We start from the raw sequence: 141,473 nt of genomic DNA, 5'->3' as shown, positions 1-141,473 counted from the left end.
AATCCCTATGCACACTGCACATATCTTATTTTAAAGTAAAAAAACAAAACGGGAACAAATACAATATTTAAAATAAAGAACAAGTAAATTTAAATCAACAAACTGACTAGTATTTCAATGGGAACTATGCTCCTCTCGCTGACCACCAATGAAAGAGGTGCCCCTTCCGGAAGTGCAGCGGGGCCGGATAAATGGCCTCAGGGGGCCGCATGCGGCCCGGGGGCCATAGTTTGGGGACCCCTGCTATAGAGCCTAGGGTTGGGAGTCCCTCCTGTAGACAAGGCATTTCATTTGATCCTGCCCTAACTGCACAGGTGGCAGGGGGCTCATATGAGTCATTGATGTAAATGCAATTTGAGGAAGTTTGTAGACCTTATAAATATATTTGAAATCATGATTTTAAGCTAGAGAGCAGCAGCTAAAGCCTGATTTTTACCACAATAGCAGAAGCATCCGACCCTGAGAAGTTAAGAGCACAAGACTTGGAGTCAAACCTAGTCAGATAGGTTTTAATCCTTGCTCATTGTGACTTGCCTACTTCTCCCTTAACTTTTCTTTTTTTTCTTTCTTTCATTTTTCTGAAGCTGGAAACAGGGAGAGACAGTCAGACAGACTCCTGCATGCGCCCGACCGGGATCCACCCGGCACGCCCACCAGGGGCGATGCTCTGCCCACCAGGGGGCGATGCTCTGCCCATCCTGGGCATCGCCATGTTGCGACCAGAGCCACTCTAGCGCCTGAGGCAGAGGCCACAGAGCCATCCCCAGCGCCCGGGCCATCTTTGCTGCAATGGAGCCTTGGCTGTGGGAGGGGAAGAGAGAGACAGAGAGGAAAGCGCGGCGGAGGGGTGGAGAAGCAAATGGGCGCTTCTCCTGTGTGCCCTGGCCGGGAATCGAACCCGGGTCCTCCACACGCTAGGCCGACGCTCTACCGCTGAGTCAACCGGCCAGGGCCTCCCTTAACCTTTCTGAGCCCCAAGTTCTTCATCTGTAAGGACAGGTGTGGTTTTGCCTGTCAGAAAAGGTTGTTGTGAAGATTAAATTAGATACTAAGGTGAGAGCTTAAGAAATGGTAGCCATTGTTAAAACTGTTCACAAATTGTCTGACCTGTGGTGGCGCAGTGGGTAGAGCATTGACCTAGAACCCTGAGGTCACCAGTTCAAAACTGCACATTTTGCCCTGGCCATTTGGCTCAGTGGTAGAGCATCGGCCCGGCATGTGGAAGTACCGGGTTTGATTCCTGGTCAGGGCACAGAGGAGACTCACCCATCTGCTTCTCTACCCTTCCCCCTCTTCTTCCTCTCTGTCTCTCTCTTCCCCTCCTGCAGCCAAGGCTCCATTGGAGCAAAGCTAGCCCGGGCACTGAGGATGGCTCTGTGGCCTCTGCCTCAGGTGCTAGAATGGCTCTGGTGGCAACGGAGCAATGCCCCACATGGGCAGAGCATTGTCCCCTAGTGGGCATGCCAGGTGCCTGATGGGGCACATGTGGGAGTCTATCTGACTGCCTCCCTGTTTCTAACTTTGGAAAAATACAAAATACAAAAAAAATACAACACTCCACGTTTTCCCTGTCAAGGCACGTATGAGATACAACTACTACAAGTTGATGCTCTCTGCTCCTTCCCACCTTTCTCTCCCACTCTTTCTCCCCATTTTCTAAAAATCAATAAATAAAGCCTTTAAACCTGTTCACAAATTTATCTGCCAGCTAATGTTTTGGAACAAAATAGGGCGTCAACCAGGTCATTGTGGTCTTCAGAACTGATGAGCATACATGCTTTGCTTTGTCATCCCATGTTCCACTTCTCCAGGAATTGTTCCCATTCACAGCCCTTGCCAAAAAGCTAGACCTGAGCAGCCACGCATGTACCATGTGATCCTGTCCCCTTGGCTACACAGAGACCAGGGGTGAACATTCCTAAGCTGGACCAATCAGATTCTTCTCCTGGAAACTGACTCAATTGATTGTGGGGCATCATGTAGACTACAGAACTAGTACTGCCATTAAAAAAAATTCAAGGCCCTGGCCGGTTGGCTCAGTGGTAGAGCGTCGGCCTGGCGTGCAGAAGTCCCGGGTTCGATTCCCGGCCAGGGCACACAGGAGAGGTGCCCATCTGCCTCTCCACCCCTCCCCCTCTCCTTCCTCTCTGTCTCTCTCTTCCCCTCCCGCAGCCAAGGCTCCATTGGAGCAAAGATGGCCCGGGCGCTGGGGATGGCTCCTTGGCCTCTGGCCCAGGCGCTAGAGTGGCTCTGGTTGCAACAGAGCGAAGCCCCAGAGGGGCAGAGCATCGCCCCCTGGTGGGCAGAGCGTCGCCCCCTGGTGGGCGTGCCGGGTGGATCCCGGTCGGGCGCATGCGGGAGTCTGTCTGTCTCTCTCCGTTTCCAGCTTCAGAAAAAAAAAAATTCAAATGGGCTTGACCTGTGGTGGCACAGTGAATAAAGTGTAGACCTGGATAAAGTGAGGTTGCTGGTTCAAAACCCTGGGCTTGTCTGATCAAAGCACATATGAGAGTTGATGCTTTCTGCTCCTCCCCCCTTCTCTCTTTCTCTCTCTCCTCTCTAAAATGAATAAGTAAAATCTTAAAAAAAAAAAAAAAAAAAAAACCTCAGGCCTGACCTGTGGTGGCACAGTGGATAAAGCATCGACCTGGAAATGCTGAGGTCGCCGGTTCGAAACCCTGGGCTTGCCTGGTCAAGGCACATATGGGAGTTGATGCTTCCAGCTCCTCCTCCCTTTTCTCTCTCTCTGTTTCTCTCCCTCTCTCTCTCCTCTCTAAAATGAATAAATAATAAAAATAAAATTAAAAAAAATTAAAAACAAAAAAAAACACCTCAGGCCCTGGCCGGTTGGCTCAGTGGTAGAGTGTCGGCCTGGAGTGCAGAAGTCCCGGGTTCAATTCCCGGCCAGGGCACACAGGAGAAACACCCATTTGCTTCTCCACCCCTCCCCCTCTCCTTCCTCTCTTTCTCCCCCCCCCCCCCCAGCAGCCGAGGCTCCATTGGAGCAAAGATGGCCCGGGCGCTGGGGATGGCTCCTTGGCCTCTGCCCCAGGCGCTAGAGTGGCTCTGGTAGCAACAGAGCGACGCCCCGGAGGGGCAGAGCATCGCCCCCTGGTGGGCAGAGCTTCGCCCCTGGTGGGCGTGCCCGGTGGATCCCGGTCGGGCGCATGCGGGAGTCTGACTGTCTCTCCCCATTTTCAGCTTCAGAAAAATACAAACAAAAAACAAACAAAAAACAAACCTCAGTCTTCTTAGAAATGAGCTTATATACTCAAAATACACCCTTACCTCAGTAAATTAATAAGCACAAATCAGGGCAGTTATTAAGCAGTGTCAACCACAAACTAGTTAAGAAACCTTTTTTCTTCCATGTTTCTTTTTTTTTTTTTTTTTTTTTTTGTATTTTTCTGAAGCTGGAAACGGGGAGAGACAGTCAGACAGACTCCTGCATGCGACCGACCGGGATCCACCCGGCACGTCCACCAGGGGGTGACACTCTGCCCACCAGGGGGCGATGCTCTGCCCCTCCGGGGCGTCGCTCTGCTGCGACCAGAGCCACTCTAGCGCCTGGGGCAGAGGCCAAGGAAGGAGCCATCCCAGCGCCCAGGCCATCTTTGCTCCAATGGAGCCTTGGCTGCGGGAGGGGAAGAGAGAGACAGAGAGGAAGGGGGGGGGGGGTGGAGAAGCAAATGGGCGCTTCTCCTATGTGCCCTGGCTGGGAATCGAACCCGAGTTCCCCGCATGCCAGGCCGACGCTCTACCGCTGAGCCAACCGGCCAGGGCCTCTTCCGTGTTTCTTGAATATTTTGCCATTATACTGAAAATCCCAAAATGTTTGATTTGCAACAGCCTTTGCAGGTTCTAAAAAATTGCATCACATGATCAAATAATTTTTAAAAGGATATTGAGGACCTAAGGATGAGTGAAGTTAGAGGACTTACACTGAGATAATTAAGGAATCAGGGAAAGGGGGGAAGCTATCTGAGAGTGTGTGTTTCTAAATGTCTCTTATCCCCATCAGTAAAATGGGGATAATAATGTACCCACATCATATCATCGATCTGAGTATTAAATGAGATAGTGCCTGGCCCTGGCTGGTTAGCTCAGCAGTAGAGCGTTGACCTGGTGTGTGGAAGTCCCAGGTTTGATTTCCGAGCAGGGCACACCGAAGAAACGACCATCTACTTCTCCACCCTCCCCCTCTACCTTCTCTCTGTCTCTGTCTTTGTCTCTCTCTCTTTTTCTTCCCCACCTGTAGCCATGGCTTTAATGGTTTGAGCAGGTTGGCCCTGGGCGGGTGCTGAGATTGGCTCTATTGCCTTGCCTCAGGTGCTAAAATAGCTCAGTTGCTGAGCAATGAAGCTTCAGCCCCAGATGGGCAAAGTGTTGCCCAGTAGGTGGCTTGCTGGGTGGATCCTGGTTGGGCACATGCAGGAGTCTGTCTCTCTGCCTCCCCACCTCTCACTTAATTATAAATAAATAAATAAATAAATAAATAAATAAACAAATTAATTAAATAGTGCAGTCCAGTGCCAGGCATATAAATTAAAATCAGTAAATTTTTTTCTTTTTTTTTTAATTTAATAATTTAAAGAAGCATCAATCATCAGTTTTTTGTTGCGACACCTTAGTTGTTCATTGACCGCCCTCTCATATGTGCCTTGACCATGGGCCCTCAGCAGACCGAGCAACCACCTTGCTCGAGCCAGCGATCTTGAGCCCAAGCTAGTGAGCCCTGCTCAAACCAGATGAGCCCGCACTCAAGCTGGCAACCTCGGGGTCTCGAACCTGGGTCCTCCGCATCCCAGTCTGACACTCTATCCACTATACCACCGCCTGGTCAGGCAAAATCAGTAAATGTTTTATTAGCTGCTATGATCATAAAGTATGACAAGGCTTGCTGCTAGTGCCAGATTTTAAATGAAAATACTCTGAATTTAAAATTAAAGTAAATGTTCTGGTATTCACTTCAACCTGGTAGCTTTATGAGGGTACTGAGTCTCGGTTGCAGCAGTTCCCTCAGAGCTTAGTGCCTATTCAATTTTTTTTTTAATAAACATTGAGCCCTCAATATGGTTACCACAGGACTGAAAGCAGTTAAAGGCTTTGAAAAGTAATACGGTAATTTTAAAGAGGATTCTAATGGTGTAGACTAGAGATACCGAAAAGTAGGACTCCATGGGCTTAGAAGCTCAGCATGGCCACAGGAAAAACTGTGACAAATTCTTAAATTTGCAAACATGAATTTAGTCAAGAAGTATTAACATGAATTGTTTTACCCCCCCCAAAATTCATATGTTGATGTCCTAACCCCCAGCACCTTAGAATGTGACCGTATATGGAAGTAGGGTTACTGCAGATATGACTAGTTGAGATAAGGTCATAGAGGGGTAGGGCAGGTGTCTAATCCAATACATCTAACTAGTGTCCTTATAGAAAGGGGATAATTGAATATAGAAGAGCATACAGGGAGAATGTCAGAGATTAAGGTCTGGCTTCCACAAGCCAAGGAATGCCAAAGATTGCCAGCAAACCACCAGCTAGGAGAGAGAGGCCTGGAACAGATTCTCTCTCACAGTTTTTTTTTTGTTGTTGTTGTTGTTGTTTTTTACAGAGACAGAGAGAGAGTCAGAGAGAGGGATCGATAGGGACAGACAGGAACGGAGAGAAGCATCAATCATTAGTTTTTTGGGGGACACCTTAGTTGTTCATTGATTGCTTTCTCATATGTGCCTTGACCGGGGGCCTTCAGCAGACCGAGTAACTCCTTGCTCAAGCCAGTGACCTTGGGTCCAAGCTGGTGAGCTTTGCTCAAACCAGATGAGCCCACGCTGAAGCTGGCGAGCTTGGGGTCTCGAACCTGGGTCCTCCGCATCCCAGTCTGACACTCTATCCACTGCGCCACTGCCTGGTCAGGCCTCTCATAGTTCTTTAAAGGAACCAACACAGCTGACATCTTGACTTTGAACTTCCAATTCCAGAATTGGAGAAAATAAATTTCTGTTGTTTTTTAAGCCACCTGGTTTATGATACTTTATTACAGCCACTAATATACAGGCAAACTAATATACAGCAAATATAATAGCAAACTAATATCAGGCAAACAAATCCAGAAATGCTACCCTTTTGACTCCCCTTGTGATAATTCATGCCCAAGCCCAGGTTTGTTTGGTTTTTTAAATTTTATTTATTGATTCTAGAGATAGAGGAAGGGAGAGAGAGGCAAAAACATTGATTTGTTCCTGCATGTGCCCTGACCGGGAATCCAAACCACAACCTTTTCATATCAGGTGACACTCTAACTAACCAAACTAATCGGCCAGGGCAAGCCCAGGTATTTAAGTCTCTATGTGTGCTCCCTACCAACCATTTCTGTTTTAATAGCTCTTGCCAAGGACACTTTCAAGCAGCAGGCAGGATGATGTGGAAAGCCCTTGACCTATTAATCCCAAGAAGAACATTATTAAGTCCAATCAACTACAACCATAGAATTAAAAAAAAAATCCTGCTTTGGTCTAAAGAGCTTAAAAATGTTTGGAATTATTTAGCTTTCACCTTAGTGTTTTATTAATAAGTAATTATAACTGCTGTACATTGATTGATTAATAGGGATCAGGGAGTTTGCTAAGCATTTTACATACATCATTTCTTTACTCTTCTCAACAACCTTAATAGATAAGAACTGTTATTATATACATTTTATAGATGAAGAACCCAAGACTCAGAATTAGTTCGTCTATAAGTGCACAGCTAGTCAGTAATGCAACTGATCTAAGATGCTAGTTGGCCTGAGCCCAAAGTCCATATTCTTTGGTCCCATGCTTCTGTGTCTCCTGAGAGAGTCTTGGTCTTAGCATATAGAGAAGCTTGTAAAACATTATGTTGCGGAGAAAGAAACTTTTCTGTACTCTCAAGGTTCTTCCTGCTGATTTAATAATCAAATACACATGAGACAGATTAACAAGAGAGAATAACCAAATTTAATACATACATATGTATGGGAACTGCATATATGATACAATCATGAAAGGTTCAGAGACAGAAAGTGAAAGTGGGTATATAAGTCCTTCTGAGCCAAGGATGAGAGGCTTCACAAGCTAGATGCTGGGAGAGCACATGTTCAGTAATTAGTAGTTTGCCCTACCATCTAGATAGGTAAAAAGTCATTTCTGGTCTTAACTCTTATCGCAGGTCAGGTTCCTAATTTAAATTCTTCTAGATAGTTAGCAGGGAAATAAAAGTTTCTCTTGAGCATGCAATGTTTTGGTTCCCTTTAGCTCAAAATAATTTGCACACTGTGGATACACATCTAGGGCCAGCTGTTCTGAATCCCTCCCCTTGTCTGACTTAATCTTACTGTAATTGACATAAAATGACTACTACTTGCATTTTCCAGCTCAAAATGAGAGAAAAGTGCCTGGCATATAGTAAGTGCTCAGTGTTAGCTGGTGTGACTATTAATATTGCATTGTACATGTTCCTTTCTGGCAAGGGAGGTGAATCTCTTGTCTATTACTAACAGTGGGCACTTAAAAGTGTTCCTGGATGAACAGTGGAGTAGGGACCTGGAAAGTGAAGTTGGCTAGAAAAAATGAGAAGTGAGGGTGGGAAGGTGGGGCTGGGGGAGAGGGCAAGGGACAGAGAAAGTGGTTGGCAGAAGGCCAGACTTCACTTTGCCTTTGTTAGGCTGCCCCTGGGGTTTGGGAGGTGGGGTTCTATAGCCCCTCTGCTCCTGATTGGTCAGCTCACCTTACTTTATCCTTTAGTTCTTCCCTTTGGGGGTGATGGGGAGGCTCCAGCTTGTGGTTACATAAAGCTTCCTGGAATTCTTCCAGGAAGAGAGGAAGCAAATGAGGCGCTGGCAAGCAAAGGTTCCGGGACTGAAGGAGTGTGTTAAGGAAGAGTGATTGTGTATGGGCGGACAGCCCCTGGAGAGCCTGGGAGCACTGGAATCAGGACAATTTAGTTGTGAATCCCAGCTCTTTCTTTTTTGGCAACTGTGAGACCTTGGGCAGGCACTTTACCTGCCTGGGTCTGATTTCAGAGAGAGTCAGAGAGAGGGGCAGATAGGGACAGACGGACAGGAAAAGAGAAATGAGAAGAATCAGTTCTTCATTGCGGCACCTTAGTTCTTCATTGATTACCTTCTCATATGTGCCTTGACCAGGGGGCTACAGCAGATTGAGCAACCCCTTGCTCAAACAAGCAACCTTGGGCTCAAGCCAAGGTCTATGATCCCACGCTCAAGCCAGTGTCCCTGTGTGCAAGCTGGTGAGACCACACTCAAGCCAGATGAGCTGGCACTCCAGCTGGCGACCTCAGGGTTTTGAACCTGGATCCTCTGTGTCCTAGTCTGATGCTCTATCCATTGTGCCACTGCCTGGTCAGGCAAAAATGCATTTAAATGCTTAGTATAGTGCCTAATAAATGATAGTTGTTTTTATTGTTATAGTTTTAAGTGTTAAGAATTTTATGAGCCTGGCCAGGTAGCTCAGTTGAGCATCCTCCAGTTATGCCAAAGTTGCGGGTTCAATCCCATCAAGACAATTACAAGAAGTAATTAATAAATTCATAAATAAGTGAACAACAAATCAATGTGTTTCTCTCTCTCTCTCCCTTCCTCTCTCTCTCTCTCTAAAATAAATAAATAAAAATATAAAAAGAAGAGAATTTTATTCCCTGGCTGGTTGGCTCAGTGGTAGAGCATTGGCCTGGCGTATGGAAGTCCTGGGTTCGATTCCCAGTCAGGGCACACAGGAAAAGCACCCAACTGCTTCTCCACCACTCCTTATCTTGTTTCTCTCCTGTCTCTCTCCTCCTCCCCTCCGAAGCCATGGCTCAATTTGAGAGAAATGGCCTCAGGCACTTAGGATGGTTCCATGGCCTCCGCCTTAGGTGCTCAAAAATGACTCCGGTTGCAACAGAACAAGGGCCCCAGAGGGACAGAGTCTTGTCCTCTAGTGGGCTTGCCAGGTGGATCCCAGTCGGGGCGCAAGTGGGAGTCTGTCTCTGCCTCCCTTCCTCTCACTAAAATAAATAAATAAATAAATAGAATAGAATAGAATAGAATAGAATAGAATAGAATAGAATAGAATAGAATTTTATGTCCTCTGTGCATGAATATATGGATTTTCCTACTGTTCTCTTGGTCATGAAAAATTTGAGTCAAATACCCCTGAGTGTTCCTTGATACCTCTGCTTTCACCCTAGGCTTTCCAGTGGAACCCAGCCTACAGAGATCCTTGGACAGCCCCGGGACAGTGCAAGCATCCCTGTATGACTCTGGGAAGGTCTCCTCCCCCTCCCACACCCCAAGCCCAGGAAGGATTGATAAAAAGTCTTATCTGAGTCACATTCCATTATGGGATTAAATCAGACTTGTATTAGAGCCTTCTGACTGCAACCTGAGGCTGGATGCCTGCAACTCCTGGTTATTGCCTTTGGGCCAATCTGAGGTCATCATACTTCTTTAAGCCCAAGGGACCCTCAGAAGCAGGGGCTGAGGAGAGACTCTAGCTGCCATTTGGGATTAGTTTCAGTTAGCAAGCATGGACTATGCACAAAGGCCAATAACCAGGCACACACTGGGCACTATGTGAGTGCAAACAGGGAGGCAGGTCACTACCCAGCCAGCTCCAAACTGAGCCAACAAATGACAGGCTCCATGAGGGCAGTCAACAGGGATGGGGAAGATTAGCAAACTTGATGAGGCAAAGGAATAATTGTGTGATTTCAGGTAAACTGCTGAATATCTCTGAGCCTTGATTTCTTTGTCTCTGAGTTTGAAACATTAGCATTTACCATAAACGGGTAATTTAAATGGAAAGGTACTAGTTAAAATAACAAGGTTTTTATAGATAAACCTGGGTTTGGTTCCTGCCTTAGCCAAACACTGTTTGTGCCAAGGCTGTTAAACATCTCTGAGCCTCAGTTTCCTCACATATTCAAAGGAAGAAATAACACTGCTCTTCCAGGGTTATTGAGAAAACTAAGCATAGCAGTTAGCACTTACTGCCCCCTGCCCCCTCAGTGGCTCAATAAATGGAACTCATGAATTTTCTTCATCTTAGGTCAGTATCAATAGGAGTCGTTTAGCCTTCTTGTCAGTCTCCCCAATTAGAGAAGCGGGAAAGAAGATGAACTTTCTCTTGCTGAGGCTCTAAGGCTTAGGGGAATGGGGTGTGGCCAGTGGGTGAGGTGCCTGCCTCTGTGTGTCCCCTGGCAGAAAGAGCCTGGACTGAGCCAGATGCCACCTCAGCATGAGGTCACTAATGTGGAGATGTGTTTACTGGACTTGGGTCAGCTTGGGACCAGCCTCAGCTTAAAGGACAGAGCAGGGGGAAAGGGAGAAGGGAGATTTCATGAGCTTCTGTTGGGCAGATAAAATGTATTATGCTCACTTTGTTAAAGATAACACAAGAGGCCATCGCCCAGGTGATATTAATGTGTGTTGGAGATCGTTGTAACCTGGGGCTTGGTTTTGGGATTAAGCCTTTCCCACCCTTTTTGATGTAGGGCGGTACAATCCAATCATGCCTTAGAGAAGTGACTTTGTATTAGAGACTTCCCTGTTATGTATATTGGATTAAGGGTTTGGATTTCTACACTATAAAATGGGGGCAAAACGAGAGCTTGCTCTCTTGGTTCCTGAGGTTAGCATGAGAGAGCGGAGAGAGTAGAGCCAGCAGCTAAAGGAGGCCACGTGGAGGAGGCCAGGAGAAGCAGCCAAGATGGCGGAGTGCTGAGTGAGATGCCAGTTTGTGTAGAGTTTGTATCTGGGATAAGGAAGGAGATGGGGAACTGAGGAGAAGAAGGCTGGTGAGCTAGAAACCTTTGATTCTAGGAAACTCGGATAACTCAGTGGCTTTGTGAGCACTGAGTGTGACTGGGTTTTGGAGCCCAGTGTATATTTTTACTTGCCCGCCGGGTGCAAGGTAGGATTAAAGGCTATGGCCCATCAGTTTTTGGCTCCGCTGTTTCTTTACCGACTGCCCGAATCCAATGCGAACCTGCATAGGCCAGAAGGCTGCTGTGATAGTGGCCCTGGCCTTGACTGCTGGCTTTACAGCTTCCAACAACCACGGGGCCTTAGAGTAGGCAGGTACAAGCTGTGAGCTGTCTGGGAGGGGCCTACATGCTCAGCAGCGGGATGTCCCAGCAAAGACTCAGTCCTGGGGCCGAGGAGCCCAGCTCAGGACTCCCAGCTTGTACTTTAGTCTCTCTCTGCCCACATTGTTCATCCTCCTAGCTCCCTTCTTCTCTCTTACCCTTGTTTAATTTGCCACCAATGCTGAGTTTATTGTAGTTGATTCTTTCCTGACCTGGACCCAGTGGTAATCTGGCAAGTGTGGAAGGACACTGGCCCCTGTGCCTGTTGAAAACATAACAACCTCTGTATACCTACTATAAGCATAGCAGGATCTCATCCTCAAAACAAGGCTATGAGCAAGTTTTCTTAATATCCTCCTATTCTAATGAAGGAATTTGGCTAGGAAGTGGCCAAAGCAGGACTTGAACCAAAGACTTTCTGACTCCAAAGTAATCACTTTTCCACTTCGACTCCTAATAAAGAGTATTCTCAGGTCTGAGCTGCACTTTCTACTCATATGGACCCTGGGCAAGAATAAGAGCTCTGCTGTTTTCTCAGGGAGGGCTCATGAGCCCACTAGAGTGGCCACTGTGGCCTCCAGAAAAGTGGGCTGGTGCAGGGTCCTGTGATGTCTTCCTCAGGGGTCAGGAATCAGGCACTGAGGCTGCAGGAGAGTGGATATTCTTCTATCCATGCTTTTTTTTTTTTTAATTTAATTCTTGTATGTGCCTGACCAGGGATCAAACCTGCAACATTGGCATATCAAGATGATGCTCTAACCAACTGAGCTCCCTCCCCAGAGCCTCCATCCGAGTTTTAATGGGGAGCCCAGAGGTTCCTGAAGAACATAAGCAAAATAAAACAAAAATAGAAGAGGCAGTAGGTTACTTTAAAGTTGTGCCAATAGGTGCTCCCTGCTATGGCAGTGGTTAGGCATGAGGACCTTGGAGTCTAGAAGACCCGGGGTCCAGTGCCATAGTGGTACCCACTTCCTTGGGTGACCTTCTACAAGGCATTAACATTCTCAAAGCTCCAGCTTCTTTCCCTGTAAAATGGAAATGTTAGTAGTACTTTGTTGCCAGGATCCAGCGAGAGCATGAGCATAAAGCACTTAGCCTAAACCTGGGCCTGAATTAATGTTAAAAAGGGTATTATTCGTAATAAAACTCTTAAGTAAACACTAGTCAGAAATGTTCTACACTTGACCCTTGAACAATATGGGGGTTAGGGGTGCCAACTCACTATGAAATAAAAAATTCCCCTATAACTTAAGTGAGCTGTCCACAAGCATGTATTCCCAACCACAGATCAAAAATACATATATCTTGGCCTGACCTGTGGTGGCGCAGTGGATAAAGTGTCAACCTGGAAACACTGAGGTCGCCGGTTCAAAACCTTGGGTTTGCCCGGTCAAGATACATACAGGAGTTGGTGCTTCCTGCTCCTCTCCCCATCTCTTTCTCTCACTCCTCTCTCTCTAAAAATGAATAAAGTCTTAAAAAAAACCATACCATATATCTTGATCTGGGTGGTGGCTATATGAGTATGTGCATATGTAACAAAATCATTGAACTTAACATTTTTTTTTTTTTTTTAAATACTTTATTGATTTTACAGAGACAGGAGAGAAATGGGAGCATGGAATGGGAAGTAACAACTCCTAGTTGCTTCACATTAGTTGTTCATTGCTTGCTTGCTGTATGTGCCTTGACCAGGGAAGCCCAGGGTTTCAAACCGGCAACCTTGGCATTCCAGGCCAAAGGTTTATCCACTGCGCCACCACAGGCCAGGCGAACTTAACATTTAAGATCAGTGAACTTTTCACATTTTATTGTATGCATCTTGTGACTCAACCAAAAAACAAAACAAGAAACACAAAAGGAAGCTTTCCTGAGTCAAGGTTGGTAAAGTGAAAAAAAAAATGTTCGTAGCCTGACCAGGCGGTGGCGCAGTGGCAGTGGATAGAGCGTTGGACTGAGATGCAGAGGACCCAGGTTTGAGGCCCTGAGGTCGTCGGCTTGAGTACAGGTTCATCTGGTTTGAACAAGGCTCACCAGCTTGAGCCCAAGGTCGCTGGCTTGAGCAAGGGGTCACTCGGTCTGCTGTAGCCTCATGGTCAGGGCACATATGAGAAAGCAAGCAATGAACAACTACAGTAAGGTGCCACAACGAAAAATTGATGCTTCTCGTTTCTCTTCCTTTCTGTCTGTCTGTCCCTATCTATCCCTCTCTCTGACTCTCTCTCTGTAAGAAAAAAAAAATGTTCGTAGCCTAAAACATAGGGGAAATAGGTATTATTGAGGTACGTCAGGCAGTTAATAAAAACATATAATTCCCTCTCCTCGATTTTGTAATGTATGTGTCAGTTTTCTTAAATGTTTCATTTGTAATGATTTTCTTTATTATATTAAGTAAATATTCACTTTAGTAGTTAAAAAATGTAAACACTCCCCACCCTACCCCCTTGATAGGGCCTAGCAGTGCAGGAGAGAAAGCAGGAGCTGCCAGGTTGGATAAGCATGGAGCCATACGCAGCTTGGAACTATGGGCAGCGTGGTGTGGGGTCCTGTGGCTGGCCTGGGGGAACCACCATTCTGGCCTGCCCAATGGGAAGATGGGAAGCCTGCTGAGATCAGGCTTAGCCTGTTGCCCCTGCAGACCAAGCCCTTCTGGATAATCTTCCTGCGATAAAGAGGCTGAGCAACATAATGATGTCAGCCTGTTCAATTCTTCTTCATAACAGTTCTCAACAGTGACCTTGGAGGTGAGGCATCCTTAGGGGACCTTCTTGAGTAATAGGATGAAGGACACTAAGAAGGAGGATACCCAGGCTGCAAGCCCCTGAGGAGCAGGGCTAGTAGTGAGGTCTCCCATTACATCCTGGGGCTATTACCTAGGGGAGATGGAATTGGACAAGCCTCTCTTTCCATTATGCAAAGAAAGGGCTTTTCAAGTAAATTTCCATTTAAGTATGAGCTTAGATCAGTGAAGATGGGGCCATAATAGCTTAGATGGTCATCAGAGCTATTAAAAATACATTTTTTCCCTGTGCTCAGGCCGCCTATCATCTTCATATCGTTCATCCCCAGAAGGCTATGACTCAACCTTTCCCGAGCTTCAGGGAGGCAGGTTAAGTCCATCTGCATTTTCAACTTTTTAATTCTGTCCATATCCTAACACATGTAGTTCCTTTAGCTTTTTCTTTACTGCTCTTCTCATAACTGAATTATTAGATAATAATTCCTTGTATAATTGTTTGGTTATTGTTTGTATCCCGTACCAGACAGATAACAAAGTCCATGAATGTAGGGATTGACGACTGTCTCATTCATTAGTCTATTCCCAGAGTTTAGCACATAGTGGGAGCTAAGTAAGTACATAGTTGTTAAATAAACAGATGGATGGATAAACGAATGAATAACTAAGTGAAAATAAAGGTTTCAGGAATCCCCACACTGCAGCATAAGGTTTTGGAGCTAGTCCTGAGTTAGAATCCCAATTCTACTACTTTCTAGCTGACCTTAGGCAAGCTGTTTAATCTTTTTGGTTTTTTTATTTTTTATTTTTTATTCATTTTAGAAAGAAGAGAGAGAGAGAGAAGGGGGGAGGAGCAGGAAGCATCAACTCCCATATGTGCCTTGACCAGGCAAGCCCAGGGTTTCGAACCGGCGACCCCAGCATTTCCAGGTCGATGCTTTATCCACTGCGCCACCACAGGTCAGGCCTGTTTAATCTTTTTGATCCTCAGTTTCTTTTTATTTAAAGTGGGGATAAAAATAACCCATATCTGCCTTTGGCGGGTGGCTCATTGGATAGAGTGTCCTGGCGAGTGAGGTTGCAGGTCTGATCCCCTGTCAGGGCACTTGCGAGAAGTAACCAATGAGCACACAGTTAATTGGAACAACTAAGTGGAACAAGGAATTAATGCTTCTCTCTCTCTCACTCTGTCCCTTCTCCCCTCTCCCCTTCTCTCTCTCTCAATCAAATCATTAGGGGAAAAAATAACCCCCACTTCACAGAACAATCCTAACTATGAGAGTTTCAACTCCACATTTGCTCTGTCCCCTTTTGGGGGGAACCCTCTTAGCTTTTCCTACTCATCAGGTGAAGGCGGCTAGTTTCCTTGTTTTTTTTTTTGCAGTTTAAAAGGTCTCACATTTATTACTGATCCAGATCCTATTGCAAAAAAAAAAAAAATTATCATAGAGAACACTCATTTCCCCAACAATCTCCCAATTAAAACATCCAAGTGTCCGACAGCAGTGCTCTTTCTAGTGATTTATGAGGTGTAGGCAATGTGAACACAGCATAAATGTGAGCCATCTCATGTGTGGTTCCTTACAGACCCAGTTTGGTTCTCCTCCAGTGCCTCCTCTTAGAGTTGTACCTGATTTTATTACCAGTTTTCATCCGAATCCATTGGGGAATGGGCCGATTCTGCTTTTGTTTTTTGGCCAGGAACCTCTTGATCCTGAAAGTCTTGTGAGAAGACATGGCGAGGAAGAAACAACCGCACACACCACGATGGCGGAGAGAAAAGCTAGTTTCCTTGTTTTAAAGGCCTTCCCACAGTTCCTTAAGCATTGGAAATTGGGCTTTGGGGGCAGGTAGCCCTCAGATTACATCTCCCATTCCATACCCACCACTGCCACAATACCACTAGTAGCTGTGAACCAGTTGTTCTCAAATAGGGGTGATTCTGCCCTGCCTTCCCCAGACATTTGGCAATGTCTGAGACATTTTTGGTTGTCACAGCTTAGGGGACGGGCATGCTACTGATATCTAGTGGGTAGAGGCCAGGAATGATAAACATCTTACAAGGCATAGGACAGCCCTCCCCCAACCCCAATAAAGAATAAACCAGCCCAAAATGTAAAGGATGCTGAAACCCTGCTGGGAACTTTCAGTCTTCATTGGGTTTATACGTAATAAATTCTTCCTAGTAGTAGTCAGTCCTTGCCCTTCTTTGGCTTCTAGTGTGGGGATGGCTACAGTTTTCCCATCTACCCACGAAATAGCTTTTAAGCAAAAGCTCTCTGTTTTAGGAGTTTGAAGAGTGGGGGAGGGAATGGCTCCATCTGTTGGCCAGAACAGGGATCACAGCAGGAGAAGGCAATGAAATTTTCCCAACAAAGGCCTCAGGTGTGTCAGTTGTGCTACATACCCCATGTCTGGATAAAGCTATTACTGGAACTGTTGTGCAGGACAAGCTTGGGTTAGGGCCTAGAATTGTATTTAGAAATTTCTAGTTCTTCTTGGAATGCTTTATTTATTTTTCTTGTTTTCTTTTTTTTTTTTTTTTTTTTTTACAAATACAGAGTCAGAGAGAGGGATAGACAGGGACAGACAGACAGGAATGGAGAGATGAGAGGCATCAATCATTAGTTTTTCGTTGTACATTGCGACACCTTAGTTGTTCATTGATTGCTTTCTCATATGTGCCTTGACCGGGGGCCTTTAGCAGACCGAGTAACCCCTTGCTCAAGCCAGTGACCTTGGGTCCAAGCTAGGGAGCTTTTGCTCAAACCAGATGAGCCCACACTCAAGCTGGCGACCTTGGGGTCTCAAACCTGGGTCCTCGGCATCCCAGTCTAACGCTCTCTCCACTGCACCACCGTCTGGTCAGGCTTGTTTTCTACTTTTTTAAAATTGTGAAACATATAATATATTATATCATATACAGTTTATGCGTGCTTATACATAGCATACAGTATATCAGTACATTTTTTTTTTTAATTTTTATTTATTTATTTATTTTGTGGCAGAGACAGAGAGAGTGAGAGAGAGGGATAGACAGACAGGAAGGGAGAGAGATGAGAAACATCAATTCTTCATTGCAGTTCCTTAATTGTTCACTGGTTGATTTCTCATATGTGCCTTGACTGGGGGGCTACAGCGACCAAGTGACCCCTTGCTCGAACCAGCGATTTTGGGCTCAAGCTGGTGAGCCTTGCTCAAACCAGATGAGCCGTGCTCAAGCTGGCAACCTTGGGGTCTCGAACCTGGGTCCTCCACATCCCAGTCCGAGGCTCTATCCACTGCGCCACCGCCTGGTCAGGCTATATATCAGTACATTTTAAAGAATATTTTTTTGTGTGACAGAGACAGTCAGAGAGGGACAGATAGGGACAGACAGACAGGAAGGGAGAGAGATGAGAAGCATTAATTCTTTGTTGCGGCACCTTAGCTGTTCATTGATTGCTTTCTCATATGTGCCTTGACCAGGGGGCTACAGCAAAGCCAGTAACCCCTTGTTCAAGCCAGCGACCTTGGGTCCAAGCTGGTGAGCTTTGCTCAAACCAGATGAGCCCACGCTTAAGCTGGCAACCTTGGGGTCTCGAACCTGGGTCTTCCACGTCCCAGTCCGACGTTCTATCCCCTGTGACACTGCCTGGTCAGGCCATTTTAAAGAATAATTTTAAAAAAGATTTTATTTATTGATTTTACAGAGAGAGGAAGGGGTAGGAAGGAGCAAGAAGTACCAACTCATAATTGTTTCACTTTAGTTGTTCATTGTTGCTTGTCATATATGCCTTGACCCAGTAAGCCCAGGGTTTAAAACTGGCGACCTCAGCATTCTAGGTTGACACCCTGTTTACCGCGCCACTACACATCAGGCTTAAAGAATAATATTAAAAGAAATACTGATAACCCACTACTCAGATTAAGAAATACAATATACTACTTTTTTAGAAGCCTCCATGTGACACACCAATCTGTTTGCTTCCTCCTTCCCTCATTTTCCCTTCCTTTTTCTCCTTTCCTTTTCTCTTTTTTTATATTATTTTTATATTATTTTATTCTTTTAAAGAATTCCTTCTTTTTTTCTTTCTGTGCTCTGCCATTTTACAGCTATGAAACCTAGAGCAAGATATTTAATTCTTATGGATTTCAGTATTCCTATCTACAAAATGGGAATAATACAAACAGTATCTACATTGCTGGCTTGTTGTGAGATTAAATGAGATAATGTTTGTGTAAGGGTTACAATGAAATAATTTATGTAAAAGCTTAGTACAAACCATGGCATATAGTTAGAAGTCAATAAATAGGAGCTGTTTATATTATTATTTAAAATAATTTCTTCTCTGATAAAAGAACTCTGTGGTATAATGGAAATAGGCATGAACATTGGAATCAGAGATACCAGGGTCAAATTGTGGTTCCATTATATACCAGCAGTGGCTTTATGCGAGTCACTAAAGCTCTTCATCTATAAAACGGGGGTGAAGATACAAATGGATGGCAATGACTATTGCGAGGATCAGGAGAAATTATATATCAAGTTCCCAATAATCAGTTAAAATAAATGTTAAATCTTTTCCTCCCTCTTTTCTTTTCTCCCTCTTTCTTTGATAGAGTAAATTTTCTTCCCAGCAGGGGCATTGATAGCAGGTATGTGCTTCTGCAATTTCTCCTGAACTCTGGATTCAGTTCAGCAAGTGTTTATCAGGAACCAGTAGGTGGCTAAAAGCATCTCTCTGGCTGGTATGCTGTTAAGGACACTAACCCTCTTGAAGGAAATGAAGTTCCAGGGTCATCTCCCTTCCTGGGTCTGGGCCACTGGGTGTGGGTGCAGGTCTGCTCTCAGAGACACACCCCCTGAGCTCAGAGGCAGGCTGTTTGCTGGGCTAGCTTGGCTGTGCACCCTTGTGCAAACTTAAGAGAGAGAATCCTGACCAGTGATACATAAACAAGTGAAAATATATCCATGACTGAAGTGCAGAGATCTGCCCAGGGACAGCGGGCTAGAACTCTGGTGTCCTCTTACATCTCCCCCTCTTTAAGAGATCTGTCTAATATTGTGCAGAGAGGAGGGTCCTGGTTATAAAGTAGGTGAGGTAATGGGAGACTGATGTCTCTGACTTTAGACGAAGGCTGCTTTCCCGTAGGGGCTCAGAGGCTCCCACTGAAAAAGGAGCTGTGCATCCCAGCCATAACTATGACGTCTTAATTCCTCATTACATCACTACCTTTTGATTTATTTATTGTTAATAAACTAAAACCAAGGAAGCCATTCCCTCTCTTCTAATTTCACAGAGGCTATCTGACCTTCAACCTCCCACTGGAGATTGTTAGAGGTGAAAAAAATCCTGGAAGTCATCTTGCCTGGCTGTGTCAATTTACAAGGGGGAAAACTGAGGCCCAGCGGGGAAAAGGGCGGGGAAGGAGATATTTGCACAGATATGTTTAGATTATGGCAAATTTTGGCTCTTCTGGATCCCAGTCCTTGGCTGCTATATAAGGGTGAAGAGATAAACTTGAAACATAAGAGTCTAGTTTTTCTTCACCTCTAAATGGGTGGGTGACCTCTAAACCATGGTGTCTGTCCCCTTAAATTTTCTTCCTAGCAATTCCCACTAAGTGCTCGTATTTGTAACCATCATAACAACTCTATAAAATAAGTTTTCTTATTATCCAAAAAAGGAGATGATGTCTTCTTCACAGGATTCAATAAGATAACATTTGAAAAATAAATACGGATAATGATACCTGCTTTACAGGATTGTCATGAGGATTAGTGATCAGATATGTAAAGATCCCAGCAGAAAGTAAATGTTTAAGAATAGCTTTCATGATCCAGTGCTTATTATAAGGTAAAAATTGTTACATGGCCCTGGCTGGTTTGCTCAGTGGTAGAGCGTCAGCATGGTATGTGGATGTCCCAGGTTTGAGTTCTGATCAGGGCACACAGGAAAAGTGACCATCTGTTTCTACAACCCTGCCCTCCCTCTTTTCTTCCTGCAGCCATGGCTCAATTGGTTTGAGCGCATCGGCCTCAGCTGAGTATTGCTCTGTGGAGCCTCCGCCTCAGGGGCTAAAAGTAGCTCAGTTGCGAGCATGGCCTCAGATGGGCAGAGCATCGGCCCCACATAGGGGTTGCTGGGCGGATCCTGGTCAGGCTGCATGTGGGAGTCTGTTTCTCTATTTCCCCTCCTCTCACTTGGAAAAGAGGAAAAATATATATATTATGATCCTCATTTATCAATGAGTGACCTAAGGGCAGAGAATAAATTATATTCCCAAGGTCACAAATGGTAATGGTGGAATTAAGGTTTGGACCTTTGTTATATAGCTTAGAACCCATATTTTTTTATCTCTACACTCTATTGCATTCCCACACAAACTCTTATCATTACCACCATTCTACTTCTGGTGATAGCAGAAGAAAGGTAAAAAGATGCCTATGTCAGCTTGGAAATGAGACACCTTAGTTGGGCTGAAATTAGTGATATTGGGGATGCAAAGAAATGGAGTTCAGGGGTTCACAAAGGTGTTGGTGTATCTACATCTTTGAAGTTGGTGATTAATGGCTTTCAATTTTAAACATTTAACAAATAAGAAAAATATACAAGTATTTTTTTCCTGAAAAAAAGTTTCAGTTTTGAATGAATGAAAGAATGAGTATGAGGTGATTCCTGGTGATCAGAGGAGCATTTTGTTACTCAGTTTATAACTCAACTGGATATTGCAAGCCTCTTTGTTTGTTTTTGCTGTTGTAGTGTTTTATTTTAAGTCATATATACATGAAAAATTCACCTGTGATGGATAATGGTTAAAGATTCCAAGAATAAGGAACCCTGGTTCTGAAAGGTAATGAAGAGCTTACAAATGATAATTCTGCAAATTTACTTGTCAACATACTTATGAATTGCATTCACGTAATAAAAAATCTTATCTAGCACATCAGAAAATCTCTCAGGCTTAAGGAATTAATATTACAAAGACAAAAATATAGCCTGGTTCTGGGGCAGAAGAGACTGGGAAGTGACTGCTAATGCATGTAGAATATCTTTTTGGAGTGATGAAAATGTTCTGAAATTAGTTGTGGTGTTTGTACAACTATGTAAATGTGCTAAAAATGCTAAAAACCGCCAAATTGCACACATTAGAAAGGTGAGGTTCTGCCTCACCAGGTGATAGTGCAGTGGATAGCATATTGACCTGGGATGCTGAGGACCCAGGTTTGAAACCCTGAGGTTGCTGGCTTGAGTGCATGCTCATACAGCTTGAGCGTGGGCTCACCAGCTTGAGTGCAGGGTTGCTGGCTTGAGTGTGGAATCATAAACGTGACCCCATGGTCACTGGCTGGAGCCCAAAGGCCACTGGCTTGAAGCCCAAGGTTGTTGGCTTGAGCAAGGGGTCGCTGGCTCAGCTATAGCCCCCTGGTCAAGGCACATATGAGAAAACAATCAATGAACAACTAGAATGCCACAACAAGAAGTTGATGCTTCTCATCTCTCTCCCTTCCAGTCTATCTGTTCCTGTCTGTCCTCTCTCTCTCAGTAAAAAATATAAATAAATAAAAAGCAAGGTAATATTTTTGTTATATGAATTATATCTGAATAAAGCTGTTATTTAAAAAGTCATTTGAGTTTTTAATTCTAATGAAGAATGTTTATCTTTACACATAAGTACTAGTCCTCCAGATCATTCAATAAAATGAGCACTTTAGAATGAAAAAAAAAGCCACTGTTATTTCAAGGAATCTGTCCAATGGAAATAATCTGAAAGAATCCTTTGTGCACAAGGATGCTCAATGTATCATGATTTAAAACAATAAGAAGTCAGTTATATAAATGTGTGACGAGAAAAATTTAAAACTAGATATTATTCTATTCAATTGAGTATTAAATAGCTTTAACAATTATAGTTATGAAAATTACAATTACAAGATACTAGTCTAATACTAGGTTATATATATTTATGGTTATATATATTTATGGTACATATAACAGATTTCTATGCAATATTTAAGGAAATTATGTAGAAGAATATTTATTATTATAAGAAAATGTGCATAGTGAATTACCAGGTGACAAATGTGGGCAACATGGCAGTACAAAGTTATGCATGCAGATAGATGAAAAAAAAAGAGACAAACCCACAGACACCAGAGATTTCCTTTGGGTGGGAGTTATATGGTAATATTTATTTATTTAATATACTATTTTTTAAATGCATGTTAGATTCACAGCAAAATTGAGCAGAAGTTACAGAGATTTTTCTGTACTTCCTTCCCCACATATGCATAGCTTCCTCATTATCAGCATTCCCCACCAGAGTGGTAGGTACATTGGTGATAACTGGTGAACTCGTGTCAAAGTCTATAGTCTACATCAGGTGTTGTACATGGGTTTGGACAAATTATAATGGCATGCATCTACCATTATAGTATCATAGACAGTCGTTTCACTGTCCTAAAAATCCTCTGTGCTGTCTATTCATCCCATCTCCCTGCCTTACCCCTGGCAGCCACTGATCTTTTTACTCTTCCAGAATATCATATGGTTGTAATTTTACAATATGTAGCCTTTTCATATTGGTTTTTTACTTAGTAAAATGCAGTGAAGTTTTCTCTATGTTTTTCATGGCTTGATAGTTCACTTTTTTTTTTTTTTTTTTTTTTTTTTTTTTACAGAGACAGAGAGAGAGTCAGAGAGAGGGATAAACAGGGACAGACAGACAGGAACGGAGAGATGAGAAGCATCAATCATTAGTTTTTCGTTGCGTGTTGCGACTTCTTAGTTGTTCATTGATTGCTTTCTCATATGTGCCTTGACTGTGGGCCTTCAGCAGACTGAGTAACCCCTTGCTGGAGCTAGTGACCCTGGGTCCAAGCTGGTGAGCTTTTGCTCAAGCCAGATGAGTCTGCGCTCAAGCTGAGCTGGCAACCTCGGGGTCTTGAACCTGGATCCTTCCACATCCCAGACCAATGCTCTATCCACTGCGCCACCGCCTGGTCAGGCAGTTCACTTCTTTTTAGTGCTGAATACTATTCCATTGTCTGAAATAGTATTCCAGTTTATTTATCCATTCACCTACAGAAGGACATCTTGATTGTTTCCATGTTTTGGCAATTATGAATAAAGCTGATATAAACATCTGTGTGTGTGTGTGTGTGTGTGTGTGTGTGTGTGTGTGTGTGTGTGTGTGTTGTTTTATTTTTATGTTCAAGTCCTTTGGGTAAATACCAAGGACACAGTTGCTGGGCCATATGGTAAGAGAATGTTTAGTTTTGTAAGAAACTCAAACTGTCTTTCACAATGGTTGTACATTTTGCATTCCCACCAGCAATGAATGAGAGTTCTTGTTGCTCCACAGCTTTTCTAGCAGTTGATGTTGTCAGTGTTCTGGATTTTGGCTATTCCAATAGGTGTGTAGTGGTATATTTATTTTTCCTTTTGGTTACTATATTCTTCAAGTTTTCTGTATCAACCATACATTACTTTGTAATAGAAAAAATGTAATACAAAAAAGAAACTATAAAGTCCATGTAATAGCAGGGACTGGGTGGGGGGGATGATGAAGGAATAAATTTCATACATTAGATAAAGAAAAACATAATACAAAGTAATGGTACTGTCAGAACAGCTATGATTTTAAATCTTTTTTTTTTATTTTTTTTACAGAGACAGAGAGAGTCAGAGAGAAGGATAAACAGGAATGGAGAGATAAGAAGCATCAATCATTAGTTTTTTGTTGCAACACCTAGTTGTTCATTGATTGCTTTCTCATATGTGCCTTGACCGCGGGTCTTCAGCAGACTGAGTAACCCCTTGCTTGAGTCAGCGACCTTTGGTTGAAGCTGGTGAGCTTTTGCTCAAACCAGATGAGCCACGCTCAAGCTGGCGACTTTGGGGTCTCGAACCTGGGTCCTCTGCATCCCAGTCTGACGCTCTATCCACTGCACCACCGCCTGGTCAGGCAGAACAGCTATGATTTAAAAAATTATTTAAAAAATTTGTGTGACAATTATATCCAATTTAGCTTTCCATTCCCTTGAGGACAAGACTGGCTACACCCAAAATATGTGTTTGTAGACTAGTGCCTGCTAAAAGCATCTTGAAATCACCTCTATTTTCTTGTTATTTAAAAACAAAAAGCACCCAGGTAACTAAGTTGGTTAGTGTCCTCCGATGCACCAACGTTGTGGGTTCCATCCCGGGTCAGGCACATGCAGGAATTAACCAATGGATGCATGAATAAGGTGAATAAATAAAGTACTTTTTTTAATGTTTAAAAGCAAAAAACCAAAAATAATTATAAAAATAAACAATTTTATATTTTAAAGGTCAAAGTGTAAGAATTCTAAACAAGCCATAAAAGCATTATTTGACTACCTATAATGCCATCGTTAAATTAAAAAACCTTTTAACTTCCACGACTGAAAGTGTTTAAAAGCAAGGGTTTATTAGGCCATGGCTAGCAAAAGTATTAGACCTGTCTTGGGGCATAGAGTCGAAACCACCAGCGGCAAGGCTAGGTAAGAAAGATAAGTCATCCTGGAGTTTTGCAAGTGCTTTTTGTTTATCAGGTAGGGGGTAGAGATATGTTAAGTTGTTCTGAAAGGATTCGCTAGACACATGCATCACTTGATTATCCAGTGACAAAGGATCTGCTAACAAAGCATTCTCTTTCTATCTTTCGTCTAATCACATCACATCCAAAGGTACAGTCCGTCTTCTGCAATCTCGCTGCTACTACCAGCTCCCTAGTCTATCTTTCCCATTCTCTAATTCCTCTCCGCCACGCCCAGAGATCATGCCCGCCCCCCATTTCCTGCTTCTAACTTTCCCGCTCCGGTAGCTCTTGGCCAATCGGAAACGTAATTGTCTCTTCTTTCCCGACCCCTTGGTGACGTTAAGAGAATTGAGAGCTCTGATTGGTTTTTCCCGAGCAAGAGCTCGCCAATAACAGGCAAACAGTTTTGGTGCAAGTGCATAGTATTATCGCTGGTGATTGGCTGGAGTGGCTGAGACAGAAAAATGGCTGCGAGTTCCTCTCTAGTGTCTGTGGCCCTGACGGCTTCAGTGGTACCCGTCTTGTCAGCAAGTGGAGATTTCTCAAATTTGCAGGAAATTAAAAAACAGCTGCTACTTATCGCCGGCCTTACCCGGGAGAGGGGCCTACTGCACAGTAGCAAATGGTGAGATGTCGGAGTGGGAAGGGACCGGGCTTGGATCCTTGGCCTTGGGGGGCTTGTGGAGCTGATGCAGTTTGCGGGGGTGTTCCAGGTCCGCGGAGTTGGCCTTCTCCCTGCCGTCGTTGCCTCTGGCAGAGCTGCAGCCGCCTCCGCCTATTACAGAGGTAAGTTCACAGTGAACGCTCTCCATCAACCCAAGAGGTACCCAGTGACCTGTCACTGGAGGGGAGCAGATTGCTTACTTAGCAGGAATATACTTCTCATAAAATTAGGGGATATTTCAAAATGAATATGAAGCAATAATAAAGAAGCACTTGATTTTTTTTATTAAATGAGAACATCAGAAAAGCAAATGACAAGTCAAAGAAAGTTGTTCAATTATGCAAATGAGATGCAAAACCAACTTTTGTTTCATTGGTGAAAATAAACAATACGAAAAGCTGAAAGTATCTGCATGTTCCCTGATCCCGTAATGTTTGTGAGCAGTGTATTTGTAGAGGGAATTCGAGCATTTAAAGAGCTGAGTGTTTTAAGTGATTTTATCTGTGTGGTTGTGTTGAGCTTTGACAGATCTGACAGTGCTTTTACTTAAGCTGGAGACAAGAAGTAAACAATCCTTGCTCAAGATTTCAGCCTTTTAGGTTTTGTCGCCCAGCCTAGACCGTATTCATAATGAGTGGAATCAAAGGTTTTTACAACCATGCAAAATTGGCTTTGGAGTCAAACAGCTGTGGGTTCAAATTTCAGCAAAACTAGTGATTTTAGTCATCTCAACATCCTGAACCATAGTTTTGTCACCTGTGAAATGCATATAATAGTAGTATTTACTTTATGGGGATATTGAGGGAATTAAATGAGATATGAACATACTTTTATGTGTCATCTAGTACATGTTTGCATAGTCTGTGTAATCAGAACGCTTTTCATCATAATCTGTTTTGTTACTTGATTCCCCCTGTCATTTTTTTTTTTTTTTTTTTTTAGCCAGAGACAGACTGGAAGGAGAGAGATGAGAAGCATCGACTCATAGTGCAGCACTTTAGTTGCTCGGTGATTGCTTTCTCATGCGTGTCTTGATTGTGAGGATGGGTGTGGGGGGACTCCAGCTGAGCCAGTGACCCCTTCCTTGTTCAAGCCAGGGACCCCACAGTCAAGCCAGATGTGCCTGCACTCAAGCCAGCCATCCTGGGGTCCCAGGCTGATGCTCTATACACTGTGCCACCACCTGGTCAGTCACCCACTCCCTCACTATAAATAGTGAATATTCTTTACTTTAAAAAGTATAACAGCGTGACCAGGCAGTGGTGCAGTGGATAGGGTGTCGGACTGGGATGCGGAGAACCCAGGTTCGAGACCCCGAGATCGCCAGCTTGAGCGCGAGCTCATCTGGTTTGAGCAAGGCTCACCAGCTTGAGCCCAAGGTCGCTGGCTTGAGCAAGGGTTTACTCGGTCTGCTGAAGGCCCGCGGTCAAGGCACATATGAGAAATCAATCAATGAACAACTAAGGTGCCCACAATCAAGAATTGATGTTTCTCATCTCTCTCTCCCTTCCTGTCTGTCTGTCCCTATCTGTCCCTCTCTCTGACCCTCTCTGTTTCTCCCACAAGAAAAAAAAAAGTATAACACAAGTGAAAGGGGGCAGGGGAAGAAATAAGCAAATGTTAAGTGGATATAGAAAGGGCCACCTGAATCCTAAGCTGAATAGCCATGTTTGAGACACGTTTATCCAGTGAAGAAAACATTGAACATGTTTTGGTTCCTGTTTTGTGCTGTTAATACGGGGGGCAAAAAGAATGAGGAAAATGAAATTATTAAGGTTTTAATTAATTTATCCCTAGAATTGAGGGTGTGTGTGTATTTTTTTTAGAGAGAAACAACGAATTGTTGTTGCATTTATTTATGCATTCATTTGTGGATTTTTTTTTTTTTTAACAGGGACAGAGAGAGTCAGAGAGAGGGATAGATAGGGACAGACAGACAGGAATGGAGAGAGATGAGAAGCATCAATCATCAGTTTTTCGTTGCGACACCTTAGTTGTTCATTGATTGCTTTCTCATATGTGCCTTGACCGTGGGCCTTCAGCAGACCGAGTAACCCCTTGCTCAAGCCAGAGACCTTGGGTCTAAGCTGGTGAGTTTTTTCTCAAGTCAGATGAGCCCGCGCTCAAGCTGGTGACCTAGGGATCTCGAACCTGGGTCTTTGCCATTCCAGTCTGACGCTCTATCCACTGAGCCACCGCCTGGTCAGGCTTGGTTGATTCTTGTATGTACTCTGACCAGGGGATCAAACCTGCAACCTTGGCATATCTGGATGATGCTCTACCCAATTGAACTACCTGATTGGGGCTCAGTATGTTTTTAACTTAAATATGCATCATTTCATTTTTTTATAGAGCTGTTTTATTTGTTGATTTTTAATTTATTGATTTTAGCAAGAGGAAGGGAGAGCAAGAGTGCAGAGACAGGAACATAGATCTGTTCCTGTATGTGCCCTGACCAGGGATCAAAACAGCAACCTCTGTGCTTTGGGATGATGCTCTCTACCAGGCATCCCCAAACTGCGGCCCCCTGAGGCCATTTATCTGGCCCCTCGCCGCACTTCCGGAAGGGGCACCTCTTTCATTGGTGGTCAGTGAGAGGAGCACTGTATGTGGCGGCCCTCCAACGGTCTGAGGGACAGTGAACTGACCCCTGTGTAAAAAGTTTGGGGAGCCCTGCACCAATTAAGCTATCTGGCCAGGGCTTTTTTTTTTTTGTAATTGATATTTTTAGAGAGAGAGAAAAACATCGATTTGCTGTCCTACCCATTCATGCCATCATGGTTGATTCTTATATGTGTCCTGACTGGAGATCTAAGCTGAAACCTCGGCAAGTCTGGATGCTGCTCTGACCAACTGAGCTACCTGGCCAGGCCTCATTTCACTCTTTTTATGTGGAGAATTATAGCTATATTCTGTGCTTTTGTAATACTAACATGTCAAAATGTTCTTGAAGTACAAAAAATATATAAGTAATTACACAGTATATTGCATTTATGTAGGAATTTAAAAGCCTTAAGAAGGATGAAATGTCAAATATTAATGCCAAACACTTTCCATGACATTTTCACTTTTTCCCTTATGTCAAATCTATGTTATTGGCTCCGTGTTTTTTTTTTTGTTGTTGTTTTGTGGCAGAGACAGAGAGAGGGACAGATAGGGACAGACAGACAGGAACAGAGAGAGATGAGAAACATCAATTCTTCGTTGTGGTTCCTTAGTTGTTCATTGATTGATTTCTCATATGTGCCTTGACCGGGGGGCGGGGGAACTGCAGCAAACTGACTGACTCCTTGTTCGAGCCAGCGACCTTGGGCTCAAGCTGGTGAGCCTTGCTCAAACCAGATGAGCCCGTGCTCAAGCTGGCGACCTCGGGGTCTCGAATCTGGGTCCTCCGCATCCCAGTCCGATGCTGTATCCACTGCGCCACTGCCTGGTCAGGTTTATTGGCTCCCGTTTTACAGATGAAGTGAATATTCGGAGAAGCTAAGTAACTTCCCTACTAATGTCATGAAACCAGAAAATCAAAGAGTTAGCATTTGAATATAGGTCTCTAACACTAACACCTATGCAACTTCCATTACATTTGCAGAAACAGTACCAGTTTCTGAGTGTGTTGGTTTAGTTTATAAAGTTTTTTTATTTTTTTCTAAGTTTTTATTTTGAAAAAACAAGTTATCTTACCTTATTTCACAATTAAGTGTGTGTGTGTGTGTGTGTGTGTGTGTGTGTATACACATATATAAATAAATAAATAAATAACATTTTAGGTTTTGGGGGAGGAGGAAAAGGAGGGGAAAAATTTTTTTACATCTTGAAATTAATGACTATGCATCATGGATGTGAACTTTTATTGTCCTTTTATCAACCACTTAACAAAAACTTGTCTTTTTTCTAGGAAGATGCCCAGGATATGGATGCTTACACTCTGGCCAAGGCTTACTTTGATGTTAAAGAGTATGATCGGGCAGCACATTTTCTGCATGGCTGCAATAGCAAGAAAGCCTATTTCCTGTACATGTATTCTAGATACCTGGTGAGGGCCACTTTAAGATGTCATTCTACCTTCATACTTAGAACCAAGTGGAAAGAGTTCAATCTTTTAAAGATATTGTTTTTAAGATTTTATTTACTGATTTTACAGAGAGAGGAAAGGGGCAGGGGGAAATGAGAAGTATCAACTCATAGTTGCTTCACTTTACTTGTTCATTGCTTGCTTGTTGCTTGTCGTATGTATGTTGGCTGGGCAAGCCCAGGGCTTTGAACTGGTGACATCATATTCCTGGTTGACGCTCTGTCCACTGTGCTACCACAAGCCAGGCAGTGGCACAGTGGATAGAGCGTCGGTCTGGGATGCGGAGGACCCAGGTTCGAGACCCTGAGATCGCCAGCTGGAGTGCGGGCTTATCTGGTTTGAGCAAGGCTCACCAGCTTGGACCCAAGGTTGCTGGCTCGAGCAAGGGGGTCACTCGGTCTACTGTAGCCCCCGGGTCAAGACACATATGAGAAAGCAATCAATGAACAACTAAGGTGTCTCAATGAAAAACTAATGATTGATGCTTCTCATCTCTGTTCTTGTCTGTCTGTCCCTATTTATCCCTCTCTCTGACTCTCTCTCTCTCTCTGTCTCTGTAAAAAAAAAAAAAAAAGAATCATTTTAGAGAAAAGAGAGAGCGAAAAAGGCAGGGGTGGGGGGTGGGGAGCAGGAAACATCAATTCATAGTTGCTTCTTGTATGTGCCTTGACCAGGCAAGCCCTGGGCTTCAAACCAGTGACCTCAGCATTCCAGATTGATGCCTTAACCACTGTACCACCACAGGTCAGGCTAAAAAGTTAAATCTTTTTTTTTTTTTTTTTTTTTTTTTTTACAGGGACAGAAAAAGGAATAGATAGGGACAGACAGACAGGAACGGGAGAGATGAGAAGCATCAATCATCAGTTTTTCGTTGTGACACCTTAGTTGTTCATTGATTGCTTTCTCATATGTGCCTTGACCGTGGGGCTACAGCAGACCGAGTAACCCTTTGCTCGAGCCAGCAACCTTGGGTCCAAGCTGGTGAGCTTTGCTCAAACCAGATGAGTCCACGCTCAAATTGGCGACCTCGGGGTCTAGAACCTGGGTCCTCTGCATCCCATTCTGATGCTCTATCCACTGCGCCACTGCCTGGTCAGGCAAAAAGTTAAATCTTTTAAATAGCTTAGCAATATAGTCTATTTGGTGAATGTGCTTTATAAATACTTGACAATAAAGAAAATATCATAAAGTGAAAAAAACTGATGGTATGAAAATATTAAAAATGTAGATAATATTTAATTTTAGGAAAAGTATGGAGTAGTAGATCCCCTGTTCTAGGAATAAAAGGTTCATATAGCCATTTTGAAAGTCAGTTTGGCTAATTATGGTCATTTGAAATACTGCGATCAAACAATTCTACTTTAAGTAATGTGTCCAATGCCAGTACCTTAATAGGTACCCAAGGTTATAGGGTTGTTTATTGAAGTATTTTTTGGAATACCCCCAAAATGTCAACAATGTAAATATCTATTAGTTAAGAAATTCATTAATTCTTGCTTGAAGTATTTTTTTACTATGATATTGCAAAATGATTTTCCCTTCTAACACTCTCCACATTTACTACTCATCACTTGGCAGTCTACCCAAGCAAAAGCCTTTCCACCCCTTTCCAGTTATCTGTCTCTTGATCTAGTATCAGTATGGACTCAGCGTTCTTTTTTTTTTTTTTAATTTAATTTAATTTAATTTTTTTACAGAGACAGAGAGTGAGTCAGAGAGAGGAATAGACAGGGACAGACAGACAGGAACGGAGAGAGATGAGAAGCATCAATTATTAGTTTTTCATTGCGCGTTGCAACACCTTAGTTGTTCGCTGATTGCTTTCTCATATGTGCCTTGACCGTGGGCCTTCAGCAGACCGAGTAACCCCTTGCTGGAGCCAGCGACCGTGGGTCTAAGCTGGTGAGCTTTTTTTTTTTTTTTTTTTAATGAATTTTTTAAATTTAAATTTTATTTTATTTATTCATTTTAGAGAGGAGAGAGAGGGAGAGAGAGACAGAGACAGAGACAGAGACAGAGAGAGACAGGGGGAGGAGCTGGAAGCATCAACTCCTATATGTGCCTTGACCAGGCAAGCCCAGGGTTTCGAACTGGCGACCTCAGCATTTCCAGGTCGACGCTTTATCCACTGCGCCACCACAGGTCAAGCTAAGCTGGTGAGCTTTTGCTCAAACCAGATGAGCCCGCGCTCAAGCTGGCGACCTCGGAGTCTCGAACCTGGGTCCTCTGCATCCCAGTCTGACGCTCTATCCACTGTGCCACCGCCTGGTCAGGCTCTGTTCTTTTTTTTAAAATTGTCTATAATTTATTACTTTACTTAACTATTTGGTGCTCATATTACTCCAGATTTGACCAGTGGGAGCCCCTGAGTAGTTACTTAAAATTAGTAATCACTAATAGATGCCATTTTGGTTGGTCTTGGGCCCTGTAGGTAGAATCAGGCTGCTAGTTTTAGAACAGGTTTAGAATATACTGGTAAAAAGACCTATCTGGATTTTCTCTTACAGTCTGGAGAAAAGAAGAAGGATGATGAAACAGTTGATAGCCTAGGTATGAATTTCTTTTTTTTACCTTTTAGGTTAAAGTAGGAGTTGCACACATAGATGCCTCTTGGGAGCCAGGCAGGTATGTGTGAAGTGATCCGAGCAGGGCTATTACAAATTAAATAGCACAAGTGGCTGATTATCACCCAACTCCAACTGAAGACTGCCTTGTGACCTGGTGTTACCAGGGTTTTCTTTCCTTGGTCCTACCCCATTCCCTGCAACCTGATGCTGAAAATTCAGAGTTTTAGTTGAGGCTTCTGACTTTTAAATATTGATATTAATTCAAAAATTTAAAAACCTGTGTGGGCCTAACAAAATATGACTACAGACCAGTTATCAGTTTTGATTTTTAGAAAAAAATAAGTTTTTAGGCCCTGGCCGGTTAGCTCAGCGGTAGAGCGTTGGTCCGGTGTGTGGAAGTTCCAGGTTTGATTCCTGGCTGGGGCACACAAGAGAAGCGCCCATCTGCTTCTCCACCCCTCCCCCTCTCCTTTTTCTCTGTCTTTCTCTTCCCCTCCCACAGCCAAGGCTCCATTGGAGCAAAGTTGGCCTGGGCGCTGAGGATGGCTCCATGGCCTCGGCCTCAGGTGCTAGAATGGCTCCGGTTGCAGTGGAACAATGCCCCTGGTGGGCATGCCATGTGAATCCTGGTTGGGTGCATGCGGGAGTCTGTCTGTCTACCCCCCCCTCTCTGCTTCTCACTTCAGGGGTGGAAAAAATAGTTTAAGATATCACTGACCACTATGAGTGCTTCCTAGAAGTTTTAGGTGTAGCTGTTTGATGCCAAAGGGAATATCTAGGTCTATAACATGAAGACCAGCAGTCTTTTCTTAGATACAGAGACTTTGTTTCTTTCCTAGGCCCTCTGGAAAAAGGACAAGTTAAAAATGAGGCTCTTAGAGAACTGAGAGTGGAGCTCAGCAAAAAGCACCAGGCTCGGGAACTTGATGGATTTGGCCTTTATCTGTAAGTGTTAGAGTTATTTGTAACTTTCTATAACATTTTTCTCAGTAGTAGAGAGATGTTACAGAGCCGTAATTTCTGATTATTTCCTTCTTTGCTAGGTATGGAGTTGTGCTTCGAAAACTGGACTTGGTGAAAGAGGCCATTGATGTATTTGTGGAGGCTACTCATATTTTGCCTTTGCATTGGGGAGCCTGGCTAGAACTCTGTAACTTGATTACAGACAAAGAAATGGTAAGTTGAGTTGAATTATGTGAGAAACCCTGTGCTCCCAGTCTTATGTAATTCTGTAATAATGAAGTAGGAGGAGAGAGGTTTGCTAAGTCTTTGATTATAGTTAGCTCTTTGCTCCTTCTCTGGTCTCTTTCACTGTTGGGATTTTGGTCTTCATTTGAAAGACAGATGTCTAGCTCTTTTTTATAGCTGCTGTTGGATTTGCATCCAGTTGTACTAGAATATCTTTTCATATTCATGTTTTCACATTCAAGTTTTACTGTAACTTGTTTTATAGACTAAATGCTGTTGTAGTTTCTGTTCTAAGATGCTAGATAGGAAAGGTTCCTCTGATATCAAGGATTATATTTAAAACATTTTAAGTCTGTGCTGAGCTCATAGGACTCTGAAAATATAGAGATTTGTTAATTAATGAAGTAATGTATATGAAGTTGCTTTATAAACTGCAATAATTTTATTAGTTATTAGAGAAATTGTCTATAGAGTTTATTTTTCTGTTCTTCAATAATTAATGGAAATGGCAACACATTTCCTTTTGTTTGTTCTAAAGAGCCAAAGGCTAATTGATTTCTCCCCATAATGATATATGCTACTAAATCTGTGTCTGAAATCTTACTTAGCTTACTTGTATTCACTTATCTCTGCCTACTAGACTTTCATTGAAAGTTGGTTTTATCTCTGAACTCAAAATACACAAAACCAAATTTCTCATCTTACCTACCAAATTTTCTTTCTTTCTCCCAACTGGGTAAACTCATTAACATCTCTATTTCTCAAGACACTCAGTCTTAATGCCTCAGAGTCATATTTGTCTTTTCCCTTTCTCTTAACTCCTTTATCTGTGCAGTCACCAGATATTGCCATAGTTTCCTTCTTCTTTTTTATTTTATTTATTTAGTTTTTTTAGTGAGAGGCAGGGAGGCAGAGACAGACTCCGCATGTGCCCCAACCAATATCCACCCAGCAAGCCCACGAGGGGGTGATGCTGTGCTTACCTGGGGCCCTTGTTCCAGTTGCCACTGGAGCCATTTTTTAGTGCCTGAGGCGGAGGCCATGGAGCCATCCTCAGTGCCTGGGATGAACTCGCTCTAATCAAGCTATGGCTGCAGGAGGGGAGGAGAAGAGAGAGAGAGAGAGAGAGAAGAGAGAGGGGGAGGGGTAAGAAGCAGATGGGCGCTTCTCCTGTGTGCCCTGACCAGAAATCGAACCTGTCAGTGGTCCCCAACCCCCGGTCTATGGACTGGTATTGGACTGGTATCGGTCCGTGGGCCATTTGGTACCGGTCCACAGAGAAAGAATAAATAACTTACATTATTTTTGTTTTATTTTTATTTAAGTCTGAACGATGTTTTTTTTTTTCTGTATTTTTCTGAAGCCGGAAACGGGGAGGCAGTCAGACAGACTCCTGCATGCGCCCAACGGGGATCCACCCGGCACGCCCACCAGGGGGCGACGCTCTGCCCACCAGGGAGCTATGCTCTGCCCACCAGGGGGCGATGCTCTGCCCCTCCCGGGCGTTGCTCTGTTGCGACCAGAGCCACTCTAGCGCCTGGGGCAGAGGCCAAGGAGCCATCCCCAGCGCCCGGGCCATCTTTGCTCCAATGGAGCCTCGGCTGCGGGAGGGGAAGAGAGAGACAGAGAGGAAGGAGAGGGGGAGGGGTGGAGAAGCAGATGGGCGCTTCTCCTGTGTGCCCTGACCAGAAATCGAACCTGTCAGTGGTCCCCAACCCCCGGTCTATGGACTGGTATTGGACTGGTATCGGTCCGTGGGCCATTTGGTACCGGTCCACAGAGAAAGAATAAATAACTTACATTATTTTCGTTTTATTTTTATTTAAGTCTGAACGATGTTTTTTTTTTTTCTGTATTTTTCTGAAGCCGGAAACGGGGAGGCAGTCAGACAGACTCCTGCATGCGCCCAACGGGGATCCACCCGGCACGCCCACCAGGGGGCGACGCTCTGCCCACCAGGGAGCTATGCTCTGCCCACCAGGGGGCGATGCTCTGCCCCTCCCGGGCGTTGCTCTGTTGCGACCAGAGCCACTCTAGCGCCTGGGGCAGAGGCCAAGGAGCCATCCCCAGCGCCCGGGCCATCTTTGCTCCAATGGAGCCTCGGCTGCGGGAGGGGAAGAGAGAGACAGAGAGGAAGGAGAGGGGGAGGGGTGGAGAAGCAGATGGGCGCTTCTCCTGTGTGCCCTGGCTAGGAATCGAACCCGGGACTTCTGCTTGCCAGGCCGACGCTCTACCACTGAGCCAACCGGCAGGGCCCGATGTTTTTTTTTTTGGAATTTTTCTGAAGCTGGAAATGGGGAGAGACAGTTAGACAGACTTCCGCATGCGCCCGACCCGTATCCACCCGGCACGCCCACCAGGGGCGACGCTCTGCCCACCAGGGGGCGATGCTCTGCCCCTCCGGGGCGTCGCTCTGCCGCAACCAGAGCCACTCTAGCGCCTGGGGCAGAGGCCAAGGAGCCATCCCAGCGCCCCGGCCATCTTTGCTCCAATGGAGCCTTTGCTGCGGGAGGGGAAGAGAGAGACAGAGAGGAAGGAGGGGGGGGGTGGAGAAGCAAACGGGCGCTTCTCCTATGTACCCTGGCCGGGAATCGAACATGGGTCCCCCGCACGCCAGGCCAACGCTCTACCGCTGAGCCAACCAGCCAGGGCCCAGGGCCCGATGTTTTATTTTTAAAAAATGACCAGATTCCCTCTGTTACATCCGTCTAAGACTCACTCTTGACGGTTGTCTCAGTCACGTGATACATTTATCCATCCCACCCTAAAGGCCGGTCCATGAAAATATTTGCTGACATTAAACCGGTCCGTGGCCCAAAAAAGGTTGGGAACCACTGGAACCTGGGACTTCCACACACCGGGCCTACGCTCTACTCCTGAGCCAACTGGCTAGGGACCATGGTTTCCTTCTTAAATGCATCTCTTTCTCTTGGCTTCCTTTGCCATTTTGGATATCTCCAATTAGGATTTCTTGTAAGTAATATACATAGATACTTTCTGCCTTGCTTTCCCATCTGTACATAACCATTTCCAAACCATCCTCCATACTGTTTCCAAACTTATTCTTAAAATACCCATGTCATCATCTCATTCTCTTGTAAAAATACTGCAGTGGTTTCCTATTGCATCCTATTTTCTGTTGCACCGTAGGACCCACCCTACCAATTCAGTCCTATTTATTTTTTCACTACTTCCCAACACAAAGCTTTCCCTCAAACAAGTTAGTTTCCTCAACCTCTTCACCCACACTCATCATGGCTGTTTTCCCTCTAGTTATGTTGTCCTTGCCTAGATCGTTGTCTTTCTTTCTCTTCCTTTCCCTTTTTTCTTTTTTTTTCTTTTCCCTTTTTTCCCTATTCAAACCTACCCATCCTCAAAGACATCTCAAATCCTATTTATTCTTTGAAGCCTTCCCCAACTAGGCCTTTTCTCCCTATTATACTTGTAAATCCTATTATAATTGAATTGCCCTGTGTTCATTATTGGATACTATAATAAACTTTTGGTGATCAAATCCTTTAGGATCAGCGATTTTCAGTCTTTTTCATCTCATGGCACAAATAAACTAATTGCTAAAATTCTACGGCACACCAAAAAATATATATATATTTTGCTGATCTGACAAAAAATAGGTATAATTTTGATTCATTCATTATTGTTTTGTTGGCTGTTTCATTTTTTTATTTGGCAGTCTAAGGGGAAAGAGGTCAGTGCCTCTGACTCAACAGTCAGGTATTGCACGTTTAAAAAATTCTTGCGGCACAGCACTGTGCTTTTTGTGGCACACCAGTTGAAAATTGCTGCTTTAGAAAATAAAAACAGTTCCTTGTTCATTTGGGAGAGAGGTCAAAATATATTAAGTGTTCCTTCTCTCTCCTGCTGCCAGCTGAAGTTCCTGTCTTTGCCAGACACCTGGATGAAAGAGTTTTTTCTAGCTCATATATACACAGAGTTGCAGTTGATAGAGGAGGCCCTGCAGAAGTATCAGAATCTCATTGATGTGGGCTTCTCTAAAAGCTCCTATATTGTTTCCCAAATTGCAGTTGCCTATCACAATATCAGAGGTAAGTGAATAAGGACAAGGAAATCCATCAAGCCCTGAAAGGAGCCCTGTGTTATTTTCTGAACTATCTTTTTCCCGCAGATATTGACAAAGCACTCTCTATTTTTAATGAGCTAAGGAAACAAGACCCATACAGGATTGAGAATATGGACACATTCTCCAACCTTCTCTATGTCAGGGTGAGCTGCTTCCTTTTCTTGAACTTGATTAAGCTCTTTTGTGCTTTCATCTGGGTTGGATTGTCATCAGTTGCATTAGCTACAAGAAAAATAATTTGGGGGTTCCTTTTTCGTGCTTAGACCATCTTTTTCTTTTCTTCCAGAGTATGAAATCTGAGTTGAGTTATCTGGCTCACAACCTCTGTGAGATTGATAAATATCGTGTAGAAACGTGCTGTGTAATTGGTAAGTCATTCTTCTTTTTTCTTTTAAGATTTATCTTTACTGTAAGTAATACAAATATAAAAATAACAGAATAAAAACATCAAAGGTAACAAAATTGTATACAGTAGAATGTGAAAGCCTACTGTAATACCATCCCCAAGATGGTTTGGTGAACATGACTCCAGAATATTTTTCTTTGTGAATACTGAATGTGTGTGTGTGTGTGTGTTTGTGTGTATGGTTTTTTTGTAAAAACTGTACCATTATATACACTGCTTTGTAACTTCCTTTTTTTAACTTTTTTATTTTTTTAATGCTGGTATAACTAGATTTATATTTTTCATAGCTATTTAGTAGTTTATTATATAGATGTGCCATCATTTTTATTTAATTGTTTCCTATTATATAAGTTATGCCAGTGTTTGTTAATATAAAAATTGCTTCAGGAAATATCTTTATGTATACATTTATTTTTCATGTTTATGCAATTATTTCTGTGTAATAAGTAGTGAAAGACTGCATCAAAAATATTTCAAACTTTAGTATTACTAACAAGTTTGTAAGAATTTACAATCCTATGAAAAGAGATGAGAGTACCTGTTTCTCTTTATTAGGATGTCTGAATCTTGGCGCTAATGACATTTTGGGCTAACCATTTTTTGTGGGGAGCTGTCCTGTGCATTGTAGGTTATTAGCAGTATCCCTAGCCTCTACCCACTGCTCTCTTCCCCTAGTTGTGACGATCAAAAAGTGTTTGCAGGTATTGCCAAATAACCTCTTGGGGTCAGAACCATGATCCTGTGTACTTGGGTACACTAGTGTGGCCTGATAATCAGTTGCCATAAACAGATGAATGGCCACCTCTGGATAAAAGTAAGCTTTGTTGGTTGTGATTGATAGCCTGGCTTCCATGGAGATGAAAGGAAGATACCTTTCCCTGGGTCTTTGTTGACACTGCATTGAAATCTTGCATTTAAAAAAAAAAAGAAAGAAAGAAATCTTGCATTTGTACCTTTCTAGGTATAGACGTTAATACACTGATAGAATTTCAGTTCATCAATCATTCAATAAATATTTCCAGCCCTTGAAGGAGTTGGTAGTTTGGCATGGAAAATAGGCATTAAAAAATGTAATAAGTCCTTTGTAAACATAGGTAAGAGTAGGAACAAATGATCATTTCAATATCGGAATATTATGAATAAAGTATAAAGTTCTTTAAGGTGAGGGTAGAACTCCCAATTTATTCAGAAAAAATCTCCAAGCATCTTCTGAGTGCCAGGCACTGTGCTTTGTATTGCAGTATCTACCCTAATTGCTTATTTAGGAAGGCCAATAAGAAAACAACAATAGTCCTGGCCAGATAGCTTGGTTGGTTAGAACAGTGGTCCCCAACCCCCGGGATGCAGACTGGTACCGGTCCGTGGGCCATTTGGTAGCGGTCTACAGAGAAAGAATAAATAACTTACATTATTTCTGTTTTATTTATATTTAAGTCTGAATGATGTTTTATTTTTTAAAAATGACCAGATTCCCTCTGTTACATCCATCTAAGACGCATTCTTCTATTTATTTATTTATTTATTTATTTATTTATTTTTTTTACAGAGACAGAGAGTGAGTCAGAGAGAGGGATAGACAGGGACAGACAGACAGGAACGGAGAGAGATGAGAAGCATCAATTACTAGTTTTTCATTGCGTGTTGCAAAACCTTAGTTGTTCATTGGTTGCTTTCTCATATGTGCCTTGACCATGGGCCTTCAGCAGACTGAGGAACCCCTTGTTGGACCCAGTGACTTTGGGTTCAAGCTGGTAGGCTTTTGCTCAAACCAGATGAGCCCGCGCTCAAGCTGGCGACCTCGGGGTCTCGAACCTGGGTCCTCTGCATCCCAGTCCGACACTCTATCCACTGCACCACCATCTGGTCAGGCTCTAAGACTCATTCTTGACACTTGTCTTGTAAGTTCGACAATTATATTTAAAAATACCAGTTTTTACACCAGTTGCATAATTTTATTTTGTGCATTTATCTGTCCTACCCTAAAGGCCGGTTTGTGAAAATATTTTCTGACATTAAACCAGTCCATGGCCCCAAAAAGGTTGAGGACCACTGGGTTAGAGCATTGTCCCAAAGTACAGAGGTTGCTTGTTTGATACCTGGTCAGGGTACATAAGGAACAGATTGATGTTTGCTTCCTCTCTTGCTAAAGTCAATACATAAAATTAAAAAAAAAAAAAAAATAAAACAGGCCATAGCTGGTTGGGCATATTGGATTCCATCCCCATTCAGGGTACACATTAGAAGTGACCATCTACTTCTCTTCCCCTCACCCCCTTCTCTCTTCCTCTCTTGCAGCCTGTGGCTGAATTGGTTCAAGCATCGGCCCCAGGCACTGAGGATAGCTTGGTTGGTCCAAGCGTTGGCCTTGGGTACTGAGGATAGTTTTTGTTTGTTTGTTTGTTTGTTTTTCTTTTTTTTTCATTTTTCCGAAGCTAGAAACGGGGAGGCAGTCAGACAGACTCCCGCATGCGCCCGACCGGGATCCACCCAGCATGCCCACCAGAGGGCAATGCTCTGCCCCTCTGGGGCGTCGCTCTGTTGCATCCAGAGCCATTCTAGCGCCTGAGGCAGAGGCCACAGAGCCATCCTCAGCACCCAGCTATTTTTGCTCCAATGGAGCCTCGGCTGAGGGAGGGGAAGAGAGAGACAGAGAGGAAGGAGAGGGGGAGGGGTGGAGAAGCAGATGGGCGCTTCTCCTGTGTGCCCTGGCCAGGAATCGAACCCGGGACTCCTGCACGCCAGGCCGATGCTCTACCGCTGAGCCAACCGGCCAGGGCGGGTACTGAGGATAGTTTGGTTGATTCGAGCATATGCCTCAGATAGGGTTGCCGGGTGGATCCCTGTCCTGGCACATGCAGGAGTCTGTCCATCTCCTCTCCTCTTACTTAAAAAAAAAGAAAGAAAGAAAACAATAATACAATAGGCTGGGTGTTATGGTTGACATAAAAATAGAATGCTAGTAGAGTACATAGGAAAGATAACAAAATCCAGTCTGAAATTAAGGAAGGTGATGCTTGAAGAATAGGAAGGCGTGAAGGAGTTCCGTAAGGGAGAAGGACTGACTTGGGAAGGCCATTGCCATGCAGAAGCATTAAAATCTGAAACAGACATTGAGTTGGAAATAGCTCAGCATCCTGAAGCATAGTATGGGAGGTGGGAATGTATAAAAAGGGGCCAGATCTTGAAGACCCTTGTCTTGCTGAAAGTTTGGGATTTTATTCATAAGGCAGTAGGAGTCTTCTGAAGGATATTAAACCAGTGGTGAAAGTTTTCAGATTTTTATTTTCAAATGATGACTGGAGACAGTATGCTGGGAAGATTTAAAAAAGGCAAGACTAGAGGCAGGAGCTAGAGCAGCTAGGAGGCTTTGTAATAATCCAATCTAAAGATGGTGAGAACCTAAGAGGAGGAGGTATTGGCAGGAGGAACGGAGAGAGGATTTGAAGACATTCACGAAGTAGAACCAACAGGGATCAGTGACTGGGTGAGCAGACTGAAACAGTGCCCTTTACATGAAGAAAGGAAATAGAGGTAGGGAAGGTAATGAACCGTTCTTTTTTTTTTAACCTATTGACTTAAAAGCCAGTTAAAATCAAAGGAGACACACATATGAAGAGGAATGATTTAGGAGTTTCATGCTTTTTTATTATTATTATTTATTTATTTTTTTTAGCGAGAGAGAGACAGAGAGAGAGGGGGACAGACAGGAAGAGAGAGATGGGAAGCATCAGTTCTTCATTGTGGTGTCTTAGCTGTTCATTGATTGCTTTCTCATATGTGCCTTGACGGGGGGGGGGGGGGGGGGCTCCTGCAGAGCGAGTGACCCCACGCTAAAGCCAGCAACCTTGGGTTTTTGAACCTGGGTCCTCAGCATTCCAGGCCAGTGCTCTATTCACTGCGCCACTGCCTGGTCAGGCTCATGCTTTTTAATAATCGTTTTAGTTGAACTCTTTAATGAACTGTGTTTTTTTTCTCACTATACCTGTAATGCCCAGCAAAGTTGCTGAGATAAGGTCAATAAATGTTTATTGAATTCGGACCACCTACCTTAAATTTAAGAGTAAGGAACATTAGATATGACTGAATGTACTTCAGCTTTCATATTACAGCCAGCCCAGAGAAAGTGAAAGGAGAAAGAATGATGGAGAGAAAAAAACTGAGGACCTGAGAGAGAATGCATCAGTTTAAGAATAGAGTGATGGCAAGAATCTTCTAATTGTTTAGTCATTACTTTGCTTTTATGTCTTGATGTGAATTGATTGCTTTCTTCTGCATCTTTTCTGGAGTTCCAGTTTTCTGAGAGGTAGATGTATATATCAGCATACAGCATAATATAGTTAAGATTTGGACTCTGGAACCAGACTGTCCAAGATTAAATTTTGGTTCTGCTACTACCTACCTGTGACATCTTAGACCTAGCAATCTGTACTGTAGTTTCCTTTCTATGAAGAGATAATAATAGAACTTTCTCTCATGTAATTGTAAGGATTAAATAAATACATACAAAGTCCTTATAACAATGTAAGTTGCCCAGCACATGGTAATCATTCAGTACATTTTAGCTGTTCCAACTGGTCAAAAAAATCTCATCTACTTCATCTTTATCCAGAACTTACCTGTCCTGACGTCCTTAACGTTTCCTTGTCATACTGACTCCATTAGCAGCTAGGGCTTATACCCTTGCTGCCTACCACTACCCCATTTTCTCCTGTTCTGTTAAAAAAAGTTAACCTTTGGATACTTTGCCTAGAGCAGGGGTCCCCAAACTTTTTACACAGGGGGCTAGTTCACTGTCCCTCAGACTGTTGGAGGGCTGTACTATAAAAAAAACTATAAACAAATCCCTATGCACACTGCACATATCTTATTTTAAAGTAAAAAAACAAAACGGGAACAAATACAATATTTAAAACAAAGAACAAGTAAATTTAAATCAACAAACTGACCAGTATTTCAATGGGAACTATGCTCCTCTCACTGACCACCAATGAAAGAGGTGCCCCTTCCAGAAGTGCAGCGGGGGCCGGATAAATGGCCTCAGGGGGCCGCATGCGGCCCGCGGGCATAGTTTGGGGACTCCTGGCCTAGAGTCTTCTTTATCTTTGTCTCTGATCAGTGGCAGAAGCAAAGATATCTTTGTACAAACATAAAGCTCTCCATCTTGCTTTTTTCCAGGGGAACGTGAACTTGAATTAATACTAAAATGATCAGGTATAGAATGTAGACAATTGTTGTAAATGATTTCTCCTGAATCAAACTACAGCTGAATCTAGAGAGATTAAATATAATATATATATGAGGGGAGGTTTTGTTACCTGGTTTTTGCCAAAATGGAATCATATTCTATAATTTCTCTGCAATTTGTGTTTTCCACTTGACAGCATATCATGATCTGTACTAACTAATATATATACATTTAAAGCTATTTTTAAAATTTAGTTTATGTATGCACATACAATTTATATATAAAGGAGATGTATAAATTGTATAAATTTTGAAGTGCAAGGGTTTTTGTTTTTGCATGTTGTTCCCTTCCCCTTTAATATACTTGTGTTAGGATGTTCCATACCACATAAAAATGTGTATACACATATGCAGGATTTAATGAGCTATTTGCTTTACAAAATTAGATCACATTATATATATTTCTCTGTATTTTACTTTTTTTATTCAATGAGTTCTTATAAAAAAAATCTCTAAGTGTTGGTATAGCTCTAATGCATCCTTTTTTTATTATTTAAAAAGAAAAAAATTTTTTAAGAGAGAGGACGGTGGGAGGAACAACATCAATTCACTTTTCTACTTAGTTGTGCCATTGATTGCTTCTCATATGTGTCTTGAACCAACAACCTTGGGGATTGAGCTAGCACCCTTGGGATGGAGCCAGCTGGCAACCCAGGATCAAACTGATGACCTTGGCACTCTTGGGCAACACTATCCACTGTGCTTCTGGCCAGAGCACTAATTCAAGCTTTAAAAATAAAATGATTAGGGCCTGACCTGTGGTGGTGCAGTGGATAAAGCATCGACCTGGAAATGCTGAGGTCACTGGTTCGAAACCCTGGGCTTGCCTGGTCAAGGCACATATGGGAGTTGATGCTTCCAGCTCCTCCCCCCTTCTCTCTCTCTGTTTCTCTCCCTCTCTCTCTCCTCTCTAAAAATGAATAAATAAAATTAAAAAATATATATCTATAAAAAAGAAGCATCAATTAAAAAAAATAAATAAAAATAAAATAATTAGGCCCTGGCCAGTTGGCTCAGTGGATAGAGCATCAGCCTGGTATATGAATGTCCCGGGTTCAATTCCCAGTTAGTGTACACAAGAGAAACAACCATCTGCTTCTCTCCCTTCTCTCTCTCTCTCCCTTATCCCTTCCCCTCCCGTAGCCGGTGACTCAATTGGTTTAAGCGTTGGCCCAGGTGCTGAGGATGGCTCAGTTGGTCTGAGTGCATCAGCCTCAGGAGCTAAAAATAGCTCAGTTAAGCCTGACCAGGTGGTGGCGCAGTGGATGGAGCATCGGACTGGGATGCAGAGGACCCAGGTTCAAGACCCCGAGGTCACCAGCTTCAGTGCAGGCTCATCTGGTTTGAGGAAAAGCCCACAAGCCTGAACCCAAGGTCGCTGGCTCCAGCAAGGGGTTACTCAGTCTGCTGAAGGCCCACGGTCAAGGCACATATGAGAAAGCAATCAATGAACAACTAAGGTGTTGCAACACGCAATAAAGAACTAATGATTGATGCTTCTCATCTCTCTCCGTTCCTGTCTGTCTGTCCCTGTCTATCCCTCTCTCTGACTCACTCTCCATCTCTGTAAAAAATTTAAAAATTAAATAATTAAAAAAAAAAATAGCTCAGTTAATTTGAGCATCAGCCCCAGGCAGGGGTTGCTGGGTAGATCTCGGTAGGGGCACATGCAGGAGTCTGTCTCACTACCTCCCCTCTTCTCGCTTAAAAAAAAAAAAATCTTTATTGAGGTATAATTTACATATCATAAAACTTACCCATTTTAACTTTATAGTTCAATGAATTTTTATAAATTTATACAGTTGTATAACCATAGCCATAATCCAGTTCAGAATACCCTGTCACCCCAAAAAGTTTCCTTGGGTCTGCTTGCAGTCAGTGTCATTCCCATCCCCTAACAGCCGCAGATCCACCTTCTATCTTTAATTTTACCTTTCCTAGGAATTTCATATAAATGGGCTCTTGCTTCTTGTCTGGCTTCTTTCACTTAGTTTGAGGTTCATCCATGTTGTAGCATGTATAAATATTTTTTCCTTTCTATTACTGACTAGTATTCCACTGTTTGGATATATGCCACATTTTGTCCATTTACCAGTTTACATGAAACAGATGGCTTGTATACCCTTTCTCCAAATAAAATCTTTCACAGAATCCTAAAATCTTTGACTTGCTCTTTTCAAAACCAGTGATAACTGCTTTGATTCCTGAGGGAGAGGTGAGGTCAGAGTTCTACCTTTTCCACCCGTGAGGTACTTTCTTAGAACCCCAGGACTCACATTTTGTTTCACAAAATGAATGTGAAACAATAAAATATCCCCTAATATTTGTGAGCAGTATAGTTGGAAAACCACCAACCTAAAGCTTATTGTAGGATTTCCTAACTTTTAAGAAAATATGTGTATAAATGCTATATCAAAATGAAACAAAATGAAGAAAACTTGCAGTGTTAGGGCACACTTTTGTTTTTTTAACCGGAACGTGTGATAGATGATGTATATTTCCCAAGGGAATAATGATACTGCCCTTGTGTACAATTTGGCTTTTCTGCAAGGACTTTGGGGGAGTGGGTTATGATTTCATCCCCACTCTGTGGAATGCTATCTATTTTAGTGGACTTTTATTTTTACCTTTCTAATTCATATTTTTTTTTCAATCAGGCAATTATTATAGTTTACGTTCTCAGCATGAGAAAGCAGCCTTGTATTTCCAGAGAGCCTTGAAATTGAACCCTCGGTATCTTGGGGCCTGGACACTGATGGGACATGAGTATATGGAAATGAAGAACACATCTGCTGCTATTCAGGCTTATAGGTGAGCTCCTAGTTGTGGGATTAGGTGGAGCAGATTGCTGTGATGTTAGCCTATAAGTTGAGCCTATAAGTAGCTAACCTTGATTCTGCCCTCTTACCAGTCTCTCTTCCATTTCTTAGACATGCCATTGAGGTCAATAAGCGGGACTACAGAGCCTGGTATGGCCTTGGGCAGACTTATGAAATCCTTAAGATGCCATTTTACTGCCTTTATTATTACAGACGGGCCCACCAACTTCGGTAAGTTTGGCCACTTGACAAGGTGTTTGTTGTGGGAAAACCTGATACTTTTCTTTTTGATGGCTACTAAGTGACTAGTACGTAGTGTATAGAGTGTGGTTATACTGGACAAAGGGATGATCCATATCCTGGATGGGAATTAGCAAGATGGCATGAGATTTTGTCATGCACCCTGGCTGGTTGGCTCAGCGGTAGAGCGTCAGCCCGGCGTGTGGAAGTCCCAGGTTTGATTCCTGGCCAGGGCACACAGGAGAAGAGCCCATCTGCTTCTCCACCCTTCCCCCTCTCCTTTTTCTATCTCTCTCTTCCCCTCCTGCAGCCAAGGCTCCATTGGAGCAAAGTTGGCCCAGGCATTGAGAATGGCTCCATGGCTCAGGCGCTAGAATGGCTCCCATTGCAGTGGAGTAATGCCCCAGAGGGGCCAAGCATCGCCTCTGGTGGGCATGCTAGGTGGATCCTGGTCGGGTGCATGCAGGATTCTGTCTGTCTGCCTCCTCCCTTCTTCTGACTTTGGAAAAATACAAAAAAAAAAAAAGAGAGAGAGAGAGAGGTTTTATCATGCTACTCAGAATGGTGTGCAATTTAAGACTTATGAATTGTTTATTTCTGGGATTTTTCATGTAATATCTTTGCACTCACAGTTGACTACAGTAACTGAAACTGGAAAGTAAAAGCATGAATAAGGGGGGATCACTGTAGTAGTGGTGGTGATACCTCAAGGGAAGACTTCAGTTATCTATAAAGTCTTTGCTCAGGCCACTATTCCTATTTTTCTCTCAGGCCCAATGATTCTCGTATGCTGGTTGCTTTAGGAGAATGTTATGAGAAACTCAATCAACTCGTGGAAGCCAAAAAGGTATCTGAAATTGAGTCCTGGAGAATTAAAATGGAAATCTGCTGTTTGGACAAGAGGTTGAACTATCTGTGCTTTTAACTGTCCTTCATTCTGATATCTCTACATAGGGAAGTCTGAATATTTAGAAGTACATAGGCTAAAAAGCAAAGCTGAGGTGACATCATCAGTGGGAATGTCAGTACGTAGCCTGGACCTATCAGATTTAGTAAAAATGCCTTGCATTCTGCCAATCTGAAGTTCTGGGAAGCTTGCAGTTAGTATATGGCACATATGTAGTTAGTCATGGCACATGGGGCAACAGTCAAAGTGATGAGTTTCTTTTTTTGACAGTGTTATTGGAGAGCTTACGCCGTGGGAGATGTGGAGAAAATGGCTCTGGTGAAACTGGCAAAGTGAGTGAAAGGAGTAAAATGCTATTGCTATTTCTGTTGACTTCTCTGGTATGATGGATCCTGCATGCTCTGGATCCATCATCCTTTATGAGTGTGGTGGTGGAGCAGGGTATATAATAACAGGTCTGGAAATTTAGCCATTTTGACTGAGAAAAGGCCACTTCCCTTGGAAGGGGAAATTGTTTTCCTATTACGCAAGGGTGAGAGAATGATTTGAATGATTTGAATGAAATGAAATGACATTTTCATGTCAGAGCAGTCAGGGAAAACTAAGTACTGATCTCCTCCTAATAAGGACTAGGAACATAAAGAATAACTTAGAAATAGTAAGCAGAGATTCTTATTTGCAATTGTATTTGTGCCAGTTCTTTTCTACTTTCTTTAAAAAAAATCTGAATTGCTTGGTATCTTTTTTTAATCTTACTCAGGCTATTAACATAGTTTTTGCAAAGGTGTGTTTACCCAGCTTATGTATTTACTAACTCCCTCTCCATTACCAAGTAGCAGAGTAATGACTCTAAGCTTTGATAAAATAACCATCACATCTGGCACTCATACCATTCTGAGTCCCAGTGTGCCATTTATGTCAACATTTGTACTTGTCTAAGTATTGTCATATTTTTGGTTTTAAAAAGTAATCGTGTGGTTTTACTTTTTATCACTAGTTTGGCTTTGAGATCTGATTTGTACTTAAAGACCAATTTCTTTTGTAGGCTTCATGAGCAGCTGACTGAGTCAGAACAGGCTGCCCAGTGTTACATCAAATATATCCAAGATATCTATTCCTGTGGGGTATGTGCCGTGAACATGAGAACTGAGTTGCTGATCTTATTTATTCTTCTCACCTCAGCCATCCCTGCTTTCCCTCCCTAGGAAATAGTGGAACACTTGGAGGAGAGCACAGCTTTCCGCTATCTGGCCCAGTACTATTTTAAGTGCAAACTGTGGGATGAAGCTTCAACTTGTGCCCAGAAGTGTTGTGCTTTCAATGATGTGAGTATCAGTTCTTTAATAAAGAGTTTGGGCCCTGACCAGTTTGCTCAGTGGATAGAGCATTGGCCCAGTGTGTGGACATCCAGGTTCGATCCCTGGTCAGGGCACACATGAGAAGCGACCATGTTTCTCTCCCCCTTCTCTCTCTTTCTTCCCTTCTCGCAGCTAGTTCTTGACCGGTTCGAGCATCGGCCCTGGCTGCTGAGGATAGCTCAGTTGATTCAAGCATCAGCCCTAGATTGGGTTTGCCAGATGGATCCTGGTCAAGGCACATGTGGGAGTCTGTCTGTCTGTCTCTCTCTCTTTTTTAATTGTGAGAAATTCAGTGAGTGGAAGGGAGGCAGAGACTCCTGCATGCACCTCAACTGGGCTCCATCCGGCAAGCCCACTAGGGGGTCATGCTCTTCCCATCTGTGGCCCTTGCTCCATTGCTCAGCATCCCAGCTCTTAGTGCCAGAGGCGGAGGCCATGGAGCCATCCTCAGCGCCCAGGGCCAACTCGCTCCAATGGAGCCATGGCTGCAGGAGGGGAAGAGACAGAGAAGTGAGAAGGGGAGGGTGGAGAAGCAGATGGGTGCTTCTCCTGTGTGCCCTGATTGGGAATTGAATCTGGGACATCCACACACTGGGCCGAGACTCTACCACTGAGCCAATTGGCCAGGGCCAGAAGTCAGTCAGTCTCCCCTCCTCTCACTTAAAAAAAGTTTGTATTTCAGTCTTGGGGGTGGAAAGTGGTAAAAAGACAAGTGGAAAGACTACCTTGATTTGTGGAACTTATATATGAGTATTTTATTAATTGATTTTTTTTTTCAGAGACAGAGAGAGGGATAGACACGGAGAGACAGACAGGAACAGAGAGATGAGAAGCATCAATTATTAGTTTTTCGTTGCACGTTGCAACACCTTAGTTGTTCATTGATTGCTTTCTCATATGTGCCTTGACCGTGGGCCTTCAGCAGACCGAGTAACCCCTTGCTTGAGCCAGTGACCTTGGGTCCAAGCTGGTGAGTTTTTGCTCAAACCAGATGAGCCCACGCTCAAGCTGGTGACCTCAGGGTCTCGAACCTGGGTCCTCGGCATCCCAGTCCGACACTGTATCCACTGCGCCACTGCCTGGTCGGGCTGACTTTTTTTTTTTTTTTGAGAGAGTGAGAGAGAGGGACAGACAGACAGGAAGGGAGAGAGATGAGAAGAATCAATTCTTCGTTGTGGCACCTTAGTTGTTCAATATTGCTTTTTCATATGTGCCTACTCCAGGGGTCCCCAAACTTTTTACACAGGGGGCCAGTTCAGTGTCCCCCAGACCGTTGGAGGGCCGCCACATACAGTGCTCCTCTCACTGACCACCAATGAAAGAGGTGCCCCTTCCGGAAGTGCGGCGGGGCCACATGCGGCCCGCGGGCCATAGTTTGGGGACGCCAAGGGCTACAGCAGAGTAAGTGACCCTTTGCTTAAGCCAACGACCTTGGGCTTCAAGCCAGCAACCATGAGGTTATGTCTATGATCCCACCCTCAAGCCAGTGAGCCCACACTCAAGCCGACCTCAGGATTTCAAACCTGGGTCCTCCAAGTCCTAGTCTGATGCTCTATCGACTGCGCCACCGGGTCAGGCTATATGAGTATTTTTAAACCTGTTTTGAGAAGATACTTGGACCTATTTTGAAATAAATTACCTTACTTTGTTTCAGACCCGGGAAGAAGGTAAAGCCTTGCTCCGGCAAATCCTGCAGCTTCGGAACCAAGGAGAAACTCCTTCCACGGAGATGCCTGCTCCCTTTTTCCTTCCTGCTTCACTGTCTGCTAATAACACGCCTACACGCAGAGTTTCTCCACTCAACCTGTCCTCAGTCACACCATAGTTGGTTGGTTGCTTTCAAGCTAGCACATTGCCAGACCCATATTAAGCCTTACTACCATGTAAAAAACAGCCAGGTCTGTTCTTCCAAGGACCATAGCTCTTTTTGTGTGTACAGATGGAAACAGCTACTTGGGGAGTACCTTCAAAGTAGACTGACAGAACCCTGGCAGAAAACAGACATTGTCTTTTGCCAGTTAGAAGCACTTCTATCCTCCTGTTTAGAGTAGCTACAGATCTTGGCCTTCTTTCCAGACTCTCCTAGCCCCCACGCCTGCCCTGACCATCCCTGTAATAGCACGTTAGCACAGGTAAGGCTACAGGAACAGTTTTAATACTGCTGGAAGTGGGTGATTTCCTGAGAGAGGTGAGAAAGGGAGAAAAGTCTGTGACTTTACCCTGAACTGATAGTTGGGGCACTGAATACCCTAGCAAGATCAGGGTACTGGATAGACATGACCTTGTCGTTCTCAGATTTGCTGAGCATGACTATTCTGATGTTAGATTAGGTTTAAATGGAGTAACACTCTATTGAGTGGAACACTTGAAACCATGTCAACACAATAAATTAAAATTAAAAATAAATGGAGTAACACTATACATTTGTTCTTAGTGTAGGAAGACATTCTTCCAAAACATGGTTTTGTAGAGTCTCCTAGTAAGTCTCCTGGAAGTAACTTACCAGAATTGAATAAAAGGGGCAAAAAGAATCTCACTGAACATGAAGGACCCTACTAAGGGCAAGTTGTCTACAGTTACCTACATCCTCTACTAAAGCCAAGCAATGAGACAGGATTACAGATTATTTCCTGGACATTTGGGAATAACTTTTGTGACTATAGACAATAAATTAATTTCAAGCTTGTCTGTTTTAATGTTTTTGATGTAACTGTCTTTTGTTTTTCCCCTCTAGCTCTGACAGGATTTTTTTTTCAGACTTTATCTGATTAGATAAGGTAAAGGGAATTATTGTTAGCGTGCTCTTAGAGCAGTGGTTGGCAAACCGCAGCTCACAAGCCACATGCGGCTCTTTGGCCCCTTGAGTGTGGCTCTTCCACAAAATACCATGTGCAGGCGCTACCTCGAAAAGGAATATACCTACCTGTATAGTTTAAGTTTTAAAAATTTGGCTCTCAAAAGAAATTTCAGTCGTACTGTTGATATTTGGCTCTGTTGAGTAATGAGTTTGCTGACCACTCTAAGACTTAAAGAGGGTTTCAGGCCTGTGCCCATGTATTAAGGGGGAGGTAATATGCTATGACTATTATGCCATAATGAATTTGTGCAGTAAATGATATGGATTATTCTGAGCTCAGGACCCACCCTATGTTTGTGTTTCCAGAACAAGTTTGATACTCACCTCATAATATGTGATACTTCATTTTATATCTAATGTCCCTTGAATTCATTTCTTGCCACACTTAGTTCTCTACCGCCATTCCTGTGCAGGGTGTTTCTATGGGCCTGAAAGATTTTCACTTTTTCTGCCCTTTTATAATTTGAATGATTTTGCTAAATTTGGAATTCAAATGAAAAAATGTGAATATCTTTATTTAATAGTTTTGTGTGTGCATAGAAACCATATAAGTAAAAAAGCATGAGATTACACAGGTGATTATATTATAAAGGGGGGGGAATAGCATCTGAATATTGCATTTTATATAGAGTTCCAGGTATATGGTAAAGCTTAAAAGAAACCTATTAAGCTAAGAAGCTGACCCACTTCAGGGCAAGGACTGCTCTCTCCTTCCCCACAACCTCAGTACTTTTTGCCAAAAGGCCCGGATTTGAGTCAAGGTGAAAGCTAAGCAGCTGAACCACCTCAGGACAAGACTGCTCTCTCCTTCCCCACAACCTCAGTATTTTTTGCCAAAAGGCCCAGATTTGAGTAAAGGTGAGCGCCGTGCTCGCAGGATCCGGGCGTAAGGGCTGCAGTCTGTTGAGCTTTGGCAAGTGGGTGTTCGAGGAAGTAAGTTTCGAAGAAATGGTTTCTTCCCTGGGGGCTGATGGTTTGGTTGCTGGTTTTCCTGGTTGGTACCAAGGCGCTTTTTGGTAGAGGAAGCCTGGCCTTGGAGTTTGAGCACAGTATGATACTGCTCTGCAATGCATGCTGCCTTCTTCCGAAGGTCCAGTTTTACTAACATCATGTTATTCTGCAGCTCAGCCAGGGTCTGATCCTAAGGAAGATAAATGAAGTTACAGAAAACATTTATACCTGGTATATTAGAGAAGCAAGGAGGCAAGGTAATGCCTGCCATCTACTACTAGTTACAGTTGTTTTTTTAATTTTATTTATTTATTTTTTACAGAGACTGAGTCAGAGAGAGGGACAGACAGACAGGAATGGAGAGAGATGAGAAGCATCAATCATTAGTTTTTCATTGCGCATTGCAACACCTTAGTTATTCATTGATTGCTTTCTCATATGTGCCTTGACTGCGGGCCTTCAGCAGACCCAATAACCCCTTGTTAGACCCAGTGACTTTGGGTTCAAGCTGGTAGGCTTTTGCTCAAACCAAATGAGCCCGCGCTCAAGCTGGCAACCTCGGGGTCTTGAACCTGGGTCTTCCGCATCCCAGTCCAACGCTCTATCCACTGCGCCACCGCCTGGTCAGGCTAGTTACAGCTGTTTTTAAGAGGATTAATTCTTTAAGGACAGAGCTAATAATTGAATGGGGTATTTTAAGATACAAACAGCATTAGATACAAGGCCATTTTCCAACACATAGGGTGACATGAGCTTGAATAAGTGTACTTAACCATAGTTTCTAGGTATGAAGTTAAGTGTTGTGTTTTAGTCTAAAAGTTGGTTTATTTTGTTTTTTTTTTACATTTTAATATGTATAGAATCAGGATGCATTTACTGATGACAAATATCCTAGCTTAAATGTTAGTGTTTTATCTTAGTGGTACATAACAGAGAAAATGTCTGTAAATTAATACAGTACCTTGTACTTAATAATTATTTTGATTTTGCTACTGTTCATATAATTCTGGAGCGGGCTGATGGGATAGAAGGGGTTATTTAGGCTGTTGTAACCTGTTTGATTAAGATGTCATCACAAGTGGTCAAGGCTTGGCGAAGTTTTCCTGCCCCAGTGCTGTGGCAACAGGCTCTTTCTGCTGACTGGAGAGACTCACCAAGTTTCTTCAGCTCTGTCCGCAACAACCTTATATTCTGAAAAAGAAGAAGCAGTTAAAATTGTGGCCAAGATAATGATCTGGAAGAGTCACATAGTCATTTGAACAGTAAAATTAGGAACACTAGTCAGCTGGCCTGACCTGTGGTGGTATAGTAGATAAAGCATTGACCTGGAATGCTGAGGTTGCTGGTTCAAAACCCCAGGTTTGCCTGGTCAAGGCACATACGAGAAGCAACTATTACAAGTTGATGCTTCCCACTCCTCACCCCACCCCTTTCTCTCTCAAAATCAAGAAATAATTTTTGTGTGTGTGTGTGACAGAGACAGTCAGAGAAAGGGACAGACAGGAAAAGAGAGATGAGAACCATCAATTCTTCGTTGCGGCACCTTAATTGTTCATTGATTACATTCTCATATGTGCCTTGACCAGGGGGCTACAACAGACCGAGTGACCCCTTGCTTGAGCCAGTGACCTTGGGCTCAAACTGGTGAGTCTTGCTCAAACCTGATGAGCCCACACTCAAGCTGGCAACCTTGGGGTTTCAAACCTGGGTCCTCCGCCCTGGCCGGTTGGCTCAGCGGTAGAGCATCGGCCTAGCGTGCGGAGGACCCGGGTTCGATTCCCAGCCAGGGCACACAGGAGAAGCGCCCATTTGCTTCTCCACCCCTCCGCCGCGCTTTCCTCCGTCTCTCTCTTCCCCTCCCGCAGCCAAGGCTCCATTGGAGCAAAGATGGCCCGGGCGCTGGGGATGGCTCTGTGGCCTCTGCCTCAGGCGCTAGAGTGGCTCTGGTCGCAACATGGCGACACCCAGGATGGGCAGAGCATCGCTCCCTGGTGGGCAGAGCGTCGCCCCATGGTGGGCATGCCGGGTGGATCCCGGTCGGGCGCATGCGGGAGTCTGTCTGACTGTCTCTCCCTGTTTCCAGCTTCAGAAAAATGAAAAAACAAAACAAACAAAAAAAAAACACCTGGGTCCTCCACATCCCAGTCCGACACTCTATCCACTGTGCCACTGCCTGGTCAGGCAATAATTTTGTTTGTTTTTAAGAGAAAGACTAGTCAGCTGAATGAAGTAGCCACTATCCAGAACAATGACCAAAAAAAAAAAAAAAAAAATCTTTTTTTTTAATTGATTTTAGAGAGGGAGAGAAAGAAACATCAGTTTCTTGTTATTCATGCATTCATTGGTTGCTTTTATTTTACTTATTTATTTTTATTAACTGAAAGGTGGGGAGGCAGGGGGAGGTAGACAGAATCTTGCATGCGCCCCGACAGGAATCCACCCAGCAAGCCCAGTAGGGGGCAATACTCCATTGCTCCAAACAGTTATTTCGGTGGCCATGGAGCCATCCTAAGTGCCCAGGGCCAAATTGCTCGAACCATTCTAAGCCATGGCTGCAGGGCAGGGAGAGAGAGAGAGAGAGAGAGAGAGAGAGAGAGAGAGAGAGAGAAAGGGGGGGGGAGCTGGAAAAGCAGATGGTCACTTCTCCTGTGTGCCCTGACCAGGAATCTAACTCAGGACTTAACACACATTGGGCCTACCATTGAGCCAACCGGCCAGGGCTTGTTGGTTGATTCTTATATGTACCCTGACCAAAGGATTGAACCTGCAACATTGGCATATCAAGATGGTATTCCAACCAACTGAGCTACCTGGCTGGTCAAAAAACATCTTATCTTTACATGAACAAGAGATACGGTATTGGAAATTGCCTAGGTAAGAGCTTTGGTAACAGAAATGTAATTAATTACCTTCTGGCCCTCCTCTAACTTCTTGTCTACGTCAGTGGTGAAGGGCTTGGCTGAAGGTGGCGGTTCTAACATTTTTTGGTACTTCTGCAGCTCTGCAGGAAGGAAACAAGAAACTTCAATATGTAGGCTTTCTAACTGAACTCATCTCTGAGTTAACAACAGCTTGCAAGCAAATACAAAAATGAGTCCATATGCATCCTAGAATGAGAGGTTGAGGGGATGTAGCTTAAAATTTAGGAAATTATGTTGGAGTGGCACCAGAAGGCTGAAGTTTAGAGAGTAGTTCTTCCTTGGGCCACTATTATGCTTCTTGCCTTCTCTCCTTACTCACCTTCAGTGGTGGAGTTGAGCTCTGCTCTGCACTGGTCCAGTTTAGCTTTAACGTCCTGGAACTGTTGGGTGGAGGCAGAAGCTGCCAACCTTTTTGACCGCCGTAAGGACAATTCAGCCTCTGCTTGTTGATGGGCCTCTGGCTGTCTGGCTTCCTGCAAGAGAGCTTCTAGCTCTTCAATCTTCTCATCCCGCTCCTAAGAGGGAGGCAGAGGACATAATTCCATCCACAGTCAGTCAAATATGCAGGAACAAAACCCGCCTTGATACTTAAACCTCAAAAGTCTGCTTGTTAGCACTTATACCATTTCCTGGCCAACCAAACCTTTAATCAATTCACCAGTGATCAGCACATACAAAGCACTAAGGATACTAGAAATAACTGAGTTACATATTCCCACCCTTACCAGAGTTTATAAAATCTGTTTACCTCAAATGAGCTAGTGATGGGAATCTGAGTATCCAGTTGGGACGGGTTCAGGGCGACTCACCTGAAGCTCTTCTTGGTAAAAGCTTGTCAGTGACTCCTTGAGGATTTTTAGTTTCTCTTCATACGTTTCCTCTAATAGTTCCTTTTGGGTGTCCAAATGTTCACTGTCAGAGGAGAAAAGAGAAGTGAGTGAAGATTCTGAGCAGTGAGCTTGGAGGACAGATCTTCAGGCACAACTCCATCCAGTCTTCACTTCCCACCCTGTGGTCCAGGTGACAGACAAAAAGAGGTCACTCAGCTGGTACCTGCACCACTGTTCACGCTGTTGCATCTGCTCCACCATCTCATTGCATATTTCATCTCGGAGCTGCATCTCCAGCTGCAACTTCTCCTGCCGTTCTTTCAAAAGCAGTGCTTTCATGGCTTCTACCACCTGTAGGAGCTCCTAGGAGGGACACACAGGTCAGAGTTAATCAGATGGTCATGCCCCCTAAAAGGCACAGGCCTACTTGGAAGGGAGCATGGAAAAAGTATAGCCATCAAGACACTGTACCAAACTTTCTTGCATTCTCACCTCCTTGCCATACATGGAGATGTCAGCTTCATTTTCAATGTCATCAAGGCCTGGGTCTGTCTTAGTTCCTGTCTCTAAGCTGGAAGATGCCCACAGACTGTGTTCTTTGATGAATGAATGTAGCGATGGGAATCCCAGTTGTGCAGGTGGAGCATGCACAAGCTAGCAGGGGGAAAGAAAAATCTTAACTGACAACATTACTAGTCTCTTTTTTTTTCTGCTAGAGACAGAGAGAGGGACAGATAGGGACAGACAGGAAGGGAGAGAGATGAGAAGCATCAATTCTTCATTGCGGCACCTTAGTTCTTCATTGGCTGCTTTCTCATATGTGCCTTGACTGGGGGGCTACAGCCAAGCAGTGACCCCTTGCTCAAGCCGGCGACCTTGGGCTCAAGCCAGCAACCATGGGATCATGTCTATGATACCACGCTCAAGCCAGCGAACCCACGCTCAAGCCAGATGAACCCACGCTCAAGCCAGTGACATCAGCATTTCAAACCTGGGTCCTCTGTGTCCCAGGCCGAAGCTCTACCCACTGTGCCACCGCCTGATCAGGCACTAGTAGCTTTCTTAAATAAAGGTACCATTCCAAGGGTACTAGTTTCCTACCTGGCTGGCAATGGCTGAGAACTTGGCAACCTGAAGGGTCTCATCATAGGTAGATGCACAGGGATTCACATTGACAATCATGCAGGAGCGGCCTCGGCCTGTGAAGAAGCTTTGGAACACTCGAGTCAACTTGCTGTCACGGAAGGGAACCAGGTTCTGCTTTGACCTGGCAGGAAATTAGAAGAGCAGAGCTGTGAGCAGAACTCCAGGCCTTGCGGTATTCTAACACCATCCCATTGGCAACCAGGAAGTTTCTTAGTAAATTACAGAGCTGCAGGCCCTCCTAGCCCATGGCTTGCAGTTGAAAGCTCACCGGTTCTGCTGGTTTTGGCGCAGGGCAGCAATACAGCGGCCTAGGGTGTGCAGAGAAGTGTTAATGTTTCCTGCTTCTTTCAGCCGCTCACCACTCTTCTGATCTTTGCAGCGTTCTGAGCCAGCCAGATCGCACAGTGACAACCTTGAAAGATGGACAGGATCTGACGTAAGGACCCACATGTTATGAACCTTCCAGTCCTTCATATAGTTCTAGGGAGGGGAAGACCCAAGAGTCTCTCTACCCAAGGAAAGAGGAAGAATCTAACAGCAGCAAGTCTTCTGAGGACCTCACTCACCCCTCCCACCACTACCATTACTGCCAAGGAGTCCAAATTTCTAAATGGAAAATCTTACTCGCTGATCTTGGGAACTATATCCCCTTCCCCTTGAAGGTGCAGGATCCGAATGGAGAAGATGCTGTGACTAGAAGTTAAGAAAAAGAATAAAGTCATTGCACACCTTCCATGACCAGGTACAGGACTAATTATTTCCTGGAATGCAGTGAAAGGCTGGCTCTCACAACCCACTCACCTGCGGCTGGAGTTCTGGTTCAGGTGTGTGCTGGCAAAGCTCTGGTTTTTACGACCTACTTTCAGCAGTTTCCAGGCCTCCTCAGCATCCTGAACATGAATCCAATTGAGATCTGAGGCCAAGATAAGGGCATAGGTAAGACAGGAGTACCTAACTCTCTTCCTAGTTTCTCCCCAAGTCCTCCCCAGGGTTCGTGTCAGCCTCTCTGTTTTCCCATACCTTTCACGTAGGGATTGCCATTCTGATCCTCACACAGCCGCAGAACCTGCCTCTTGTGCTGCTGGCTAGGTGGTTCTAACAGGTCATAAAGCAGTTCATTGTAGATTTCAAAGAAGGAGATCCAGATGGAGAAGCCAATGTCTGCAGGGACACTTATGGGTGCAGTGTCTGGCTGTGCCCATTGATGACTTGTTTCTGGGGAAGAAGCAAATGTACAGGGCTTCACCCTACTGCAGTCCATCTCCCCTTTGCCCTGCAGAGTCCTGGGAAGGCAGAGCTCAGGTTGGAGCCTCTGGTCTATACCCCAGAAGCTGTTGAGGGCAGAAAATGGGTTCTTAGCATTACTTGGCACTGAGCCCAGTCATGGCACTTACCATCTAGCTGACTACTGCTGCTACAATGACTGGAGGAGAGCCCAGCAATGCCACTGTCGAAGCTGGTGCTGGTACCTATCCGATTTTCAATGTAGACACTCCTCTTCAAGGAGGTAGACAGTTCCTCCTGAAGGTGCCCAGGGAGAACAGGAGTATAAAACTTTCCATAGATTTGTCCCTCTATCCCCACCTCTGTGGACACTAACACTTTACCTCTTGGAGGCCTCCATTTAGCAGGGCCAGTTTCTTCATTTCCTCCTGCCGGATCTGCTTGCTGTCAAGCCAGATTACCTCATTGGAGAGCAAAGGCTTCAGATCAGGTGTGGGATGAAGCTGATCTTGGAGACTATTGAAGATCAGAGCCAGGGACCGGGGCAGGATCCCTCCATCTTTGAGGGTACCTGGAAGAATGGGAAAGATGGAGAGCTGAGGCAAGCACCTTTCTCCTCCAGTGGAGAGCATCAAAAGGCAAAGATAACACCAATACAGGCCAATCAGCAATCCTGGGAGGCCTACTACTCACCTTGAATCGTGTGGGTTTTTCCTGAGTTGGTGACTCCGTATGTATAGATAAGCCAGTTCTGTCCTTTCAGTACGTCTTTTATCATCTCCTTCACAGTCAGATTGAAGAAGGATGCTTGTCCCACTTCTGGCCCAAAGATCTAGAGACAGACCCAGTTTCTGAGAGGCCCAACCTTCATCTTCCTCTTTCCTCTTGTGCAAACCTAGCAGATGCATCTCTTTCTGGATGGTTGGCTCTGGATAATACTCCAGCAACTTCTTACTACAGTGTTGCCAGCTGCTCCCTAAACACTAAGAACTCAACCACTCTCTGCCAGTCCCTCTTTCATCCAGATTAACAAATACCAAAGGAATGCTATCCACTAAGTCCAATGCTGCAAACACTGCGGGGCCACATAATGATCATAAGCATGGACTTTGGAGATGGATGGGTCTAGAGTCAAGTCCTACCTTTATCACAGACTAGCTTCAGCAACATTACCTTCACTGAGCCACAGTATCCTTATCAGGTAAATAAGGACAATAATGATAGTTATAATAGAGTTGTTGGCACAGTGGATAGAAAGTTGACTTGGGACACTGAGGTCCTATGTTCGAAACCCCGAGGTAGCTGGCTTGTATGTGGGCTCACCAGCTTAAGCTCAGGGTCAGTGGCTTGAGCGTGGGATCATCCACATAATCCCATGGTTGCTGGCTTGAGCCCAAGGTCACTAGCTTCAGCAAGGGGTCACTGGCTTGGCTTAAGCCCCCTGGTCAAGACACATATGAATAGTCAATGAACAACTAAAGTGACACAACTCTGAGTTGATGTTTCTCATCTCTCTCCCTGTCTCTCTTTTGCTAATAATAGAGTTGTTGGGAATTAATGCACATAAAGTACTTGACACACTGACTGGCTCATAACAAAGGTCTCAAAATTATAGGCATGCCTATACAGTGTGGGGCAAAAGTAGGTTTACAGTGGTTCATATGGAAAATAATACAATAATTAATAAATAATAGTACAAGAATAAGTTCTGTTTTGCATATTCATAGCTATAAAAGTACTTTTATCCCACCCTGTATAAGAAACACAGTCAAGTAAAAAGCTTTCCCACTAAAGAGGGATTCAAGTTGCTCGTAGAGGTTGGTTCTTGTTCACAGACCAGTACCTCCATACCTGGGAAAAGGTAAACTTGTGGATGGCTTGGCCAATTCCCCGCTCATTACTCTTCTGGGCAAAGGAGTCTTTGGGTGCCTGTAGAACAAGGGTCTCCGCATTCTCAATATGGACACAACCCTGAGAAGGGGAATAACACAATTGACACAGAAGGAAACATTCCTGAGAACCTCTTCTGTACTGCATCATTCCACCTTGAATCCTCCCTCCTCAGAAACTCACCTGATCCTCCTGCCGGTCCAACTCTGAAGGTAACAATGGCCTGACCCTCAGGTATACTTTCACCTTCTCCGTGCTATCCTTGGATGAAACCTGTGGCAGAATTCCAGGCCAGAACTACAGATTAATCTCAGCAGTTATCTCTGAGAAGATGGGCAAGCATATCCTGGTAATAACACTAACTCTACCCTCATTCCACCTCAAATGTGTCTCTGTGGCTACTCTTTGGTTCCATATCATTCCAACTCACATGGACTTCTCAGTACTTTATCATCCTCCCTGTCTTTTCAGTATCCTGCAAACCTGGCTTGCCACACCTAGTTAGAACTGGTTGATTGGTATGAAAATCAGCATGTTGATGTTATAGTAAAGCACAGTAGTTAAGCACTTTGGAGGAAGATACACCTGAATTTGAGTCCCAATTGCATCATTTAGTAATTATGAGACTTTGACTAAGTTCTTTTTTTTTTTTACAGATACAGAGAGAGAGTCAGAGAGAGGGATAGACAGGGACAGACAGACAGGAACGGAGAGATGAGAAGCATCATTAATTTTTCGCTGTGACATCTTAGTTGTTCATTGATTGCTTTCTCATATGTGCCTTGACCGCGGGCCTTCAGCAGACCGAGTAACCCCTTGCTTGAGCCAGCGACCTTGGGTCCAAGCTAGTGAGCTTTTACTCAAACCAGATGAGCCCACACTCAAGCTGGCGACCTCGGGATCTCGAACCTGGGTCCTCCGCATCCCAGTCCGACGCTCTATCCACTGCGCCACTGCCTGGTCAGGCTGACTAAGTTCTTTAAATTCTCTTTTCCTCACTTTCCTCATCTAAAATGGGGTTAGCCTGACCAGGTGGTGGTGCAGTGGACAGAGCGTCAACCTGGGATGCTAAGGACCCAGCTTCAAAACCTTGAGCTCACCAGCTTGAGCATGGGCCCATCTGGCTTGAGTGTAGGCTCACCAGCTTGAGTGTGGGATCATAGACATGACCACAAGGTCGCTGGCTTGAGCCCAAGGGTTGCTGGCTTGAAGCCCAAGGTCACTGGCTTGAGCAAGGGGTCATTGGCTCATCTGAAGCCCCCTAGTCAAGGCACATATGAGAAAGCAATCAATGAACAATTAAAGTGCTGCACCAAGTTGATGTTTCTCATCTCTCTCTCTGTCCCTCTGTCTTTCTCTCTTACTAAAAAATATATATATATAAAATATATATGTATATACAATATATACATGTACACACACACACACACACAGTACCCACATCATTTAACAGATATTCAGATAACTGCCTACTATGGCCAGAAACTCTAAGAAGCATTATCAAGGCTCCTGTTTGTTTGTTTTTTTACTGAGATAGAGTCAGGGACAGACAGGAACGGAGAGAGATGAGAAGCATCAATCATCAGTTTTTTGTTGCAACACTTCAGTTGTTCATTGATTGCTTTCTCATACGTGACTTGACTATGGGCCTTCAGCAGACCGAGTGACCCCTTGCTCAAGCCAGTGACCTTGGGTCCAAGCTTGTGAGCTTTGCTCAAATCAGATGAGCCTGCACTCAAGCTGGTGACCTCAGGGTCTCGAACCTGGGTCCTCTATGTCCCAGTCCGATGCTCTATCCACTGCGCCACTGCCTGGTCAGGCTCAAGGCTCCTGTTTTGAAAAAACTTTCTCTATAAATAGCTCGGTTGTTAGAGCATCGTCCTGAAGCAGAGGTTGCTGGTTTGATCCCTGGTCAGGAAACATACAGGAACAGATTGATGTTCCTGACTCTCTCTTACTTTCCCTTCCTCTTTTGCTAAAATCAATAATAAAAATTTTAAAAAGAATTAAAAAATAAAAGAGACTTCTGAGCAGAGCTGTTCTCAATCATGGCCATCTCCCTCCCAAGGAACATTTAGCAATGTCAGGAAAGGTTTCTAGGTTGTCACAACAAACATTTAGTGAGTAAAGGACAGGTATGCTGCTAAACATCTTACAATGCACAGGATAGAGCCACAAAACAAAGAATTACCTGGTACTAAATGTCGATGAGAAATCTCAGCCTAGCATATAGAAAGCCTCTATAAATGGAAGCTATTGTCAATATTAAAACCTGATTGTACATTCCACCTACTTAATGGCAGTATGATCTTGTGCAAAATCTTTAAGGCCTCATGGTAAGGCGAGATAACTATTATCTTTCCCTTATAGGATTAACTGATAGTATGCTCTCGGGGGCATTTCATTAACACAATACAAACAATAGTTCTTATGGACACACAACTCTACATTTTTTTTTTACTTGTTATGCTCTCAATTTTTAATTGAACTGCCAGACCCTGAGGATTGCTGATCTTTGACCTCATACTACTCTGTAAACTGAGAATATGACATTCTGCTCCCACCACTCTCCAACTTCTTTACCTGCTGCTTGTCTTCCACGGAGGTAGAGATGACAGAGCAGTCTGAAAGCAGGTCCTTGCGAACCACAGACCCCAAATCTGCAGCTGTGGATTCAAATATAGGGGATACTGCCACCTCCTCATCGGACAGCAAGCCAGCTGGCGGAGATAGAATCCCTCGCGACATAACAGCTGGGGCAGTTTTGGTCTAAAAAGAGACAAAAGTGGGTAGGTTGGAGAACCTTAAGGACAGAAGGGGCTGCAAATTCTAGATAAGAAATAATTCCCGCCCTGGCCGGTTGGCTCAGCGGTAGAGCGTCGGCCTAGCGTGCGGAGGACCCAGGTTCGATTCCCGGCCAGGGTACACAGGAGAAGCGCCCATTTGCTTCTCCACCCCTCCGCCGTGCTTTCCTCTCTGTCTCTCTCTTCCCCTCCCGCAGCCAAGGCTCCATTGCAGCAAAGATGGCCCGGGTGCTGGGGATGGCTCTGTGGCCTCTGCCTCAGGCGCTAGAGTGGCTCTGGTCGCAACATGGCGACGCCCAGGATGGGCAGAGCATCGCCCCCTGGTGGGCAGAGCGTCGCCCCTGGTGGGCGTGCCGGGTGGATCCCGGTCGGGTGCATGCGGGAGTCTGTCTGACTGTCTCTCCCTGTTTCCAGCTTCAGAAAAATGGAAAGAAAAAAAAAAGAAAGAAAGAAAGAAATAATCCCCTTGCCCAAGAACACCTTGGTCTAGCTGCCTGAATCCTTACTCCTCTTTCTCTTCAACTGCCAAGCAAAGGGGAAGGGGATGAGAGCAGTTAATAATTTAATCCAGTTTGAGGCGGCATTTCTGCGACCGCAAACTGGAATGAACAGATATCCGGCTCAAAAAAAGGAAGGTCGTGCTCCAAATGAGGTGCCTCGCCCGCCGGTGAAGCGGCGGTGGGTGTCAGCAGCCCTGGGCACCTTTTCCAACCTCGCCCAGGTCCGCAGTGAAGACAGAAATATTATGATATAAGTGATGGCAGGAACTCCGCTTTCTAAGAGCTTGTTCCGCGAGGGAAAGAGCTGGGACCACAGCTGGGCTCCAGTACAACCGCATACTCACCCGAAGGTGCTACACTTTCTCCTCCTTTGGTACCGGCCCACTCACACCCCTCCGCGGAACCCGGACTTGGTGTTTTAGAAAGCACAACTCCGCCCAAGAAGTGCACCTTTGTTACCGATATAATGTTTTAAATTACGCACTGCGTTCGTTCCGCCAATCAGATGGAGAATTCTGCAGCTACCAATGGGCACAAGGAAAGGGGGCGGGTAAGATTGGGATACGGCTTGTTCCGGTTTGACCTCGCTACTCCGATGTGGGTCCGGGTTACCAACTGTCGGAGTTTAGGGTTGCGTATTGTGGAATTCTTCCCGATTAACACTTTTTCTTCAACCCTAAGTGTTTCTTTTCTAAGAACGCTAAAGGAAAGCCTGAGTTTTCAGCCGCCACCCTTTGTCCTTTAGCACGTCTCTTCCCAGGAGCGCAAAAGAGAACAGGCTTAGGGCGATCGTTGTTGGTCTTGGGATGGGAGAGTACATTTCCCAGGAGGCACCGTGAACAACCGCTAAACTATTTCCCAGAGTTCCCCGGGTTCCAGCCCTACCCGGTGATCTCTCGGGGACTGGAGACTTCGGGGCCAAGATGGCGGCAGGAACGGGCAGTAAGTATCTGCGCTGCTTCTGCGTGGAAAGCCATTGTGGAGCGGAGGCCAAGCACCAGGTTTCTGTGACACGCTTAGGGAGTAGGAGCACTGATTTGCCGGAGAGCCCAGGGTCTTCAGAGACTTTCGCTGGACGGCGTCGTAAAAGACCGGTGTTTGAGGGTCCAGAAGTATAGGGTCTTGTGTCTTAGGGAGGCCGCGGAGATTTGAGAGAAGCAGCTCAGCGAATCTTTGTGTTCGGGAGCTGTGTGGGTTGAGCGATAAAAGTGCGCTAGAGACTCGGGCGTGCGGACGAAGACGTTCTGTACCTTACGGATTGGCCTGCGGCGTCCTCAGTAGCCGTTCACATTCTGACCAACATTTGTGGGCCCGTACTCTCACACAGAGAAACGGGATATTTTAATTGTGAGCTTTTTCTGCCATTGGGGAAATTGCGTTTCTTTGCACCTCAGCCATTTTCCTCTGTTTCATAGATTGAAAAGGTCTTGTAGGCCTGACAACTTGCAGTAAACAAGAGGGAAGTGGGGGGCGGGGGGGGGGGGGCGGGTGCCTGCTCAGAATTGTGGGAAATAAGCTCAGGAGTTCAAATTGGGATAATGTATTAAAACTGGGCTTTTCTGAGAACTACGGTGTGTCCGTAAAGCCATGGTGCACTTTTGACCGGTCACAGGAAAGCAACAAAAAACGATAGAAATGTGAAATCTGCACCAAATAAAAGGAAAACCCTCCCAGTTTCTGTAGGATGATGTGGCAGCATGTGCGCATGCGCAGATGATGACGTAACACCGTGTATACAGAGGAGCAGCCCACGGCCATGCCAGTCGAGATGTGGACGGTACAGAGGAAAGTTCAGTGTGTTCTGTGGCTTGCTAAATTCGAATCCGTGACCAAAGTGCAACGTGAATATCAGCGTGTTTATAACGAAGCGCCGCCACATAGGAATAACATTACTCGGTGGGATAAGCAGTTGAAGGAAACCGGCAGTTTGGTGGAGAAACCCCGTTCTGGTAGGCCATCAGTCAGTGATGAGTCTGTAGAGGCTATACGGGATAGCTACCTAAGGAGCCCTAAAAAATCTGTGCGTGAGCCCACATCGAACTGCACTGAATAGGTATGAAATTGGGAGATTTTCCTTTTATTTGGTGCAGATTTCACATTTCTATCGTTTTTTGTTGCTTTCCTGTGACCGGTCAAAAATGCCCCATGACTTTACAGACACACTGTATTTTATCTTACTTAATTTGACATTCTGTAGGTTTGTTTTTGTCTTTTGTAAAGCAGAATAATAATGAAGAAGTAAAATATTTTGCCAAATAGTGCAACTTGCATGCGTTGAATAGGTACTGCACACTCTGGTTATATTATGTATGTGTTATTAGAGAGGTGAAAATCAAATTTGATGATAGTCACTTTGTCCTTACAAGTTGGGATAATTTTGAATTAGGCGTTTAGACCTCTGGGGCTTAGGACTAGTGTCTCAGTGGTTGTCTCTAAACCTCATTTCCTTTTAGAACACAAGCTGTTGAGCACTGGCCCCACAGAACCGTGGTCCATCCGAGAGAAGCTGTGTTTAGCGTCTTCAGTCATGAGGAGTGGAGATCAAAATTGGTAAGGTGTCTGGGATGTCTGGTTTCTTGGGTCTTTGAAACTGTTGGGTATTTTTTTTTTTTATATTAGTGGATTCCTGTAGTTCATACTGACTTAAAGCAATATTTTTTTTTTTTTGTAAGAGGAGGGGAGATAGACTCCCGCATGTGCCCCTGAGCCCTCATCCTGGAATCAGCTGAACTATCCTCAGCACCCAGCGGATGCTGGAACCACTAGCTGCGAGAGGCGAAGAGTGGAAGGAGAGAGGAAGTGGGGAGAAGCAGATGGTCACTTCTCATGTGTGCTCTAACCTGGGCCCCAACCAGGACCTCCATAGGCCCAGTGCTCTATCCACTGAGCCAACCGGCTAGGGCTGGTAGTTCTTTAACAGCTTTAATGAGATATAATTTACATACCATAAAATTAACCTAGTGTATTCACAGAATTTAGTATAGTCACAAAGTTCTGCAACTATCAGTCATTCTATAATCTCTCCACCTCATCCAATGAAGCATTTGTCTACATTCTGTTTCTGTGGATTGCCCATTCTGGATATTTCATATAAATGAAGTATTTTGTGGTCTTCTGTGATGGATTGTTTTTCACATAGCATAATACTTTCAAAGTTCGTATTGTATTACATGTCAATACTTTACTCCTTTTTGTGACACTAGTAGTCTGTGTGGGTATGCTGTATTTTGTTTATCCATTCATTAGTTGAACATTTGTGTTGTTTCTACTTTTTGACTATTTTTTTTTTTTTTTTTGTATTTTTCTGAAGCTGGAAACGGGGAGAGACAGACAGACTCCCGCATGCGCCCTACCAGGATCCACCCGGCACGCCCACCAGGGGGCGATGCTCTGCCCCTCTGGGGCATCCCTCTGTCGTGACCAGAGCCACTCTAGCGCCTGTGGCAGAGGCCAAGGAGCCATCCCCAGCGCCCGGGCCATCTTTGCTCCAATGGAGCCTCGGCTGCGGGAGGGGAAGAGAAAGACAGAGAGGAAGGAGAGGGGGAGGGGTGGAGAAGCAGATGGGCGCTTCTCCTGTGTGCCCTGGCTGGGAATTGAACCTGGGACCTCTGCACGCCAGACCGACGCTCTACCACTGAGCCAACTCTACTTTTTGACTATTATGCTGCTGTGAACATTCATGTTCAAAGTTTTGTGCTGACATTTGTTTTCATTTCTCTTGAATTGAAAGAGTGGAATTTCTGGGTCGTATACTAACGCAGTTTAACTTTTGAGGAACTACAAAAGTATTTTTTTTTTAATTTTTAATTTATTCATTTTAGAGAGGAGAGGGAGAGACAGAGAAGGGGGGAGGAGCTGGAAGCATCAACTCCCATATGTGCCTTGAGCAGGCAAGCCCAGGGTTTCGAACCGGCGACCTCAGCATTTCCAGGTCGACGCTTTATCCACTGCGCCACCACAGGTCAGGCTACAAAAGTATTTTTAATAGTGGCCCATCATTTTACATTCCCACCAGCAATAAAGGAGGGCTCGAATTTCTCTGTACTCAACAGCACTTATTGTCTGTCTTTTTTATTACAGCTTTACTAGTGGTGTGAAATACCGCATTGTGGCTTTGATTTCCATATCCCAGATGCCTAATGTTTAACATCTTTTCACATGCTTATTAGGTATTTGTATATCTACTTTGGAGAAATGTCTTCTAGATCCTTTCAGTTACTTACTTTTATTATTGGCGTTTAAGAATTGTTTATAGTCTGACCTGTGGTGGCACAGCAGATAACCATGTTGGCATGGTGTTCTAACTAACTGAACTAACCAACCAGGACCTCTTTTCACATTCTTGATTATTTTTTGTTTGTTTGTTTTTAAGACTCTTACTTATTTTAGAGAGGAGAAAGAGAGGTGGGGGGACAGGAGCAGGAAACATCAACTCCTAGTTGCTTCTCGTGCATGCCTTAGCCAGGCAACCTCTGGGCTTTGAACCTGCAACCTCAGCATTCCAGGTCAAGCCCTTATCCACTGTGCCACTACAGGTCAGGCTTGATTGGTATTATTTATAGCACAAAAGTTTTAACTATATTTTCTTCTTTTGCTTGTGTTTTTGGTGTCGTAGCTAAGAAACCATTTATTTTTATGTATTCTTCTAGGAGCTTCATAGTTTTAGCTCTACACATTTAGGTCTTGGATTCATTTTGAGTTCATTTTGTCTGTGTTTCACAGCAGGAGTCTCTTTTGCACATAAATATCCACTCTCCCAGTACCCAGTATTGTTGAAAGACTATTCTTCCATTGAATTGTCTTGGTACTCGAGTACTTTTTTTTAAGTGCCAGATAGTTGGATTGTGGTTTCCAATCATTTGTTACTACCAGGACATACACTTTTTCATTTTTTTTTTTTTTTTGAAGCTGGAAACAGGGAGAGACAGCCAGACAGACTCCCGCATGCGCCCGACCGGGATCCACCCGGCACGCCCACCAGGGGCGAAGCTCTGCCCACCAGGGGGTGATGCTCTGCTCCTCCGGGCGTCGCTCTGTCACGACCAGAGCCACTCTAGCACCTGGGGCAGAGGCCAAGGAGCCATCCCCAGCGCCCGGGCCATCCTTGCTCCAATGGAGCCTTGGCTGCGGGAGGGGAAGAGAGAGACAGAGAGGAAGGAGGGGGTGGGGGTGGAGAAGCAAATGGGCGCTTCCCCTATGTGCCCTGGCTGGGAATCGAACCCGGGTCCCCCGCACGCCAGGCCGATGCTCCACCGCTGAGCCAACCGGCCAGGGCCTATACACTTTTTCATTTTTAATGTTTCTCTTTTTTTCTCTCTCTCTTCCTTCCCTCAAACTTTTGAATTGATTTGTCTTATAATAACTTATTGTACACATTTGTGTTTATATGATATGTCTCTACTACTTGAACCATTCAAATGAGTTTACAAAAGCATCATTACTGGGCACATTTAGCATTTCTGCATTTTTATATATTTTTAAATAACTTCAGAGATGGAAGTGTTATATTCTATGTAGCAACTGTCCTTGCTTTAAATCAGGAGTCTCAAACTCAACTCAGCATGTGGGCCGCAGAGCAAGATCGCAGCCGTTTGGTGGGCTGCACTAGGTCTACAAAAGGCAACTGTTATGCAACACTTTTCTCACTGCAGTTGAAAACAAAAAAAAATCAGTACAACAAGCACAATCGTACATGCAGTTTACTCAGTGTCACAAAACGACCAGAAACTGTAGTTCGCATCACAACTGCTGTTAACTAAGCTAATATCTAGCTAGGATGCTAGAGAAATGAAAAATACAAGTAGGCCCCTAGGCTTACTTAATTTTATCCAAAATATTTTGAACTTCGTGGATTAGTCTGCGGGCCGCACAAAATTGTTCGGCGGGCCGCGAGTTTGAGACCCCTGCTTTTTAAATGGTAAACTTGAAGACAAAATGAACCACACTAATTTGATAAATCTCAGATTGAACTTGAATATAAATTGAACTCTTTTTTTGTTTAAGATTTGATTTATTGATTTGAGAGAGGGAGAGAAAGGGAGGGCGTGAGGAGCAGAAAGCATCAACTCATAGTAATCACTTCTCATATGTGCTTTTGACTGGGCAAGCCCAGGGCTTCGAACCAGCAACCTCAGCATTCCAGATCGATTCTTCATCCACTGCACCACCACAGATTAGGCAGAACTCATTTAAAAATATATTTTTTCCTTTGATAGGAAGGGGGGTGAAGAGAGAGAGAGAAGCATCAACTGGTTATTGCAACTAGTTGTTCCATTTAGTTGTGTACTCATTGAGTGCTTCTCATGGGTGCCCTGACAGAGTAGCAAACCTGCAGCCTTGGTACTTCGTTGCATGGGGACGATACTTTATCCACTGATCTACCCAGTCAGGGCTGATCTCATTTTTAAACAAACCACCAAGTAAACTGATTTGGAATACAAGCCATTCTGTATATTTTCTCACGTTTGTATTAGAAAAATGGTATAAAAACATTTTGAAATTTTAAATTGTATTTATTTATTTCTCAAGAAAGTACTAAGACATGGGTTCAAAATTCAAAATGGTAGTGTCTTTTTCCTATTAGTATATCTCATTTCCTAGTGTTTCTTCAGCATTAATTTTGTATATATGAGCAAATCCATATTTTCTTTCCCCCCTTTAGTTATTTATATATTTTATAGATTATTTATTGACTTGGGGGGGCAGGGACGGAAAGCATCGACTCGTAATTGCTTTTTGTATGTACCTTGACTGGGCAGTCCTGGGGTTTTGAACCATTGATCTCCACATTTTAGGTGGACACTTTATCCACTGTACTACCACAGGTTAGGTATTTTTCCCCCTTGAAACACAAATTGGTTTTATACTGTACATTGTGTTCTTTTATCTTGTTGCTGCATTTTTTCCATCTTAAAAATTAGTATTATTTCTTATAGATTGTTGAATATCTGTATATGAAGATTTATTATTATTTTCTAACGCTGCATAGTATTTTTAGATATATCATAAGATGGTCATTTGCTAATACAAATAAAATCTTCCATAGTTATATATAAATTATACTAAGATAAACTGAAAGTAGAATGGTTGGGTCAAAGAATCTGAGTTTATAAAATATTTGATAAATATTTCAAATTGCCCTACTGAGATTGTTTCAGTTTATACTCATCAATAATATATCAGAATGTCTTTTTTTATGTCCTGGTTCATGGATTGTGTTAGGTGTGTTTGACCTTTGACAGTATTCTAAAAGGTGAGAAATAGTTCTCATGTTTTTCATTTGCATTTATTCTATGATGAATGAAGTTTAATATTTTCGTGTGTTAAAGAGCCGATTGTAATTCCTTTCTATAAACTGATTTTTCCCATTTTTTCTGTTTGATTATCAGTCCTTTTAATTTGGGGGGGCTCCTTATATGTTGAGATTAATAATCATTTGAGGCGTGAGAGTTAGTTTTTTGAAACCAGTGTGCCGTTTGGCTTTTACAGTGTGATATTTTTACATTGACTTTTAAATTGTAGTTTATTAAAAATTTTACAGTTCCTGGGTTTTGTGTTATAAGTAGAAATTCCTTCCCTAGTCTGAGATATAAAGTTATTCTGTGATTTTTTTTCTAGTCCTTCTATGGTTAAATTATTTTGAACACTTAAATCTTTGGTCCATTTGGGACTTTTCTCAGTATAAGTTGTAAGTTATGGCTCAAACTTCATTTTTTTTTTTTTGGTTATAGCTATTCATACAGTGTTAATGTAAACTTTTCCTTTAAAAAGAGTTCTGTGATACTATTATCCCAACATAAAATTTTAAAACTTTTTTGTGTGTGACCGGGGGGGGGGGGGGGGGGGGGCCAGATAGGGACAGATAGGCAGGAAGGGAGAGAGATGAGAATCATTAATTCTTCGTTGCAATTCCTGAGTTGTTGATTGATTGCTTTCTCATATGTGCCTTGACTGGGGGCTACAGCAGAGCGAGTGACCCCTTGCTCAAGACAGCAAGCTTGGGCTTCAAGCTAGCGACCATGGGGTCATGTATATGATCCCATGCTCAAGCCAGCGACCCTGCACTCAAGCCGGCCACCTAAAGATTTTGAACCTGGGTCCTCTTCATCCCAGTCCGATGCTCTTCACTGTGCCACCTCCTGGTCAGGTTAAAAACTTTTTATTGCTCAATTGGTGATGGCCTAGTGAGTGAAGTGTCAACATGGGACTCTGAGGTACTAGGTTTGAAACCATGCAGTTGCCCGCAGATTGAGCGCAGGCTCTTCAGCTTGAGCATGGGATTATAAACATGATCCCATGGTCACTGGCTTGAGCAAGGGAACACAGGCTTGGCTGGAGCCCCCCAGTCAAGGCACGTATGATAAGCAAACAGTGAACAACTAACGTGCCACAACTCCGACTCTACCTCTCTCTCTCTCTCTCTCTCTCTCAAAAAATAAAACAAAAAACAAACATTTTAAAATTTTATTTTTGGGTCCTGGCTGGTTGGCTTAGCCATAGAGCAGTGGTCCCCAACCCCCAGGCCGCGGACCAGTACCGGTCCACAGAGAAAGAATAAATAACTTACATTATTTCCGTTTTATTTATACTTAAGTCTGAATGATGTTTTATTTTTTTAAAATGACCAGATTCCCTCTGTTACATTTGTCTAAGACTCACTCTTGACGCTTGTCTTGGTCACATTATACATTTATCCGTCCCACCCTAAAGGCTGGTCCGTGAAAGTATTTTCTGACATTAAACCAGTCCGTGGCCCAAAAAAATTGGGGACCACTGCCATAGAGCACAGGCCCAGCATGTGTAAGTCCTGGGTTTGATTCCCAGTCAGGGCATGTAGGAGAAGTGACTTTCTTCTCCACCCCACACACACCTCTCTCTCTCTCTCTCTCTCTCTCTCTCTTTCTCTTTCTCTTTCTCCTCTCCCCTCCTCCTTTCTCCCCCACCATCCCCCCCCCCTCCTCCCATAGCCATGGCTTGTTTGAGCAAGTTGGCCCTGGGCAGTGAGGGTGGTTCCATAGCCTCACCTCAGGCACTGAAATGAATTGTTTGCCAAGCAATGGTACAATAGCCCCAGATGGGCAGAACATCGCCCTGTAGGGTACTTGCCAGGTGAATCATGGTCGGGGCACTTGTGGGACTCTGCCTCCCTGCCTCTCACTTAAAAAATTTTTTTTTCTTTTTAAATGTTTATGTTGATTTTAGAAAGAGGAAGAGAAGGAGAGAGACAGGAACGTCTGTTCCTGTATATGTCCTGACCAGAGATCAAACTGGCAATCCCTGTGCTTCAGGGTAATGCTCTAACCAACCGAGCCATCTGGCCAGAGCTAAAAAAATTTATTTATTTTTTATTTTTTTTTATTTTTCTGAAGCTGGAAACGGGGAGAGACAGTCAGACAGACTCCCGCATGCGCCCGACCCGGATCCACCGGGCACGCCCACCAGGGGCGGAGGCTCTGCCCACCAGGGGGCGATGCTCTGCCCGGGCGTCGCTCTGTCGCAACCAGAGCCACTCTAGCGCCTGGGGCAGAGGCCAAGGAGCCATCCCCAGCGCCCGGGCCATCTTTGCTCCAATGGAGCCTTGGCTGTGGGAGGGGAAGAAAGAGAGAGGAAGCGGGGTGGAGAAGCAAATGGGCGCTTCTCCTATGTGCCCTGGCTGGGAATCAAACCCGGGTCCCCTGCACGCCAGGCCGACGCTCTACCGCTGAGCCAACCAGCCAGGGATAAAAAAAATTTTTAATATATATTTTTTAGATTTTTTTAAATTTACTTACTCATTTTTAAAAGGGATGGGGAGGAGCATGAAGCATCAACTCTCATATGTGCCTTGACCAGGCAAGCCTAGGGTTTCAAACTGGCAACCTCAGCATTCCAGGTCAGCGCTTTATCCACTGCACCACCACAGGACAAGCTAAAAACTTTTTTTTTTAACTTAAATATTTCACCTGAACAGGTGGTGGAGCAGTGGATAAAGCTTTGACCTGGGACACTTAGGACCCAGGTTCAAAACCCAAAGTTTGCTGGCTTGATAGTGGGCTCACCAGCTTGAGTGTGGGATCATAGACATGACCCCATGGTCGGTGGCTTAATCCCATAGTCTCTGGTTTGAGCAAGGGGTGACTGGCTCAGCTGGAGGACCCCCCCCCACCTCTGGCTTAAGTGGTATGAGAATGCAGTCAATGAACAACTAAAGTGCCACAACTATGAGTTGATGCTTCTCATCTTTCTCCCTTCCTGTCTGTCTCTCTAAAAATATAAAAAAGTTAAGAAATATTTCAACTTCATAGAGAAGTGTGGAGAATAATATAGATTGCCTGTGTCTCAGTACCTGGGCATAACAAATCTTAATGTTTTGTCATTATTTTATTTTGTTTTGTTTTGTTTTGTTTTTAGCATGAGGGTGGGGACAGACAGGAAAGGAGAGAGATGAGAAGCATCAACTCCTCTTTGCGGCACCTTAGTTGTTTATTGATTGCTTTCTCATGCATGCCTTGACTGGAGGGCTCCAGCTGAGCCAGTGAGGGACCCCTTGCTCAAGCCAGCGACCTTTGGGCTCAAGCCAATGACCTTGGGGTTTTGAACCTGGCTCCTCAGCCTCCCAGGTCTACCCTCTATCCACTTCTCCACTGACTGGTCAAGCTGTCATGTTTTGTTAAAGAAATAAACACAGGGCTGACCTGTGGTGGTACAGTGGATAAAGTGTCGACCTGGAACACTGAGGTCACCAGTTCGAAACCCTGCACTTGCCTGGTCAAGGCACATATGGGAGTTGATGCTTCCTGCTCCTCACCCCTTTCTCTTTCTCTTTCTCTCTCTCTCCTCTCTAAAATGAAAAAATTAAAAAATTAAAAAAAAAGAAATAAACACAGATTTGAAGCTCCTTAACACTTCCTTGATCGCATTCCAGTCCAATTATTTCATTTTTTGCCTGTTTTCTTGGTCTTTATACCTACTTTTTAAAAAGGTTGTATAATTGCATCATAGCAGAAAATTATCTTTTTTTCGTTAATATTGTTATAAATATATTTCATATCAGCACATATATTTCATAGTTATTTTTATGGACTGTTTCAGACTTTATAGAATTTAAGTGCCATAATTTAAAATCCTTTTGCGCAGGCAGTTAGGAAAAATCTATCTTCACTATTCTGATTAAGTCTACATGGTACTTTTTCTTGATACTTGATTCTTTTGTTAAATTATTTTCTTTTTTTAAAAAAACTTGTTTGATTTGAGAGAGAAATATCGATTTGTTTTTCCACTTATGCATTCATTGGTTGACTCTTATATGTGTCCTCTAACAGGTTTTTGAACCCACAACCTTGGTATATTGAGATGGTGCTATAGCCAACTGAGCTATCTGGCCAGGGCCTAAATTATTTTCTTTTATTACATTACTAGGAGCTATATTAATGAATCTGAAAAACTTTTTTGGGTCTGTAATATATTACAAATGGATTCTCAAAAGGTAGATCTTTTCTAAAAAACCACAGTCAACATAATATTTTCCCAAATGAGCAGAAATAATACTTTTTTTTTCTTTTGTGACAGAGACTGAGAGAGGGACAGACAGCCAGGAAGGGAGAGAGATGAGAAGCATCAAGTCTTCATTGCGGCACCTTAGTTGTTCATTGATTACTTTCTCAAATGTGTCTTGACCAGCGGGCTACAGCAGAGTGTGTGGCCCCTTGCTTAAGCCAGCGACCTTGGGCTTCAAGTGACCATGGGATCATGTCTATGATCCCACGCTTAAGCTGGGCGAGCTCACACTCAGGCCAGAGACCTCAGGGTTTTGAACCTGGATCCTCTGTTCCAATCCAATGCTCTATCTACTGTGCCATCGCCTGGTCAGGCCAGAAATGATACTTTGTTAGATTCTAATACCTTCACTTCACCTAGGAAATAAATCATCTAGGAAAACTGGTTAGCAATGACTCTTCTAACTGGTTTTCAAGTCATGTCATTTTCTGTAGTCACATAATGCAATGTACTTCCCTGTGGCAGTATTTTATTCCAGGGTTTGTACTCCAGACATCAAACTCTCAGCATACTTTTTCTGTTTATTTTCCTGTTTGGTGTATAATAAGGCTTTTCTCATTTTGTAGGGTATCAGTTAGCAGAGCAATCAAGCCCTTTGCAGAACCTGGCCGCCCTCCAGACTGGTTCTCTCAGAAGGTAAGTTCTCAACAAGCAAGTGGTCTTTTAGAGTAGTCTTTGAGATGTGAATTGGGTTCCTTGCCTTTTAATCACAAGGCTTTTATACCATGAAGAGGGAGAGTATTTGAAAATACCATTTTCTTTATCCACTTTTTGCTAGTCCATTTGTGTATGCTCATTTTACAAACTATTATTGTCAGTGTAGTGTAACAGTTGAGAGCCCAAGCTTGGGAATTAAATAGATCTGATTCTAATTAAATAATATGACTCCACTTAAAAACTTTGGACAGTGATCTTCAGTTTTCTCATTTGCAAAATAGAGATAAAAGTTGCTTCAGGATTGTTTTAGCACCTATAAGGCATTTAGCACAGTGCCTTGCATATAGTAATTAATTCAGTAGAGCAGGGGTCGGGAACCTTTTTGGCTGAGAGCCATGAACGCCACATATTTTAAAATGTAATTCCGTGAGAGCCATACACAACCTGTGTACGTTATGCATTATCCAATAAAAATTTGGTGTTGTCCCGGAGGACAGCTGTGATTGGCTCCAGCCAACCGCAACCATGAACATGAGCAGTAGAAAAATGAATGGATTTAGTAATACATGAGAATGTTTTATATTTTTTAATGTTGTTTTTTTTTTTAGTTAAAGATTTGTCTGTGAGCCAGATGCAACCATCAAAAGAGCCACATCTGGCTTGCGAGCCATAGGTTACCGAACCTGCAATAGATGTTAGCTATATACATATTGGCTGTTAGATTATTTATTTATTTATTTATTTTCAAATAAACTTCAGGCCAGAAGACCCTTTTTCTGTGTCTTGGTATTCATTATTTTGAACTGATTTGATGCTAAGTAATTTGCTTTCCTAGAAATCACTTAATGTCTCCCCTCTCTAAATCTTAATTTAACATGATGAAACTTTGAAAGACAATTTTTTTCCTGGCTTGCTTATATTTTCACTTTTTTTTCCTATAGCATTGTGCTTCTCAGTACTCTGAGCTTCTAGAAACCACCGAGACCCCAAAGTGAGTACAAAGCCAAGCATTTAATCTAAATCTCCTTAGTGGTGTTTACTGAGGTGGTCTGGTTTATATCTACTTATGTCACTGGGGGATAAAATTATAGGAGAGGTTATCTGTGGTTAGTGGTGGAGAAGGCTCAAAGAATGCAAGTGAGAATGGAAACAAATGTTCTCTTATTCAAATATATGTGTGTTTTAATTTTCCGCAGACGGAAGCGGGGTGAAAAGGGAGAAGTGGTAGAAACTGTTGAAGATGTCATTGTTCGGAAACTGACAGCTGAACGAGTTGAGGAACTAAAGAAAGTGATAAAGGAGACCCAGGAAAAATATAGGTACTGATCAGAGAGGTGCCAGCTGATGGGAGAGACAAAGGAGGCTGACTTCTAATACTGGTCAGAATTTTTTAAGTAGCGAACTAAAAAAACCAGTCTGCCTACTTCTCTCTTTCTTCCTACAGACGACTGAAAAGAGATGCCGAACTAATTCAAGCTGGGCACATGGACAGCAGACTGGATGAGCTTTGCAATGACATTGCAATGTGGGTTATATTTTATTGTTCTATTTACTCCTTTCTTTCTTTTACACCATTTTCTCCTCAAGTAATCTGGCTTATTTCCTCCATCTATCATTCCTTTAGACTTAAGAGATTCTGAAAGGGAAAAGCTACAGAGTGGCCTGGTAGCTGGGGGTGGGGGGTGGGGAGTGAGTTCTAGAAGGTAATGTGATGGGACATTTCAACATGAGAACTTACATAGTCCTAATTTTAAAGTGGCTTTAGTTTGTGTGGGTGAAGAATGATAGGCAGTACACTCAAAGTTCCATTTTGCTGTTAAGGGTTCCTAATCCTTATTAGGCCTTTCTTTCAGAAACTGCTAGCCTAGCAAAAAATTTCCTTGTGAGGCACTAGAAACTGGAGGAGCTAGATCTGGCTAGATCTAATCTTCAATTTCTTCTCTAGGAAAAAGAAATTGGAGGAAGAGGAAGCTGAAGTAAAGAGGAAGGCTACAGATGCTGCCTATCAGGGTAAGCTGATGCTAATGACTGTTTAGCAATTAACTACAGTATTGCATGCTAATGACAGTTGAAAACTACTTTTTTTTAAATTATTTCATAATGTAGAATCCACTGATTCCAATTTACTTTCACACTTTTCTTTGTTATTTTCTCTTCCACCAGAATAAAAACATCCCTTTATATCTAGGAAGAAATTCTTAGAAAATTAGTTCTGCCTATAAAAAGATTGAGAGTAGTTACTAGATAAGGGGAGGAACTTAAGCATTTCTAACTCTAGGAATATATGCTCTGAGCCGGTGAGATCTTTCCCTCTTTTTAGAAGAAAAACCTTAATAAACTGCTGAGGAGGATATTATGGAGTGTTGAAACCACTTTCCTACTCCAAGGACCTTTGGATAGTTGAATAGTTTAAGTGAATTTGCTTAATATGAGAATTTCTTATAGGTAAGTTTTCCTGTCTCCAGAAATGTTAAAGAAAACTTTCTGGCCCTGGCCCGGTACCTGGTTGGTTAGAGCAACATCTCTATAAGCCAAGGGTTTGCAGTTCAATACGCCATCAGAATCAGCCAATGAATGCATAAATAAGTGGAACAACAAATCAGTGTTCTTCCCCCACCTCCCTTTTCCCCTCCCCCTTTTTCCGTCTCCCCCCCTTCTTTCCCCCTCTCCCCTTCCTGTCCACTTCTCTCCCCCTCCTCTCCCCTTCTCTTCTCCTCTTCTCCCCTCCTTTCCTCCTCCCCCTTCTCCCCTCCTTCCCTCCTCCTTCCCCCACAAAATCAACCCAAGAAAAAATTTTTAAGAAGCCTTCTAATTCAAAATTGTAATGCTGCTTTAGTAATGCAATATTCCTATTTATCTGTTATTATGTAATAACCAAGTAATGTTTAGTTTTATTTATTTAATCTTGAATACTTAGAAATTGTTCCCTTACATGTTCTAGCTCGTCAAGCAGTAAAAACACCCCCTCGGAGGTTACCTACTGTGATGGTTCGATCACCAATAGATTCTGCCTCCCCAGGAAGTGATTATCCACTTGGTGACTTGACTGCAACCACTGTGGAAGAGGCCACCTCTGGGGTGAGTATATTTCCATCTATAGGAATTATTAAGCAAAGCGGCAATAAGCCAGCAGAGAGCTGAGTGATGAGGAAATCACTTCTGGCCTAGAAGCAACTTCCTCTCTTCGTCTGAATGCTAAAGACTTAATTTACCTTGTTCTGTGCTCTAAGATAAGGATGAACCTAAAAACATTGAGGCTTTTGACATTTGAAAGATAGGTAAAAGACTCAAGGAATTATTCATTAGTGTATTCTATAAAATTCCTGCTGAAACAAGGGACAATTACCTTATAAATATAATATTGGTAGTGGGTAAGGAGTTTATAACAAGTGGATTGGGTGGAGTGGTTGGCTCATTGTGGGTTTGAGTAGATGTAAGAGAAAAAATTATGGGGAAGAAAGTTGTGGCTAAGAGCAGGAGGGTAGCGAGTTTCTATGCATTTCACTCAGGACTAATAAAATAATAGTTAGATACATTAACCCATCCAGATTAATAGGGAACCTTCAGAGTTTGAGAAGTCAGATAAAGGTTCTCTGTTGTCTCTTAGGTAACCCCTGGGACTTTGCCGAGTACCCCAGTCACCTCGTTTCCTGGGATTCCTGACACCCTTCCTTCAGGCTCTGCACCCTTAGAAGCCCCCATGACCCCAGTAACAGATGATTCACCCCAGAAAAAGATGCTTGGACAGAAAGCAACTCCACCCCCCTCCCCTCTGCTGTCAGAGCTCTTGAAGAAGGGCAGCCTCCTGCCTACTAGCCCCAGACTGGTATGGAGACTTCTGTGGGTGTTTGAGAGCTGTGGTGACTTAGTACTTTGGAAGGGAGTGCCTGGGACTTAAAATATGACATGGAAAAAAAAAAACAGTTCAAAAGAGGAAGCGATCACCTAGTTAAATGTTAATTAAGGGAAAAAAATAAACACAAAACCAACACAGTAAGTTGTTAGTATTCTTGGGTCCTGAGGTATTTGAAACCATAATTACTTTGGTTCTCATCTCTAGAGAACTCTTGTTAAATAAGTTTTGAAAATTAGAATTTCCCTTGGGTCTGAAATTACTCTCTGGATATTAACTTTTAGTTTTATGAAGTTTGGTCAACTGCTGGAACTTTTTTGGGAAGTGGTGGTAAAGGAAAGCTTGAGTGTAGCCTTCACCTCTATTCTTCCCTGGTAGGTCAATGAGAGTGAAATGACTGTGGCTTCTGGCCACCTGAACAGTACAGGTGTCCTCCTGGAGGTAGGCGGGGTCCTTCCCATGATACATGGTGGGGAGATGCAGCAGACACCCAACACTGTTGCAGCCTCCCCTGCTGCCTCAGGTAAGTCACCACTTTTCCATTATCTACTTTATTTCAGAGATGTTGAACTTGGTGTTGATGGTCTTTGGTTTCTAGCCTTTGTTACTAAGCAATTTTCAATCCTAGATTAGATCCCAACCTTAGAGCTACTTTATCTGTTAAACCCTGTAGTGCCCCACATTTTAAATCCATTCCATCATCAAAATATTGATAGCACTGGATGGCTGCAGCATAGATATTAATGAGAGGAATAGTTAAGAGGAAGTTAATAGTGAAGCTGCTGGGGCTTGCAAATTAGACACCTGAGTTTACAGAGGATGGTGCTGAGATTTAGATCCAGGGAACTGGACTTGAATCTCAGGCCTACCACACTCTGCTTTTGTGACCTTGGCTAGGTAACTTAACTCTTGGGCCTCAGTTTTCTCTTTGCTTAATTGCAGCATATGCACTTCACAAAAATGTAGTGAGAATTAAATGAAATGGAAAAAGTAAGGCAGAAAAAGGCCTTTTATAAAATTCCAGACAAACATTAGATATTGGCATTTGAATGGTGTTGAATGTGGGTTGTTTATGGCACGCTTGACTTTAGCAAAAGTGGTATTTATTCATACCAGTTCTTTTGTTGAGCTTAATTTTTTTCTGAGGAAGAAACACCACCCATTTTTCAAATAACATTGTACATTGTAGTGCTTTGGCTCATTCTTAATTTGGCAGAATATCTTAAGGTTACAGAAAGCGAGGGTATAAGTAATGAGCTTATTCAACAGAGGAGTGACTTTCATCCTTGAGACTTAAAATTTTCTTGGTTGAATCTTAAAGTGGCTATTGCTTCTTGTTCACGTGCTTCCTTCTTACCTCATTTTGTGTACCTCTTTGTCTGTTAGGTGCTCCCACTCTTTCCCGGCTTTTAGAAGCTGGTCCTACACAGTTTACCACACCTCTTGCTTCCTTCACTACTGTTGCCAGTGAGCCTCCAGTTAAACTTGTGCCACCCCCTGTAGAGTCTGTGTCCCAGGCTACCATTGTCATGATGCCTGCGCTGCCAGCACCATCCTCTGCTCCGGCTGTCTCCACTCCTGAGAGTGTAGCTCCAGGTGCGTCCCAGACCCACACCCTGAGCAGCCGCTAAGTCCAAAATTTCATCTTGAGTTTCCATTAGAGAAAGGTGATCAAGGTCATCAGCTCCAATTCAAATGCTTCTGTCCTGTTCTCCATGGACATTTACCATCTTTATCCTTAGAAAAACAAGGATATGAGAAGTGGGTGGGCAATTATGTGTTGAGGACTAAAGGTTAGCTAAGTGTATACATAGGAGTGGGCTTGAGAATGTGTTTTTATCTTACTTTCTAGATAAAATTGGGGAGAAGAAAACCTAGGCAGATAGATGCAAGATAACTTTCTCTGAGCTTTAGTGTATGGGTACTTGACATCTGTCTACATCCTTGTGTGATCTCCAGGTGGTCACTAGGTTTTTTCTTCCTGTTATTCAGTGAGTCAGCCTGATACCTGTGTTCCCATGGAGGCTGTGGGGGATCCACATACTGTAACTGTTTCTATGGATAGCAGTGAAATCTCCATGATCATCAATTCTATCAAAGAAGAGTGTTTCCGATCAGGGGTAGCAGAGGCTTCTGGAGGATCAAAGCCTCCCAGCGTAGATGGGAAGGAAGATTTAGACCTGGCTGAGAAGATGGATATTGCTGTGTCTTACACTGGTGAAGAGCTGGACTTTGAGACTGTTGGAGATATCATTGCCATCATTGAGGACAAGGTAACTAACTATTCGGCAAATTCCAAAAGAGTCTTTCATGGGTCCTACATAGGCATCTCTCCTCAGCTTCTTGCAGTAAAAATTAACAGAAACAAACAACTTTCCTGTTTCTGCCCACCGCCATCTCTAGTCCCAAAGCCTTCTGGTGCTGATGTATTAGTCATCTCCCCAGATATGCCTATGTTACTGGTTTGCACAGGACAGATGCCTGTCCATTGATGGAGAGAGAAGCTGTAGGTTCAGGCCATCTCATTTGGTGCTAAGAGAAATGAGGTCATTGGGCTTTTTTCTGTGACTTCACCAGTCTATGTATTATGGGACAGGTAGATGATCATCCTGAGGTGCTGGATGTGGCAGCAGTGGAAGCGGCACTGTCGTTCTGTGAAGAAAATGATGATCCTCAGTCTCTGCCTGGCCCTTGGGAGCACCCTATTCAGCAGGAGCGGGACAAGCCAGTACCTCTCTCTGCACCAGAGTTGACAGTCAAGCAAGAGAGGCTGGACTTTGAGGAATCAGAAAACAAAGGAATCCATGAACTGGTGGACATCAGGGAACCCAGTATTGAGATCAAAATGGAACCCACAGAACCAGAGCAAGGCATTTCAGGGGCTGAAATAGTCACAGGAATTGTTCCAGCTACATGTATGGAGCCACCAGAACTCAGTAGTCAGGACTTAGATGAGGAACCCAGAAGTATTGCAGCTGCAGAGATTGCTGAAGCAGATGTTGCTGGTGGGAAAGGCGATGAGACTCCACTTACAACTGTGAAGACAGAGGTATATAAGATCAGGGCCTGGGAGGTTGGATGGAGGGTTATACTTTAGGTGAGAAATGAAAGTTTAGGCCTCTGGGTTTTTGTATTCCTGTGTTCTGATGTGTTTGACGTGTCTAAAGCATATAGGTGTGATCAGTGGTATACGTACATATTGTACTTACCGCGTTTCTGTTAAGGTATACGTTAGAATCAAATTACATGGATAGGACTTAGAATTGCTTCTATATGCTCATTAGCATTGAAAAATAAAATTGTGTAAGCTGTAGTGTTATGCCAGTACTTAGGGTGTTTATTCTTTTTGGTCTTCAGGCATCCCCTGAAAGCATGTTGTCTCCATCACATGGCTCAAATCCTATTGAAGATCCTTTAGAAGCAGAGACTCAGCACAAATTTGAAATGTCAGGTAAATAAGGCCAGGAAGTCTGTATTCTTTAACTAACTTGAAATCAGCTGCTTTGGCTTCTGAGGGATTGTGGGTTGTGGGCAAGTAGAGGAGGTAGAATAGGTCAGCATGGAAAGGAGAGCTGCAGGGGATTATTGTCCACAGGAAGGGGAATGTTAAGGTGAAAAATCTTCAGGTAGTCTTTCTCTCCTCTGCAGACTCATTGAAAGAAGAATCAGGGACTATTTTTGGAAGCCAGATAAAGGTATTTCACACTTTTCTTTATTCCTCTTGGTGTGTGAGTAGATTTCCCTGTAGCACTACCTTTTGAATGAACATCAGTATACTTGCATCTTTATTCTCTGATATGAGACTGGTTAAGGAGCTGCCTGGGGAAAAGCTGCAGTGGACAGTTAGGTGTAGTGGTGGTACTTGGCAACATGTGCTTCCCATCTGAAGGAGTTGGTGAATATCACACAGATCTTTCTTTGCATATAATGCACAAAGTTTTGATATATCCAGAGTGATTTTAAATGAATAGAGATACCAGAGCCAGGAAGAACATATAAGAAATCAGATTATTAGTTACACTATCCAGAGAAAATCATCCAGTTTTCTTTTTAGATACCTAAAGTAGTAGTAACAAAAAGACTTAAATAAGTGATGTGATAAGTGATGTGTCTCCATCTGATGAGACACAAAGTAAAAATTAGTTTTGATAACTTTGTACCCAGGGTCAGAGTTCAAGAGCAAGGGAAAAGATGGAACACCTCTTAGCTTAGTCTTAAGTAAGTAGCTTTTTTTGTTTCTGCCTTTTAAAAAGATCCTGGGTCTTATTCTTTGTCCAGGTTCTAAATGACTTGGCCAGTGTAAGTAGATGGTATTATAAGCGATAGAGAGAGCTCAGTCAGGAAACAATGTGAGGTCATTTTCTAGAACTGATCTAACCCAAAAGGCAGATCATACTTAATGACATTTTTCTGGAAAGCTTTGCTTGCTTTTGTTAACTGGAGCATACTGTGTCTAAGGATGCCCCAGGTGAAGATGAGGAGGAAGACGGAGTCAGTGAAGCAGCTAGCCTAGAGGAGGCTAAGGAAGATCAAGGAGAAGGCTATTTGTCAGAAATGGATAATGAACCCCCTGTGAGCGAGAGTGATGATGGCTTTAGTATACACAATGCTACGCTGCAGTCCCACACACTGGCGGACTCCATCCCCAGCAGCCCTGCTTCTTCACAGTTGTGAGTATCTGAGATTCTTTCTTTGAGGTCAAGGCAGTGAATGTGAGAAGTAGGAGAGGATCTTTTTTTTTTTTAATTTTAACTTTTTCATCTTCCTTTTCTTGGCCTGAACAAATGTAGGCATACCTTGTAGGCAAACTGCAGTTTTGGTTCTAGGCCACCACAATAAACAGTACCACAATAAAGCAAGTCATAATCTTTTTGTTGGTGGAGGGTTTGTAAAAAATAACATCTGTGAAGATCAGTAAAGCAAAGCTCAATAAAACAAGATATGCCTGTAGTTGACAAGAAGTAATTAGGACTTTTATTTTTACTTACGCCTAGTAGAAACGTCTGTGTTTCTTTTATTTTAGCTCTGTCTGTAGTGAGGATCAGGAAGCTATTCAGGCACAGAAAATCTGGAAGAAAGCCATCATGCTTGTATGGAGAGCTGCAGCTAATCATAGGTGAGTGGGGCTTTACCCATTTGGAACATCGTCTCCTGCTCCTTTTCATTGTTGGTGACTAGAAAAAAGAGTAGGCTTATTCGGGATTGGAGGCATTGGCTCTTACCACTTTCAGCTATTTAGGTCAAGTTCCCTCATTTGCGCTACTGAAGGATAAGCCAGTAATTGGACCTTATTCTCTTTGGACAGGTATGCTAATGTCTTTCTGCAGCCTGTTACAGATGATATAGCACCTGGCTACCACAGCATCGTGCAGAGGTAAGCCATAACTCATTCAGCATACTGACTTCTCTGGATTGTGAATTGTCTGGCCTTGGTGGATTTTTTGCTTTAGACCAGGAGTAGTCAACCTTTTTATGCCTACCGCCCACTTTTATATCTCTGTTAGTAGTAAAATTTTCTAACCGCCCACCGGTTCCACAGTAATGGTGATTTATAAAGTAGGGAAGTAACTTTACTTTATAAAATTTATAAAGCAGAGTTACAGCAAGTTAAAGCATATAATAATAATTACTTACCAAGTACTTTATGTAGGATTTTCGCTAAGTTTGGCAGAATAAACCTTTATAAAACAACTTACTGTAGTTAAATCTTATTTATACTTTGGTTGCTCCACTACCGCCCACCATGAAAGCTGGAATGCCTACTAGTGGGCAGTAGGGACCAGGTTGACTACCACTGCTTTAGACAGTAAATTTAAAGCAAATGTGGGGTTTTGGGTTTTTTTGGTGTTTTTTTGTTTTTTTTTACAGAGACAGAGTCAGAGAGAGGGATAGATGAGGACATACAGACAGGAACAGAGAGAGATGAGAAGCATCAATCATTAGTTTTTTGTTGCGACACCTTAGTTCATTGATTGCTTTCTCATATGTGCCTTGACTGCGGGCCTTCAGCAGGCCGAGTAACCCCTTGCTCGAACCAGTGACCTTGGGTGGTGAGCTTAAACCAGATGAGCCCGCACTCAAGCTGCTGACCTCGGGGTCTCGAACCTGGGTCCTCCGCATCCCAGTCCAACGCTCTATCCACTGTGCCACCACCTTGTCAGGCAAAGCAAATGTTTTTGATATGAGTAAAGATTACCAACTGCTAAACTGATTATTTCAGTTTAGTGCCTGGATCACCAGTGATAGTCTTAACAGAATTAACATGCTTAATATATTCAGGGATCCAGTTGAGTTCTCTTTCCCTCTCTGCTGTCATTTACCCCTGTTCTTTTTTCAGGCCAATGGATTTGTCAACAATTAAGAAAAACATTGAAAATGGACTGATTCGCAGCACAGCTGAATTTCAGCGTGACATTATGTTGATGTTCCAGAATGCTGTAATGTATAATAGCTCAGATCATGATGTCTATCACATGGCAGTAGAAATGCAGCGAGATGTCCTGGAGCAGATCCAGGTACTTTTGAGGATCCTCAGTGTTTTAGCTGGGATGAAATGAAAATACTCAAGGGACTGATTCATATTGATGTCAGGAAAGGGTGCTGTGGATTTCCTTGGAATAGCCACCAGGGACACAGGAACATAAAATGTTGTTCTTGACAGATTCATGTTAGTTTGTTCATGTTGCTTTGGTAAATGAGTTGTGAGAGAACAGTCTTATCTTTCTTGGGCAAATTTCCTAAAGTTTAAAATAATTTTTAAAAAATTTCTTGATTGATTTTAGAAAGAGAAAGAAACATCGATTTGTTATTCCCTTATTCCTTTGTTGATTCTTGTATGTGCTCTGACTGGGGATTGAACTCGCAACCTTGGTGTATTGGGACGCCGCTCTAACCAACTGAACTACCTGGCCAGGGCTTTCCTGTAGTTTTTAATAAAATTTTTATAAAACAATGTGTATGTATGTATGTGTATGTGTGTGTATATATTATATAGTCATTGATTGGTGAGAGAAGGGGAGATAGTGAGACATGCGCTCTGACTGGGATCCACCCAGCAACCTCATCATGGGCCTATGTTAAGTACTGAGCTATTTTTAGTGCCTGAACCCCCACTCCAAGGGAGCTATCTTCAGTATCTGGGTCCATGGTTGACCAGTTGAGCCACTGGCTGCGGGAAAGGGAGAGAAGGGGGAGTGGGAGTGGGGGAGAAGCAGATGATTGCTTCTCCTGTGTGCTCTGACCGTAAATTGAACCCAGGACGTCCATATGCTGGCTGACACTCTACCCACTGAACCACCAGCCAAGGCCAGTGTATATATTTTTTTACATTAAGCATATACATAGTAGACAAACAGTTTATTCTCCCCTTTTTTTCATCACAGATCCTATTTCTGTCCTATAGTTAGTTATATTGCCAGGCACCCTTTGATGAGCTTCAAGGGTTGTGGTCTATCTCTGCAGAGTCTGCCAAATTACTTAATGGTTTTTAGTTCATCTAGTTTTATTCTTTTTCTCATTCTTAGAGCATAGAGATTTTGATCCTTATTGCAGAAAGAAAAAAGTTAGAGCCTGGCCTGTGGTGACACAGTGAATAAAGTGTCAACCTGGAATGCTGAGGTCACCAGTTCGAAGCCCTGGGCTTGACTGGTCAAGGCACATACGACAAACAATCAATGAACAACTAAAGTGAAGCAACAATGAGTTGATGATTCTTGTTCCCCCACCTTTTTCTCCTCTCTCTGTAAAATCAATAAATAAAATCTTTTTAAAAATCATTTGGCATTTTCAGATTCTTGAGAATGCACGACGGAAATTAAAATTTAGTATGCTAAACTTCTAAGCTGTCAAGACATCTCTGAATGCTGATTGCATAAGGGGACTACCAAGTCCTATATCCAAAGCCTAAGGTGTCTTAATTCTTTTCTACTGGATCGGGTCTCTAGGGCCAACTGTGTTTCTTCTCCCTACAGCAATTCCTGGCCACACAGTTGATTATGCAAACATCTGAGTCTGGGATCAGTGCTAAAAGTCTTCGAGGGAGAGATTCTACCCGCAAACAGGATGCTTCAGAGAAGGTGAGGAGACCAAGAAAGAGCTTCTTTGCCATTGTTCCAGTGCTAGAAGTCTGAAGCATCCGAAGAACCTTATGTTACTCCTTGGTGTTGCTGGGATTTTGTGCTCCAGTGGTGTACATATAAATCTTAGAACGGTGGTTGTTTGCTCTCATCCAAACAGAAGAAACCTGCTATGACTGGAAGCCCAGTCACGTGGGAGAAATTGTGAGCTGAGTGAGCAAATTTCTAATTTGAGAGAGTGCTTGCAAGGCGGGGAAATGACTTAGCTTGCAGCAATTGGGGAACCATCAGTTCCAGTTCCAGAGGCAAAATGGCCAGAATGCTTTTGGATCTCTTCTTGTTCTTGAGTTTTTAAATTTTGTCTTTGTGTGCGTGGTGCTTGTGTCTCTGTCCTGAGGTTGGGTGCTTATGGCTGAGAGTTTCTGTGGAACCTGATCAGTGTTTGTTTGTCCTCTAACAGGACAGTGTCCCCATGGGCTCTCCTGCCTTCCTTCTCTCTCTCTTTGTAAGTATTGAATGGCTGCAAGGGGTGGTGTTGCCACAGAGATTCTCTGCACCCGCTGGGGGTGGGTGGCAGAGGAAAATCCAACATGCGAACTGTAGCAATGTCTTGAACTTCTATTCATTCAGGTCATTGAATAAGCAACTGTCTATTCATTCCTTTCTTTCTGCATGTGTATGTGTGTGTGGTCTGGGTAGAGAGTTTTTATGAGTTCACTGGACTGAAATGAGATACTGGTAAGGATCTAGGATGCACCCGTTCCTCATTACTTGACTCCACCTTTTGCTAATTCTTTTCTTACAAATAGAAGATTATGCAGACAGCAGCTGCTAACTGGCTTTTTAAAAGTGTTCCTCATACTGGATACTCAGTACATAGTTTTGTTTTCCCCTAAAATTTGTAAGACTGATGTCTGATAACACAAACATTCAGTAACATTTACGAATAAGCTCTCAGTAACACTGACAACTACAGACAGTAGTAGCTGGTGGAATTAAAACTTTCAAAAAACAAGTCTAAAAACTTTTTATTTCCTGCATGAATTGTATGACCCTCTGACTGTTATTCATTATCAGGCACTGAGACATGATATAATGGAAAGGGCATTAGGCTAGAAAGAAAACCATATGGTTTTAAATTGACTGGATTATTTCTTGGAGCATTGTTTCCTCATTGGTGTAATAGAGTTAACATAATGAGGTGCCTGTCCAGCCTATCTCACAGGGATGTTGTGAGGATAAAATGAAGTAATAGGTTTGGAACTGGCTTGAAAAAAATTCAAGTGTCCTGACTGGGTAGCTGAGTTAGGTAGAGCGTTGTCTCCATATGCCAAGGTTGTGGATTCGATTCCCGGTCAGGGCACCAAAAAGAAAAAAAATTATTAAAGTGTTAAACGCAAGATGGTATTTTTATTTTACTGTTGCCTCAAAGGCAACTGGTGTTCGTGAGTTTTGAAAATTTTAGAGTCCTTGCATGTTAGAAATGTAAAAATAGCCTGGCCCAGCAAAATTGTTCACTAGTTCATCTTACCTACAAGCCTCAGCATATACCACAGACAGAACACTATAATCTCCGTTCTTTTTTATTGGCCTGCAACAGTGACTCTGGATCCCCAAGCAATTGACTGGCTGTTACAAGGCTGGTTAATAGGATCTTATATCTATTGAAGACAGCCAAATATTGCACAAGAGGAAGGATCTGGGCTGCAGGGAGAGAGCAGCAGATGGAAAGAAGCCTTCTGATTGTCCTGATCTCATGGAAAACAACTGTCAGGAGGTGCTAGGGAACTAGTGCCAGGGTCAGTCTGCAGGAAAGGCCTTTCTTATAGGGACCAACAAACAGCTGGACAGGTATGTTAGCCAAGAATCTCACTATCCACTGCCCTTTCTGACTCTCCCACCTTTCTTTTACTCTTCCTATTTCTTTGCACATAATTTGGGGGCTGGGTGGGATGACTAATAGTCATTCTGTGGGACCCCAGGTGAACAAACTCCAGCTACCTCTGGTCAGCAGGAGCAAAATACTCTGTATAGTATATTCCAGGGGTCGGGAACCTATGGCTCGCAAGCCAGATGTGGCTCTTTTGATGGCTGCATCTGGCTCGCAGACAAATCTTTAATTAAAAAAAAAAAGTTAAAAATATAAAACATTCTCATGTATTACAATCCATTCATTTCCTACCACTCATGTTCATGGTTGCGATTGGCTAGAGCCAGTCACAGCTGTCCTCTGGGACAACACCAAATTTTTATTGGATAATATGTAACGTACATGGGTTGTTGTATGGCTCTCACGGAATTACATTTTTTTTTTCTTTTTTTTTTTTTTTCTTTTTTGTATTTTTCTGAAGCTGGAAACGGGGAGAGATAGACAGACTCCCGCATGCGCCCGACCGGGATCCACCAAGCACGCCCACCAGGGGCGATGCTCTGCCCACCAGGGGGCGATGCTCTGCCCCTCCAGGGCGTCGCTCTGCTGAGACCAGAGCCACTCTAGCGCCTGGGGCAGAGGCCAAGGAGCCATCCCCAGCGCCTGGGCCATCTTTGCTCCAATGGAGCCTTGGCTGCGGGAGGGGAAGAGAGAGACAGAGAGGAAGGGGGGGGGTGGAGAAGCAAATGGGCGCTTCTCCTATGTTCCCTGGCCAGGAATCGAACCCGGGTCCCCCGCACGCCAGCCCGACGCTCTACTGCTGAGCCAACCGGCCAGGGCTTATGGAATTACATTTTAAAATATGTGGCGTTCATGGCTCTCAGCCAGAAAGGTTCCCGACCCCTGGTATATTCTCTCACAAACCACTACCAGATGATTTTTACCACAATCTGTGGGAAGACAGATATATGCCCTTCATTTCCTGGATTTTTCTGATGATTCCCCTCTCCCCCAAGAAACTGAATCCCCAGCATTCTTGTTGTACCTCCTCTTTTGACCAACTCATTCATGCTCCCTTTCTTTGTCTGCCTGTCATTTAGGACGGTGGCACCAGGGGGCGCCGCTGTGCCATTGAAGCAGATATGAAGATGAAAAAGTGAATTGCCCGAGGACCCTCACTGAGCTGAACCTGAGAAGTAAACCAGATAGAGCTTGGGCTGGTGGGCCCAGTTCCAGAAGTGAGAGTTACAGAAGAGAAGGTGCCTGGGCCATGTGATATGAGCTGGGAATATCTCAAGAGGGTTGGAGTAACAGAATTGCCTGTTTTAGGGCAAAAATCATGGACTGTGTTAATGTCCTAATGTGTAACTAGCAGATTGTAGCTAATTTGTACTGTCTTGTGAAGTGTACAGACTTTTTAAAATATATATATCTGTGAAGTGTGTGTGTATACAATAAACTCAAAGAAAACTCAAGTCTTTGGTGTACTCTGTGTGTGTGTATGAAACCTGTGATTTCTTCTGCATGATAACCTTCGTCATTGGTTTGAGAGGGAAAGTGGTCTAACAGAGCGAATTATTCCACTACAGCTCAGAGAAGGTAAAGAACCAAGGCTTAATTTATAATGTTTTAAAGTATTGCATTGTGCAATAAGGACTTTCTTCAACTTTTCTGTAATATTTGGAAAAATGGGTTGTCAAAGTTTTGTTCATGGCATTGCCCTAATTTTAGAGCATTTTTACATAGGTGGCACTGACCTTTATTTCAGACATTTGTACTTAATAACTACTTTGTGGATGGTATCTAGGAAATACTACTGTTACCTGTTTTTATGTGTAGTATCCTTATGTGTTTAAGAATTTGTAACATTGTTTGAAGGCTTAACTCATTTTAAGAGTTATCAAATGTATCACCCGCGTTTATTTTATTTTTTAAATTGAGAGGCAGGGAGGCAGAGACAGACTCCCACATGCACCCTGACCGGTGTCCCACCCTGACCCAGCAAGCCCACTAGGGGGTAATGCTCTGCCCATCTGGGGCCTCTGTTCTGTTCTGTTGCTCTTTTTTTGTATTTTTCCGAAGTAAGAAGTGAGGGACAGCAAACGACTCCTGCGTGCACCCAACCAGGATCCACCTGGCATGCCTACCAGGGGGCGATGCTCTGCTGCTAGTGCTTGATGGGGAGGCCATGGAGCCATCTTCAGCACCCAGGCCAACTTTGCTCTGATGGAGCCTTGGCTGAGGGAGGAGAAGAGAGAGATGGAGAAAGAGGATGAAGGGTGGAGAAGCAGATGGGCGCTTCTCCTGTGTGCCCTGGCTGGGAATCAAACCAGGGACTTCCACACGCCAGGCCGATGCTCTACCGCTGAGCCAACCAGCCGGGGCTGTTCTGTTGCTCTTAACAGTTATTTTAGCTCCTGAGGCAAGGCCATAGAGCAGGGGTCCCCAAACTGCGGCCCCCTGAGGCCATTTATCCGGCCCCTGCCGCACTTCCGGAGAGGGCACCTTTTTCATTGGTGGTCAGTGAGAGGAGCATAGTTCCCATTGAAATACTGGTCAGTTTGTTGATTTAAATTTACTTGTTCTTTATTTTAAATATTGTATTTGTTCCTGTTTTGTTTTTTTACTTTAAAATAAGATATTTGTAGTGTTCATAGTTTTTTTTATAGTCCGGCCCTCCAACGGTCTGAGGGACAGTGAACTGGCCCCCTGTGTAAAAAGTTTGGGGACCCCTGCCATAGAGCCATTCTCCGTGCCAGAGGCCAAATTGCTTGAACCATTCGAGCCATGACTGTGGAAGGGGAAAAGAGAGAAGGGGGGAAGGGTGGAGAAGCAGATCGAACCCGGGACTTCCACACGCCAGGCTGACACTCTACCACTGAGCCAACCAGCCAGGGCCTTCACCTGAGTTTATTCCGACTTCTCTTAGTAATAAAAGTTAACTTACTGGAAAGAACTAATTATCAGTCTTTTATTATAAAGAGATGGAGATTAATAGGCTATTGTCTAGTACTTTGTTGAAAAAGATGGATTTAAGAAAATTAGAAGTCAGATCTTTATGGTTTGAATAAAACTTGGTAAAGCTTGTTAGGAAGCTAACTAACAAAGTAAAAGAATGCAGTCTTTATGAGGTGGTGAAAGGATTTTAATCAGTAGTATATCACCAAAGTAATGCACAAGCATATATGTGATATAGTCAGTAAAACCCTCAAAGTTGGAAGTTTGTGGGCAAGGAAGTCCGTTAAAGGGACATAGATTTTGGGTTGGTAGAGAAGGTGAATGAGCTTAGCAGTCCAAGTTGAAGGGGTAGGCATCTATGGTGGGGGCAATAAGGGGACATGTAATTAGGACAGGGATTATACTAAGGAATAATGAAGTACATGTACCAAGCCAAGGGAACAAAGTAGGGCTCAATTTATAGAGGACTTTTGAGTGCTGGATTGCAAACTTTATATTGAGAGGAAAGCTGTTATAAAGCCTTGAACAAGAAGATTGTTGAAAGCAGACTGGATTTAAGAGAAACTGACCAGGGGCTATAGCATTTATTCAGAAACAAAGGATGATCATTGAGAAAAGTTGAGGAAAATTGGGAAGTGTTCTTGCTTACCAAATAGAAGAGTCAAAATGGGATCAAGAAAATAGTGTTAAAGCCTAATCAGGCGGTTGCACAGTGGATAGAGCATCAGACTGGGATGCAGAGGACCCAGATTTGAAACCCCAAGGTCACTGGCTTGAGCGTGGGATCATAGACATGACCCCATGGTCGCTGGCTTGAGTCCAAAGGTCACGGGCTTGAACCCCAAGGTCACTGGTTTGAGCCCAAGGTCGCTGGCTTGAGCAAGGGGTCACTCGCTCTGCTGTAGCCCCCCAGTCAAGGCACATATGAGAAAAATCAATGAACAACTAAGGAGACTAAGGAGCCACAATGAAGAATTGATGCTTCTCATCTCTCTCTTCCTGTCTCCCTGTCCTTATCTGTCTGTCCCTCTCTCTGTCTCCGTCACAAAAAAAGAAAAAAGTGTTGATGGGGATAAGGAAATTGGGAAAAGCAAATGATTTTAGAGATAATAAGGAAGATAAGTGATTTTAGTTTTTGAAATGTTGAGTTGAAGCAGATGGTAGGACACCAAGAGGAACTGACCTTTGGGTAGCTGGAGCAATGAGACGAATGCATATAAGAGGTAAAGAGGGAGAGATTTGGCAGCCAACTGAAAAGAGATCAAAATTGAAACCTCAAAAATAAAAAGTTGAAGCCTCAACATATATCCGTTTTTTCAAAAGGAAAGTACAAATGAGGATGCAGAGGACCAGGCAAGAAGGTAGATGACAAGGATTATGGAAAGCTGTAAAGGGAGAGGACAAAAGGGGAAGAAAACCCAGATAGCGTGCGGTAATGAAAGCAACGTCTTTTTAAAACTTGATGTTGCAGTTCTCATATGAGAAGTGAGAGTTGGATATGACCAGAATACCACCAGTAATCTTAAAATAGGTTTTGAAGATGTAATGGTTGATAAGGTTAATGTCTATACACTGAGGAAAATACCACTGTCCTTCAAATTTGATTTTAAGGGCAGTTGATTTTAAGGGTGATTTGGGATAGAGGAATTCTGTTCAGCTAATTGTGGTCCAGTTCTCTTTTCTTAATTTAAAAAAAAAAAAATTTTCAATTATAGTTTACATTCAGTATTATTCTGTATTAGTTCCAGATATACAGAATAGTAGTTAGACAATCATACACTTGACGTGTTCTCCCTGACATTTATAGTACCCACCTGGCACCATATAGTTATTACAATAACATTGACTATGTTCCCTATGCTGTACTTATGTTCCAGTTCTTTCTCTTTTGGAATATAAGGAAGAACAAGAAAAAATACTTATTGGGTAATGTCTTTATTATACTCTTTAACATGGAGCTTTATCCTATGCCCAATGACAAATCATTTTTCCTCCTGCTGTCTGACTTCAGCTAGCTTTTACTGTTTCTAATGATGAGTAGAAAGAAATATCTGAGTGCTTATCTTTCTACTGAACTTGAGAGATGCAAATACCTTAGGAATACTGACCTGAGTGAATTTAATGCATTTTTTTTCTGTGTATTTACAGATGGGACATGAGTGGGTTTGGTTGAATTCTGAACAAGACTATCCCAATGACTCTGAGTTGAGCAACGACTGCAGGTCCCTCTACAGCTCGTGGGACTCCAGTCTGGATCTGGATGTGGGAAGCTGGAGGGAAACTGAGGAGCCAGGGACTGAGGAACTAGTGGAAAGCAGCCCAGTGACAGAAACTAGTGAGCTGCTTATGGGGGACGGAGGCAGTGAGGAATCTCAGGAAGAGGCAGAGCAAGTCAGACACCAGAGCCTCCTCCGCTTTCTCTCTGAGGTAATGGGGAGTCATTATCTCCAAAGCTGGAAGAGTCTCAACTCTGTAAGAGAATGCTACCTGTACATATTTTTACCACTCTTAATATTTACGAAAATACAAGCTCCACAGTGGCAGGGACTAAGTTCATCGCTGTGTCTTCAGCACTTGGTACCAACACAAAATATGGTTCAAATGTATACTTTTTGATTGAATATTCTAAAACCCCAGTTATTAAGACCCTGAGTCAAAGTAAATGAAATTTCTGTATGCAGGACTGCCCTATTATAAGAGTATCTTTGCAATACATTGTTTCAGTCATGAGAGGAGATACTTGCCCAAACTCTCCTTGAAGTTTATAATGTCATGACTTTAAGGCAATATTTTACAGTGTTCTTATTACCCTGATTAAGGGCTGAGGACCAGAAATAAACAGAATTGGACAGAATTTATATTTATGAAGCAACTATGCACTTTCATGTTCAGGAGAAACTAGGTCAAGTGCAGCAAGAATCCAGTTCAAATGTTGCCACTTATGTCTGCAGCAGACAAAATTTTCAGCTAGTCAATCCCAATTGATCAGAGTTGACAACTTGAGTTGAAAATTTAGCACATAAAGCTTCTTCAAGAGGCAAGAACAATATGTATCTTGTTTACTATTAGGTCCCTAGCAACTAGTACAGTGCCTGTGTGTATAAGATATTTAATAAATTTTAAACAAAGGAATTATTCACCTATTTGCCATCTCAGGCTTAGTCAGTGGCACTATAATCATGTGGTTTATGGATTGATACATAAATGATTTCCAGTTGGTGTTCTTATGCATCTAACAATAGACTATGATTGCAGGTAGCTTATTTAATGGAGCCATTGTGCATTAGCAACAAAGATTCAAGTGAAGGCTGCTGCCCTTCATCTGATACCAGACAACAAGCAGAAAGGGAAATTGAAGCTACTGAAAGAGAAAGGGAACCCTGCAGAGAGCTTGAGAACTCACTGGGAGAAAATGGAAGGCCAGAGGTCGCTCCAGCTCCCTCAGATATTTGTGCAGTTCAGGGACTACCCACAGAGAGTGAGGAGGTAAGTGAATAACATCAACCAGTTTTCTGATTGGTCCTCTGCACATGGAGGCAGAGCAGAGTAGTTAGAGCACATATGCTAACTCCAGAGAGTTTAAGTACTTGGGTCCAAATCCTGCTTTTTATTTTTATTTTTTTTAAGATTTTATTTATTGACCTGTGGTGGCACAGTGCATAAAGTATCAACCTGGAATGCTGATGTTGCCAGTTTGAAACCCTGGGTTTGCCTGGTCAAGGTACATATGGGATTTGATGCTTCCTGCTTCTCCCCTCTTCTCTCTCTCTAAAAAAAAAAAAAAAAAAAAAATTATTTATTGCTTGACCTGTGGTGGTACAGTGGATCAAGTGTCAACCCGGAACACTGAGGTTGTCGGTTCGAAACCCTGGGCTTGCCTGGTCAAGGCACATATGGGAGTTGATGCTTCTTGCTCCTCCCCCCTTCTCTCTCTCTCTCTCTCTCTCTCTCTCTCTCTCTCTCTCTTTCTCCTGTCTAAAAATGAATAAAAATAAAATATTTTTAAAAAGGATTTTTAAAATTGATTTTATAGATGGGGGGGGGTGCAGGGAAAGCAAGAAGTATCAACTTATAGTTGCTTCACTTTTAGTTGTTCTAAATACTTGGTTTCTTGTCATATGTTCCTTGACCAGGGAGGCCCAGGGTTTTGAACCAGAGACCTCAGTGTTCCAGGTAGTTTCTTGAATGGCATACTCCACACTCTTATGTTAGAATTTAGGTTAAAGATGAAATCTTTAGTAGAAAGTGATAGGTAGTAGTAATTAAGTTTGCTTGGCCAGATAGTTTAAGGGAAGTTAAAAAGCTGTGCCACCACAGATCAGGCAACCAAATCCTGGTTTTAGTACCAATTAGCTGTGTGAACTTAGGCATGTTAGTGAGCATTTTATTTTATTTTTTAAACTTTTCCATTGATTTGAGAAAGAGTGAAAGGGAGGGGGGAGAGAGAGAGAGAGAGAGAAGGCAGAGAGAGAAAAAAGAAAAGAATCAAATTGTTCCATTTAGTTGTGCACTTAGCGGTAGCTTCTCATATGTGCCCTAACTGGGATTGAAGCCATGACCTCAGTGCACAGGGACAATACTCTATCCACTAAGCCACCTGGGCAGGGCTGGCATGTTAGTGAACATTTTAGAACCTCAGTTTTTTCTGCTGTAAATAGAAATAGTTTTCTACCTAATAGTTTTCCTGTGAGGTTTAAATGAAAATTCATGTAAAGCACTTAGCATGGGGCCTAGCTCAGAGTAAGCAATCAGTAAAATTTAGAAGGCCATTATCATTAATATTATCTGATCAGCTAGATTAGTTAGCTCCAGGACCACAAAAAATAATGAAAATTTTAAAAGAATACAGCATCCATCTAGAATTGAGAATATTGCTTTTTCATTTTTTCCTTGGGGGACAAAGTCAAAGTTCTCCAACAAGATTGTTAACAAGAATTCATTGACTTAAGCCTAGTTAAGTCATATTTCTCTAATTTCTTTTAAAGCTTTATGTAATTGGCCTCTTCTCCCCTTAAGATCACCTTTCATTTACTCTATGCATGTAAAATTACCTTGCAGATAGTAAATCTCTTTCTAAAGTTTCCTTTGTTTCCTGGCATTCCCAGGGAGAGGTTCAGCAAGAATCCAAAGAGGAGGACCAGGGTGAAGGGTATGTGTCAGAGATGGAAGACCAGCCCTCTTCAGGTGACTGTGATGATGGTTCTAGTATTCAGGAGGCTCCTCTAGTAGATATCCTTTTCAACCATGCTACTTCCTCAAAGCTGTAAGTACAGATATTTATACAAGGTTGTTAAGATTTATACTTTTACTTCTGTTTATACCTATTTGAATTTGTTAGAATGAACATGGAATACTTTGGTTTTTATTTTTATTTTTTTAGCGAGAGAGACAAAGACAGAGGCAGAGACAGGAAGGGAGAGAGATGAGAACCCTCAAATCATAGTTGCTGCTCCTTAGTTGTTCATTGATTACTTCTCATACGTGCCTTGACCAGGGGACTCCAGTCGAGCCAGTGACCCCTTGCTCAAGCCAGCGACCTTGGGCTTTGAACCAGTGACCTTTGGGCTCAAGCCAATGACCTTGGGGTCATGTCTATGCTCCCACACTCAAGCCGTGACCCCATGCTCAAACTGATGAACCTGCACTCAAGCTGGATGAACCCATGCTCAAGCCAGTGACCTTGGGGCTTCGAACCTGGGTCCTCCGCATCCCAGTCTGATGCTCTATCCACTGTGCCACCACCTGCTCAGGCTGTATCAACTTTTTATAAGTAATTATGGGGCAAAGGGGTACATATTAGCCCTAGCCTGTGATGACACAGTGGATAGAACATCAACCTGGAATACTGTATCCGCTGGTTTGAAACCCTGGGCTTGCCTGGTCAAGGCACATACAGCAAGCAAGCAATGAACAACTAAAGTGAAGCAACAATGAATTGATACTTCTCGTCCTTACCACCACCTTTTCTCTCTGTAAAATCAATAAATAAAATTTAAAAATATATATAAAAGGGCACATTTTAGAATCTTTTTTTTTTTTTTTTAGTAAAGTGAATTTCTTTCTAAATCAGAAAAACAAAGTTATTTCTATTATTTCTAGACCTGGCCTGTTCTCTATCTGTTGAGAGAAAATAGCATGGAGTGTTTTTTGGTATTTTTCTTTTTTTCCACTATATCCCAGATTTACCCACATATCTGTGGAAAGGCAAACCAATAATTATTCTAGCTTTTAAAATTTAAGGTATACAACTGAACCATACATATATCTTCTAAATAGCAGATTTCAAATTTTTGTTAATACAAGTAGAATACAGCTTAAAACCTAAGTTGTTGAAGAATTACTTTATTTGCTTTTCTGTAACTCCCTGTGTAAGTATGTGCAGATGGCATATGATGACTGTCTAAAAAACAGGAGATCTCTAATCTGGGACATTTTATCTCATGACATTTCAGTTTCCTTTTTTTTTTTTTTTTTTTCTGAAGCTGGAAATGGGGAGAGACAGTCAGACAGACTCCCGCATGCACCCGACCGGAATCCACCCGGCACGCCCACCAGGGGCGATGCTCTGCCCACCAGGGGGCGATGCTCTGCCGCGACCAGAGCCACTCTAGCGCCTGGGGCAGAGGCCAAGGAGCCATCCCCAGCGCCCGGGCCATCTTTGCTCCAATGGAGCCTCGGCTGCAGGAGAGGAAGAGAGAGACAGAGAGGAAGGAGGGCGGGGGGGTGGAGAAGCAAATGGGCGCCTCTCCTGTGTGCCCTGGCCGGGAATCGAACCCGGGTCCCCTGCAGGCCAGGCCGACGCTCTACCGCTGAGCCAACTGGCCAGGGCCATTTCAGTTTCTTGAATGGCATACCCCACACTCTTATGTTAGAATTTAGGTTAAAGATGAAATCTTTAGTAGAAAGTGATAGGTAGTAGTAATTAAGTTTGCTTGGCGAGATAGTTTAAGGGGAGTTAAAAAGCTGAGATCTTGTGCTGTCACTGGGAAGCTTACACATACTTTGAAGGATAGACATTCTCTAGGCTCCTGTTTTCTGGCTTCACCTGTAATCTGTATTGACTCTTAGGTATAAAGAGAAGTAGAGCCTTTGGACCCTCCCAGTCTGGGGCTCCTTCCCACCCCCACACTTTTACTGTGGTTGCTAGGCATGCATTTCCAGATAGGTGAATATGAAAAGAAACAATATTTTTTTCTTTTGAGAGAGAGAAAGAGAGCCAGAAGGGTAGAGAGAGAGAGAGGGAGGAGAGAGATGAGAAACATCAACTTGTAGTTGCTTCACTTTATTTATTTATTTATTTTTGTATTTTTCTGAAGCTGGAAATGGGGAGAGACAGTCAGACAGACTCTCGCATGCGCCCGACCAGGATCCACCCGGCACGCCCACCAGGGGCGATGCTCTGCCCACCAGGGGGTGATGCTCTGCCCCTCCAAGGGGTCGCTCTGCCGCAACCAGAGCCACTCTAGCTCCTGGGGCAGAGGCCAAGGAGCCATCCCCAGTGCCCGGGCCATCTTTGCTCCAATGGAGCCTTGGCTGTGGGAGGGGAAGAGAGAGACAGAGAGGAAGGAGGGGGGGTGGAGAAGCAAATGGGCACTTCTCCTATGTGCCCTGGCCGGGAATCGAACCCGGGTCCCCCGCACGCCAGCCCGACGCTCTACTGCTGAGCCAACCGGCCAGGGCCTATTTATTTATTTTTTAAGTGGATTTTTTATTTTATTTTATTTATTCATTTTTAGAGAGGAGAGAGAGAGGGAGAGAGAGAGACAGAGAGGGAGAGAGAAGAGAGAGAGACAGAGAGAGAGAAGGGGGTAGGAGCTGGAAGCATCAACTCCCATATGTGCCTTGACCAGGCAAGCCCAGGGTTTCTAACCAGGGACCTCAGCATTTCCAGGTCGACACTTTATCCACTGCGCCACCACAGGTCAGGCTATAGTTGCTTCACTTTAGTTGTTCATTGATTGCTTCTCATATGTGCCTTGAACAGAGGACTGAAGCCGAATCAGTGACTCCTTGCTCAAGCCAGTGACCTTGGGCTCAAGCCAGTGACCATGGGATCATTTCGATGATCCTGTGCTCCAGCTGGTGATCATGCATTCAAGCCAGTGATCCTGTACTTGAGCTAATGAGCCTACACTCAAGCTGGCAACCTCAGGGTTTCAAACTGGGGACCTCAGAGTTCTGGGTTGATGCTTCATCCACTGTGCCATCACCAGTTAGGCAACGGGGTTGTTTCTTAAAATATTGCAAAGGTGAGTGATTTTGCTGTTACAGAACCTAGTATAATACCTTTCATATAATGGAAACTTACTAAATATCTGTTTTGTGGATATGTGAACAAAACTGTACTAGTACCAAGGAGTTATTATTCTGATCAAAACAAAGGAAGTCCTGGCCGAGTAGCCAGTTGATTAGAGCATTGTCCTGCTACACCAAAGTTGTGGGTTTGATCCCTAGTCAGGGCACACGTGAGAACTAACCAATAAATACATAAATAAAGTGAAACAACAAATGCTGTTTTTGTCTCTCTTTCCCTTCCACTCTCTCTAAAATCAATTAATAAATTTTGTTTTAATTTTAAAAATTTTAGAAACAAGAGAGAGGTCATTGTTTACAGGGCTTTAAATACTTTATTCTGATGGGGTTCTATGTTTAAAGATAAGGTGATTTTTGTGGTATATAATTTAAATGCAGGTTTGATATTATATCATGAAAATGAATAGTTATGTGAAGCTGCTCAAATTGCAGAAAGATAAAATATGTGAGTTTTGCTCAAATTGATGCCTACAACATGGTACATGAAGCAAAATGAGGATGTGAAAACTTAGGTGTGCAGAAAACTCATTTAGAGAAAATAATACAGTGGATAAAGTGGGAAGTATAGCATGATGTTTAACTTTGGAGTAAACAGAAAACTTGCCAACAGGGAAAATTATATAAAAAAAATTAAACATTTGTACAGTTGCACCTCTGAAGGAAAACTAAATAAATTATACAGTTTAGTCCAGAGAAGGAATGGCCATGAGAATAAATGAATTTTTCTTAGGTATTTTTTTTAATTTATTTTTTATTTTTTTATTTTTTATTTATTCATTTTTTAGAGAGGAGAGGGAGAGAGAGAAAGAGAGAGAGAGGAGAGACAGAGAGAGAGAAGTGGGGGAGGAGCTGGAAGCATCAACTCCCATATGTGCCTTGACCAGGCAAGCCCAGGGTTTTTTGGGGGGGTTTTTTTGTATTTTTTTTTTTTTTTGTATTTTTCTGAAGCTGGAAACGGGGAGAGACAGTCAGACAGACTCCCGCATGTGCCCAACCGGGATCCACCCGGCACGCCCACCAGGGGCAACGCTCTGCCCACCAGGGGGCGATGCTCTGCCCCTCCGGGGGGGGGGGGGTCGCTGTGCCGCTACCAGAGCCACTCTAGCGCCTGGGGCAGAGGCCAAGGAGCCATCCCCAGCGCCCGGGCCATCTTTGCTCCAATGGAGCCTTGGCTGCGGGAGGGGAAGAGAGAGACAGAGAGGAAGAAGGGGGGGGGGGGAGTGGAGAAGCAAACGGGCGCCTCTCCTATGTGCCCTGGCCGGGAATCGAACCTGGGTCCCCGCATGCCAGGCCGACGCTCTACCGCTGAGCCAACCGGCCAGGGCAAGCCCAGGGTTTTGAACTGGCGACCTCAGCATTTCCAGGTTGATGCTTTATCCACTGCGCCACCACAGGTCAGGCTTTTCTTAGGTATTTTAAAGATTACTATATAGAAGAGAGCAAAAAGGAAAAATATTTAAATTGTGTAGCAATCAGATGAAACAAACAGGAGAATTCTTTGGGATGTAAAACCAAGTATTTACTTCTGTGGAGACATAGGAGAGATACTTATCAATCTGGCATATTTCCACATAAAAACAGGACCAGATTCATTTATCACATACTTAATTGAGCATCTATGTGCCAGGCACTTGGGAAACATCAGTGAACAAGATTACTTTCACAGACTAGTTTTTTAGAGTTACAGGTGTTAAAGAGCAAATCAGCAAGAGATCAAAAGGCACAGACAATTGTAGATGTATCTTATAATACTTTTATAAGAATGTAACCACTTCATTGGGTAATAGTGATTAGTAAAGAATATTTATAGAGTTTGAGGTCCCTTACCAAAGCATTAAATAAGTTTTTATCCTTAGGGTGTTACATTCTTCAGATATTAACTAGAAACACTATGTCTTGAGAAAACCCCATTACCACTTAAGGAAGACAGAATGCTATTGGTGAAGTTACTGTTTCTTTTTTGTCCTTTTTTATCCCATAGGTCTGATTTAAGCCAGAGTGACCCTGTTCAGGATCACTTACTATTTAAGAAGACTCTCCTGCAAGTCTGGAAGATGATTGCCAGTCACAGGTAGGTGTTCAAGCCTCTCTTAGTGTTCATAGCCTCTCTTTTCATTTAGGGTGACTTTCTACAATTTCTTCGTCCTTTCTGAATTTGTCCCCTACCAGGTTCAGCAGTCCATTTCTGAAGCCTGTGTCGGAAAAGCAGGCCCCAGGATACAAAGATGTGGTGAAAAGGTCAGTGGAAAAGGGGTCAAGAAAGGTTGGTTGCTTTTATATCTGTCTTTTCATACTTTATTTCCCATCTATTAGATTATTTATTTCATTTATAGTATTTACAAACTCAAGATATACTTTACAGCTGAACAAATTTGTAAAGTTATGGCGAGCTCAGTCTTTATTTGAGAAGGGATGAAAAGAACAAAAGGATAAAATAGGCATTGTTAACTTTTAGGTATTATGATCTTACATTATCCTTCAGTAGTTTTTGAAATTGTTCTTTTGGAGCAAAACTTTAAAAGGAACACTGAACACTGTATTCATTCTGATAATTATAGAAATGCTAATGCAAAGGTGATAATCCAAATGATGTTACAAACTTTGGTTGAAATCCTGGCTAGATAGCTCATTTGGTTGCAGGCGTCCCCAAACTACGGCCTGCGGGCCGGGCCACAATGCGGCCCCCTGAGGCCATTTATCCAGCCTCCACTGCACTTCTGGAAGGGGCACCTCTTTCATTGGTGGCCAGTGAGAGGACCACTGTATTTGGCAGCCCTCCAGTGGTCTGAGGGACAGTGAACTGGCCCCCTGTGTAAAAAGTTTGGAGACCCCTGCTGATTGTCTGGAAGTGCAAAGGCTGCTTGTTTAATCTCTGATCAGTGCATGTACAGGAACAGATCAATATTCCTCTCTCTCTCTCTCTCTCTCTCTCTCTCTCTCTCTCTCTCCCTCTCCATCCCTCTCCCTTCCCCTCTCTCTAAAAAAATTAGTTAAGAAATTAAAAAAAGAAAAAACTTTGATTGCAGTATTTTGGATTTGTATTTTAATAGCATGCGTCATCTAAAATGCTGTCATAAACCAATGTGTTAATAGAGTATAAAAGTTCATGCCTGGCCTGACCGGGCAGTGACACAGTGGATGGGGTGTCGGCTTGGAACACTGAGGTCACTGGTTCAAAACCCTAGGCCTGCCCGGTCAAGGCATATATGACAAGTGATCAATGAAAACTAAAGCGAGGCAACTGTGAGTTGATAACTTCTTGTTCCTCCTCGTTTTCTCTCCACTCTCTATAAAATCAATAAATAAAAATAAAGCCTGACCAGACAGTGGCACAGTGGATAGAGTGTCAGCCTGGGATGCTGAGGACCCAGGTTCAAACCCCAAGTTGCCGCTTGAGCACAGGCTTATCTTGCTTGAGTGCAGTCTCACCAGCTACCAGCTTGAGTACAGGGTGCCGGCTTGAGTGTGGAATAATAGACATGATCCCATGGTCACTGGCTTGGGCCCAAAGGTTGCTGTCTTGAGCAAGGGGTCACTAGCTTGTCTGGAGCTCCCCCTACCACCACCACCAGCAAGGTACATAAGAGAAAGCAATCAATTAACAACTAAGGTGCTGCAACTATGAGTTGATGCTTCTCATCTCTCTCCCTTCCTGTCTGTGTGTCTCTCTCTTGATTAAAAAAGTAATAATAATAAAAATAAATAAATATCCAAATCTTAAAAAAAAATTCAGGAAAGGCCTGACCTGTGGTGGCGCAGTAAATAGAGCATCAACCAGGAATGCTGTGATCACCAATTCGAAACCCTGGGCTTGCCTGGTCGAGGCCTATATGAGATGCAACTACTATGGGTTGATGCTTCCCATTTCTCCATCCTCCCCTTTCTCTCTCTCTAAAAAAATTAATGAATAAAAATTTTTTTTTTAAATCAGAAAAAAGTGTCTGATGGCACAGTGGATAAAGCATTGACCTGGAATGCTGAGGTCACCAGTTCGAAACCTTGGGCTTGCCTGGTCAAGGCACATATGGGAAGCAGTTACTGAGAGTTGATGCTTCCCACTTCTCTCTTGTTTTTTTTTTTTTTCTCTCTCTCTCTAAAAAAAGAAAAATCAGAAAAAAGCCTGATTGGTGGTGGAACAGTGGATAAAGCATCAACCTGGGACACTGAGGTCCCAGGTTTGAAACACTGAAGTCACTGGCTTGAGCATGAGCTCATCCGGCTTGAGCACAGGGTCACCAGCTTGAGCATGGGATCATAGACATGATCCTATGGCCACTGGCTTGAATTCAAAGGTCACTGGCTTGAGCCCAAAATTGCTGGCTTGAGCAAGGGGTCACTGTCTCAGTTGGAGCCTCCCCACCCCCATCCGGGCACATATGAAAAGCAATCAATGAACCACTAAAGTGCCACAACTACAAGTTGATGCTTCTCATCTCTCTACCTTCCTGTCTCTCTCTCCCTCACTAAAAATAAAAATAAATAAATAAGTAACAATTTTAAAACATAGGAAAAAGGACCTTTGGAGACAGATTCCTTCATTTTCTATATAAGGAAACTAAGGCTCAGAAATGATCTCGACTTGCCTGTGTTCACCAGTGAACAGCAGAGCTTGAACTTAACCTCAGATTGTTACCTCTCACTTCAGTCCTCTTTCTACACTGCTGTGCCTTCTCTTATAAACCCACACTCTGTGTCTCATTAATAATTTATTTGTCGCCTGACCAGGTAGTTACACAATGGATAGAGTGTCAGACTGGGACACGGAGGACCTAGGTTTGAAACCCCAAGGTTGCCAGCTTGAGCCATGGGCTCATCTGGTTTAAGCAAGGCTCACCAGCTTGAGCCCAAGGTCGCTGGCTTGAGCAAGGGGTCACTCACTCTGCTGTAGCCCCCCCCCCCCGCCCCTAGTCAAGGCATATGAGAAAGCAATCAATGAGCAACTAAGGAGCTGCAACAAATACTTTATGCTTCTCATCTCTCTTCCTTCCTGTCTGTCTGTCCCTATCTGTCCCTCTATCTTTTTCTGTCTCTGTCACAAAAAATAAGTAAATAAACAAATAAATAAATAATTTATTTGTCTTAACAGTTACTTGATCCTCACTCTTTTTATCTCCATGAAAGGAGAAATAAATTCTTAGCTTTTGATTATGCAGTAATAGAAGTAGATTAAATATCTAATATATGATTACACATTGTAAACAATCAGTCAATAACTACCATATGACAAACTAATCATTGGAGCTCTTTACAACTTTAGTATCTAGGGCCAGCACTCCTTCTACAGTAGCAGAGTATAGTGGCTGTGATTTCAGCAACAGAGGAAGGGAGAGAGAGAGAGACAGAAACATCGAGCTGTTCCTGTATGTGCCCTTGATTGGCAATTGAACTGGCAACCTCTGCACTTCAGGCCAATGCTCTACCCAACCAAGCTATCCGGTCAGGGTGGGCCTGTGGGTTCTTAAGTCAGGCTGCCTCTGAACTGGAATCCAAGCTATGTGACTTTGAGCAAATACTTAACCTTTTCAGATCTCAGTTTTCTTGGTGCCAATTGATAATAATAATGATACTTACCTTATAAGTTTATTGGGAGATTTAACTGGTTTAATATAGAAAGTACCTTAGATAGCCCTTGGCTTATTTTCAGTAGTAGCAGCCAAATGTTAACTGCTGTTTTTATTTTACTTTCTGATGGAGGACTGTTATCTTTGCTACTATTTTCATTAAGAACTGGGTCTCCAAGAGAGCACATTATGTTACCATAAGTTCCACATGAGGGTTAGATTTCCTCTGGTTTCTCTTGGCCACCTGTAGACCCATGGACTTAACTACCCTGAAAAGGAATCTGTCTAAGCGACGGATACGCACCATGGCACAGTTCCAGCGGGACCTGATGCTGATGTTCCAGAATGCTGTGATGTACAATGACTCTGATCATCATGTATACCATATGGCTGTGGAGATGCAGCGAGAAGTCCTGGAGCAGATTCAGGTACTATATAGAAAGAGTTGTAAGAAAAAGGAGTATAATCTCTGGAATCTGATTTTAGAAAGTCTGTGAGAATAAGGGAGATGTTGAAGTGTTTCCAGAGTTTATGTTTATGGGTGATTCAAGGGTTGACATTTTACCTGCTGATTTGGAAAACCTTGAGCCTCAGTAGGATCAGTTTTAATAGTGAAGTAAAGTAGTCTAGGAAGGCAGACAGCACTGAAGAGCTCTCAAGAGAGCTGCAATGGTAATGGGAGCTCCTGCTTCCAGAGCCTCAAACCAGAGGGCTAAACATGCAAACCAGAGGCTGAGTCACTGTGCATTTTAATGTTAATATTAATAGATGTTCACGCCTGACCTGTGGTGGCGCAGTGGATGAAGCGTCAACCTGGAAATGCTGAGGTCACCGGTTCGAAACCCTGGGCTTGCCTGGTCAGCACACATGTGGGAGTTGATGCTTCCAGCTCCTCCCCCCTTCTCTCTCTCTGTCTCTCCTCCCTCTCTCTCTGTCTCTCCCTCTCCTCTCTAAAATGAATAATAAAAAAAAAATAGATGTTCACACTATCCCATCTGTAGGGAATAAGGTATAGTAGCCAGAAAAAGACATTTGAGGGTTTCTTTTCTGGGTAACATAATATTTTAAAGAAAAAAGGGTAGTTAAATCTCATTGTGAGAAAAAATAAAAATGCATTCAAACCTCTGTGGCTTTTAAGATTCACAGTTTGCTATCTGGTGGCTTGATCCTATAGGTGCTGAGTATTTGGTTAGACCAAAGAAGAAACTTAAATAGTCTGGAATGAGAACCAGCCAACCTGTTTTGTTAACCTGGACCTTGATGAAAAACCTGTTTTTGTTAATCGGGAGCTGCTGCCTTGACTTGTTCTGAAATTTGGACCTCTCATTGAGACTCTTACCCATAGAAGATCCCACTACTTTTTACCACTTCTCTCTTGTCTTTTTAAATATAAACAACAAAAACAAAAACAAAAAACTTAAATCACAAACAACGAGTTAAAGGTGCCCGTGGACATAATAGAAAGAAAAGGGAGAAAACTGAGATTTGGGGTAATGTCATAAATGTTGCCCATATCTTTGCTCCATAGGCTTAATTTGGAGGTAACTGGATTAAACCTGTTATTACTGTTCTATAAATAAATGTTACTTCACAAGTCGAAGATTGCTTTTTAATGATTACAGAAGGATAGAGGGAACAGCATAATTTGGTGAAATGAGGAAGGTATTTGACATGGAAGGGGCATGGGGTGGCATGAGGGGAGAATGTTTATGATTTGTCTCATCATTTTTAAAATGGAGACAACTTGAAGCGTACTTCAGATGAGAAGGATGAAATAAGATAAATTACGAGGGAAATTTAAGAAAACGTCCAGTGTGCTAAGATTCATAGGAGGAATAAAAATGCCTGTGACTGGCTCCCTTTCTCGGTTAAAAGAACCCCGCTCCCGCCCCGAGTTAGTGAAGTGCTCTACTGGGATTGGCCCTCTGCAGCCACCATCCCTAAGCTGGGTTTCGGGTCTCCTAGCAACAGGCTTTGGTAGTCTCGGAAAACTACAAACTGAGGTGAGTGCCCCAGACCAGCGTCGGTACTCAGAATCTGCGGCTACAAGCCCAGAAGTCTAGGACCTAGGCAGCCTACTTTCCTTCCTGATCTGGCCCTAGGCGTAGTCGTCTTGGTGGGCCGGGCCCATTCTACCTACCGCTGGAGTGTCTGGGAGAGTTGCCCACCCAGTCTCCTGCTGCTCCCCGAGAATTTGCATCAATCCCAGGACTTCAGATTGCCCCGTGGCCTCTGTCCCTCCTTGAAAGTGTTAATGAAGTCCCAAGGCACAACTGCAGAGTAGAAATGGTTTTACAGGTATACCTTGTTTTACTGCACTTCACTTTCTGCGCTTCAGAGGTGTAGCGTGTTTTACAAACTGAAGGCAAAACCCTCCACCAGCAGAAAGATTCCCAATCCATGTATTGTGATACTCAGACAGAACCTGCACTATCTCCCAGGTATGCCGGTATGTAGACAGCTTATAGAAAAAGATATCGCAGTTTCTAACTTTATAAATTAATAAAATGTCTAATAATGCTGTTCTTAATCACAATTACATTTAACTGGGGTAGGGGGATGCATATCATTGCAGTCAATACATGCCAAGAATCTCTTAAATTGTACCTTGAAAAGCCAGAATGGAAATATCGATGCCCCCACCTCAGATATATATAGAAAAAACTCTGGCCATTATCAAACCAGATATTGTTGACAAAGAGGAGGAGATACAAGATATTATTCTCAGATCTGGATTCACCATCATTCAGGTAAATTCTGAGCACGATAATTGTGTTCTTTTCTCTCATTGATCCTTTTTTTGTGTGTTTATCTAAAAGTGTTAACCTATTTAGATACATATAACTATAAAGTTGTATATGGGCCCTGGCCAGTTGGTTCAGAGCATCATCTGGAAACACTAAGGTTGTAGGTTTGATCCCGGGTCGGAGCACATACAGGAAGTGACCAGTAAATGCAAAACTAATTGGAACAACAAATGAATGCTTTTTTCTCTCTCTCAGCCTTCCTCTGTCTCTCTCAAATCAATTAATAGCCTGACCAGGTGGTGGCACAGTGGCTAGAGCATCAGCTGGGAACGCTGAGGACCCAGGCTCAAAGCAGGCTCATCTGGCTTGAGCACGGTCTCACTAGCTTGAGCAGGGATTCTGCAGCTTGAGCATGGGATCGTAGACATGACCCCATGGTCGCTGGCTTGAGCCCAAAGGTTGCTGGCTTGAAGCCTAAGGTCACTGGCTTGAACAAAGGGTTACTGGCTTGGCCCCCCAGTCAAGGTACGTATGAGAACACCTAAGGTGCCGCAACTATGAGTTGATGCTTCTCATCTTTGTCCCTTCCTGTCTGTCTATCTCTTTATCAAAAAAAAGAAAAAGAAAAAATAAAGGTTACCTATTGAGGATAAGTACAGGGTGTTTTAGGACAGGGTTGGGAATAAGATTTTTTAGTTTCTAACTTTTCATATTGCTTTGAATTTTTTAACCCTGTAAGTATATTAATTAAATTTTTTTTCTTTTTTTGTGTGGCAGAGACAGAGAGGAGAGAGTTAGAGAGAGGGACAGATAGGGACAGACAGGAAGGGAGGGAGATGAGAAACATCAATTCTTCGTTGCAATTCCTTAATTGTTCATTGATTTCTCATATGTGTCTTGACCAGGGGACTACAGCAGACCGAGTGACCCCTTGCTTGAGCCAGCAACCTTGGGCTCAAGCTGATGAGCCTTGCTCAAACCAGATGAGCCCGTGCTCAAGCTGGCAACCTCGGGGTCTCGAACCTGGGTCCTCCACACCCCAGTCTGACGCTCTATCCACTGCGCTAACTCCAGGTCAGGCTTAAGTTTCTTTTTTCAATTTTTTCAATTCAATTTTCTTTTACAGAGAGGTGTGAGAGAGAGAGGGGGAAAGAGAGAGAGAGAGAGATTGAGAGAGAAAGGGGGAGGAGCAGGAAGCATCAACTCCCATATGTGCCTTGACCAGGCAAGCCCAGGATTTCGAACCAGCGACCTCAGTGTTCCGGGTTGATACTTTATCCCCTTGTGCCACCACAGGTCAGGCCCAATAAATTTAATTTTTAAAAAAATTTATTGATTTGAGAAAGAGAGAGGGAAGAAAGAGATGAGAGGCATCAATTTGTAGTTGCTTCACTTTAGTTGTTGATTGATTGCTTCTCATATGTGCCTTGACTGGGAAGGTGCAAAGCAGAACCAGTGACCCTTTGCTCAAGACAGCGACCTTGGGCTCAATCCAGTGACTTTGGGCTTCAAGACAGCGACCTTGAGATCATGTCAATCATCCTGCGCTCCAGCCAGTGATCCTATGCTCAAGCCAGCAACCCTGCTTTCAAACCAGTGACCCTGTACTCAAGCTGGTGACTTCAGGATTTCAAACCAGGGACCTTCACATTCCATGTCGATGCTATATCCACTGTACCACCAATAGTCAGGTTTGAAAAACAAATAAAGTATACAAATAAGATAAAGATATTCTATTTAAGTCTGACCTGGTGGTGGTGCAGTGGATAGAGCACCGGACTGTGACATGGAGAACCCAGGTTCAAAACCCCGAGGTCGCCGGCTTGAGCGTGGGGTCATCTGGTTTGAGCAAGGCTCACCAGCTAGAGCCCAGGGTCACTGGCTTGAGCAGGAGGTCACTCGGTCTGCTGTAGCCCCCCAGTCAGGGCACATGTGAGAGAGCAATCAATGAACAACTAAGGTATCACAAAGAAGAATTGATGCTTCTCATCTCTCTTCCTTCCTGTCTGTCCCTATGTGTCCCTCTCTCTGTCTCTCTCTGTCTCTGTCACAAAAAAAAAATTAAGATAAGACATTCCATTTAAGTTTTATAACAGTCTATCTTTTAAAAAGAATTAGTGGGGAGGGTAAGGGAAAGGGTGTAAAGAGGGACACATATAAGGTGACAGAAAATAATTTGACTTTGGGTGATGGGTATACAACATAATCAACAGTTCAAATGTTATAGAAATGTTTACCTGAAACCTGTGTACTCTTATGGATCAGTGTCACCCTGTCAAATTTAAATTTATAAATAAAATTTAAAAAATAAAATATAAAAAGAATTAGAGGCAAACTTAATAATTAAGTGGCTAGTGTTAATCATAAATTAAAAATTAATGTAAATACTAATATTTAACACTTTCTCTAGTCAGCAAAAATTTACAGACCAAAGAAGGCCTTGGTATGTATTATGCTCTTTTTTTGTTGTTTTTTAAGATTTTTATTTATTCATTTTAGAGAGGAGAAAGAGAGACAGAGAGAGGATTGGAGGAGGAGCAGGAAGCATCAAGTCCCATATGTGCTTTGACCAGGCAAGCATAGGATTTCAAACTGGCAACCTCAGTGTTCCAGGTTGACACTTTATCCACTGTGCCACCACAGGTCAGGCCTGTTGTTGTTTTTAATTGTGGCAAAGTATATATAACATAAAATTTACCATTTGAACCATTTAAACTTTTTTTTCCAAGATTTTATTTACTGATTTTAGAGAAAGGAAGAGAGAGAGAAAAGCAGGGGAGAGGAGCTGGAAGCATTATCTCATAGTTGCTTCTGGCATGTGCCTTGACCAGGCAAGTCCAGGGTTTCTAACCAGCAACCTCAGTGTTCCAGGTTGACATTTTATTCACGGTGCCACCACAGATCAAGCTAAAAAAGATTTTTTTTTCTTGTGAGAGAGAAGAGAGAGACAGGAAGGGAAAGAGATGAGAAGCATCAACTCATAGTTGCATCACTTTAGTTGTTCATTGACTGCTTTCTCATATGTGCCTTGAGTGAGTGGCTCAAGCAAAGCCAGTGACCCCTTGTTCAAGCCAGTGACCATGGGATCATGTCAGTGGTCCTGTGCTCAAGCCAGCGACCCTGCACTCAAGCTGGCAAATTCAGGGTATCAAACCAGGGACCTCAGTGTTTCGAGTCTGTGCTCTATCCACTGTACTACCACCAGTCAGGTATATTATTTTATTATTTTCCATGTGAACAATTGCAAACCTACTTTTGCCCCACCCTGTAGGCTTTTTATTATTTTTATTTTTAAATATTTTATTTATTCATTTTAGAGAGAGGAGAGAGAGAGAAGGGGGAAAGAACAGGAAGCATCAACTCCCATATGTGCCTTGACCAGGCAAGCCCAGGGTTTTAAACCAGTAACCTTAGCATTCCAGGTCGATGCTCTATCCACTCCACCACAACAAGTCAGGCCACCAATCTGTAGGCTTTTAAAGTAGGCTTTATTGTATGTAGTTATGAGTTCATTGAATTTGAGCCTTTATTGTCCTATCTAAGAAAACCTTCTAAAAAATAATGTATCCTTTCAGTAGGTGGCAGTCTTCCCTTTTTTTTTACAAGTTAATGGTTCCTTTCCGATATTATTAATATTTAATATCATTGCATTCACTTTGTGAAAATATTCATCCAAATTCAAATTTTTTTTACCTGATCTAATTTTAAAGTAACCAGATGTAATTATTGATTCAGAATGAACTTTAATTTAAGATGAACCTTAATTTTTATAATTATGCCACATTAGTTAGCACACACCTAGGAAGGAAGCTCACCCCTGTTTAAGTGCATATGGCAAATAAGGGCTTCCATTACAACAGAAGAGATTTTTAGATTTTTAAGCCAGCAACAACAATGAAAACACCAATATGCATAAAAATCACAAATATTGGCGTGTCTTAATTTTAAATAGTAGAATCAAGGATTATACTAAATCAGGTGCTATTGTAACTTCTGATGTTTCTTCTATTTGTTGACTATATGTATTTCAATATGAGAACAGATGTCAGAACTTTTTTTTATAGTAATTGGTCCTTGACTGGTGGGAATGTTATTCTTGTATAGTAGAACCTTGTTCATGCAGTGGCGACCTACATAAGTAAGTATATTCCCAAGTTTCTTGGTCTGGGTAGTTTAGATCTCTGCTGCAAAACAAGCAATTTTACTAAGTTTCTGAAACTCGAGGACATGTGATAGTTCTGGAAGACTCTTTAAGAGTTAGGTCACTTGCCTGACCAGACAGTGGGATAATGGATAGTGTCGGCCTGGGACACTGAGGACCCAGGTTCAAAACCCCTAGGTTGCTGGCTTGAGTGCGGAGTCACTGGCTTGGCTGGGGCCCCCAGTCAAGGCACATATGAGAAAGCAATCAATGAACAACTAAGGTGCCACAACAAAGAATTGATGCTTCTCATCTCTCTCCCTTCCTGTCTGTCTGTGCCTGTTTCTCTCTCTCTCTTGCTAAAAAAAAAAGAAGAAAACAAGAGGTCACTTTGTAAAATTCACACTGTACTCTCAGGAAAATCTAACCTATTTTAGAAATCTAGATTTCTGCCTTAATTGTAGAGATTTTTAGCCTTCATTTTGAGACTTATCTCCATATGTCATCATCCTTACTCCAGCCAGAAGTCTTCTTTGAATCTCTCTTATATTTTTGAGCCTTTTCCCTCATGATCTTCTACCTTTATGTGAAGTTGAAAAATAGTAATAATTTATATTTTTAAAATTGTATTTTACTTATTAATTTTACAGAAGAGAAAGAAAGAAGGGAGTGAGAAGTATCAACTCATAGTTGCTTTATTTTAATTGTTGCTTGCTTGTCATATGTGCCTGGACTGAGCAAGCCCAGGGTTTCGAATTGGTGAACTCAGTGTTCTAGGTTGACGTTCTATCCACTGTGCTACCATAGGCCAGGCTATAATGTCTAATTCTGTTAAAGCACTCAAATAGCTGCTTTTAGGGAAAGTACGATGCTTTCCAATAGGAAGAATGACTGACTCAGCTTCTCTGATTTTTAAAATTTAATGATTCATTTATATAGTCTCTCGTTTGTAAAGAAAATAACATTTATTTATCCTAAACATTTGATATTATTTTAATTTAATAAACAGTGCCAACTAATGTTCTTAAGGTCACAGTGAATAAATATTTTTTTCTTTAAGTGAGAGGAGAGGGGGTAGAGAGACAGACTCCTGCATGCACCCCGAGCAGGATTCACCCATCAATTCCAATGTGGGGCTGATGCTTGAATCAACCGAGCTATACTCAGTGCCTGAGGCTGACACTCAGACCAACTGAGGTCTCCTCAGCACCTGGGGCCAACACTTGAACCAATCCAGCCACTGCCTGCAAGAGAGGAAGAGAGAGAGAAGGGGAGAGAGGGGTAGAGGGAGGGGAAGAGAAGCAGATGGTTGCTTCTCATGTGTACCCTGATTAGTGATCAAACCTAGGATGTCTGTGCACCAGGCTGACACTCTATCCACTGAGCAAACCAGCCAGGGCCTGAATCGCAAATTTATGACAGAACCAGAATAAAGAGTTCACGGCTTCTGCCTGACCTGTGGTAGCGCAGTGGATAAAGCATTGACCTGGAATGCTGAGGCCCTGGTTTGAAACCATGGCTTCCCTGGTCAAGGTACATATGGGTTTGATGCTTCCTGCTCCTCCCCCTTCTTTCTCTCTTTTTCTCTCTCCTCTCTAAAATGAATAAATAAAATTATATATAAAAAAGAATACACAACTTGAAAAAGAGAAAGAATACAATTTAAAAAAAGAAAAGAGGATTACACAGCTTTTGTGTTCAAGTGAAAAACTTGTTTACTGCCTCATTATACTACAGGTTATTTCAGAGTACCACAGAGAGGCCAGCTCCCAATAAATGTAGCAAATTTTTACAATAAATAGGAAAATACCACAAATAGATAGGAAAATTAATTGGAATATTCTAAAGTCCAGTTTTATTACTTTAAGGCAGTGGTTCTCAAAGTGTGCACCAGGGCGCACTGGTGTGCCCCAGAAGATTTCCAGATGCACTCTATGGTATTCCAGAGAAATATGTGCCTGTTGGGGACCAAAAAACCAACAGGGTTTTTGGAGTTTAGATTTTGGGGGGACAGAGGTGTGGGGAATTGGCCATAAGCTGACAGTCTGCCCAACCCCCCACCTCACTTACCTGATTAGGTTGCAAAAGGCTGTTAAGCTGTGGTGCTGGATTGTTTACATTACTCCCATGTTCTCCGGAAAGACTGGTGGCAAGTTTCTTCTAGCCTTTGTTTGGTGTAAAGTTAATAAGATGATATGTATGGTGGGGGTTTTCTGCACTCAACACAATTAAGAGTAAAAAGAGAGGAATTCTTCAATGTATTGATGAGGAAATGAGAGTTTGCCTTTCAAATAAATATATGCCTAAACATTGAAGAAATCGCTAGGACACATTAGGCTCAAGTTTCTCATAAACACAAGAATGAAAAAATAACACATTTGCACGGGGACCTGCCGAATTTACTAAATATTACTAAGAATGTATCTCTCTATATAAAAAAATAACTTTTTTGTCATTTAAAAAAATTTTTAAATTAAATCTGTGCTTTTATTAGCAAAAACAGTGGTTAGATGCCACGAAGTAGGTGGCAATGCCTTAACCGTATGTGTGTTGTTAGGACCGAGAGCCTCTTCCATCCTTGTCAAGGGGAGTGCTAACCTTCTCTCCTTTCATACAACACCATTTTTAAAAAAATTTTAACTCCCTTTTTTAATGAATTCTAAAAAGCATAACTCAAAAAATGTAACATAAAAATGTTTTTTAATGTCAGAATAAATTTAATTTTGTCATATTTATTTTGTTTAATTACTATAAAAGCATGCTTGGACTTTATATATTTTTTCTTTAATATTTGACTTAATTATTAAACATATTTCTCAAAAATTTGTATATAGTGCACCTACAATTATTTGTAGGATTTTAAATGCATCCCGACTTCAAAAAGTTTGAGAACCACTGCTTTAAGGTATACAAAGTATACATCAACAACATACTAGTGATTGGAGTGATTTTTTAAAAATTGATTTTTAGAGAGAGAGGAAGGGGGAGAAACAGAGAGACATTGATTTGTTGTTCCACTTATTCATACCATCATTGATTGATTTTTTTTTTTAATTTATTCAGTGAGAGGAGGGGAGGCAGAGACCAACTCCTGCAAACGCCCTAACCAGGATCCACCTGGCAAGCCCATTAGGGGGTGATGCTCTGCCCATCTGGGGAATTGCTCCATTGCTCAACAACCTAGCTCTTCTTAGCACCTGAGGCAGAGGCCATGGAGCCATCCTCAGCACCTGGGGCCAACTTGCTCCAATTGAGCCATGGCTGCAGGAGAGGAAGAGTGAGAGAGAGAGAGACTTGAGAGACAGAGAGAGACAGGGAGAAGCAAGAGGGAGAGGGATGGAGATGCAGATGGGTGCTTCTTCTGTGTGCCCTGACCAGGAATTGAACCCAGGACATCCACATGCCAGGCTGATGCTCTACCATTGAGCAAACTGGCCAGGGCCTAGTTATTTTTTCTTTAAATGTTTATTTTATTTGTTTTATAGAGAGAGGAAGGGAGAGACAGAGACAGGAACATCAATCTGTTCCTGTATGTCCCCTGACCAGGGATCAATTCAGCAACCTCTATGTTTCAGGGCAATGCTCTAACCAACTGGGCCATCTAGCCAGGGCTCATTGGTTGATTCTTGTATGCACCCTGACTTGGGATCAAACTTGTAGCATGTTGGAACAATGCTCTGAGCTACCCTGCCAGGGCCTATGATTGGAGTGTTTTTACTTGAGGAAGGAAATATGATGAATTTATCATTAATAAATCATATGTTGCCTGACCAGGCAGTGGCACAGTGGATAGAATGTCAGACCGGGATACAGAGGACCCAGGTTCGAAACCCCGAGGTTGCTGGCTTACCAGGTTGAGCATGGGGTTGCTGGCTTGAGCATGGGATCATAGACATGACCCCATGGTTGCTGGCTTGAGCAAGGGATCACTCGCTCTGCTGCAGCTCTCCGGCCAAGATACATATGAGAAAGCAATCAGTGAACAACTAAGATGCTGCAATGAAGAATTGATGCTTCTCATCTCTCCCTTCCTGTCTCTCTGTCCCTATCTGTCCCTCTCTCTGTCTCTGTCACAATAAATAAACAAACTATATGTTGCAGGAGGCTGTTAAACAAAAATAGTGGTTTTTGTTTTTGGGGGGAGTTTTTTAAGCAAGAAAGAGAGAGGGAAAGGTAAGGACAGAGAGAAAGGAAGAGAGAGACATGAGAAGCATCAGTTCTTCATTGTGACACCTTAGTTATTCATTGATAGCTTTCTCATGTGCCTGGACCAGGGGCCCCTCTGAGCCAGCAACCCCTTGATCAAGCCAGTGAGCTTGGGCTCAAGCCAGTGAGCTTGGACGTCAAGCCAGTGACCTTTAGGTTCAAGCTGGTGACCATGGGGTCATGTCTATGATCCCACACACAAGCCAGCAACCGCATGCTCAAGCTGGATGAGTCTGTACTCAAGGTGGCTACCTCAGGGTTTCAAACCTGGGTCCTCAGCATCCCAGGCTGACGTTCTATCCGCTGTGCCACCACCTGGTCAGGCAAATAGTTTTTCTTAAGTAGAATAAATAATTCTTATAATTTTATTTACAGCATACATTTTATTATCTTACTTTATCTTTTCTCTATAATACAAAAGTAAATCTCAAATTTGTAATCAGATTGGTCCTAATTTCAAGTTGTTAATGACTTAATGAGGTATTATTGAACTGTCATTTTAAATGCTTTTGTTGACTTTATTTCTCTTATAGAGAAGAAAACTACATCTCAGCCCTGAGCAATGTAGCAACTTTTATGTGGCACAGTATGGGAAAATGTTTTTCCCCAATTTAACAGCTTACATGAGTTCGGGACCACTTGTTGCCATGATATTAGGTAGACATAAAGCCATCTCTTACTGGAAGGAACTTTTGGGACCAAGTAATAGCTTAAAAGCTAAGGAGACACACGCAGACAGGTAATTTTTCTAGGGGAAAAATGTAATCCAACTAAGAAAATGAAAAAAAAAATTGGATTTCATTCTAGTATGAATGTCATGTCATTTGAAAGTTTCCCTAAATTTAACTGTTTTTTTGTTTTGTTTTGTTTTTGTGGCAGGAAGGCCCATTTTATGTTTTAACTGTAAATGTCTATCTTAATACCAAATACCACAAAAGGTTTCAGGGAATGTCTGCTTTATGGTTGATTAACTTTATTCTCTTGTCCTAGAATTAAACTGCCACTGAAGTAGGATTTTTTATGGGAAAACTGGTGTAGTATTTTAAAAGAATATTGATAATACAGGACCAGAAATCCAGATTTGCAGCATTATTGTTAATGTGTGGAAACCAGAAGACATTGAGTTCTTGCACTTTTGAATATATTGCTTTTTCACTTCTCACAAAATGACACCTCTTTTTCATCCAAAGAACTCCTATTTTCCCAGTGTATCCCTCCTGCAGATTTGAATATATTTGACCGTCATCTAGGGAGATTTAAGCTTAAATTCAAGCTTAAAACCTCCATTTGTGAGAAGTGGCAAAGCTTTTGTAAAATACGTAAATAGAATGCATATGTGGAAAGTAAGAAAAAGGATGTCAGATTGAATGGTCACCATCTTTAACTTGATTTTAGTCTAAGGGCAATTTACGGCACAGATGAACTAAGGAATGCACTTCATGGGAGTTATGATTTTGCTGCCGCAGAAAGAGAAATTCGATTCATGTTTCCTGAAGGTGAGTTACAGATGTATAATTAGTCAATTGCATCCTTTTTTTGTTTGTTTGTAAGACTTTATTTATTCATTTTAGAGAGAGGAGAGAGAGAGGGAGAAGAGAGAGAGAGAGAAGGGGGAGGAAAGGAGCAGAAAGCATCAATTCCCATATGTTCCTTGACCAGGTAAACCCAGGTTTTTGAACTGGTGATGCTTTATTCACTGCGCCACCACAGGTCAGGCAGGTCAATTGCATCTTTTTATTGTTTGCATTTTCATTCATTTTGGAGAGAATAACTGGGAGGGAAGATGTGTGTCTTCAATATATTTTGTCATATTTTCAAGTTGTAGTTACTAAAACTTTTTTTTTTTTTGGCAGGACAGAGAGAGTCAGAGAGAGGGACAGACAGACAGGAAGGGAGAGAGATGAGAAACATCAATTCTTCATTGTGGCTCCTTAGTTGCTCATTGATTGATTTCTCATACGTGCCTTGACCTGGGGGCTACAGCAGACCGAGTGACCCCTTGCTCGAGCCAGCGACCTTGGGTCCAAGCTGGTGAGCCTTGCTCAAACCAGATGAGCCCGCACTCAAGCTGGCAACCTTGGGGTTTTTTCTTTTTTTTTTTTTCCCCTGAAGCTGGAAACGGGGAGAGACAGTCAGACAGACTCCCGCATGCGCCCGACCGGGATCCACCCGGCACGCCCACCAGGGGCGATGCTCTGCCCACCAGGGGGCGATGCTCTGCCCCTCCGGGGCGTCGCTCTGCCGCGACCAGAGCCACTCTAGCGCCTGGGGCAGAGGCCAAGGAGCCATCCCCAGTGCCCGGGCCATCTTTGCTCCAATGGAGCCTTGGCTGCGGGAGGGGAAGAGAGAGACAGAGAGGAAGGAGGGGTTGGGGGTGGAGAAGCAAATGGGCGCTTCTCCTATGTGCCCTGGCCGGGAATCGAACCCGGGTCCCCCGCACGCCAGGCCGACGCTCCACCGCTGAGCCAACTGGCCAGGGCCAACCTTGGGGTTTTGAACCTGAGCCCTCCACATCCCAGTCCGACGCTTTATCCACTGCGCCACCACCTGGTCAGGCTAGTTACTAAAACTTGAAGCCACCCTGGCCACATAGCTCAGTTGGTTAGAGCATCCTCCTGGAGCACAGAGATTGCCAGTTCGATTCCTGGTCAGGGCACATACAGGAACAGATTGATGTTCCCTGTCTCTGTCACTCTCTGTCCCCCTTTTGCTCTCGCTAATTCAATAAATATATATGGCTTAAAGCTGAGAATGAAAAACTCAACGTTTTCCTCAGATCTGAACTGTATCCTTGATGAAATCTTTTGAAAAGAGTTTACTTTTTTCTTTCTCTTTTATTGGACTACACATATTTAGGGTTTCTTTTTTTCTTCTGTGTTATAATTTCTTTTAGTTGTCTCTAATGCATCAGTGTAGATCAGGGGTCCCCAAACTACGGCCCGCGGGCCGCATGCGGCCCCCTGAGGCCATTTATCCGGCCCCCGCCGCACTTCCAGAAGGAGCACTTCTTTCATTGGTGGTCAGTGAGAGGAGCATAGTTCCCATTGAAATACTGGTCAGTTTGTTGATTTAAATTTACTTGTTCTTTATTTTAAATATTGTATTTGTTCCCGTTTTGTTTTTTTACTTTAAAATAAGATATGTGCAGTGTGCATAGGGATTTGTTCATAGTTTTTTTTATAGTCCGGCCCTCCAACAGTCTGAGGGACAGTGAACTGGCCCCCTGTGTAAAAAGTTTGGGGACCCCTGGTGTAGATTGTTACACATGAAAAAAAGAATCTCCCTAAGAAATGATGGTTGACTTACCATTTTCTCTAATAGTTTACTGTTTGCATAAAAAACATGCAATTGTGAAATTAATAATTCTAAAGACATTTTTTGTTTATTTCTATTCAGTTATAGAGATTATAAATCTTTTCCAATGGGCACAATGAAGACAGCATGAGTTTTTTAGTCTGTTTTCAATAATTTTAGAGAAGAAAGAAAATTTGGTGATTTTTCATTATAAAGAAAAAAATGCAAAGCATCAGGTAGTTTTGAAGGTTTTTGTGGAGTTTTTTTGGCATGTTATTTTTATTCTTACTCATTTAGACTTGTTCCTCAGTATTTTATACTGAAGATTTATTCAAAGAAAGCTGAAAACTACCTTAGATATTTAAAAGTCCTGATTTTTTTTTTTTTTTTTTTTTGTATTTTTCTGAAGCTGGAAACGGCGAGAGACAGTCAGACAGACTCCCGCATGCACCCGACCGGGATCCACCCGGCACGCCCACCAGGGGCGACACTCTGCCCACCAGGGGGCATCGCTCTGCCGCGACCAGAGCCACTCTAGCTCCTGGGGCAGAGGCCAAGGAGCCATCCCCAGCGCCCGGGCCATCTTTGCTCCAATGGAGCCTTGGCTGCGGGAGGGGAAGAGAGAGACAGAGAGGAAGGACGGGGGGTGGAGAAGCAAATGGGCGCTTCTCCTATGTGCCCTGGCCGGGAATCGAACCTGGGTACCCCGCACGCCAGGCCGACGCTCTACTGCTGAGCCAACCGGCCAGGGCCTAAAAGTCCTGATTTTTAAACTTTTTTTTTTATTATCGATTTTAGATACAGGGAGAGAGAGAGAAACATCAATTTTGTTGTTCCACTTATTCATGCATTCCCTGGTTGATTCTTGTATGTTCTCTGACTGGGGATCAAACCCACAACCTTGGCATATTGGGATGATGATCTAACCGAGTTAACTGGCCAGGGCCTAAAAGTTCTTATTTTTAAACAAAAATTGTTCTATAGATATTTGTATACAAAAGGATTTGCCTATTTACATATTTTATTCTTACTGATCTCATTTCTGTCACATATCCATTCCATTAAGGTATCTTTTTCTTCAGAATTGTTTATTGTGGAAAATTTCAAACATACATAAAAATAGAATAATATAATTAACCCCTAATGAGCCCATCACCGAATTTCAACAGTTGTGATCAGTCTTATTTCATCTATAACCCCTGCTCCTACTTCTCCTGCTTCCATATTATTTTGAAGTATATCTTAAACAGATTTTTTAAAATGTAGTAGTACTTTAGGTTTAGTCCTACTAGTGAATTGGGCTTTTCCTGTTTAGATTTTAGCTAAAATAGGATAGAAACTCATTTTATTTTATTTTATTTTATTTTATTTTGTTATTTTGAGAGAGAGACAGAGAGAGAGAGAGAGAGAGAGGCAGGAAAGGGACAAAGACAAGAAAGGAGAGGGATGAGAAGCATCAGCTCATAGTTGCGTCATTTTAGTTGTTCATTGATTGCTTCTCATATGTGCCCTGACTTGGGGGGGGGGAGGCTCCAGCTGAGCCAATGACCCTTTGCTCAAGCCAGTGACCTTGGGCTTCAAGCCAGCAGCCTTTGGGCTCAAGTCAGAGGCAAAGGGATCATAATCCCATGCTCAAGCTGCTGAGCCTGCGCTCAAGCCAGTGACCTTGAGATTTTTAACCTGAGACCTCAGCATCCCAGATCAATGCTCTATCCACTGCGCCACCACCAGTAAGGCTTTAATTTTTTACTATTTGATTTTAGCGAGAGAGGGAGACGAACATCAATCTGCTCCTGTATGTTCCCTGATCTGGTATCAATCCAACAACCTCTGCACTTCGGGACGATGCCCTAACCAACCAAGCTATCGGCCAGGGCTCACTTTATCTTAAGTAGAAGTTATATTTGGAAACTTTTCTTACTCATAGGGTTATATCCCTAAACTGTAATTTTATTTTATTTATTTTTTTAAGACTTTATTCAATTTTTTTTTTTTTTTTGTACTTTTCCGAAGCTGGAAACGGGAAGACAGTCAGACAGACTCCTGCATGCGCCCGACCGGGATCCACCCAGCACGCCCACCAGGGGGCGATGCTCTGCCCACCAGAGGGCAATGCTCTGCCCATCTGGGGTGTTGCTTTGTCGTGATCAGAGCCATTCTAGCACCTGAGGCAGAGGCCACGGAGCCATCCCCAGCACCCGGGCCATCTTTGCTCCAATGGAGCCTTGGCTGCGGGAGGGGAAGAGAGAGACAGAGAGGAAGGAGAGGGGGATGGGTGGAGAAGCAGATGGGCACTTCTCCTGTGTGCCCTGGCCGGGAATCGAACCCAGGACTTCTGCACGCCAGGCCAATACTCTACCACTGAGCCAACCGGCCAGGGCCCTTATTCAATTTTTTAATTCAATTTTTTTTCAGAGAGTAGAGGGGGGGGGGGGAAGAAGGAGAGAGAGAGAGCGAAGGGGGAGGAGCAGGAAGCATCAACTCCCATATGTGCCTTGACCAGGCAAGCCCAGGGTTTCGAACTGGTGACCGCAGTGTTCCAGGTCGATGCTTGATCCCACTGCACCACCACAGGTCAGGCCCTAAACTGTAATTTTAGATTGCCTTTTATTTTACCCATTCTTTAATCCTCTGGACATGAATTTAAAAGATATAGTTAGACATTTGAGAAGCAGCAGTTGTCGGATAAATATAAGTGATCATTTACCTGTCACACTGCAGATCTTTTGCTGTGGGGATATGAAGTTATTTGAAATAAGTTCTCACAGTTTGTGGTATGAGCTCTACCTTGTTTATCAAGAATTATTTGCAAAACCTAAGTGATGAGTGACTAAAGCAAGTTATAAAGATATTCAGAGACATGTTCTTGCCCTAGCCGGTTGGCTCAGTGGTAGAGCGTCAGCCTGGCGTGCAGAGGTCCTGGGTTCGATTCCCGGCCAGGGCACACAGGAGAAGTGCCCATCTGCTTCTCCACCCCTCCCCCTCTCCTTCCTCTCTGTCTCTCTCTTTCCCTCCTGCAGCCAAGGCTCCATTGGAGCAAAGATGGCCCGGGCGCTGAGGATGGCTCCTTGGCCTCTGCCCCAGGCGCTAGAGTGGCTCTGGTCGCAACAGAGCGACGCCCCGGAGGGGCAGAGCATCACCCCCTGGTGGGCAGAGCTTCGCCCCTGGTGGGCGTGCTGGGTGGATCCTGGTCGGGCGCATGCGGGAGTCTGTCTGACTGTCTCTCCCCATTTCCAGCTTCAGAAAAAATACAAAAAAAAAAAAAAAAAGATTCAGAGACATGTTCTTAACCCTGAAGAAAGATAGTGCTCTTCCCTTTCAATAGGGATGGCTGCTAAAACTTCGCTATATTCCATCTATTCAATAAATTTGTTGAGTTACCAACTTAATAAATATTAAGTCAAATAAGATGTCCCTGCTCTCAAGAGGATCTTATTTTAAAAGTCTATGAAAATATACAATGCAATGTAAAAATTATGAATGTTATTTAAAAGCATTAAAAAGTTCAATGAAAGTTCATTATGTAAGAAACATGAAAACACTTTTTATTTTCTCATGAATTCATCCAGCACTAGATGCCAGAGACAAATAATAAGTGGTCAGCAAAAATAGATGAACCTGACCTGTGGTGGCGCAGTGGATAAAGCGTCGACCTGGAAATGCTGAGGTCGCCGGTTCGAAACCCTGGGCTTGCCTGGTCAAGGCACATATGGGAGTTGATGCTTCCAGTTCCTCCCCACCTTCTCTCTCTGTCTCTCTCTCCTCTCTCTCTCCTCTCTCTCTCCCTCTCTGTCTCTCTCTCTCCCTTTCTCTCTCCTCTCTAAAAAATGAATAAATAAATAAAAAATAGATGAAGTAGAAACAATTAAAAAAGGAAGCTAAGGAAATAATTTCAATTATAATGGCATTAAAAACAATAAAAGGCCCTGGCCGGTTGGCTCAGTGGTAGAGCGTCGGCCTGGCGTGTGGGAGTCCCGGGTTCGATTCCCGGCCAGGGCACACAGGAGAAGCACCGGTCTGCTTCTCCACCCCTCCCCCTCTCCTTCCTCTCTGTCTCTCTCTTCCCCTCCTGCAGTGAGGCTCCATTGGAGCAAGGATGGCCCGGGCGCTGGGGATGGCTCCTTGGCCTCTGCCCCAGGTGCTAGAGTGGCTCTGGTCGCGACAGAGCGACGCCCCAGAGGGGCAGAGCATCGCCCCTTGGTGGGCAGAGCGTCGCCCCCTGGTGGGCGTGCCGGGTGGATCCCGGTCAGGCGCATGCGGGAGTCTGTCTGACTCTCTCCTCGTTGTCAGCTTCAGAAAAATACAAAAGTAAAAACTAAAAAAATAAAAACAATAAAAGACTGCCTGCCGGGAGGTGGCGTAGTGGATAGCGTGATGGACTGGGATGCGGAGGACCCAGGTTTGAGACCCTGAGGTCGCCAGCTTGAGTGCGGACTCATCTGGTTTGAGCAAGGCTCACCAGCTTGAGCCCAAGGTCGCTGGCTTGAGCAGGGGGTCACTCTGTTACACCCCCACCCCATCAAGGCACAAATATGAGAAAGCGATCAATTAACAATTAAGGTGCTGTAAGGAAGAATTGATGCTTCTCATCTCTCTCCTTTCCTGTCTGTCTGTCCCTATCTGTCCCTCTCTCTGTCTCTGTCACAAAAAAAGAGTAATTTTTGTACACCAAAAAGCGTAAAACATTGCTAAGAGAAATTAAAGAATATCTAAATAGACAACCAGCCCTGGCTGAACAACTTGGTTGGTTGGAGCATTGTCAAAGCACAAAGGTTGCTGGTTCATTCCCTGGTCAGAAGCTGATCAGTGTTCCTGTCTCTCCCTTGCTCTCTCCATTCTTCTCTCTAATATCAATAAAATAAACATTGAAAAAAAATAGACACCACACATTCATGGATCAGGAGAATCAATATTGTCAAGATGGCAATACTCTCTAAATTGATCAATAAATTTAATGCAGTCTCTATCAAAGTCTTGCATGCATTTATGTAGAAATTGACAAGCTGGTTCTAAAATTTATATTGAATTGCCCTGGCTGGGTAGCTCAATTCATTGGAGCATTATCCTGAGGCACCAGGGTTGTGGATTCAATCCCAGGCCAGGGCACATATAAGGATCAATCAATGAATGTATAAATAAATGGAACAACAAATTGATGTTTCTCTCTCTCTCTCCCCTCTTCCTCTCTCTTTAAAATAGATTTTTTTTTCTTTAAAATAGATTTTAAACAAGTCTTAAAAAATAAAAGACTTATTATAAAGTCACAATGATTAAGACAGTATGGTACTTACAAAAGGATAGACATATAAATCACTGGAATAGAATTGAGAATCTAGAATTAAATTCATATAATGCCTGACCTGTGGTGGTGCAGTGGATAAAGTGTCGACCTGGAACACTGAGGTTGCTGGTTCAAAACCCAGGGCTTGCTTGATCAAGTCACATCTGGGAGTTGATGACTTCCTGATCCTCTCCACCTTCTTTCTGTCTCTCCTCTCTCAAATGAATAAATAAAATCTTTTTAAAAAGAAAACATATAGCCTGACCTGTGGTGGCGCAGTGGATAAAGCATCGACCTGGAAATGCTGAGGTCGCCGGTTCGAAACCCCGGGCTTGCCTGGTCAAGGCACATATGGGAGTTGATGCTTCCAGCTCCTCCCCCTTTCTCTCTCTCCCTCTCTCTCTCCTCTCTAAAAATTAATAAATAAAATAAAATTAAAAAAAACATATAGAAAGAGGCCCAGCCACTGTGGTTCAGTGGATAGAGTGTTGTCCCTGCACACTGAGATCACGGGTTCAGTCCCAGTCAGGGCACATATGAGAAGCAACCAATGAGTGCACAACTAAGTAGAACAATGAGTTGATGCTTCTCTCTCTCTCTCTTTCCCTTTCCCTTTCTCAAATCAATGGAAAAATATAAAAAAATAAAAAAGAACATGAAAAGATAAGCCACAGATTGGGGGAAAATATTTGCAAATCATGTATCAGATAAAGGACTTGTATCCAGGATATACAGCATGGGGCAAAAGTAGGTTTATAGTTTTTTTGTGTAGGAAATAGTACAGAAATTGATAACTAATAATACAAGAATGAACTGTTTTATGTACTCACAGCTGTAAACCTACTTTTATCCAGCCTTGTATAAATAACTCATAACTCAATTAGAAGATATACAACCCAATTAAAAATTGGAAAAGGGCCTGACCAGGCGGTTAGATCGTCGACTGGGATGCGGAAGGACCCAGGTTCAAGACCCCGAGGTCGCCAGCTTGAGTGCGGGTTCATCTGGCTTGAGCAAAGGGCTCACCAGCTTGGACTCAAGGTCGCTGGCTTGAGCAAGGGGTTGCTTGGTCTGCTGAAGGCCCACTGTCAAGGCACATATGAGAAAGCAATCAGTGAACAACTAAGATGTCGCAACAAAAAACTGATAATTGATACTTCTCATCTCTCTCCATTCCTGCCTGTCTATCCCTCTGACTCTCTCTGTCTATCTCTGACTCTCTCTCTGTCCCTGGGAAGAAAAAAAAATGGAAAAGGGCCTGACCAGGCAGTGGCACAATGGATAGAGCATCAGACTGGGACACAGAGGACCCAGGTTCGAAACCCTGAGGTCACTGGCTTGAGCGTGGGCTCATCTGACCTGAGTGTGGGCTCACCAACTTGAGTGCAGGGTCACTGGCTTGAGTGTGGGATCATAGATATGACCCCCATGGTCGCTGGCTTGAGCCCAAAGGTGGCTGACCTGAAGCCCAAGGTCGCTGGCTTGAGCCCAAGTTCCTTGGCTTGAGCAAGAAGTCACTCACTCTGCTGTAGCCCCCAGGCAAGGCACATATGAGAAAACAATCAATGAATAACTAAGGAGATGCAACGAAGAATTGATACTTCGCATCTCTCTCCCTTCCTGCATGTCTGTCCCTCTCTCTGTTTCTCTCCCTGTTTCTGTCAAAAAAAAAAAAAATTTTGGCCTGACCTGTGGTGGTGCAGTGGATAAAGTGTCGACCTGGAACGTTGAGGTCACCGGTTCAAAACCCCGGGCTTGCCTGGTCAAGGCACATATGGGAGTTGATGCTTCCTACTCCTTCCCCCTTCTTTCTCTCCTCTCTCTCTAAAAATGAATAAATAAAAAAAATTAAAAAAAAATTATTTTTTTTTGGGAAAGGCCCTGGCCAGTAGCTCAGTGGGTTAGAGCATTGTCCCAGTGCACCAAGGTTGTGGGTTTGATCCCCAGTCAGGGCACATACAAGAATCAACCAATGAGCACGGGCCAATCCGGCTTGAGCGTGGGCCCATCTGGCTTGAGCACGGGCTCATCTGGCTTGAGCATGAGCTCATTTGGCTTGAGTGCAGGGTCACTGACATGATCCCATGGTTGCTGGCTTGCGCCTAAGGTCGTTGACTTGAACCAAAGGTCACTGGCTTGAGCAAGGAGTCATTGGCTCGGCTGGAACCCCCTGGTCAAGGCATGTATGAAAAGCAATCAATGAACAACTAAAAAATGCTGCAACTACAAGTTGATGTTTCTCATCTCTCTGTCTGTCTGTCTGTCTGTCTCTCTCTCTCTCTGTCTCTCACACACACAGAAAAATCAACCAACAAATGAATCAATAAGTGGAACAACAATCACTGTTTCTCTCTCCATCTTCTCTTTCTCTTCCTCCCTCTCCCCCCCCCCCCGTAAAATCATTCAATTTTAAAATAAAGGGCAAAATATTTGAATAAGCGTTTCATAAAAGACAAGATATGAATGGCTAATATGCACATGAAAAAGTGTTCAGTATAATCATTGGAGAAATACAAAATAAAACCGCAATGAGATACCATGGCATACCTACTAGAATGGCTATGATCAATGGTGAAGAGATAGTGATACTGGGATCCTCATACATTATTGTAAAATATCATAGCCACTTTTGAAAAACAGTTTGGCAGTTTCTCAAAATATTAAGCTTACCAAATAACTCCATTAGTAATTCCACTCCTAGCAAAATCTACCCACTTAAGAGAAATGTAAACATCCATCTACATACATAAAGATACATGTGAATCTTTTTTATTTTTAAGATTTTATTTTATTGATTTTACAGAGGGGGTTGAGGGACCTCGAGAATTATCAGCTTACAGTTGCTTCACTTTAGTTGTTCATTGATTGCTTGTCATATGTACCTTGACGGGACAAGCCCAGGATTTTGAACCAGTAACCTCAGTGTTCCAGGTCAACATGCTTATCCACTGCACCACCACAGGCCGGGCTGCTCGTGTGTTTTTGAACCAACTATTATGCTATGTGTCTAGTACTATTCCCTTAAAAAACTCTGTAAGTATTTTGCATGCCATTAAAAATTCTTTGAAGGTGTCCTTTTTAATGACTTTATAATATTTCATTATTTATGTTTGCTTTAATGGGGATAAATTTGTATTTGCAGTGATTGTTGAGCCCATTCCAATTGGACAAGCTGCCAAGGATTATTTAAATTTATATATAACACCAACTCTGCTTAAAGGACTCACAGAGCTTTGTAAGCAAAAACCAGCAGATCCTTGTGTAAGAAATCTTTTTATTCACACTAAAGAATATTGACTATAATTTTCATATCTAAAGCATTTTATTTTTCAGAACAGTTTAAGTACTGAGAGTCGTTTTTAAAATTTTTTATATAAAGTTTAGATACTTCTGTATGTAGACCTTTTTTTTTTTTTTTTTTTTTTTGGTATTTTCCTGAAGCTGGAAATGGGGAGGCAGTCAGACAGCCTCCCGCATGCGCCCAACCGGGATCCACCCGCCATGCCCACCAGGGGGGATGTTCTGCCCATCTGGGGCGTTGCTCTGTTGCAACCAGAGCCATTCTAGCACCTGAGGCAGAGGCCACAGAGCCATCCTCAGCGCCCGGGCCAACTTTGCTCCAATGGAGCCCCTGCCGCAGGAGGGGAAGAGAGAGACAGAGAGAAAGGAGAAGGGTGCTTCTCCTGTGTGCCTTGGCCGGTAATCGAACCCAGGACTCCTGCACACCAGGCCGACACTCTACCACTGAGCCAACTGGCCAGGGCTGTATGTAGAACTTTTGATTACTTATTTCTTGCTGTTTTAACTCTAAAAACATTGTTTCTAAATATACTTTCAATTATTGCATCCTTCAATTGCTGAACATTGTTTTTTTTTGTTTGTTTGTTTCTTTTTCAGAGAGAGAGGGATAGACAGGGACAGACAGACAGGAACGGAGAGAGATGAGAAGCATCAATCATTAGTTTTTCATTGCGCGTTGCAACACCTTAGTTGTTCATTGATTGCTCTCTCATATGTGCCTTGACCGCGGGCCTTCAGCAGACCGAGCAACCCCTTGCTGGAGCCAGCAACCTTGGGTTCAAGCTGGTGGGCTTTTTGCTCAAACCAGATGAGCCCGCGCTCAATCTGGCGACCTCAGGGTCTCGAACCTGGGTCCTCTGCATCCCAGTCCAACGCTCTATCCACTGCGCCACTGCCTGGTCAGGCCTGAACATTGTTTTGTGTATAATTTACATAAACAAGTGATAAAAGTACATATATACTTATAAATTTTTGTTTTTCATAATATTGAAATTTTTATTTTATTTTTTTAGATTTTTAAATAGAAAATATACATTTATGTTTGTCATGTCTATGATCCTATGCTCAAGCTAGATGAGCCCATGCTCAAGCCGGCAACCTCGGGGTTTCAAACTTGGGTTCTCAGCATCCCAGGCCGACCCTCTATCCACCAAGCCACCACCTGGTCAGGCTGTTGATCCATTTTGAATTTTTGAATATATGTCAGAATTTATTTCTAGACTCTCATTGTATTTCCATTGGTCTACATGTCTTATCTGTATGCCAGAACCATACTGTTTGGATTGCTGTGTGTTTGTTTGTTTATTGATTTTAGAGAGGGAGAGAGAAACATTAATTTGTTGTTTCACTTATTTATGCATGCATTAGTTGATTGTATATGCCCTGACTGGGGATTGAACCAGCAACCTTCACATAATTGGGATGATGCTCTAACCAACCAAGCCATCCAGCTAGGGCATGGATTGCTGTAGTTTGGAAGATTTTGAAATTGGGAAGAACAAAGTCAGATAATTCTCCAACTTTGTTCTTTTTTCATGATTGTTTTGGCTATTCAAAGCCCCTTGGAATTTTATATAAATTCGAAGATTGACTTTTCCATTTCTGCAAAAATGACTTTTGGAAATTTGATAGGGATTATGTTGAATCTGCATATTAATTCAGGTAACACTGCTCACAAAAATTAGGGGATATGCTGACTGAGGGACAGGGCCTTGGCACTTACAGCATGGGACAGAAGGTTTTTAATAGGATTGGAGTTTTTTCCTCCCTTTATGGTGCCGTGGGAGTGGCAACACCTTACTTCAGTGGGGGATGCGGCACTGAGTACCAAGGAGCGGGGCTTAGGGAATGATTTTTATGTTATGTGGTATTTTCATATGTCCAGTCACTATCATTTCTAAAATAAAGAGAAACGTTGTCCTCAAAAAAAAAAAAAAATTAGGGGATATGCCTGACCTGTGGTGGCGCAGTGGATAAAGTGTCGACCTGGAAATGCTGAGGTCACCAGTTCGAAACCCTGGGCTTGCCTGGTCAAGGCACATATGGGAGTTGATGCTTCCTGCTCTTCCCCCTTTCTCTCTCTCTCCTCTCTAAAATGAATAAGTAAAAATTTTAAAAAAGAAAATGTTATACAAAGACTTTGAAAAAATTATTTTAAAAATTAGGGGATATTTTATAGCTTCATATTTATTTTGAAATATCCCCTAATTTTTGTGAGCAGTATAGTATTGATATCTTAACATATTAACAGTATTACCATAAGTCTTTCTATCCACTAATGGCAAAATGTCTTTATTTATTTAGGTCTTTAAATTTCTTTCAGCAGTGTTTTATAGTTTTCATTTATACAAGTTGGTTAAGTTTATTCCTAGATACTTGTTTTTTAGTGCTATTATAAGTGAAACTGATTTCTTAATTTCCTTTTGGTTTGTTCATTGCCAATGTATAGAAACAACTGATTTTTTGTATGTTGATCTTGTAACCTATAACTTTGCCAAATTCATTTATTAGCTCTAGTAGCTTTCTTAGGGATTCTCTGGGATTTTCTATATATAGGATCATATCATCTGTGAATAGAGATAGTTTTACTTCTTCCTTTTCTTTTTTTAAAATATTTTTTAAGACGTAATTAATTTTATGGGGGGCCAGAGGAGCAGGAAGCATCAACTCCCATATGTGCCTTGACCAGGCAAGCCCCGGGTTTTGAACCAGCAGCCTCAGCAATCCATCTGCTTTATCCACTGCACCACCATGGGTCAGGCTACTTCTTCCTTTCGTATTTAGATTTATACTTGACAATCTTGCATACTATAAAACTTGGTGTTTCAGTTGTAATGGTCATTTTTTTTCATTATTCTTAAAGTGATTTTTAAAACTGTTTAAGTTTTGGCTTGGCCTGTGGTGGTACAGTTGGATAGAGCATTAACCTGGAATGCTGAGGTTGCTGGTTGGAAACTCCTGGGCTTGCCCCGGTCAAGGCACATACGAGAAGCAACTACTATGTGTTGATGCTTCCTGCTCCTTCTCTTCCTTTCTCTCTCTATAAAATAAATAAAATATATATATATATATATATTTAAAATAAATAATGCCTGACCTGTGGTGGCGCAGTAAATGAAGTATCGACCTGGAACACTGAGGTTGCTGGTTCCAGGCCCCACACAAGGAGCAACTATGAGTTGATTCTTCCTGCTCCTACACCACTTTCTCTCTCTCTCTCTCAAAATCAGTAAATAAAATCTTTTAAATAAATAAATTTTAAAAACTGTTTAAGTTTTAAATTGATATTGTATATTGAAGAAAATATTTAAATGTTTATTAAGTTATGGTTGTTGTTTTTTTTCCATAGATTTGGTTAGCTGATTGGCTGCTGAAAAATAATCCCAACAAACCTAAACTTTGTCACCCTCCAATTGCAGAAGAATTTAATTAAAGACCTCCAAAGAACAAATCACAAATGACTTCACTGTAAAATGCATGCTTCTACTTAAAAAAACAACAGCCTGCCAGGCAGTGGTGCAGTGGATAGAGCATTGGGCTGGGATGCAGAAGACCCAGGTTCGAATCCCCAAGGTCACTGGCTTGAGCAAGGGCTCATCTGGCTTGAGCACAGGCTTATCAGCTTGTGCGCAGGATCACTGGCTTGAGCCCAAAGGTTGCTGGCTTAAAGCCCACATTTGCTGGCTTGAGCCCAGGGTCACTGGCTTGAGCAAGGAGTCACTCACTCTACTGTAGCCCCCCAGTCAAGGCACATACGAGAAAGCAATCAATGAACAACTAAGGAGCTGCAACAAAGGATTGATGCTTCTCATCTCTCTCCCTTTCTGTCTGTCTGTCCCTATCTGTCTCTCTCTCTGTTACCAAAAAAATAATAATAATAATAATAATTGTGTTTTGTGTAGCAGATAACATTATCTAAGATAAGATATAGACTTAGGTTATGATTTTTTTCCTAGTAGAAAAGTATATCTATTTAGAAGCATTTAGAATGTCAACAAGTCCTAGCCAGGTAGTTCAGTTGGTTACAGTGTCATCCCAGTATGCTAAGTTTCAATCTTCAGTCAGGGCACATACAAGAATTAGCCAATGAATGCATAAATGCGTAAAACAACAAATCAATGTTTTTCTCTCTCCTTTTATACAACATTAAAATCTTTTTTTTTTTTTTTTTTTACAGAGACAGAGAGAGAGGACAGAGAGAGGGATAAATAGGGACAAACAGACAGGAACGGAGAGATGAGAAGCATCAATCATTAGTTTTTTGTTGCGCATTGTGACATTAAAATCTTAAAGATAAATATGTAATAGATTGCTATATTTTGAGCAATGGCCAAGAACATATAGGAAAAAGCAAATAGTTTTTACAATGTGATTTTTGTGTGACAGGTTCAGAATGTCATTTTCATAAGAGCCTCCTCTCAGAAAAAAAAATGGCAGCATTATATATTTTTTACTTTTATATATTTTTTATTTTTCTTAAGTGAGAAGCAAGGAGTCAGAGAGACAGACTCCCACATGTGCCCTGACCGGGATCCACCTGGCAAGCCCTACTAGGTGATGCTCTGCCCACCTAGGGCTGTTGTGCTATTGCTCAGCAACCGAGCTATTTTAGCCCCTGAGGCAAGGCCATGGAGCCATCCTCTGCACTCAGGGCCAACTTGCTCCAGCTGAGCCATGGCTGCAGAGAAGAAGAGAGTGATAGAGAGAAGGGAGAAGGTGAGGGAGGAAGAAGCAGATGGTCACTTCTGTGTGCCCTGACCCGGAATCTAACCTAGAACATCCACATGCAGGGCCAGTGCTCTATTGCTGAGCCAACCGGCCAGGGCCGGCAACATTTTATATATAGCAGAATAATTCCAACCTGGAAGTCATCTCGGGTGTGTGTGTGTGTGTGTTAGTGGAGGGGAAAATAGAGAAAAACAACTAATTTGAGGTATGTTTTGGAGATAGAATAGACAAAAATACATAGAAATGGAAAATAATATGGTTAGCCATAGGATTATTTAATTTGGACATGTTTGCAGTAATTATTTAATGGGCCAGAACTTAAAATTGTAGCACAGAGCAAATAGAAATATGAGAAGACTGCCTTCTTGTTTTCTTTTTAGGTAATTAGGGGAGAGAATACTGAATTCTGACATAAAACAGAAATATGCCCTGCTGCATATTTTTGTCATTGTTAAATGCTGCTGATTTAATGCATTTCTTGGTTGTATCCTGGTTAATTCAGATATATCATTTAATTCAGTTCCTTTCTCCAGTACTCAAAGAACTCAAAGAAGAAAGCACGCAAGCATGCAGCTCTCTTATGATTTAAAACTAAGCAGATTTTAGATTTTCCTTCTTTAGAAGTTTAGATCTGAGGTGAAACCCCTTCTTTAAATTTTTCTTTTAATTTATTGATTTTAGCAAAAGAGGAAGGAAGAGGAGAGACAGGAACATAAATCTATTCCTGTATGTGCCCCAACCAGGGGATCAAACCAACAACCTCTGTGCTTTGGGGTGATGCTCCAACCAACCGAACCATCTGACCAGGGCAACGAAACCTTCTTCCCAGGCCTCTTGCCAGTCTTTTTATACTTTGGGAAGAGATATGGAAAATGTCTAGCCTGGGCATACCTACCTCAGCTTCTGTTTGGGAGGTTTGAAGAGTAGAATCATGCTTAAAGAAGAGAACACAGGGCAATAGTTTATCTTTCCTGGTTTAAGGGTGCCACAGATTAGTTTGATTTGTGAGAGTCACAGATAATTTTGCAAAGTATTTTCCCAACTCAGAAACACTGCAGTTCTCTTGTGCAGTTAACTATAAGAACTATTTAAATTAAACTTTGATTTTTTTGATTCAGAGATGTTTTAATTCTTCTTTGCTATTTCTGTGACTTCAGGTGCTTCTCTTGGGTTCTTTATTCTTATTTTGGCCCCCATTAATAACATTTCTTATACCAGGGGTCCCTAAACTATGGCCCGTGGGCTGCATGTGGCCCTGCCGCACTTCCGGAAGGGGCACCTCTTTCATTGGTGGTCAGTGAGAGAAGCACAAGATGCATCCGCATCCTGTGCTCAAGGAGTACTGTATGTGGCGGCGCTACAAAGCGCAGCGTCAACAGTACTACTTCCGGTGACACGGGATGCACGCCTCACGGCTCCGGGTATCACTTGTATGGCTAGCAGTGACAAATATGGAACCAGACATTGACCATCTCATTAGCCAAAAGCAGGCCCGTAGTTCCCATCGAAATACTGGTCAGTTTGTTGATTTAAATTTACTTGTTCTTTATTTTAAATATTGTATTTGTTCCTGTTTTGTATTTTTACTTTAAAATAAGATATGTGCAGTGTGCATAGGGATTTGTTCATAGTTTTTTTTGTTTGTTTGTTTTTTGGGTTTTTTTGTATTTTTTTTTAATAATTTTATTTTTAATGGGGCGACATCAATAAATCAGGATACATATAGTCAAAGATAACAACTCCAGGTTATCTTGTCGTTCACTTATGTTGCATACCCATCACCCAAAGTAAGATTGTCCTCTGTCACCTTCTATCTAGTTTTCTTTGTGCCCCTTCCCCTTTCCCTCTCCCTCCCCCCCCCCCCCCCCCCCCCCCCCCCGTAACCACCACACTCTTATCAATGTCTCTTAGTTTCACTTTTATGTCCCACCTACGTATGGAATAATGCAGTTCCTGGTTTTTTCTGATTTACTTATTTCACTTCGTATAATGTTATCAAGATCCCACCATTTTGCTGTAAATGATCCGATGTCATCATTTCTTATGGCTGAGTAGTATTCCATAGTGTATATGTGCCACATCTTCTTTATCCAGTCATCTATTGACGGGCTTTTGGGTTGTTTCCATGTTCTGGCCACTGTGAACAATGCTGCAATGAACATGGGGCTGCATGTGTCTTTACGTATCAATGTTTCTGAGTTTTTGGGGTATATACCCAGTAGAGGGATTGCTGGGTCATAAGGTAATTCTATTTTCAGTTTTTTGAGGAACCACCATACTTTCTTCCATAATGGTTGTACTACTTTACATTCCCACCAACAGTGGATGAGGGTTCCTTTTTCTCCACAGCCTCTCCAACATTTGCTATTACCTGTCTTGTTAATAATAGCTAATCTAACAGGTGTGAGGTGGTATCTCATTGCAGTTTTTTTTTTGTTTTTTTTTTTTTCTGAAGCTGGAAACGGGGAGAGACAGTCAGACAGACTCCCGCATGCGCCCGACCGGGATCCACCTGGCACGCACACCAGGGGCGATGCTCTGCCCACCAGGGGGCGATGCTCTGCCCCTCCGAGGCGTCGCTCTGCCCCTCCGAGGTGTCGCTCTGCCATGACCAAAGCCACTCTAGCGTCTGGGGCAGAGGCCAAGGAGCCATCCCCAATGCCCGGGCCATCTTTGCTCCAATGGAGCCTTGGCTGTGGGAGGGGAAGAGAGAGACAGAGAGGAAGGAGGGGGGGGTGGAGAAGCAAATGGGCGCTTCTCCTATGTGCCCTGGCCGGGAATTGAACCCGGGCCCCCCGCACGCCAGGCCGATGCTCTACCGCTGAGCCAACCGGCCAGGGCCAATACCATGCTGTTTTGATTGTTGTGGCCCTATAATATAGTTTGAAGTCAGGTATTGTAATGCCCCCAGCTTCATTCTTTTTCTTTAGGATTGCTTTGGCTATTCGGCATTTTTTATAGTTCCATATAAATCTGATGGTTTTTTGCTCCATTTCTTTAAAAAATGTCATTGGAATTTTGATGGGAATTGTATTAAATTTGTATATTGCTTTGGGTAATATGGCCATCTTGATTATATTTATTCTTCCTAACCAAGAACAAGGAATATTCTTCCATCTCATTATATCTTTTTTGATTTCCCTTAACAATGGTTTATAGTTTTCATTATATAAGTCCTTTACATTCTTTGTTATGTTTATTCCTAGGTATTTTTTTGTTGTTGTTGCAATCGTGAAGGGGATTATTCTTTTGAGTTCGTTCTCAAATGTTTCATTGTTGGTATATAGAAAGGCTATTGACTTCTGTATGTTAATTTTGTATCCTGCGACCTTACTGTATTGGCTTATTGTTTCTAGTAGTCTTTTTGTGGATTCTTTGGGGGTTTCGATGTATAGGATCATATCATCTGCAAAAAGTGATACCTTTACTTCTTCTTTTCCGATATGGATGCCTTTTATTTCTTTGTCTTGTCTGATTGCTCTGGCTAAAACCTCTAGTACCACATTAAATAAGGGTGGAGAGAGTGGACAACCCTGTCTTGTTCCTGATTTAAGGGGGAAAGCCTTCAGTTTAGTGCCATTTAATATGATGTTAGCTGATAGTTTATCATATATGGCCTTTATCATGTTGAGATATTTTCCTTCTATACCCATTTTGTTGAGAGTCTTAAACATAAAATTGTGTTGTATTTTATCGAAAGCCTTTTCTGTGTCTATTGATAAGATCATGTGGTTTTTGTTCTTTGTTTTGTTGATATGGTGTATTACATTAACCGTTTTACGAATGTTGAACCATCCTTGAGATTCTGGGATGAATCCCACTTGATCATGATGTATTATCTTTTTAATATGTTGTTGTATTCGATTTGCTAGTATTTTGTTTAGTATTTTAGCATCTGTATTCATTAGAGATATTGGTCTGTAGTTTTCTTTTTTTGTGCCATCCTTGCCTGGTTTTGGTATGAGGGTTATGTTGGCCTCATAAAATGTGTTTGGAAGTATTGCTTCTTCTTCAATTTTTTGGAAAACTTTCAATAGAATAGGAACCAAGTCTTCTTTGAATGTTTGATAAAATTCGCTGGTATAGCCGTCTGGGCCTGGACTTTTATTTTTGGGGAGGTTTTTAATGGTTTTTTCTATTTCTTCTCTACTAATAGGTCTGTTTAGGCTTTCTGCTTCTTCTTGACTCAGTCTAGGAAGGTTGTATTGTTCTAGGAATTTATCCATTTCTTCTAGGTTGTTGAATTTAGTGGCATAAAGTTTTTCATAGTATTCTACAATAATTCTTTGTATATCTACGGTGTCCGTGGTGATTTCTCCTCTTTCATTTTGGATTTTGTTTATATGAGTTCTTTCTCTTTTTTCCTTGGTAAGTCTTGCCAAGGGTTTGTCAATTTTGTTGATCTTTTCAAAGAACCAGCTCCTTGTTCTATTAATTTTTTCTATAGTTTTTCTATTCTCTATTTCATTTATTTCTGCTCTGATTTTTATTATCTCCTTTCTTCGGCTGGTTTTGGGTTGTCTTTGTTCTTCTTTTTCTAGTTCCTTAAGGTGTGAAGTTAAGTGGTTCACTTGGGCTCTCTCTTGTTTGTTCATATATGCCTGAAGTGATATGAACTTCCCTCTTATCACTGCTTTTGCTGCATCCCATAGATTCTGATATGTCGTATTGTCATTTTCATTAGTCTGTATATATCTTTTGATCTCTGCACTTATTTCTTCTTTGACCCATTCATTTTTTAAAAGTACAATATGTTGTTTAGTTTCCACATTTTTGTGAGATTTTTTCCTCTTTTTTGCAGTTGAATTCTAGTTTCAAGGCTTTATGATCAGAAAATATGCTTGGTACAACTTCAATTTTTCTGAATTTGCTGATGTTGTTTTTGTGGCCCAACATATGGTCAATTCTTGAGAATGTTCCATGTACACTGGAGAAAAATATATACTCAGTCACTTTGGGATGAAATGTCCTGTAGATGTCTATCATATCCAGGTACTCTAGTGTTTTGTTTAAGGCCACTATATCTTTGTTGATTCTCTGTTTAGATGACTGATCTAGAGCCGTCAGCGGTGTATTGAGGTCTCCAAGTATGATTGTATTTTTGTCAGTTTTTGTTTTAAGGTCAATAAGTAGCTGTCTTATATATTTTGGTGCTCCTTGGTTTGGTGCATATATATTAAGAATTGTTATGTCTTCTTGATTCAGTGTCCCCTTAGCCATTATGAAATGGCCATTTTTGTCTCTGAGTACTTTTGCTGTCTTGTAGTCAGCATTATCAGATATGAGTATTGCTACACCTGCTTTTTTTTGGATGTTATTTGCTTGGAGTATTGTTTTCCAGCCTTTCACTTTGAATTTGTTTTTATCCTTGTTACTTAGATGAGTTTCCTGTAGGCAGCATACAGTTGGATTTTCTTTTTTAATCCATTCTGCTACTCTATGCCTTTTTATTGGTGAGTTTAATCTGTTTACATTTAGTGTAATTATTGACACTTGTGAGTTCCCTATTGCCATTTTATAGATTGCTTTCTGTTAGTTTTGTGTCTTGTTTGATCCTTCTCTTTCATTTTTCTATCTTTTGTTTTTATTTGGTTGTATTCCATACATCTTTCCTCTGTTGCTATCTTTTTTATCTCATGTGCTTCTGTGGTGGTTTTTTCAATGGTGGTTACCTTTAAGTAATGAAAAGGGTTCCTTCCCTGTTCATTGTAGAGCACTATTTTGTGAGTACTTTTGCACTCCATCGTCCTTTGCTACTGTTAATCTCCATCCTCTCCCCCCCCTTTCTTTTTTTTTTTATTTATTCATTTTTAGAGAGGAGAGAGAGGGAGAGAGAGAGAAACAGAGAGAGAGAAGTGGGGAGGAGCTGGAAGCATCAACTCCCATATGTGCCTTGACCAGGCAAGCCCAGGGTTTCGAACCGGAGACCTCAGCATTTCCAGGTCAACGCTTTATCCACTGCGCCACCACAGGTCAGGCACTCCCCCCCCTTTCTTTTTGTTGTTGTCACAGTTTAAATTTGGTTTTATTGTGTTCTTCTTGGAGCTTTTACTTGTGGCTTTTTTTTTTTGTTGTTCTTTGTATCTGATTGGAGAACCCCCTTTAGTAATTCCTGGAGTGGGGGTTTTCTGATGATAAATTCCCTCATCTTTTCTGTATCTGTGAATGTTTTTATTTCTCCTTCATTTTTGAAGGATAACTTCGATGGGTATAGTATTTGTGCCTGAAACTTTCTCTCTTTCAGGACTTTAAATATTGGGGTCCACTCTCTTCTAGCTTGTAGAGTTTCTGCTGAGAAATCTGATGATAATCTAATGGGCCTTCCTTTATATGTTGTATTCTTCTTTTCCCTGGCTGCCTTGAGAATTTTTTCTTTGCCGTTGGTTTGTGCCAATTTCATTATGATATGCCTTGGAGTAGGTTTGTTGGGGTTAAGAAAACTCGGAGTTCTGTTTGCTTCTTGAATTTGAGGCTGTAGTTCTTTCCACAGGCTTGGGAAGTTCTCATCTATTATTTTTATTTTTTTTTATTTTTTTTTATTTTTTATTTATTCATTTTTAGAGAGGAGAGAGAGAGGTAGAGAGAAGGGGGGAGGAGCTGGAAGCATCAACTCCCATATGTGCCTTGACCAGGCAAGCCCAGGGTTTCAAACCAGCGACCTCAGCATTTCCAGGTCGACGCTTTATCCACTGCGCCACCAAGGTCAGGCCCTCATCTATTATTTGTTTGAGTATGTTCTCCATTCCATTTTCTCTCTCTTCTCCCTCTGATATACCTATTATTCTTATGTTATTCTTTTTGATGGAGTCAGATAATTCTTGTAGGGCTATCTCATTTTTTTTAATTTTTGAGTCTCTTTCTTCTTCTCTCTGTTGTGCCTCAAGTTGCTTGTCTTCTATTTCACTAATCCTCTCTTCTATCTGGCCTGTTCTATTAGCTAAGCTTGTTACCTCGTTTTTCAGCTCGTGAATTGAGTTTTTCATCTCTGTTTGATTTGTTTTTATAGTTTCTATTTCCTTGGAAATATATTCTTTGTGTTTGTTGAGCTCCCTAAATTGCCTTTCTGTGTTTTCTTGTATATCTCGGAGGATTTTTAGGATTTCTATCTTAAATTCTCTGTCATTTAGCTCCAAGGTTTCCAATATATTAAATTTTTTCTCCATAGATTTTTCCTCATCTAGCTGTGTTACCTCTCTTTCTTTTGTATCCATGATATTCGATTTTCTCTTCCTTAATGGCATCTGAGGGTGGTTTTGTTGATAGTATTAATGAGATTTAATAAAGAATAAAAAGTTAAAAAAAATAAAAAATCGAAGTTTTTTTATAAAAAAATTAATAATGAAATAAAGAAAAATAAAATAAAATAAAAATTAAAAAAAAGGAAATTATCCCCCCCCTCCTTTTTTCCTCTCCTCTCCTCTCCCCTCTTACTTGAGAAAATCTTGTGGTGAACTGTGACTTATATTGTACTAAATAGAACAAACAATGCCTGTAATGGAGGGCCTGAATTGGGGAGAAGTAATAAAGGGGCAAAAAAAAATAAAAATAAAAATAGAAATAAAAGGGTGTATGGACCCACAAAAAGCAAATAAGAAAAAAATTCTGGTCAAGAATAAAATGATTTGCTTTTAGGTGTTGGTTGACTAAGAGTTATGATGAGAGGAATAAGAGAGAAACAAGAAAATGGGGGGACAAATTAAAAAATTACTATTGTATTTAGTGGAACAAGAACTAGATAAAATGGAGAGCCAGGGATGGGAGCACTGCTAGTGTGTTAAAAAGGTGAAGTAAAAAACTCCCAAAATGCCATAAATATAAGTTTGAGTCCCAGATAAGATATTGTTCGTTATTGAGGTTTGAATGAGAGGAGACG

At 42.7% G+C, this 141,473-nt stretch overlaps 5 protein-coding genes and 1 non-coding gene across 17 annotated transcripts; 3 read left to right on the top strand and 3 right to left on the bottom strand.

Moving 5' to 3' along the window:
• Positions 1-15,243: 15,243 nt before the first annotated feature.
• On the bottom strand, positions 15,244-15,623 carry LOC136376094 (large ribosomal subunit protein eL39). Its single transcript, XM_066341858.1, has one exon. The coding sequence runs from the start codon at positions 15,581-15,583 to the stop codon at positions 15,428-15,430; it is 156 nt and encodes a 51-aa protein (XP_066197955.1). The 5' UTR covers positions 15,584-15,623; the 3' UTR covers positions 15,244-15,427.
• A 9,221-nt stretch (positions 15,624-24,844) lies between these two features.
• On the top strand, positions 24,845-50,644 carry CDC23 (cell division cycle 23). Of its 2 annotated transcripts, XM_066342956.1 has the most exons (17): positions 24,845-25,019; positions 25,108-25,180; positions 26,001-26,066; positions 28,954-29,091; positions 31,638-31,680; positions 32,537-32,642; positions 32,741-32,873; positions 36,772-36,949; positions 37,030-37,127; positions 37,271-37,352; positions 45,292-45,445; positions 45,565-45,684; positions 46,465-46,540; positions 46,871-46,932; positions 47,646-47,724; positions 47,806-47,925; positions 49,613-50,644. In XM_066342956.1, the coding sequence occupies exons 1-17, from the start codon at positions 24,859-24,861 to the stop codon at positions 49,781-49,783; spliced, it is 1,860 nt and encodes a 619-aa protein (XP_066199053.1). In that variant the 5' UTR covers positions 24,845-24,858; the 3' UTR covers positions 49,784-50,644. The 2 variants fall into 2 exon arrangements, with proteins under 2 accessions (XP_066199053.1, XP_066199054.1); XM_066342957.1 differs by lacking the exon at positions 26,001-26,066.
• A 659-nt stretch (positions 50,645-51,303) lies between these two features.
• KIF20A (kinesin family member 20A) lies at positions 51,304-63,568 on the bottom strand. Of its 3 annotated transcripts, none has more exons than XM_066344242.1 (19): positions 63,426-63,568; positions 62,361-62,546; positions 59,961-60,050; positions 59,739-59,858; positions 58,581-58,719; positions 58,271-58,458; positions 58,058-58,184; positions 57,684-57,878; positions 57,465-57,576; positions 57,288-57,356; positions 56,932-57,075; positions 56,619-56,784; positions 56,010-56,171; positions 55,741-55,880; positions 55,497-55,599; positions 55,007-55,202; positions 54,676-54,767; positions 52,820-52,957; positions 51,304-51,956 (listed from the first exon to the last, which is right to left on the bottom strand). In XM_066344242.1, exons 2-19 carry the CDS (start codon positions 62,523-62,525, stop codon positions 51,636-51,638), a joined length of 2,667 nt encoding a protein of 888 aa, XP_066200339.1. In that variant the 5' UTR covers positions 62,526-62,546; positions 63,426-63,568; the 3' UTR covers positions 51,304-51,635. The 3 variants fall into 3 exon arrangements, with proteins under 3 accessions (XP_066200339.1, XP_066200341.1, XP_066200340.1); XM_066344244.1 differs by having other exon boundaries at positions 56,619-56,727; XM_066344243.1 differs by lacking the exon at positions 63,426-63,568 and adding an exon at positions 63,284-63,408.
• Positions 63,569-63,682: 114 nt separating this feature from the next.
• Positions 63,683-107,128, top strand: BRD8 (bromodomain containing 8). 7 transcript variants are annotated; one of them, XM_066344234.1, is made up of 27 exons: positions 63,683-64,023; positions 65,535-65,631; positions 75,183-75,252; positions 76,215-76,264; positions 76,470-76,592; positions 76,718-76,798; positions 77,219-77,283; positions 78,215-78,351; positions 79,505-79,649; positions 80,513-80,722; positions 81,119-81,399; positions 81,723-82,175; positions 82,484-82,577; positions 82,775-82,821; positions 83,585-83,796; positions 84,150-84,242; positions 84,432-84,500; positions 85,464-85,641; positions 87,097-87,201; positions 87,662-87,706; positions 94,178-94,456; positions 95,285-95,515; positions 97,135-97,292; positions 102,324-102,413; positions 102,512-102,580; positions 106,154-106,331; positions 107,078-107,128. In XM_066344234.1, exons 1-27 carry the CDS (start codon positions 64,005-64,007, stop codon positions 107,126-107,128), a joined length of 3,630 nt encoding a protein of 1,209 aa, XP_066200331.1. In that variant the 5' UTR covers positions 63,683-64,004. The 7 variants fall into 7 exon arrangements, with proteins under 7 accessions (XP_066200331.1, XP_066200335.1, XP_066200337.1 ...); XM_066344235.1 differs by lacking the exons at positions 94,178-94,456; positions 95,285-95,515; positions 97,135-97,292; ... (2 more) ...; positions 106,154-106,331; positions 107,078-107,128 and adding exons at positions 64,756-65,030; positions 78,881-79,099; positions 90,172-90,546 and having other exon boundaries at positions 63,970-64,023; XM_066344238.1 differs by lacking the exons at positions 94,178-94,456; positions 95,285-95,515; positions 97,135-97,292; ... (2 more) ...; positions 106,154-106,331; positions 107,078-107,128 and adding exons at positions 78,881-79,099; positions 90,172-90,546 and having other exon boundaries at positions 63,688-64,023.
• An 833-nt stretch (positions 107,129-107,961) lies between these two features.
• NME5 (NME/NM23 family member 5) lies at positions 107,962-132,889 on the top strand. Of its 3 annotated transcripts, none has more exons than XM_066341915.1 (6): positions 107,962-108,344; positions 108,479-108,653; positions 117,531-117,736; positions 118,393-118,493; positions 128,715-128,833; positions 132,222-132,889. In XM_066341915.1, exons 2-6 carry the CDS (start codon positions 108,525-108,527, stop codon positions 132,303-132,305), a joined length of 639 nt encoding a protein of 212 aa, XP_066198012.1. In that variant the 5' UTR covers positions 107,962-108,344; positions 108,479-108,524; the 3' UTR covers positions 132,306-132,889. The 3 variants fall into 3 exon arrangements, with proteins under 3 accessions (XP_066198012.1, XP_066198011.1, XP_066198013.1); XM_066341914.1 differs by having other exon boundaries at positions 108,459-108,653; XM_066341916.1 differs by lacking the exon at positions 128,715-128,833 and having other exon boundaries at positions 108,459-108,653; positions 132,222-132,317.
• LOC136377980 (U6atac minor spliceosomal RNA) lies at positions 115,286-115,411 on the bottom strand. The gene has a single exon (XR_010746573.1). It is a non-coding gene; the product is annotated as a U6atac minor spliceosomal RNA (small nuclear RNA).
• Positions 132,890-141,473: the final 8,584 nt, after the last annotated feature.

Source organism: Saccopteryx leptura, chromosome 6, assembly GCF_036850995.1.
Source record: "Saccopteryx leptura isolate mSacLep1 chromosome 6, mSacLep1_pri_phased_curated, whole genome shotgun sequence".
Classification (NCBI taxonomy): Eukaryota; Metazoa; Chordata; class Mammalia; order Chiroptera; family Emballonuridae; genus Saccopteryx; species Saccopteryx leptura.
This window is presented reverse-complemented; position numbering and strand designations above follow the sequence as displayed.

Excerpts from the sequence above, each read along its gene's own strand:
- LOC136376094 (XM_066341858.1), bottom strand. The coding sequence starts at position 15,583 with ATGTCTTCTCACAAGACTTTCAGGATCAAGAGGTTCCTGGCCAAAAAA.
- KIF20A (XM_066344242.1), bottom strand. The coding sequence starts at position 62,525 with ATGTCGCGAGGGATTCTATCTCCGCCAGCTGGCTTGCTGTCCGATGAG. Across the intron at positions 57,879-58,057 it reads CAGCAGTAGTCAGCTAGATG|AAACAAGTCATCAATGGGCA; the intron begins GTAAGTGCCATG and ends CTTCTTCCCCAG. Across the intron at positions 51,957-52,819 it reads ATGACATCTTAATCAAACAG|GATCAGACCCTGGCTGAGCT; the intron begins GTTACAACAGCC and ends TATCTTCCTTAG.
- CDC23 (XM_066342956.1), top strand. The coding sequence starts at position 24,859 with ATGGCTGCGAGTTCCTCTCTAGTGTCTGTGGCCCTGACGGCTTCAGTG. Across the intron at positions 25,020-25,107 it reads CTACTGCACAGTAGCAAATG|GTCCGCGGAGTTGGCCTTCT; the intron begins GTGAGATGTCGG and ends GGGGTGTTCCAG. Across the intron at positions 46,541-46,870 it reads AACTCGTGGAAGCCAAAAAG|TGTTATTGGAGAGCTTACGC; the intron begins GTATCTGAAATT and ends TTTTTTTGACAG.
- NME5 (XM_066341915.1), top strand. The coding sequence starts at position 108,525 with ATGGAAATATCGATGCCCCCACCTCAGATATATATAGAAAAAACTCTG. Across the intron at positions 118,494-128,714 it reads TCGATTCATGTTTCCTGAAG|TGATTGTTGAGCCCATTCCA; the intron begins GTGAGTTACAGA and ends TTGTATTTGCAG. Across the intron at positions 128,834-132,221 it reads AAAAACCAGCAGATCCTTGT|ATTTGGTTAGCTGATTGGCT; the intron begins GTAAGAAATCTT and ends TTTTTTCCATAG.
- BRD8 (XM_066344234.1), top strand. Across the intron at positions 65,632-75,182 it reads AGGAGTGGAGATCAAAATTG|GGTATCAGTTAGCAGAGCAA; the intron begins GTAAGGTGTCTG and ends CTCATTTTGTAG. Across the intron at positions 106,332-107,077 it reads AAGTCCTGGAGCAGATTCAG|GTGCTGAGTATTTGGTTAGA; the intron begins GTACTATATAGA and ends TTGATCCTATAG.